The 121896-nt window shown below is 43.2% G+C and overlaps 1 protein-coding gene and 1 long non-coding RNA gene across 3 annotated transcripts; one reads left to right on the top strand and one right to left on the bottom strand.

Annotated features, from left to right (window-relative positions):
• Positions 1–249: 249 nt before the first annotated feature.
• On the top strand, positions 250–107720 carry LOC124475520 (disintegrin and metalloproteinase domain-containing protein 12-like). 2 transcript variants are annotated; one of them, XM_047032208.1, is made up of 23 exons: positions 251–667; positions 13747–13868; positions 17959–18032; positions 59410–59488; positions 62102–62178; positions 63434–63623; positions 66550–66615; positions 67018–67089; positions 67307–67476; positions 72777–72861; positions 75617–75765; positions 91306–91483; positions 93657–93746; positions 93904–94099; positions 94232–94340; positions 95044–95242; positions 95921–95998; positions 98517–98625; positions 98785–98920; positions 100068–100197; positions 101291–101545; positions 106621–106748; positions 106884–107720. In XM_047032208.1, exons 1-23 carry the CDS (start codon positions 562–564, stop codon positions 106939–106941), a joined length of 2856 nt encoding a protein of 951 aa, XP_046888164.1. In that variant the 5' UTR covers positions 251–561; the 3' UTR covers positions 106942–107720. The 2 variants fall into 2 exon arrangements, with proteins under 2 accessions (XP_046888166.1, XP_046888164.1); XM_047032210.1 differs by lacking the exons at positions 101291–101545; positions 106621–106748; positions 106884–107720 and adding an exon at positions 101116–101283 and having other exon boundaries at positions 250–667.
• A 634-nt stretch (positions 107721–108354) lies between these two features.
• LOC124475521 lies at positions 108355–111205 on the bottom strand. The gene is made up of 4 exons (XR_006956941.1): positions 111018–111205; positions 110024–110432; positions 109806–109921; positions 108355–109429 (listed from the first exon to the last, which is right to left on the bottom strand). It is a non-coding gene; the product is annotated as an uncharacterized LOC124475521 (long non-coding RNA).
• Positions 111206–121896: the final 10691 nt, after the last annotated feature.

Raw genomic sequence — 121896 nt, 5'->3', positions numbered from 1 at the left:
TAACACCAAACTCTTAAGAGATGACTTTCAAATACCTTATATTGTAACTGAATAAAACATGCCTCTGTAATCTCTCCTGCTGGAAGAGAGTTATGGCAGACATGCATTATTCAAATCCTATTTGCTTTACCATGTGGCCAGTTACTCTTGCTGCAGTGAAGCAGTCATAGAAAGGTGTTTAGGCGGCGTTAGGACCTTGAGGAATGCTTCACCGACGCACATGGTCACTCGCTGAAAATAATATTTATTTTCGTCTGTAATTGCTTTGAAACCGATGTATTGTCAGTGACGACTACACTTCCTATAGTGTCTTTCGTTTTTCTCAGAGTTCGCCCATTTCTTGCATTATTACAATTGAATCGCCGCTTTTTTCATTATTGAATTGGAAGTCCATAAGTAGAGTTGGAAAGGAGTAGCATGCTCTGAGGATTTCAACGTTCTTACACGCTCATATTTCAGGAAGTCATTTGGGTTTTGCACATCAGCTGTTCAACTCTAACTATATTATGGTTGTGCTGCTGTGAAACATTTGGATCGTCTGTCCATCCCTCGCCGGGCAACATGAACAACCGGTGCTGGAGTTTGAAGTTTGCGTTTTTGACAGCACTTCACGTTTTATCAATACCAGAATGCGCCGGTGATGTTATCCGCTCCAAGTCCACTGAAGGTAAGAGTTAAAACACAGATTATGAATTTGTTTAGAAAAATAAACAACGTGTTCCTTCATTGTTTGATTCATTAAGGAAAGTATTCATTGTTGCCTGATTGACATGCATTCTCAGTCACATGAAATATCATTCTAGTTGGTAGGTGGTGTAATATCCCAGAATTGATTGTTCAGGTCATTTTCATTTTTTTTTCAATTTTCTTTTCTTCTTGGGAAAATACAATGTCTTAAACATCTTAGATGTTGTACGTTTAAACACCTCATACTTTTATCATCCCATAGCTCTTCAGACAATTTGGGGTGATTAGAGTTAGCTCTGTAGGGTGCAGTAGGCTGTAAGCATTTACCGCAAGATTACTTAAAGATGACTACAATACATGATTGTCTGTTTTAGAGGTGGTGCAGACCCATCAATGTAAGTACCTTAAGTGAACAAAGCAAAGGGGTGCCTTGCAAGTGACTTAATCTCTGTTTAACACTCAGCCACCACAGTCAGGTCTGTCACACGATTCCAGAGAATGTGTCAAGGCTCAAACAAATTTACCAGAGACATAAAAAGAGCTTGAGTGGTAATGATACCTCACCTATTCATCATCAGTTCATTAGGAGGAAAAGACCCCCCCCCCCTCAAACATCATCAAGGCTATTGTGAGAGACTGGGCTTTGCAGAGATAGGAAGTAGTTACCTAGGTTGGGGGTCATTAGTGAGTGATTGGGAACAATGCCCTTGGGAAAACCTGGTGTGAACAGGTGCTTATAAACACCCATACGAGGCTAAATTAAAACCATCTGATGTAGCACTGAGAACACAGCTTGATGTCTTGACTCCATGTAAAAAGAAAATTGAGTTGAAATCATTAGTGCTCCCTTTTAAGAGCTGCAGACAATACCTCTATTTCCACCACTGATCGCTGTCAGACATTTCAAGGTGGTGTAGATTTAGAAGCCCGAAACCACGCCATGTCATGTTTGCATGCATTTTTTATGCACGTTCTTCACCAAGCTTCAATGTATTTTTATGCATGTTTTTGTCCTAGCTGGGATAACTTGTTGTGAGTGATTTCATCTGATGGTTGACACACTTAGTGTGGGGCTGGATCTGCAAGCCAGCTGCGCTGTTTCAGCCAGAGGTTTTCCGCCTGGAGCCCTCAGGAGAAACCATCCGGTTCTTGCTGCCTGAAACAAACGAGAGCTGACGAAATAAATTATAATTTATAAAATACATTTTGGGACTGTAGTATTGCTACAATAACTGTGTCATCCCTATGAAAGAGTGTTTGTTGCTTTGCTGGCGACTTCCCCCCCCATTAAGTTTCTGTTAAATTGATGGTGACATTCAGGGCCTGTTTCAGACTGCAGATTGATACGTGAGACCAAGGCCGGACTGATATTTGAGATGAGGGTGGATTATCTCACCAGACAGTTGCTGCTCCATTTTGGGATATTAATACTGTACGAGAGAACAGAATTGCTGGCCAGCAGTTGTGCTGACTGACCCCCCTCTACATGTGTTGCACTAATTTCTCTGGAGCTGCCTTGGACTTATTTGACCCTAACCCCCTCCCTACTTTAACAGGCTATCTGAAACCTAATGCTTTCTCTGGTTTTGCTCATCACACTCTCAAATCCAGACAGGTCAGAGGTATAATCAACACAGACCTCCCTTTCGGGCCTTCTCCCCTCGGCCGGTTCAGACGAGGCTGAACCCAGTCTACAGTTAAAGTCTTGTCTCAACTTTATCTTTGGTCAGTGTCAGTCCAGATCTGGATTACCTCAACCTCTATGACATGGCAAGCCTTCAGCACATTCTTGATGTGCAAGAGAGAGACGCTTGTTTTCTAGGGAGCCAGAGCAAGCTGCTCAGAGGCTGCCTCTGACAGAACTGTTGCCCCCCCCCCAATAATGGATCATTAAGTAATTCTCGGAAATAAAAACTGTTCCTGTCTGATTTGTGTAATTCACCTACCGAGGGGAACCTTTCTAAACTGAATTCCGTTCATTGCATGTCCTGGTGTGTGAGCCTTTGGGTATGTAACCCTTGGATGGAAAATACCACGCAGATCAATGTCATGGTAGGGGGGATGCACATCTGAAGCAGTTCTGCTTCCTGTTCTCCAGAAGAACATCAAAACCTGGGATGAGCTTTTGAGGGAGACTGAGAGGAGAACGGCAGGCAGAATGCAGGGTACAGCAGAAGTGGAGAGGTGGAGATCACATTTTGTCCAGGATTTCAGATGTAAAAATGTTGTTCACACACTTTGGATCGGATTTTAGGTTTGCAACATGCACAGACAGCTGCCTTGAACAGGAGAGAATGTGGTGAAAAGAATATTGTGACATTTCACCAAATATCAAGCACTTAGTTAAAAGCCTGTCCTTCAAGATGACCCTGACCTTCTAAACACCACAAAGACTGAAGTGGTGACGTGGTCACCACAACCACTACCATAGATGTACTGTACAGAAAAATATGGGGTGTATGATGGTGCACCCCTCCCCCTATGCTTTCTAGTAAAGCTGGAGGTTTTTCACTTTGAGTGTGTGCCAGACATGTGCTTCCATGATGGAGGGACGTCATAGAGGCCTGTACATAAAATCCATCATCAGGGCTAGAACAGCCGGGCTGTCCCACAAGTGGTTCTTCCAGAAGCTCACCGACACTGACCTTTTGTGGCGAGCTACCCTGGCGTTCTGAGGGAGCAGGCAGGGCACCCGCAGAGGGGAGTGGGGGAATGGAAAGGTAACCCGTCACGAGCGATGCTCTCTAAGGCCTCACTTCTCGGAATCAGCCACGACCCCCTGCAGAGTCAAGGGAAATTAATATGGCAGGACTATGCATTTTCCATACCTAATTATTCTGTTGACATCATGCTAGTGTTACAGTAAATTAATTGTAAAAGTTGGGAGTGGTAGGTGACTGTGTGCATGTGTTAAAAAGATATTAGATATGAATGTGTATTGACCAGTAGAGGGAGCATTGCACTCCGATCCATGCTTGCATGTGGGCTTGTCATTCAGACCCCATAATATATCCCTCTGCAAACCCTCACGTAAATCTACAACTAATAAAACCCAGAACGATCCACTGCTACTTTTGACACTGCCAGAGGGCACTGTGGGTTATGTGTGGTTACTATGATGTCACTACGGTCTGACCGTTTTATGCACCGACCACCAAGCTGTTGACACAGTGTCCCCTAACTGGCTGATGTATTTACCATGGAGGGAGGCCAGAATTAACAGACACTTTTCACCTTCTCTGTGTAATTACTGCCACTCCTTGACCCGAGCACCCAAGCCCTCTCGGAAACTGTGGAGAAGCAGAGCGTTTTATTTCACCAGTTTGGCCAGTTATTAGCAATTTTTACAACATCATTCAGCCATTTGGTGTATCTTAAACGGATTGTCATTCTACTCCCAAATAGGATTTCTCTAGAATTAGCATGTTACCACTCTGTTGAAGGACAAATGGGTTTCGTGATGTGCATGCCCGCCCCCAGCAAACGCTAGAAGATTGGCCAGGATAAGCCCCACTAGACCTCTAACCAGATTCCTCTCATTAAATAGTTGGATATTGTTGCAGTTGGAAACACTAATCCAGATTTGACTGAATCACAAGGATTTAATCATGGTTTTGACTGAAGCCCCCCCCACTTTCCTCCTCTCCTGGATGAGAAATTGTCTGTTCTACATGATGAGCTGGAATTTCTTTTGTATTTGATTACATTGTGCATTGAAGATTTAGCACTTTCTAATGAGGAAATGTGCACTTCCCAATGCATACATTTATCATTTTTTTTCCAAAAGACCAAAGAGTTTGAAACAGTTTCCAAATTCATACTTGACTCGGTTGCATTTTCATTGATTGAATCTGCATGTTTTCATTTCAAAACACTTCTTGTCCAAGGTCTACCCATGAACTTTACGCTTGTATTCTCCTTCCATCCAACAACACTGTAATCCCATCCCACAGTTGGGCCGTTCTCTCTCTCTCACACACACACACACAAAATTGTTTTCACGCCGTCTTGAAAGATTATTTTTCTTTCCCCTCGCCAAAGGCGTTGTTCTTCATTCTTTAAACAAATGCTTTTTCCCCAGAATGGAAAGTTGCATGAAAAGGGGCTTTGGAAATTGAGGGAGTCTAAGTAAGTCAAAGTGTGAGCTTGTGGTGCCAGTCAAGCATCACAGATGTGAGGATATACACTTGGAGGCACCTTCACCTGGAGTGTGTGTAAGTGGAGGGGTCAGGCTTACAAATGTGTCCTGTCCCACAGTGCTCCCCCCCCCCCCCCCCCAGTGGTGATAATTTTAGTAAAAGTACCCAAAGTAAAAGTACTACATCAACAATCCTACTTAAGTAAAAAGTACTTACTTTAAAATGTACTCTAAGTATTAAAAGTTAAAGTACTCAATCAATGTTTTTTTTCTTAATGTCTAGGCTGTGACATTTTGATAAATAATGCAGATATGCAACTGGTAATACTTATGTCTCTACAGCAGTGGCGGCTGCTGGTCTTTCAAATGGGGGAAGCTCATTTTCGGCCTACATCATATACATTTTCCATTCATTTTGCTAGTTCACTGGCTAGTTCACCCCTTCGACACTAGTCTAGCCCATAGGCTACAAGGCCGGATTAACCAACTGGGCACTTGCCCAGGGCACAGAAAATTGTTAATCCGGCCCTGCTAGGCTACTGTATGAATGAATGAATGAAGGATCTAAAGAAACAATTTGGCCGGGTTTCCCAGATTCGTTTAGAAGCTCTTAACGCTTAGAGCAGGGGTCCCCAAACTACGGCCCACGGGCCGGATATGGCCCGCCACGCATTTGGACCGGCCCTCTGAACAATGCCAGTCTTAAAAAAAAAAAACATTATTAAGAAGATGTTTGGATTGCAATAGCAATTAATATAAAAAAAGTTATTTACAATATTAATAATGCTCTTTTAATAGGCTGTGATATGTACGAATGTACGGTGCATAACATAGTAATAAACTAATCTAGCATAATAAATACTAGTGCTGTCAGTTTAACGCGTTATTAACGGCGTTAACGCACACCCATTTTAACCGCCTCAATTTTTTATTGCACGATTAACGTTCTTTTTGGCCCAGCAATTGTTGTAGTCTTTTTCACATGCTGTTGCAACAACTACTGACGTTAGAAAATCTACAACACCACACCGGATCTAGCTAAACCGGAAACAAAACACCAGGCACGCAGCACACACACTTGCTTGGGCTTGCGAGCCGGCTAAAGAGTATTGGCTAACTTTACACTCTGAGTAGATGGCGAGCGCGAGACGCCGAAATGGATGCCAATAAGATTCTGAATGCAAAGTTTACTATAAAAAATTAGGGAGTCAGATGGCTGAGCGGTTAGGGAACCGGGCTAGTAATCTGAAGGTTGCCAGATCGATTCCCTGGCTGTGCAAAATTATATTGTGTCCTTGGGCAAGGCACTTCACCCTACTTGCCTCGGGGGGGGATGTCCCTGTACTTACTGTAAGAGATAAGAGCGTCTGCTAAATGACTAAATGTAAATGTAAAAAGTTGCCAAATGGTCCCATTGACAAGAGCAAAGTGATCTGTGTGTTTTGTCAATGTGAACTGAGCACCGCAGCACGTCCAGTCTGAAATACTACCTGATGGAAAAGCACATAGCTGATGCAAATTCTCCGCCCCCTTGTCAAAGCCAGGCGTTTGCATTGTTATTTTCAATAAATAAAAACATTTGCACCAAGCAATCCGATCCACTTTTCCATGTTGATAAAAAATAATTGGACAAAAAGAAATCAAGGGACATTTTGAATAGACAAAAATGTGCGATTAATTGTGATTAATCGCAAGTTAACTATGACATTAATGCGATTAATCGCGATTTAAATATTTTAATAGTTTGACAGTACTAATAAATACATTTAAAATCATAATAAAATCTCCACAACAATACTGGTAGTTACTCCGGCCCAAGTAGTTTTCTGTTCCGACCCCGCCCCACATTAAGGAAAGGAAATTAATAGTAGAAATTAGTAGTAGAAAATTATCTGGCCCTCGCAGACAAAAGTTTGGGGACACCTGGCTTACAGCGTCTTAAGAACGTTCTTAAGAAGATCTTAGCGTTAAAAGCCTCTTAACGAATCTGGGAAACCCGGCCATTAACAATATTAAACTTGAAGGGAATGTGGAAATGAAGTTAAACTGAAACAAGTAGGCCTAATGTGGTGTATAATTGTATGAAACGTTTGATAAAAATTGGCTAGCAATTTCGCAGAGCAAATACAAAGAAACAGGTGGTCGCAGTTTGTCTGTCAACTAGTTGCAAAATCCACGATGGGACTGAGCTGACTGAATAACATCTGTGACTTTTTATAGTACAAAATCGCTGTCAATCAAAAGGAGATGCAGTCTTTCGACAGACCCTCCAATCATCACACGGAAGCCCAGCATCCAGGCCAGCCCACTCCTCCATTCAGCCCCAGAGACGCTGAGCGTCCAGGGCGGGACATAATCGCAGCATTTATCTAATGACCGTATAGTTTCGAAGCACTGAAAAAAAAACAGTTCAAAGCAGCCCCATTGAAGTCCATGGAAGCTGAACTTCCACAGGGAAGTGCACTGTGGCGCAACGGTAATGTATTAGAAGGAAATCAGTCAGTCGACCTGTTAATATATGTAGTTGATTCCGAACGAACTCGTCTTCGATATGAACATGTTCTAACGCATTTAAAATATAGTAAGTAAATATTTGACCATGAATTTTTTTAAATGTTAGGGGAAGCTGAGCTTCCCTTGCAGTCTTAAAGAAATCGCCACTGCTCTACAGATGTCACTACTAGTAATACTTATAAGCAACAACATGTGTTGGAAAGGTTGGTGTACTCACCCTCTGTAATACTGTTCACACTCTAACTTACAATTCTGCGGATGACAAGCTATTCACCAGGGATTATCTCCAAAGTTAATACCATTAAGCCAAACCAATAAAGACCACATGTTGTATCTTTAAGTCTTTTATTTAATTGTAAACGTGTACAAAAATTTAAACATGCATTTCACTAGATAACAGTATAATATAATGTCAGTAACTGAATTAAATATATATATTAATATTCAAAAGTCAGGGACATTAACTTAGCATAGCAAGAACTGTGCTTACCTTGACATGCTTCTTTACATTTTAAGGCTAATTCTTGAAGGCTAACAACTTTTTTTGAGGGAGATAAGAAACGCATTGAAACCTCCACAAGTCACTTGGGGCCTTTGAACTCGAACATCTCTTTTAAATAGGGCCAAGAGTGCAGTGCCGGTCCTAGCACATTGTGCACTTAGGGCGAGTTTATCACTTGCACATCAGTGTCTTTAAAAAAAAGAAAACACCGCAGGTGACAAGATGCACGATGTGCTGTACCGACCATCATTGTCCCCCCACCATCATGGTTGTGCCTAACCTTAACCTCGACCTCTGTGCTCTTACTTGACTCTGCTTGCTGACCTTAACCTCTTTCCTCTGCTACGACTCCTGGCCTTAACCAAATCCTAACCTTAACCGTCGTTGTGACGCCTAAACTCAACCGGGCCTCCCAGGTTGCAGCCGTAGAATGGATTTTTATTTTGTAGTCTAGCTAAAAAAAAACACGTACACCAAAGTAGGAAGGAGAAATAGCGGACCAGACAAGCTTTTATTTTGAAAAGTAGAAGCATGAGATGGGAGGGCATGAGATGCGAGGGCATGAGGCGGGAGGCTGTTGGCTGCAGCCATACACTCTTGACCGCTAGTGCTGCTGCCAAACGCGCACTCTGCTATCATTGGAGCTGATAGAGCAACCTGTTTATTTTTGTGTTGGCACCATTTTGGCGAAACTGTGTTCATAAAATGTAGCAAGTAACGACACATATTGTAGAAATATAGTGGAGTAAAAGGATAGATGATAGCTGCAAAATGTAATGGAGTAAAAGTAAAAAGTATGCACTATTATTTTAACTTCAGTAAAGTACAGATACGTAAAAATGTACTTAAGTACAGTAACGAAGTAAAAATATTTTCTTACATTCCACCACTGCCCCCATCCCCTTCCTTCATGTGGCGTAAGGCCTCATTAAATGGGGATGAAAGGAGCAACATTCCATTTGTAGTGAAAAAGCAAAGACTGTTATGAATTCGTTATTTCAGAGTTGCCTGTCAGGCAGGGAAATGTTTTAGGTTGTGGAAAGCAGACTCGGGGGTTTAATAAATCCCTACAGTGTTGCTTTGTTTCACAGCGGCAGCGTGTGAGGGAGTGAACTGGGGGATACGTCGTAGAGACACCAGTCACTAAAGACTTACGACAGCTCTCAAATACTTCCTGTCATAACTCCTGAACAAAATGAAATGAAATGGCATTAAAAAATACTCCATATATAAATATAGTTTACTTGTGTATAGAATATAGTATTTTATTAGGCTTAAGCATGTTTGGGCATGCTCACACTGACGACCCAAGTATTGATGCACACACTGTACACACACACTGTACACACAAACACACACATTCAAACGGACTCTCCCAACTCCCATCCATACTATGTATTGACTTTATCAGTGTTTGTCAAGTTACTCGGAAATAGTAATTAATTAGTGATTACTTCTCCAAGAAAGTAATCCAGTTACTTTACTGACTACTCATTTTCAAAAGTAACAGTTACTTTAATAATTGCTTTACTTAGTTACTTTTCAAAAACATGATGCACAACCTGAATACGCTATAAAGCAATACACCTTTCAGCCTAATTCTATTCTTTCTGCATATTCCATCATATTAGGGGTGGGCAAAATGGCCAAAATCTCCTATCACGGTATGAGTAATTTTATATCACGGTTACGGTATATATCACGGTATACTAATGGATATAGTAAATATAGTCAATTTAATTAAGAAATGGTCCTATATAACCATACAGTACTTCATCATCACACTTATTACAAACAAAAACAACTGCCTCACATGAGACAACACTTGAGTTAAAAACAAGACTCAAAGTTACTAGTACGAGCGTTCCGATTGGCTGATGTGCAGTCAAGCCATCCGCGTGGTGACCTAGTACTCACAGCGCAATACGGATCCGTAATGCCCTCAGACAAACTGGGGGGGGTTAAAAATAATTCCTTCGTTAATAATTTGTTAAACAGAACTTTATTGTATTAAATATTCATCCAAAATTATTCACACCTTCACAAAATCAACCACAAACAAATAATTTCTGCATGTGCTAGTAGCAACGCTAGTGCTAAATAACTATTTAACTGGTCGGCTCCACGACGCCGGGTAAGTAGCTAGCTCCTGAGACTTCTCACCAAAAGAACGAAGGGGAACCTTCGATTAAGACATCTTCGTAGGTACCTAGCGAAAAGTAGCCTGAACTTTCCTAGATCTTAAGCTAATGCTGAACGCTCGCTGATATAGCTGTCTGTCTTACTAGAACCGCGAATGTATGCATCGTTGCAACGTGTGCTGACGTTGTGACTATGTATGTGAGAAAGACGCGTAAGTGACAGAGAGACGGAGGGAGAGCAGGGGAAGGAAAGGCAGCTGAAAGAATTTGCTGCATGTTTAACCTAAGTAGTGTTAAAAAAATAATAATACGAAATGCAATATGTGGCGGCCGGTGTTGATTCTGTGGCGCATCGCCACAAATTAGTCTGTGTGGGAAACACTGAAAAGTATACCGCGGTTGAAAGGTATAGCCAAATCTCTCCCGGTAGACACATTTCTATCGTTGCACGGTATATACCGTCATACCGCCCCGCCCTACATCATATAAAATTGAATCAAATGAAACAGTCTCTTTTTCAAAACTTGTCTTATTAGTTAGCATTTTCTAACTTCATGCCTGTTTGCCCTGATTGGCTGATCTGCCCCTCTGGAGAAAGAGCCTAAATAAACGTAATTTTATTTTTTTGAGGCTGCATCAATACGATAAGCCCATCATTAGTAAAGTTAAATTAAATTGCAATAGTTCTGTCCAGTTCTGTGTTAATTTATTTTGCCACCATAATGTCACCGTTGCCCTCTGCCCCCAGTCACATGACATTAGGTTCGACTTCATGCAGCGCCGCAGCAGGCTGCAGGCGGCTGACTTGAACCAGTGAATTCTGGTTAGACTTATTGTCCGATTTGAGACGGTGCCGAGGCTAGGTCACTGTGACGTAGCCATCGAAGTACCGTCAGATCGATTCTTGAACAGCCGGCTGTGCAGCCCAGCGCATTTTGTCAAGAGCAGCTGCACGGGTTCTTATGACGACACAGCTATTTCATGATTGGCCAGACTCACACACAACAACTTGACGCGTATTTTGTATTTATTCAGACACCTTCAGTTTCGCTAATGCTCAAAGCCGGACCAAACTGTTTAAATTAGTTAAATATTTGTTGAAGAAAGGGTTTTAGTCCGCCTCTTCACTAACGGTTAACGTTTAATTGACTTCTGGTTGTATTATCAATCTGCAGATTGGAGAAAGAGTTTTTAACAAAGCCCAATACATAAAATGACAAATTTCTAGTTGAAGTTTAATACAGCCGAATGTTAGAGCAATAGCCCCTCCAAATCTCTGTGCACGTCCCTGCCATGTTATCTCTGGATCAACGTCAGTGCGTTGATCTACACATGCACTGACGTTGCACCGCTCGTACGTGATATCATTAGACACTCTCACAAACAAAATCACGGTTTAGTGAAGCAGTAACGCAGCCTGCTTGCGGGAAAGTGACTGTAATCTAATTACTGTTTTTGCAATTGTAATCCCTTACTTTACTCGTTACTTGAAAAAAGTAACACATTACTTCTAATCACTGGACTTTATCAAGGTTATATACATTTTACAAGTCCTCCTTGTGCATTGGAGTGCAGAGGGAGCTGATCATAAGCTTAGGATGTTTTATTGAAACTTCTGTTTACACTCGTCTGATGCCATTTTTACCGCTTCCTTACCCCTGCTAGAGCCTCTAGGATTTACCTTCTCACTCGAAAAGTTCCTATCCTGTCCATCTTTTAACAAACACAATTCGCTGGCACATATAAATTAAGTTCCGTAAACCAGTTTGATTCACTTCTTGATTCGATTTTTTTGGATTCATTTCAGTTTTTAGAAGCAGCAGGCTTTATAAGCAACAAACTAAATTCAGAATTAGGTGCTGATATTGGGCACCCAAATCCATGAATCCGTGAATCTCGTCTTCAAAGGGCACCAAAGAGAAGGTGATTCCGTCTGTGTAAGTGCTCATGAACCCAGTGACCTCCGTCCAGCCCCTGCCCTCCTCCGGTCTGTCGGCCACACGGAAGCTCTCGCAAGGGCCGCTAAAGGACACCCCCTTTCAGACTGTTCACAATCAGTCACGGCAATCAGTCCTCGTTATTGCATGCCTGTGATTCTAAAAGAGGTGGTAACGAATACTGAGAATACTGCATGCTCCCCTCCCAGTATGCAGTATTCTCAGTATTCGTCTCGTTGATCTGTGTCAGTGGTGCCCTGTCCTCCCCCTGTCCCTGCTTGGTTTTCATCAGGCCCCTCGAGGGAGGGGGGGCTGCATGCTCACTCCGAGGCTCCGGACGCTGTGCCTGGGGAGTTCTGGGGAGTTCTGGGGAGTTCTCTGATGAGCGCCAGTGGAGGCAGAACAGAGGGTCAGACAGCACAGCTGGGAGGGGAAACAGCGCAGAGGAGAGCTGGGCTTAGTCAGGAAGGCCGACTCAGCAGTTTCTCCATGAGTCGTGGGGGACAGAGAGAGATAGAGGTGGATCCTGGTGCTAGAAGCCAGGGATAAGCCCATCAGAGTGAGTTTTATGCTGAGTTAGTTTTGGGGAAATGTGAACAGTATATTACAGTACAGATCTGTATGTGACAGCGACAAGCTAGAAGCATAACACGCTTCCTCCAAGCCCACACACACAAACTGTTTAAAGCTCACATACAAATCAATTGGACAAATAAACCACCCAGCCGTTTGGAAATGGTTGTAGGAGTGATTTTTTGAGAAAAGCAAACAAACATTTGATTTGGAATGTTTGCACTGAGACAAATGGTGCCAGTAGCCTCTCAATATTGTATCCTGAAAGTTTCTCTTGCTACAGGTTGAACACCCCTCGTACTGATTGCTGAGGGCTCTGTAGCAGCATGGTCCTTCACCACTCCAAAATTGGGTTTGAATCCTGCGCGTGAGTCAGTGATCGACTTTTAGATAAAGGGTTCTGTCATGGTCCTTAAGTGGCAGAGCACTCAGGACAGCAGCCAGCTATCTGTCACTTAACCCTCAGGCTATAGGCTTGAACGTTCAGTATTGGATTTCAAGGGTTCATAATCGACTGGACCTCCTCAGGTCTACGGACGGTTTGATACCTTTCAACAGTCCAGCCAGCAAATAATAGCATGGGAATGAGTGGAGTTGCACTGGGCAGAACAACAACTGCTAAACAAGCAGAAGTGGAATCCACCTAGGCCCACCCTGGACGCCCTATTGTTATCACCCCTACACAAGCAGCTCACACTTTACTGTCTTCTCTGGAGGAAATATGCAAATCAGCTCCAACAGCTTGAGTCTAAGGGATGGTTATGGTTTCCACGTAGACAGTAAATTCCCTTCTCATCCCTTGATGTTTGAAGGCATAGATTAATGGTGTATCCAGGGCTTCTTCCCAGCTGGGGTAGACTCAAGTCAACCGGTGGCCTTGGGGGGGGACAAAGAACCAAGGGCAAATCATGTTTGGAAAATAAATGTATCTTGTCGTCCAGTAATCGTTAGTTGAGGACGTCTAACAAGTGTTAGATGTTATTTAGCATGTTCTTTAACAGGAAATACTGTAATTTATAATAAGTCATTACATGTTTTCTGTTCTATTACTGGTCTACTGCTTATATTGTTGCCATTCATAATACAGCCAGACTCTGCACACTGCTGTTACTCTCCAAGGGTGCACAATGGGAATAAGGGTCAACTATTTTAAAGTGCCTATGTTAAATCTGTGCAAGAAATAATAAACTTTTCAATGTGAAGACTTGTTTAACAGTCCTCTGAGTTCTAAAAGATAATTTCTCTTTTTTACAGTGGAATATTTGGGAGCAACTGCGCAACAGAAGCCTATGACCAAGCCAAAACACTATGGGACCACAGTACCTGTCCTATTGGTCGGAAAACATTGGAGACCGATCAGGTTGCACCAATCATGGGTAAATTAGTCACAGTGATGTATGAAACCCCTGATCATTCAGTAGTAAAGTTACACAGAGTGGCTTTAGACAGTTTCAGGTCCCCTCCACTTTCAGAATATTTTATTGCATTGTAGATTGAATTTGAAATGGACAAAAAAATTATTCAATCCCATTAATCTATGCTCAATTACCTATATTGTGTGTAGTGAAAACATGTTTTGAGAAAATATTGCTAATTTATTACAAATCAATTTAAACTCAAGTATTGAGATCCTTCCTTTAGTAGTTTGTAGAAGCCCCCTTTGGCAGCAAGAGTCTTCTTGGGTACATCTTTATAATCTTTGCACACCTGAACCAGTTGATTCCATTCTTCCTGCCAGATCCTCTCAGGCTCCATCAGATTGGATGGGAAGTGTCTGGGAACATCTCCAGGTTTCTCAACAGGTGTTCTACTGGGTTTAAGTCTGGATTTTGGCTACCCAAGGTCAGTCAGAGACTTCAGAGTCTCGCAGCCACTCCAGCATTGTCTTGGCTGCGTGCTTCAGGTCATTGTCCAGCTTAAAGGTGAATCATCGCCCCAGTCTAAGGTTGTGTGCACTCTGGAGCAGGTTTTCTTCCAGGACCTCTCTGTGTTTGAATACATTCATCCTTCCCTCAGTCCTGGCCATTCTCCCTGTCCCTGCCGCTAAAAAGCACCCCCATGATGCTGCCTTCACCATGCTTCACCGTAGGGATAGTGTTAGCCAGGTGATGAGCAGTGCCTGGTGCTCTCTAGACATAACTCTTGGAGTTCTGGCTCTGAGTAACATTTCTGTCTCGTCACATCAGAAAATCTTTTTCCTCATGCTCTCAGAGTCCTTTAACCCTTGTGCTGCCTTCGGGTCACAATGACCCAAAAGTTCACAATGACCCGAAGATAACACAAGGGTTAAATGCCGTTTGGTAAACTCCAAGCGGGATGCAAGGACGGACTGGGGGGAAAATACTGTCAGACTGGACCAATCAGTAAACGGCTCGGCCCACTCAAAACACGGCGCATTGTCCACTCAATGCATCGCACGTATCGACCAGTCATTGGCCTACTTGGAAAATACCCATACAATTGGATGATTACAAAGAAAATACATCATATATATTTAATTTCTTACGTTAAACTTCCGAAGTCCGTAAGAACACGTTAGAAAAATGTTCGAAAAATCGGCACCATGAGTGTGAATACAGATCGTGAGGAGCAATATAAAGCTTAGTCAGTGATTCTAGACTACAAAAGGTCTTAAAGCAATTTATACGTATTCAAGCTGTGACATGTGAAATAATATGAGATGCTGGCGATGTCAGAGGGCCAGTTGGTAATGGAAGTGGGCCGGTATTTTGGACCATCCCAACCCCGTTGGCCCACCGGGGATTCTCCCGGTATCCCAGATGGCCAGTCCGCCCCTGGCGGGATGTCATATGCCTTTACTCAAGAGTCGTTTCTTAGAGAGACCATTGTGTGGTCAACTCCCTGACCAAGGCTCCTCTTGATCTTCAGTTTAGCCGGAGGGCCACATTTAGGAAGAGTCCTGGGGCCTCATGTATAAAGGATTGGGCAGCTTTCATACCAGAAGATGGCGTACGGCCAAAACTCGAAAAGTACCTACGCACAGAAATATTTACATGTATAAAACTGGTCGTACACCAGGTCCTGCGCACCTTTCCTTTATAAATCACAATCAACGTGAGATTGACCGCACGTGAACGAGCCACTGACCCCGCCTTGCCTCCTCCCATAAATTAATATGCAGATGAAATATAAATGCACTCCTGAGGTCAGTTTTTTGTCTGAATTACCGTATTTCTTTGAATAAACGCCGCCCTCGAATAAACGCCACACCAAAAATGAACGTTTAACGCCGCAGCATTTATTTGAAGAAATACTGTAACTGTGAGATCAAGGTTCTGACGACAGAGGTGGAGGCGAGAAAATGTGTCCTGTTTGGCGGCCTGTCATCAGGTATTAGCGACAAAAGAAAGTCGGCAGAGTGGAAAACTGTCACTATTTGCGCCCTTTTTTGTTTTTAACCTGTAGTACTTTAAGAATGAGCTAAATGTAAAGTGCATTACAAATAAAATCATTATTATAAAAAATTTTTTTTTTGAATTGTCATCGTCATAAACGAAGTAGTGGAAACTTTATTTTGTAATGTTTGGGGAGTTTCGGCACTTATCAGTTAGAATTTGCCATGTTACAGAGACTTTGCGGACGGTCCGCACATTCTCACGTCTGCTCAACTTTCCGTGACCCTCCGCACATTCTCACGTCGAGGAAATCTTTATACATCACAAAGTGTGCGTGAAAACCAGCGTACACAAGCTTTTTGTGCGTACGCAACGTTTATACATGAGGCCCCTGGTGGTTCCAACTTTCTTCCATTTCACAACTATTGAGGCTACTGTGCTCCTGGGAACATTCAAAGCATTAGAAATAGTTTCATACCCTTGCCATGATCTATGCCTTGCCACAATATGATCAGGTGAATATGATAGGTCTACAGAGACTTCCTTTATGACTTGGTTCTTGTCCTGACATGCAGTGTGAATTTAAGAACCTGATATACACAAGTGTGTGCCTTTGTAAACTATGTCTAATCAATTCAATTTGCCACGGATGTACTCCAATCAAGTTCTAGACACATCTGAAGGATACGTTAAGCAAACAGGATGCATTTTATTTTTTGGGGGAGGGCAGAATGAATATTCATTCATATTCATGAATTCATCATTCATCTTAATGATATGTAAATTAGACATTTGTAATTTTATTTAAATGACTAACAGTACAATTTGCTAAAAGTGAAGGGGTGTAGTATACTTCATGAAGTCACTGTATGTTATGTTATGAAGATGTGTGTCACATCAATATATGCCCGAAATCCTTTCTGGCATGGTAGCAACCACAAAGCTGTGGTTTCGAGAGTTAATGTAAGGGTACAATACAGCACATTTCCAACACAGAAAACAGTCCAACATGTGTTCTTCATCTGAGAAAGAGTGAGATTGGGAAACGCGATGCAGCCCGCTAAAATGTTAATGAAATGTTTGATACCTGGGATCCCTTGGCTGTGTCTGGGGAAAGAGTGCCAGACATAGATTTTTTTTCTTTTTTTAAGTGTGAAGGCTGCCAGACAGACTTAAAACAAAACTTGGGTTTCCACTCTTTGTTGTTGAGTCTATTCAAGATGGTGACATTTGGTTCCATGTTTTCTTTAGATTCTCTAAAGCAAAAAAGGTATGTGCTGTTAAAATTCTCTACAATCTACAGGATTATGATGTTTAAATTGATACGCTGAAATATATTTGTATTCCTCTCGCCAATGGGATGACTTTTTCAAGAAATCTGGGCATTTCAGGAAATCTTCTGTCCTGTCTTTCAGGATTAGGTTGATATAGATGAGTGGCCATTTTATCTCTGCTTCTGCAACTTAAAGTGATGCATTTCCTGTTTAGTTGTCCCCTCCAGAGAGAGTGGATGACTTAAGCCATGAAGTAATGGCCTTGGCTAGGACTGCTGACCCACTCTTAACTTCACCGTGTGTTAGTTTTGTGTGTGTGTGTGTGTGCAAGCATATACAGTATCTATGTTTGTGAGACTGAGATGATGTACGATTCAGTGCTACCTTCCATGACTGTAAAGCACACAGACGGCCCCTTGCAGAGTTCTGACAAGCAAGTGCTTAGAGAGTCTAGGCTTCTGTCAGGATTAATGTAAAATGAAATAGAAAATATCAAACTGAGCCTCTTGTTCTAACAGTAGTTTCAGAAGGATTTAAAACAACTCTCATTATTGGAAAACTGTATGCAATCTACTGTTGGCCTGCCTTGTTCTAATTGTTAAAATTATTACTGGATGAATTTGAATATATTTAACATGTTCCTCTTGAATTCCCTTACACAACTTCCATTTCCTGCTCTGTCAAATCAGATATTTATTTTCGCCCACCTTGCAGTGTGAATCTAATGTAAGTGTAACAGTAAACACTGTATATACCATGGTGTATCAACCTGTAAACCTGTTCTAACCCACTCTCTGTCTCTCTTTCTCTCCTTCTTCTCTCTCTTCCGTTTCCAGGCTCATCTTTCATCTCTGAAGGTAGTGATAGAAGTAGAAGGTGAACAGCTGGTCCTGGTGCTGCAGAAAAATGAGTAAGTGTCCCTCCATTGCTTTTGGCTAAACAAAACGCTGGCTTTGAAACAGGTCAGTTCTGGAGTACAAAGTGGTGACATAGAACAGTGAGGCGAATTCCTTTATTTTTGCTGTAGACTGAAAACATTTGGGCTTGACATCAAATAATGAACGTGAGACCAGAGATCAACGTTTCAGCTTTTATTTCCAGGTATTTACATCAGGATCTGATGCACAACTAAGAAAATATCACATTTTGTTTGAATCCACCCATTTGTCATGTGATCAAAAGTATTGGAACAGATATACTTAAAACATATTTAAGTGAATAAGACTTAATATTTAGTTGCAAATCCTTTGCTTTCAATAACTGCAGCAAGTCTGTGACCCATTGACGTCACCAAACTTTTGCATTCTTCCTTTTTGATGCTTTCCCAGGCTTTCACTGCAGCCTCTTTCAGTTGTTGTTTGTTTTGTGGGGTTCCTCCCTTCAGTCTCCTCTTAAGCAGGTAAAATGCATGCTCTATAGGGTTTAAGTCTGGAGATTGACTTGGCCAGTCTAATACCTTCCATTTCTTGCCCCTGATGAACTCCTTTGTTGTTTTGGCAGTGTGTTTTGGGTCGTTATCTTGCTGCATGATGAAGGCTCTGCCAATCAGTTTGGTTGCATCTTTCCTTAAATTGGCAGACAAAATGTTTCTGTAGACTTCCGAGTTCATTTTGCTGCTGCCATCATGTGTTACATCCTCAATGAAGATTAATGAGCCCTTCCCAGAAGAAGCCATGCAAGCCCAAGCCATGACATTACCTCCACCGTGTTTCACAGATGAGCTTGTGTGTTTGGGATCATGAGCAGTTCCTTTCTTTCTCCAAACTTTAGCCTTTCCATCACTTTGGTAAAAGTTAATCTTTGTCTCATCAGTCCATAAAACTTTGTCCCAGAATTTTTGAGGTTCATCTCTGTACTTTTTGGCAAATTCCAGCCTGGCCTTCCTATTCTTCTTGCTAATGAGTGGTTTGCATCTTCTGGTGTAGCCCTTGTACTTTTGTTCATGAAGTCTTCTGCGAACAGTAGATAGTGATACCTTCACTCCTGCCATCTGGAGGTTGTTGCTGATCTCACTAACAGTTGTTTTAGGGTCTTTCTTTACAGCTCTCACAATGTTTCTGTCATCAACTGCTGATGTTTTCCTTGGTCTACCTGTTCGACGTCTGTTACTTAGTACACCAGTAGTTTTCTTCTTCTTCAGGACATTCCAAATGGTTGTACTGGCTATGGCCAATGTTTCTGCAATGGCTCTGATTGATTTTCCATCTTCTCTAAGACTCACAATTGCTTGTTTTTCACCCAAAGACAGCGCTCTGGTTTTCATGTTGTTTTCACCTCTGAATACAGTCTGCATAGACAAAACCTATCTTACCCAATCTGAACCTGAGTGTAGACATTCAGTGGTATTTATTGATTGAATAATGTATGTAATAGGACACACCTGGGCAACAAAACACACCTGTCAGTCACATGTTCCAATACTTTTGCTCACGTGACAAATGGGTGGGTTCGAACAAAAAGGTGATATTTTCTAATTTGTGCATCAGATCCTGTGTGGTGCCTGGGGCTAAAGCCGGGTTCGCGCCCAGGCTGTGTAACACAGAGCAGAGATGCTGGTGACAATGCTAATGTGTGGCTGAGCTCTCTCTCTTTTCCTCTCACTCTCCCTCTCACCCCCTATCCCGCCCTGTTTTCCACCCTCTCTGTGTTTTGTCTCCCAACAAAGACTTGAAAGACAAACAGCCCCAGAATAAATTAGCTAGATGCTGATAGAAACAGACATCGTCCCACCTCCCCAGTCGCATCCTCCATTTGATCTGCCTCCGCAGCATTAGGGGATAACGAATGCCAAGCCTTTGCGTATTAGAATACCATCAACGCTGTCAGTCTGGAGGAGGCTGTCCACAGAAGAACAGTTCCAGCTCTGAGAGAGAGGCCGTTGGTAATGTATGAATGGGCATCTGTTGCTGTAAAATTATCACACAAGGTCTCCATGTAGGCGGACTGGTTTCCAGACAGCCACTGGTCTCTGTTGGTGAGAGGTGTTTTGTTGTGATTGATGAAACAATATGTTCTTCATTCCACCCTGCTGTCACCTCTGAGCAGCCAGGAACATCCAGAGCTGTCACCGGGTGACTGAGAAGGAGGGAAGGAGTGAGAGATGGAGATGAAGGAAAGGAGGACTCCTCTGCTGGAACTAGCCTTAAAACTGTCTCTCTTTCTCTGTACCTCATAAGATTATTTTACTGACAGATTCCACCTGCTGTGTTAGGTATAATCATTTTAGGTCAGCTCAGCACTTTGACACAATGTTGTCATAGCTTACCTGCAAGGGAAATATCTGAATGAAACACAAATGTCCTGTGTGCAATAACATGGAAGGTTTTGCACAGTTGGTGATTGTGTCCATTCTGAGAGTGGCTGACTAAGCTTGTTGCCACATTTTTGCTGGCCTCGTTTACAGTTTGTAATTTTCTCTATTCCTGTGATCAGCTGGAGTGAGAAGTACAGTGGAAAGAGTGAAAATCCCACCCACTTTCCACCATCCAAGATGGCTGTCATCCTTGTCTGTTACCATTAAACGTTAAATCACAGAAGTACACTGTCTGGAAAAGCCTTGCCAAAAGGAACAAAAGCCCGAAACAGGGTCAGACTGGGACAGACAAATGAGCGTTGCATGATGGGAATGGAGACTTTGATGGACAGTCCCCCAAGTGTTCCTGGGTTGCATCTGACAGACTTTAGCTTGAAGCGATGAGAATGGAAACAATGGGTAATTACTGGCAGTAATGTGTAAGGATTGAGGACATGGGTTCAGCTGTAGACTCTCACACAGTCAGTCTTAGAAGCTATCAGAGCCAAGTCTGGTTCTGTTGAGGCCACATTTGCAATGAAGTGAATACATTTGTAAGATCCATAAGAATATAATAAGAGTAATATAGCATAACAATGTATACTGTGGCAACCACAGAGATTCAGATGGCTGAGACTCATACAAGTCAGGGAGACTTGAGACAGAGAAGGTGCTCTCATATGCATTTCATCCAAAATTGGAAGTCTTTCGGGTGTTGCCTTCTCACGCCTGTGTTTATTAAGGCACACAAAAACGATACTTTGTATCTATGTTTGTGGCACTTCCCAAAACCCTCACCCCTCGGCTTGAGGCAACGGTCCCAGTGGATGTTGGTGGTATTGCATTTCCGATAAGGTACCCGACTCGTCCGGTTGATTTTATTCTATTAACTCCAGTCAACATACCCCAAACTATCTCCCCCAATAACTTTTGTTCTATTCTCGAACCTGGCTCATACTACTAGCTTTTTCATAGAATATTTTTTTTAACCAATCCGAAATGGGTAAACTAGCACCCCACTTATTTGCTTACGTCAAGAAAGGTTGCCTGGAACTGTGTTCGCGGTTACGAACAGGGCATGAGCACAAAAGGGAACATTAGCCGATCGCTGATTTACCTGAGCTGAATGAGCACAAGGAGAAAGAGCTTGACAATCTACAGTTGCCTGCCCTGCTGTAGCCAGTTTTACAAATTGTTGCACACATACATGACGGTTGTTTATAAAGTTTATTTCCGTTATTTTAAAGCAGATTTAACAATTTTGTAATGAATGTTACTATGTTCATGGCATGACAAACGTAGTTATAGCCTAATATAATTAGTGATATCGTGGCATGTAATAGCCTGGCTCTGCCCTCCTATGTACTTCCGCTCAATTTGGATTTGGCTTCTGTACTCGTTCTGGCCATTTGGTACGTACGACAGATTTTGCAGGTTGATTTTCTACCGGCGAATCAGCGAACAGAGGGAGTGGCTGAGAACGATGACGTTGATGTTGTGCGCAGGTTTGTGTTGTAGTTCCGTAATGGCGGTGGAGAAAGATGCGAGTGAAGCCATTCGGTCCATTGTGGCAACACTGCCGAACATCTATAAACCAAAGCCGGAGCAAGAACAAGTTTTGCTGAGTTTTGTTGGTGACCATGATGTTGTGGCCCCCCTCCCCACGGGGTGCGGGAACAGTTTGATTTTTCAGCTACGGCAGCTAGCTCTGTTACAGTAGTAGTGAAGGAGTTGGCTAAGGCGAATGCTAGCAATTGGTTATGGCAGATCAGAGTGGCTCTGGGCAGATCCAATAGTTTCAAAGTTCAACAGAGTACCCGCCTACAAGGAAGTCAACGCTTGTCAAAGGCCAGACTCTCTGTACAAACGAAATGTACGAGAGTCTGGTTAGGACCAGGCTAGGCATGTAAGGCGTCATTGTAGATTGTTGACATGTTCTTCTGAACCTTCATGTCTGATAACCACAATATTGTTATGGTTATGCAACGTTATGTCAGTTAACCACACACAATTATGACATTAACAATAACTGTAAGCTAGTAATTGTAAAGCAACACATCATCCTTATAATAGTAACATACTTGTGTGTGTATATATAGGCCTATTTAACTTACCTTTCTTTGCCGAGATGGAACGACGGAGCCAGATATTTAAGTTTACAGTTTCTTTAATCCGACACAATACAATAAGAGTCTTATGTGGAATGTATGTTCCATCTAGAATAGGCTTATATTACAAAACAAGTGAAAGGAATACTATACAGTGATAGCATTGATTTTGATTGAGTTCACATTTAGTCATTTAGTCACATCATGTATCTGATTCTTAATCCGACTTGTACCCTATTATGCAAGTTTCTGACTACTGCAATGTCTTAGCTCACACGCTCATGACAGTTTGTTGCAAAGTATGACGTGTACAGCTAGTTGCAAGTGTGCATGAGTGTTGGAGCTAGGAGCAAGGCGAGCCATTGTTCTGCGCAAGACCGGACGAGCCGCCACTGAGCACTTTCCATAGAAATGAATGAGGACAACATCTTTAAAGAGTAGGCTCGCTGTGTCTACTGTATGACCGTTTATTAATCCACGTTATTCTCTGTTCATGTGTTCTTGCAAACTCGTTTGACGTCATCTTTCATTGCCCAAGTACGGTTCCAATCCAAAGAACACAAGCTGAGTGGTGTGGGAGTCGGACTAGTAATCAGAAGGTTGCCGGATCGATTCCCCGTCAAGCCAAATTACGTTGAGTCCTTGGGCAAGGCACTTCACCCTACTTGCCTTCCAGGGGAATGTCCCTGTACTTACTGTAAGTCACTCTGGATAAGAGCGTCTGCTAAATGTAATGTAAATGTAATGTTCTTGATCCGCCCTTTTTATCGCAAAATAAACGGACGTTCCCCGTCCTCGCAAAACGCTTGGCAAGAACGTTCTTCTCAAAAACGCAAGTAGGCCTACGTTTTTAGCATTCTTCGGATTGATAAAAACCTATATAGCCTTAGGCTGTGTCTATTACCGCGCACTTTATGAAGTACACTGCAATACAGTGCCCTGCAAAACAGTGCACTTACATAATCAGTGCACTCTGTCGCGGATAATTGCTGTCTCAAATGGAACACTGCTACGTTAAACACTTGGTGGAAGTGACGGACGCAAATCCGCTCGCCACACCCGCAAAACCTGCCAAAATGAATGCGCTTCTCCACTTAAGTGGAAAAAGCTGCCGAAGGGCTCTTCCTTTTCCGCTACGTAGCCAAGATGGCGCCCGTTTAGGGCGAGTAGTGTCAAGCCCCACCCCTCGCCCCTCGGCTTGAAGCAACAGCCCCGGTGGATGTAGGTGGTATTATGTACGGTTAGGTTTCCGACTCTTCCGGTCGTTTTTATTCTATTAACTCCATTCAACATTTACAAAACTATCTTCCCCAATAATTTTTGTTTGATTCTCGAACCTGGCTCATACTACTAGCTTTTTCATAGAATAATTTTTCTATGAGTTTTCTATAAGTTTGAAACCAATCTGAAATGGGTAAACTAGCAACCCATTTATTTGCTTAGTCAATGAAAGTTGCCTGCAAATGTGCTCGCGGATACTAAGAGGGCACAAGCACAAAAGTTCACATTGGCCGATAGCCGATTTACGTGAGCTCTCGGAGCTAGGGAAAAAAAGAGCCACTGTTTAAAGCTAGACAGGAAGACACGGAAGTGGAAAGATGGCCACGTCCAGTCTCGCGCTCTTGCTTGCCTCACTGCGCCACTGAGCACTTTTCATAGAAATGAATGGGGACGCCATCTTGGAAGACAAAAGTAGCTTACTCTAGTTATATTAACTCTATGAGTAGTGTCCATCGTTGTACACTGTTTTTTTGGACTGTTTGCAGTGCGCCATCCTGGTACTTTCAGTGCACTGAATTATTCTGTTTTTTTGAGTGAAGCGCCCTAAGCACTGAAAGTCAGTGCTCGAAGTGCACAAGTGCGCGGTAGTAGACACAGCCTAAGTATGTGTCGAACACACCTGTTGACTACCCCTAACTTTCCGTTAACCCCCAATCACAGCCATGACAGGGCGGGACATAACAAGTTTGACAAGCTACAGCAAACCTTCATTGTTATGCATAATTTATGATTTATGATTGTTGACAAGTCTACTTAGCAATATTGGATCGCTAAGCAGTCAACAATTGTATCATATCAAAAATTATATAATCCCTCTCCATAATCATGATACCCCGAACATTTATACTGCACCCCTAGTCAAAGCAGGCAGCATCTGGCCCTGCTCAAGAGGGAGTACGAATTGGGCTGTGACTCGAGTATCACCAGTCGATCACGTAATTAGACATTTGGGTGCCTCACGTTTGGTCGTGAGCGTCCCAACTGGGTGGAGCAGGAAGTAGTTTATTTGTTGTACATTTTTTTATTTGTTGATTAAATGCACATAGGCGTAATTAGTTTTGGTTCTTTGCAGAAATTGCTATTGGCTCTTTGAAATGTTGCTAAAAGTCGCTAGATTACGTGATCAGGTTATATATTTGGTCAACCTTTAGATCTGTAGATCTAGCGGCTATGACAACACTGAAGTACAATTCCAGATCTTATAGCCTCATAGGGAATGATAGAACACTATGAAAGGCAAACGTGACGTGATTCAGCAATCTGTGAAGGTTATTTAGCAAAAACGAGATAGCCAAAGAAACAGAAAGTCTCCAGATAATATATTTTTGGGTCTGGTCTTCGGGTCTCCAGGTGCACCAGAAGAGTAACAAACCATAGTAAGCCTAGAGCGGCTGTGCTGCGTGGGCAGGCAGCACGACCACAACCCATCTCCCCCCATGGCCCCAGTTTCCTTTGCTAATGGACTGGAGGATCATCAGGAGGAGGCTGGGGCCTCGTCAGGGGGCGGAGGTTGGTCTTGGATGCTTGCACTGGGGGTCCCAGTCTACACATCAGGGGCTTTAGTCTTGAGCACAGAGCTTTGGTTTGGCGTGTGGGGCTATCTTATCATGTGGAGCATGAATGAAGGAAAAGAGACTCAGAGCTCAGTGTTCTTCCCTGGATGTAGATGTGCTTCCTGTAGGGACGGTCGTCTTTCTGACTGGCCTGGTCTGGACTGGCCTGGAGGTGTTTAACCTCTGGGCTCTAGAACGATAACACTGTCTGTCCTGGAGAGATTCCAGACAGTGACAGATTGTAGGTATCAGACAGCTGTAGCCGGTCAGAGCAGAAAGTGCTGTGTCGTGTAATTGTTCTGTCATGAAAACATCCTGATGTCTTCAAGAGTAGCAGGACAGAGACAGGAAGAGCCCTCTCACAGGTCAGACAACAGAACAAATAGCCAACTCTGTCTGGAAGAAACTCAAAACCGCAGTCTTCAAGACCTCTTAGTGGAGTTATTATTATTCTGCAGCAGAACCACACACAGACTGTTTAATAGGAAGTCAGACCCAGAGACACTAAAGTGTATCAAATCCCCCCTCTTAGTCATTAACGGGAGTAAAACAAGAAGGCTGAGAGGCTTGTGTCACAGCTCCGGTGTTTATGCAACTCTATTCTAGTTCTATTGTTTGTCCTTTTTACCCCCTGACGCAATGTACCATGGTGAGGATGGACCACGAGTTACAATATTTCTGTTCCAACTGTGCCTTGGTAAAAAACTGCAGATTAATGCAATATGAATGAAAGAACCACCTAGATTTAAATATCTTTATTAAAACCTCATGGTAACAAACCCAACTGAAGTCTTAAAGGGGCAATTGACTGGGTTTTTGGGGTATTTCACACTGTTCCTTAAGGTCTCCGAATAGGGTATGTAACATTGGTTGGGTTGAAAATGGCCCGGGTGCTGTTCTATGCCCTCTGACAGATCCTCTGAAATGTTCTCGGGAAAAAACACTAGCTTTTCTCCTTTTATGGTATGCTCATTAATATTTTGATCAGCTGCGCGCTGATTGGTTGGTTATCAACGAGTGAAGCTGGGAGCAAAAACGCAACACGGCCAACAGCAGCACTCGCTGAAACACCGAAGTTGGAGACTTGAAATAAAAACGCGCAAATAAATCTATTGTGTCTACACAACACTGTTTTCAACAGATTGACTATATATCATTTGAAATGATAACATTACTTGTTTCCACTTCTGTTGTTGAAGCAAACTGGATTGACTTAGGTGGGTAGAACGTTAGGCTACAGCTTAGCAACCAAACCATATCGTGATTCTACTTGGCTTCAGTTAGCTAGCTAGGCTAGCTCTAGATATCTTGCTGTAAAATAACATGACAAAGATCTGGACAAACATGCATCGTGAATTGTAGATTTTCATTACACAGGTTATTTATTTGAATGAAACACAGTCAGGAACATGAATCAACGTTAGCCCCATTGCCAATAAACTAGGCTAAATTATCACACATTCTACCTATGCTCTTGCGTTAACTAGCAAGCTAAACTTGTTTACATGCCTACAGTCTAGGTGTTACTAGTAACAGTTACTAGCAATGCTAACGTATCCTGTATCTAGAACCTGCCTTTCTCCAGTTCTTTCAAATAGATTATCTAGACAGGCGTTAGCAATAAGCCAGACTGCAGTTCGTTTTCTGGCTATTTTTCGGAAGCTTCCCTTCTAATGCCGACTACAGCTAGTCTAGCTAGAGTCATTTGATGTGTGTAGAAACGTATTTAGCATTCTACCTGGTATGCTATATACAGGAAACGTTAGCATTGGTAATAACTGTTAGCACAACATCATACTGTCCTTAAAGCTTGCGGTTGCAATGAGCATACGGTTGGAACAGCACCTCTTTCCAGGTTCAGCTTCCTAGCATATCCTGCTTGAAATTGTCCAAGGTTGTCAAAACTGTCTTGGGTGAAAAGTTCAGAGCAAATGAATGATTGAGTGTCGAACTTCGCCGGGATCTTCTCATAGACAACAGCAGCCATGCCTGTTGAATGTTTGGCTCCTTGGGAAGACTGTGAGTGTTAGCCTTCCCTGTACAGCCTGGTACACAGCATTTACGACCGTGGTCCATTTTCAATATCCTTGTTATAATTCAAAACGTTCTTCTTTGTAATTCCTTATAAGTAGCCTACACAGAGCAGCGCGCAGCTAAACTAGTATCGGAGATAGACGCTACCTCGGGCTGGTCTGGATGTAAATTCTGGGGCGTGACAAAGATACAGAAGAGAGCCAATAAGAGGGCGATCACCGGTCCTACGTAGGACCGGTGGCTTTGTTGAAAAGCTAGCGTTTTACAGCCAAATTTTTTCTTTTTGAGATTTGAATAGGAAAGAGGTGTCAGTGGACTTTGATATTCACGGTATGTTCAGTTTACCCTCCGAACTGTCGTTTTTCAACAATGACAAGGTAAAATCGGTTTTGCAGTCAATTGCCCCTTCAAAGGATACAAACAGATGAGGATCTGTTTGTGTGTGTGTATGTGTGTGTGTGTGTGGAGGGCAGGGGTGTTCATTATCGAAACATATTGATCCGGGTGTGATATGTTTCTTCTGCAGTGTCACTGCAATCAAAGGAACAATGACATCTCATTACCGCCACGGCAGACACAGAGACAGGATAGCATCTTGTCTGTCAACAAAGCAGGCATTTTCCCCTGGCCCCGCTGCATGTTATCAGTTTGGCCAGTGACCTGTTAACCAGGGCCACTGAGACAGAGAAAGGCCAGTAAATAGAGAAGGGAGAGACCAGATACAAGGCTGTCAGGCAGCAAGACAGGATTGCAGTTCACACAAATGTAAAGAGCAGAGCTGTTGAAATACCTTGACCTCTGGAAGTGGCTGCCTGGTCAAATAAATCACAGAGTTTTTATCAGAACAGGGAAATTTCACTCTGACCGCAGCGAAGGTAACACCATCCATAAAAATACTGAATTAAATATACTGTAACTCTGTACACAGTGACGGTACACACAGACACAGACATACACAAATGCACACATACAAGCACACACATACAAACAATCCAAATCACTTGAAGCCTTGTTACTTGGACAAGTGCCTGAATTGGGTCTTTCGTCCTTCTGTTCTCCTATGTTGCCTGCCGACATGGCCATGCCGACAAGGCCCTGCCACTGTTTGTTGTAATTCATTAGCTACAAAAGGTTGGCCTGGAAAGTGGAACTCATCTCTGTCCAGACTCAAGCCTTTTAACAGCCTCCCTCTGACTGAGGATTTTGGGAGGACCCCTTCTCTTTTGAATTACCTCCTCAGATGTTTCAATTATTTCCCAGCTTAGAGCAGTAATTAATAAGGCAACCTCACAGCCTCGGCCTTCCTAATTAATTATAAGGAACCAGTAAGACTGTAAAGCCCTTGGAAAGAGTCCGACACCACCTCCAGGATGGAAGAACAGAACAAGCTCATCCACAGTGTCGTCCGGGAGGAGAGAGTGTGTACTCTAGGCCAGATGGCTTTCATCCAGGCCGGGTCTTGCTCATCTCAAACTCCCAAACAGCACACTGGCATAGACACAAATTACCATGTGAACTAGAGATAAACACAGCCCATGACAGACTCCATCAATCCTCCTTTCTTTTTCCTTTTCTCTACTTCACACTACCACGCTCTCCTGGCCCTCAGGTTACACCGGCTTGTCTTCTCTGTGCCGTACCCCTTCTTGCCACACACTCACACCACCCCCCTCTCCTCCCTCCCCATCTCCCCCGGCCCAGGGCTGAAGGCCCCCCACCTGAGAGGAGGTCTTTTCCAGATGGGCTGCTGAAGACTTCAAACTTTTAGCTGTTAGAGCCATTTCCCCACTCCTTTCCTCCATCTCAGACCAGCCCCACAGCCAATTGAAGGTGCAGGCAGCAGCTCCACAGTCTCCCAGGCTGTGGCTGTTCCTGAGGGCTGCAGGCCCTGCAGTCCTGGGCCTGTACCCTCCAGCCACAAATTCAGAGTAGGTCCTGCAAAGAAGGAATCTTTCCCCCCAGATGTGATGATTGTATGGGGGTTTTGAGACGTTGGGTTGGGTCCTGCCTCCCAAGTGGACAGTCCTAGATTTATACAGTCAGAGAGGGAGGGATGGCGGTGTGGGACGTGACTAATGTGGTTTGTATCACCCGTCTCTCTAAAGTTATTTGGAAACACTCGTTTTTTCTCCCCTCTTTGAAGTTCTCAATTTAACTTTTTAGTGATACAAGGAATGAGGTGCGCATTTGCCAGACATGGTTGGTTTTTGGATGAGGAAGTGAACAACAAGAAAATAAATGTATAAAAGTCCCTGAGACCCTAAGAAAAGCAAATTATTTAGACTCTCAATTTAAACAGTGAGATGCTAGTGTTGCCAGGTTGTATGGTAACCTTGTAGAAAGACAACGTTGCAAGGGTGGGGTTGCTGGATGGGAGCTTGAGGGGCTGTGGAGTGGGGCAACATGTGTCCGTGGCTGTCTTGAAATTTAGAAGTTAATGTCTGTCTGTCGCATGACTAGTTAGTTGTCCCAAGAATGTGAAAAATACTCAAGGACAGTAGTTTGTGTCTGTTTGTCTTTTTTCTGTTGTGGTTTACAAGGACTTATGTTCCTTATTAGCTCAATTGGGTGTGCTCGCTCTCAGGAAAGCACCCTATTGTTTTCTCACATTTTATTTATTTATTTATTATTATAGACACCCTAAACCAACCAGTTTTTGCTTTACATAGACATAAATACTCTCAAAATGTGCATCTCGTTTTCAAATGTGTTGCTTTTACTTCTGCGATATTGAAGTTTATTTGACTCTTTATTCAAATGGAAAAGCATTTTTCAAAAGGCAATTGAATTTGCAAAGTGGCAATGCAATCCGCAAGTCAAATGGTAAAGCAGTTTTCAAATGCCAATTCAACGTGCAAATGACAATGCAATCCGCAATTCAGTTTGTATTATTTAGATTTTTTTTTTAATGAAAGCTTATTGCATTGCATTTCATATTGACAAGGTTTTTTCGACTCTTTATTCAAATGGAATTCAATGTGCAAAGTGGCAAATGCAATCCGCAATTCAAATAGAAAAGCAGTTGTCAAATGACAATTCAATATGCAAATGACAATGCAATCCGCAATTCAGTGAGTATTATTTTGACTAATATTTTTAATGAACGCTTATTGCATATCAAATTGAATGGTAATGCATTTTTCAAATCATACTTACAGCTTGCATTTGTGATGAGCATACGGTTGGAACAGCACATCACCTTTAGTACAAAAATTAGGGCCCACATTTAGTTGGTTTCACGTACTTTTATTTAAGTCTTCCACTGTCTGTGTGTGTATAAATTCATTAAAACAATAATTATGTATTGTTCTTTTTAGTAAAAAAAAACTAACAATTAAGAGAACTATTCAACTTGACATTTTTGATCTGTGAAACCATAGTATTTTATATCAAGGTTAGTAACATTGCACTACTGTACCTCACTGTACCTCGCCACCAGGCTCCTGTATGGTCATTGACTTAGTCACTGATCTGCAAATTTGCACTATTGTACTGTACTCCACTTAGAATTAGAAAACGCTTAGTTAGAATAGGTTATAGGGTTGAAACAGGTTTTATGTGCATTTAGGGTTAGTATAGTGTACCATTTATTGTTATCTGTGATTTAGGAAGTATTAGGGTTAGTATAGTCGATTATTTATTGCTATCTGTATATTTAGGAAGTTTCACTTATTTAAGCTCAGCATAGATGTAAATTATGTTCCCTTGTACTTATGTTATGTTATGCCAGGTGCTTGTGTTGTCTTGTCTAAAGAATTTCAGTGCCCAGTCTAATCTTGTGTTGTTCTGTGTACCTGACAAATAAAAGACTTGAACTTGAAGTTTCTCTTGTATGATTGGCCCTGGGCTGGAGTTCTCGTGTTTGGAGTGGTTTGTGTGTGCCTCCAGGCCTTTGATGGCCTGATTACCTTCCCCTCCGACCACTCTTAACCCCAGGACACAGTAGCGGAGCCAGAGGGGTGTCCAGAGTGGCACTGACATCTGATTGGCCACCCCGGGTGCCACCCTAAAATGTAATTCGCTACTGGAAATGTTATGCTGATTGACATTTATTTTGCTGCGTTTGCAGTGCATTATTCAAATCAAAGAGAGACATTTGTTGTGAGATCCAGAAGAATACGAACAGACAGCAGAATAAAGAATATTTCCACAGCTCCACAAGCTATTTTCGCGATTGAAAAATCCCTAATATTTGAAGTTAGTTTTAAGGTTTGCATCGGGTTTAGGTTTCCCGATTTTTTTTTTTTACGAATGTTGATTAGCCTAGCCTACAGTAGCTGTGTAAGTTAATGTCGGAACTTCGACTCGAATAGCAGACAAACTGATACAGTCAGTAGGCATGTACTCTGATTTTAAAATTTTTTATCACCCGGTTTTAGAACAAAAAAGTGGCTTTGTTTCAAGATCGGGCAGCTAATTTAATGCTCAACACTTGAACGGGGGCTTATTACTTGAAAGAGGAATTATTTAGGCTATCTCAGTTACACTATCATGGCTTTGAAATACAGTGACTTGCTAAGGTGGGCAAATGACTAGTAGAACATAACATTTCATAATAATTTCAGTTAATCAAACAGCTGTAAGACCCAGTGAAATGTTATAGGCTAGCTAGCTCTAGCAAAATAACGCTAGCATCGCTAACAGCATTACTAATTCAACTTTGGTAGTGTAACCGAGCTCTTTGTAAGTTCGGTGTAGATCTAATCGTATATGATCCTGTGGACAAAAAGACACGGACGCTGTCCCTTTAATAACTTTTCCATTGCTATTCTTGACATGCTATTCGAACAGCCCTCACTGATTTCACAAATGCGTTCAGAATCAAGCCTACGGAAACTCCCGAGGGACAAAACACCCTTGTCCGTTGTCACATAGAAAGGTCTGCTACAGTAGGCTATCCTCAGACATAACAATGGATTCTGCCACTAAATGAGTGACTTGGCTTTATTTCTGGACATACTATCCACAACCAGGGCTGGACTGGGACAAAAAATCGGCCCTGGCATTTTTGACCCAGGCGGTCCACAGATTTAATTTGGTCTTGTTTAGGCAAATTCCAAAACTTTTATTTGCTATTAGTTAACATAATGTATATGAACATAAATATTATACTGTAAATTTGTAATGTGGTTGGGCACGAAGTTATTAATATTTTTCAAGTCAATTTCTGCTTGATTTCTGCTACCTGTCAAGTCAAATTGCAGTGTTTTTTGGGGTTTGTAAATTCACTTTGTTTTCTAAATAAACGACGTACTGTGTTATTTCTGTAATACAGAAATGCTATTATAAGTCCCTGGTGCTTGAGCTTTTTTTCCTAAAAATATTCTCTATGTTCCAGCACTTATAGACCCAGATTATACTGTATATATTAATTAAAACAGTGAGCCAAGACTCTGGACTTTGGACCCCCTGAAGTAGCCTTGGCCACCCCTTGGCCACCCCATGTATACAACTCTAGTTCCGCCACTGCCAGGACACAACCCATTTTGCCCCCCTCTCATCACAATGACATCCTAAATACTAGGGGTGGAATGGTACACAGAAATCACGGTTCGGTTCATACCTCGTTTCAGACATCACGGTTCAGTACAATGGAGGGAAAAGCAAAACAAAAATGCAGAATGCAATTTTTTTTTATTGCGCATGTCTCAGGCTGTACCACCTAGTGTTATACAGTCTCTCCCCTGAGCTAGCTGCAACAGCCTGAAGTGTCTAAAGTAGTAAGATGTAAACAATAAGGAAACCAGGTTCCCTTTATGAGTGAATACGGGCGTATTGAAGATGACATGTCAATTTCGATTGCTTCAGTGATTTTTTTGGCCCTATTTGTGTATGTATCTAAAGGCTGGTTAAGCACTGTAGGGAGGAGAAGTTGGACAGTTTTTGTTGTCTCGTTCCAGTGATTGGCGCACCCAGGGCCGCCCATAGAAATGGCTGGGCCCCTGAAAAGGTCCAGTGAATAGGCCCCCCCTAATATATCTTTCCTTATATTAACGCATGCACGTGTGTGCTCTCTTTCTCCTACATAAAACATATGTAAACTGAGAGAGACTTACTCAGTGATGGGAGCTACATTATAGTAAAACAAATAATTTTTATCTTTATACATAAAACTTAAACATAAAGTTTAATAAAAATAACGGAGAGGCCTTAACAACTTGTGTGGCGCGGGCCAGATACACACACAAAAATAACAGTTTGACATACTGAGATCTGCTACACTCACACCACATTTTCTAGTATAAAATGCAATTTACCTGCCTTCATCTTTGCGTATTATACAGCCATCTTCCTTGTCTTTCTGGATTCAAAGTCTTTTATAATGTATTTGAAGTCAATTTATTTAGCCTTTTCACACTCAATGGCAAGTATTGTGATTGAGCCTCTCCTGGCTCATTGTGGAGCGCAAGTCATTTTTAGGATTTTGAGTTTACTGAAGAACCTTTCTCCTCCTGCCACAGTTACAGGTAAAGTGCAAAATATCCTCAGAGCAATACGAGCAATGCAGAACATGCGCTTTCTCAGTGTCAGCTTTGCTCAAACTAGCTACCTCTTGACTAGCATCGTGGCTACTGCTGCTCATAACAACTCATACAATTTTTAGGAGAGACGAGGGAGGGGGGGGGGTTCATTATGAAACAGGCTACATTTTACTAAAGCAACAATACAATGTTTATGTTTGCTTTTTTAAAGTAATGGTGGGTATTTCAGTTCAAAATAAAATTTGTTATAATTTCTTAAAATATTTAGGACCAACATGATTATTGCGGGCATCGCGCCTGGGCCTCACCACGGCTGAGTCCAGAAAGCTTTCCCTCCTTATGGGCGGCCCTGGGCGCACCTGGGTGATGGCGTCGGATATGCGTTAGCATGTTTGATGTATTTCCACTCACATACCCCACAACTGCTGAACAACGCCGACACACAGTCCTATCCACCACTCTCTCGCCTGTACTACTGTAACTGAATGGGAAACCAAAGTTTTCCCAAACTTACGATCTTAAAAGAGGCCAACGGGTCCTTTATCTGTTGTGGGTTGCCACCACTCGCCATACTTGTCCTTACGGTGCGTTCACACTGCAGCGTTTTTTAACGCTCTGCACCACTTGCCTTCCCATAGTGCACCATGCTCGGGGGCTTGTTAGAAAAGTTAATACAGAGTTGCAGTTCACTTGGGTTCATGTACTTACAATATAATTATTTATATAAATATAGGTGCTCCTGTCTCGATCAAAATATAGCTTTTACACGGCATGATGCAAGGAATCAGATACGCTGACTGGATGTTGCATGATCTTGTCAACTAGGCTATACAGCATTTCATAAATCTTTCCAGTAACATTTGCTGGATTATGGCCACTACACATTTACTGTATGGCTAGCGAGTGACTGGCAGTAGCGGAGCCAGAGGGGTGTCCGGGGTGGCACTGGACACCCCTGACATCTGATTGGCCACCCTGGGTGCCACCCCAAAATGTAATTCGCTATTGGAAATGTTATGCTGATTGACATTTCATTTGACCTTAGAGAGAGGCATTTATTTAGCTGCGTTGCGGTGCATTATTCAAATCGAAGAGAGACGTTTGTTACCACATACAGAAGAATAAGAAGATCAGCCAGCAGAATAGAGAATATTTCCACAGCTCCACAAGCTCTTTTCGCGATTGACAAAGGCATAATATTTGAAGTAAGTTTTAAGGTTTGCATTGGGTTTAGGTTTCCAGATTTATTTTTGCAAATGTTGATCAGCCTAGTAAGTTAATGTTAGAACTTCGACTCCAATAACCGACAAACTGAGACAGTCAGTAGGCTACCGTACATTTTTGAAAATAAGCCGCAGCTTGTACTCCAATTTCACAGTTTACTTGTGCTTGTGCGGCTCTATATTTTGAAGCAGTTTATATTCCGGTTTTACAACAAAAAAGTGGCTTTGTCTCAAGATCTCTACAGACCGTGCAGCTAATTTAATGCTCAACACTTGAACAGGGGCTTATTGATGGAAAGAGGAATTATTTAGGCTACCGTGTCGTCTCAGTTACACTATCAGGGCTTGGAAACACAGTGACTTGCTAAAGTAGGCGAATGGCTAGTCCGTCCGTCATCTGCCGCTTGTCCGGGGATCGGATCGCGGGGGCAGCGACCTAAGCAGGGAGGCCCAGACTTCCCTCTGCCCGGCCACTTCCACCAGCTCTTCCTGGGGGACCCCGAGGCGTTCCCAGGCCAGCCGAGAGACATAGTCCCTCCAGCGTGTCCTGGGTCTTCCCCGGGGCCTCTTCCCAGTTGGACGTGCCTGGAACACCACACCAGGGAGGCGTCCAGGAGGCATCCTAATCAGATGCCCGAGCCACCTCAGCTGGCTCCTCTTGACACGGAGGAGCAGCGGTTCTACTCTGAGCCCCTCCTGGATGACCGAGCTTCTCACCCTATTTCTAAGGGAGAGCCCGGACACCCTGCGGAGAAAGCTCATTTTGGCCGTTTGTATTCGCGATCTCGTTCTTTCGGTCACTACCCATAGTTCGTGACCATAGGTGAGGGTAGGAACGTAGATCGACTGGTAAATAGAGAGCTTCGCCTTTTGACTCAGCTCCTTCTTCACCACGACGGACCGATGCAGAGCCCGCATCACTGCGGACGCCGCACCGATCCGCCTGTCGATCTCGCGCTCCATTCTTCCCTCACTCGTGAACAAGACCCCGAGATACTTGAACTCCTCCGCTTGGTTCAAGATCTCCTCCCCGACCCGGAGATGGCACTCCACCCTTTTCCGGTCGATTACCATGGCCTCAGATTTGGAGGTGCTGATTCGCATCCCAATCGCTTCACATTCGGCTGCGAACCGCTCCAGTGAGAGCTGAAGGTCGCGGCCCGATGAAGCCAACAGGATCACATCATCTGCTAAAAGCAGCGACCCGATCCTGAGGTCACCAAACCGGACACCCTCAACACCCTGGCTGCGCCTAGAAATTCTGTCCATATAGGTAATGAACAGAATCGGTGACATAGGGCAGCCCTGGCGGAGTCCAACCCTCACCGGAAAGAAGTTCGACTTACTACCGGCAATGCGGACCAAACTCTGGCACCGGTCGTACAGGGACCGGACAGCCCCGATCAGGGAATCCGGTACCCCGTACTCTCGGAGCACCCCCCACATGAGCCCCCGAGGGAAATGGTCGAACGCCTTTTCCAAATCCACAAAACATGTGTAGACTGGTTGGGCGAACTCCCATGTACCCTCCAGGACTCGGAGGGTATAGAGCTGGTCCACTGTTCCACGAAAACCACATTGCTGGTTTGGTGGGGATGGTGGTCCAGAACCTTTTTGAAGCCGTTCGGAAGTCATTCTCCATGACCTCGCCGAACTCCTCCCATTCCCGGGTTTTTGCCTCCGCGGCCGCCAAAGCCGCGTTCCGCTTGGCCTGCCGGTACACATCAGCTGCCTCTGGAGTCCTACCAGCCAATAAAGTCCGATAGGCCTCCTTCTTCAGCTTGACGGCATCCCTCATCTCCGGAGTCCACCACCGGGTCCGAGGGTTACCGCCGCGACATGCACCGACCGCAGCTCCGGTCAGCCGCTTCAACAATGGAGGCCCGGAACATGGCCCATTCGGATTCAATGTCCCCGGCTCCCCCCGAGACATGATCGAAGCTCTCCCGGAGGTGGGAGTTGAAGCTCCTTCTAACAGAGGGTTCTGCCAGCCGTTCCCAGCAGACCCTCACATTACGTTTGGGCCTGCCAGGCCTGACCGGCGTCCTCCCTCACCATCGAAGCCAACTCACCACCAGGTGGTGATCAGTTGACAGCTCCGCCCTCCTCCTCACCCGAGTGTCCAAGACATGCGGCCCCAAGTCCGACGACAGGACAACAAAGTCGATCATCGAACTGAGACCTCGGGTGTCCTGGTGCCAGGTGCACATATGGACACCTTTATGCTTGAACATGGTGTTCGTTATGGACAAGCCGTGTCTAGCACAGAAGTCCAACAACAAAACACCACTCGGGTTCAGATCGGGGGGGCCGTTCCTCCCAATCACGCCCCTCCAGGTCTAACTGTAATTGCCCACATGAGCATTGAAGTGGGGGAATCCCCGGAAGGAGCGCTTTCCCGCACCCCCCCCAGAGACTCCAAAAAGGGTGGGTACTCTGAGCTGCCGTTTGGTGCATAAGCACAAACAACAGTGAGGACCCGTCCCCCCACCCAAAGGTGGAGGGAGGCTACCCTCTCGTCCACCGGGGTGAACCCCAATGTACAGGCGCCGAACCGAGGGGAAACAAGTATTCCCACCCCAGCTCGACGCCTCTCACCAAGGGCAACTCCAGAGTGGAGGAGAGTCCAGCCCCTCTCAAGGAGAATGGTTCCGGAGCCTACGTGGTGCGTCGCGGCGAGGCCGACTATATCTAGCCGGAAACTCTCTACCTCGCGCACCAGCTCAGGCTCCTTTCCCGCCAGCGAGGTGACGTTCCACATCCCTAAAGCTAGCTCCTGCAGCCGAGGATCGGACCGCCAAGGCCCCCGCCTTCGGCCGCCGCCCGTGTCACACTGCACCCGACCCCCATGACCCTTCCTGCGGATGGTGAGCCCACTGGAAGAGGGTCCCACGTTGTCTCTTTGGGCTGTGCCCGACTGGGCCCCATGGGAAAAGGCCCGGCCACCAGGCGCTCGCCATCGAGCCCCACCCCTGGGCCTGGCTCCGGGGGGGGGCCCCGGTGACCCGCTTCTGTGCAAGGGCAACTGAGAACCATTGTTGTTTTTCTTCATGGTAGGTTTTTTGAGCCACGCTTTGTCTGGTCTTTCACCTGGAACCTGTTTGCCTTGGGTGACCCTACCAGGGGCATAAAACCTCCGACAACATAGCTTCCAGGATCACTAGGACACGCAAACCCCTCCACCGCGGTAAGGTGGTGACTCAAGGAGGGGAGTAGACCCAGTGAAATGTTATAGGCTAGCTAGCTCTAGCAAAATAACGCTAGCATCAGGGACGTGCACAGGCTATAGCTAAAGTTCCCCGGGCAACTGCCCGCTTGCCCTCCTCGAGTCAAAGTGCCCCTAGTGAATTTAAACAGCTGTAGAATTTCATGTAGACCTTGATTTTAAAAATCACCACCCGAAACATTTCATAAAGTAGCCTTATTCACTCCCAATCGATAAGCCTATGGGCAACGAGAGTGGAAGTCACAAGGGGTATGCCCCCTACTCTGTTTACTCTGTGGTACTGCACGCGACCGCCACCTGTGCCTGCATTTTCTTGCACTTAAGAGACGGTCACGGTTGTTTTATTCTGTGTCGATAAAAAAATGCTTTGACGTTGTCAGAAAAGGTGAGTTTGAAGTTGTAGAAATGTATAACAAACGAACTATCATCATCAAGTTTTATGAAATCAATTAAAATCTTCATAAATCCAGGCTCAGTTTGCCACGTTTAGCCCAAATAATCAGACGGCTAGCATGCCTACCAGACAACCAGCCCGTTATCACATGCTAATTTGTTAGTAGGAAAACTAAGCTAATGTCTGCTGATGGTTAGTGTATAACATTTTGTTTTAACAAAAATAATAAATGATGGAAGTAATGCATTACATGAATTATTATCATCAGTAGGCAGGCTATTTTTTGAGGAACAACTGCCCTTGAAAATTCATGGGCACGTCCCTGGCTAGCATCGCTTACAACATTACTAATTCAACTTTGGTAGTGTAACCGAGCTCTTTGTAAGTTTGTTTTAGATCTAATTGTATATGATTTCGTGGACAATAAGACACGGACGCGGTCTCTTTTCATAACTTGTATTTTACCACTGCTCTTCTTGACATCGGTCTTCGAACAGCCCTCTCTGATTTCACATATACTTTCAGCATCAAGCCTACGGCAACTCCCGAGGGACAAAACACCCTTGTCCGTTATCACATAGAAATGTCAGTAGGCTTTTCTCAGGATTTGCAACCTAGCTAAACTTATACTATATCTAAAATAATTGTGTAGACATAACAATGGATTCTGCCACTAAATGAGTGACTTGGCTTTATTTCTGGATATTCTATCCACAACCGAAGTGTGTTACACAATGCTGCAAGATCGCTTGGTACCCAGAATGCCCTGCGGCAAGCTGAAAAGCTACTAAGTTAAAGGCATTAGCTTAGTTAACTAAGCATTGTTTGGAGTGTTGTGTTTGTTCTGTTTTGAAATGTGTAATGCTATGGTCTTTAGAGAATTTGAGTGTTCACCCTGATTGGGAATGTTGTCTAATTAGATGGCAAGTAATCAATCGTGAGCATTGGTCCGCTCAACATTAACCGGCGCAACGGTAACGTTGTTTGCTTTCAAAGTGCGTCTTGTATTCCAATGCGGTTTATACTCGATTCACAAACACAAAATGCTCATTCTGGGGGGGGTGCGCCTTATACACAATGCGGCTTATTTTCCGAAAAATACGGTAATCAGATAGACGAGAGATCGGTTCCCAATTTAGCCCAACATTGTGTTTACATCTGTGTTAGTAGGTATTAGGGGTGGAACGGTACATGGATTCGTACCGAACCGTACGGTACGGGCGTCACGTCACGGCTTGTGAAATTACACGGAGAATACACAGTATAGAAATTAATAAAACTCGCGTTAATAAAACACTAATTAAATTAATTAATTAAATGCGGAACTACTGTAAGATATTCGTGTTCTTTAGGGACAATCTGTAGCCCCGCCTTAGCTCTGAAACTGATTGGCGCCGCCACCTGTGTAGCCGAGCTGTGCCCCTGAGTGAATCAGAGATAGCTAGCAGCAACAGCACTAAAGACGTAGCCTATGCAACACCAGTGCTAAATATGAATGTTCGTAGTGTAAGTATATCGAAAAATAGCCTAGACTTTTAGCTGCGGTACTAATGCTGAGGGCTTGCTGATATTGCTGTCTTACTAGAACGTGCATTTAGTCTAGCAGACGCTTTTATCCAGAGCGTAGTATCTATGAGTTGTTGCTAACGTGTGCTGACGTTGTACACACCCAATAAATTCCAAATTTCCAGGCCTCACTAGTCTACTCTGCCACGATCTTCTGTAGCTTCTCAGCAAGGTGAGTGCTTGTGTGCTGCTCATACAGGGGCCGTGTCTGTAGAACTGATGCTTTCATTTCCCACTCAGTCAATAAAATGAGCAGTCACTGTGAGGTAGCTTTCGGTAGCACAAGTCCAACCATCAGTCGTTAGTGAAACGGAGGGTGCAGCTGACAACTCGCGCTCCATCAACGTCTGTGTTTTGTTGTATATGTAAGGGACCAGGGCCGGCGTTGCTGCTACTGTATCCCTGCCTGTGTTTGCGCTGTTGCTCAGCTAGCCTATCGTGTCGTGGTGTAGGAGGACTGATCGACAAGCGCATCATACATTTAGCTAAGACTTGCATGTACAGTAGTTAGTCTGGAGCCCTGCTTCTGCATTTTCGTTTTGCTTTTCCCCCCATTGTACCGAACTCGTACCGAACCGTGATGTCTGAACCGTGACTTCAGTGTACGGTTCCACCCCTAGTAGGTATAATAAATAATACCTGCACTGTGTACTAGCTTGTACACAGACATTTTAAAATTATACATCCAAAGGGTTTCTTATCACACAGATTTGATTTTGTCTTGTTTTGGCCAATTCCAAAACTTTTCTTTGCTATTAGTAAACATATTATATATGAACATAAATATTATACTGTACATTTGTAATGTTGTTGGGCAGTCCATTTCTGCTTGATTTCTGCTACCTGTCAAGTCAAATTACAGTGTTTTTTAGGGTGTGTAAATTCACTTTGTTTTGTAAATAAACTATGCACTGTGTTATTTCTGTAACACAAAAATGCTATTATAAATCCCTGCTTGAGATTTTTTTCCCAAAAATACTTTGGATGTTCCAGTATTGTATAGATCAATGAAAACAGTGACCCAAGACTCTGGACTATGGACCCCCTGAAGTAGCCTTGGCCACCCCTTGGCCACCCCATGTATAAAACTCTAGTTCCCCAACTGGTGACTGCCAATCAGCATTTCAACGTTGAATGTCAATCAAAAGCTCTAAAGCTCTGTCTTGGAAGTCGCTTTGGATAAAAGCGTCTACTAAATGCATAAATGTAAATCATGTGCTGGGTGAACTAGACTAGCTAGACTAGGCCTGTAGTATGCAGCTGGCACAGAAGAAAGTTAGAGCTACGTAGCTAGCTAATGTGACGAGATTGAATTTAACACACCAGGGACACCTACAACCTTGGCAACCCTGCGTCAGGTATATATTTTTTTGTTAACGTCTCTTTAATTGTACAGAGGAGTACCCAAGACTGGGTGCGTAGACACGTATACGATAAGTTTCTCCTACATCTTGAAACCTAGAAAATGTTTACCATGACCAACGGTTGCTACGTTACAAGAAACAAGAAACCAATCTGATTGGCCAACGCTAGGGTTTTCACGCTTCTCATTTACATAAAGTTGAGAAAATCCAACTTGCAATGCTCCGCTCCACTAGCCTTCCCACAATGCCCTACGCAAGCGTCAACGCCTGGTTTCATTTAAAATGAATTGGAAGCAGACGCGCCACCCGCTCCGCTGCAGTGTGAACGCACCGTTAGTAATGCTAGCTAGCTCGGCTACACAGGCGGCGGCGCCAATCAGAATTAAGGCGGGGCTACTGATTAGGTGTCCCTAAAGAACACAAGTATCTAACAGTAGTTCCATATTACATTAATTCATTTGCATGCAAGTTTTTGCAATTTTAATACCGTGTATTCTCCGTGTAAATTCATGCACCGAACCGTGACGCCAGTACCGTTTAGGTTCGATACAAATACATGGACCATTCCACTCCTACTAAATACTGAATATCAAAGTCAGATCTGTTTTTCTATAGAGCATGGCCAGCCAGAGGGGATAGGGAAATTAAGGCACATGATCTGAGTGCATCCAAACTGGAACCCAAGGACTGCTACCCCTAGACACATATCGAGGTCATTGTTCACTCAAACTGACAGTCAGACTAACAAGCAGGCAGGCAAGAGGACAGATAGACTGACACACAGACACATGCCGTGGCTAAAAAGAGAGTAAGAGAGTGAGACAGAGAGAAAGGGGGAGACAGAGATTGAGAATTAATGCAGCCTTAAGCCAGGGGGAAATATCCGCTCCACTTGATCTCCATCTTCATGTCACTGACCACAGTATGACCAAGCCTCCCCCACACTGGGTCACTGACTGAACTAGGAAGTGACATGCATTAGACAGGCCAGAACACAGCGTCTAAGAGCTGGAGAGAAAAGAAAGCCTGTCTGTCCAGCTGGTCACTAGGATTGTTTGGAGTGTTGGAGAAGGTCCTGCAGAGCCTGAAGGGCAATGGACTTGCAACATCTTAATGATGTCTGGAACTTAACGTAAACCCAGGGTCTGTTCCAGTTTACCAGTGTAGCAGAAATCCCAGACAAGCGCTGGGGAGAGAGAATCTGTTGTGGTCACTCATTGTAGGGTTGAATATGGAGGGCGGGAGGGCATCACAAGCAGAGGGGGAAGCCCCCCCCCCAACTCTATGGTTCCTTTGCATCAGGGTTTGGTGGGTAATCAGCAGAGGCCGATTAGGTTTGACTGATGTGGTCAGATCAGACTCTACAGGTGTGACTTGATGTTGGCTTTGTGTGGTCTGTTGACCTCGCTGCAGGATCAATTGCCTGTGGACAGATGTCAAGTATCAGGAGTCGTCAGAGGTAGGTGTCACAGGAGCAGGAACAACAGTGAGATCTGCCAGGGCTTGGTGGGAGAGGCTGTGAAATGTTGCAGTGTGCAGGGAACCCAGAGGTGTGGGGCTGGAACGCAAGTGAACCCCTCCCAGTCACCAGAAACTCCCTGAGCAGGGGTCACTGCCAAGCTACTAACTCACTCTGGCTTGAGAAAGAAAAGTCATGTAGACTCATGTGAGAAGCGAACATTGAGAATTGTCTTTAACATGTCACATCACATGACCCCCCAAAAAGGAAAATATTTACTTGACATAACTAACTCATCGATAGATGTTTTTTTTAAGGCCGGCTTCTAAACTGTTTTGGGAGTAGTAAATGACTGCAAGTTGATCAAACTCACCTTTTCCCCTTCAGTGATTGGCTTTGTGATGATGCAGAATGGATGCGCACCAGCTGCCAGTCCCATCTGCAGCTTGTGATATACGACTCAATGTTTACAAACAATTGCTTACGGAAGGACAATAACGTCCTACTTCCTGAACGCATTAGGTAAATTAAGTGGCGGCCTAGATAGAGGGAGGGAGATGAGGATAGGGAGGGAAAGAAGAAGGGAGGGGGAGAAAGTAAGGAAGACTGGCACCCTCCCCTGTTTAATGGGGCAGGGCTGATTGATGAGCTTGTAGTATCTCATCTGAAAATCAATCATACTGTCAGAGACACAGCGTCTGGAGACAGAGGGGATCCGATAAAAGACACAAGTGCTGTTTCTTCTCTTTGTTACAGAGTCATTTCTCTTTAGACCCTCAAGTATTTGTGTTTTACGTGTGAAGACCAACCCGCCTCTCCCTTAACCCTTAACCCCTCACTCCTCTGCCTCCTCATAGGTTCAGCATCCCCAGTATGTTCACAGTTGACATTTTCAGGAGGAAGACATTAAAATAAGGTCAGAGTTAGACTCAGGGCTAGGAACATCAGGGGCTAACACAATTAGTTCCAACAAAAGAAAGAATACATTTGCCTGTGTAGAGACAACATAAAGGGTGGAACACAGTAAAAAGGGTTGAGGAATTTTTCATTATTTTATTTCCCTCCAGACCTGCGAAGCAGAGGACTGAAGCCAGAAATATGGAGAGAAGCAGGGCGTGTTAGCAGACAGGTTCAATTAATTTAAAGGTGGTGTTTTTATGCACTTGTTTACTACGTTAAAAGAATAATAGGGTTGATTGTTTGAAGTTCCCAAGTCACTCATTAGTTCCACTATGAGGTTTGCAATGAATATAGATGTACAACACTTTGGCTGTGGGCCAATTCATGTGAAAATTGAAGCATTTGAATAAATGGGCAAAACCTCAAAGCTCTGTATTAGTGAGACCCACCCTCTAAATTAACGCACATGCACTCCCCCGGCCTTAACCTAGATACAGGGCTAGCCAAGCGTTTCACAGATGCACCAGCCACAGTTTGATCCAATACATGTTTGATGGGTGCAGATTAATTCTGTCTCATAAAATTCAAAGCTATAGTACAGTATTGCCCCTGTAGACTGTGTCCTTCAAAAATAATCTGTGTATGTGTTTTATTTACAGCCTTATTCAACTAAGCTCGATGTCCTTTTGGGCTGTCAAATGCATGAATGAGGAAAAGCCTGTTGGCTAACAATACAAGGGTCACAGCTTTTCAGCAGTGTAGTAATGTATGCATATATAGTACATGCATGCAGTGTCACAACATAGATCCACTGAGCTGAGTACTCAAGATTGAACATCCATTTGGGAGCTGGTGTTGCTGATTGGCTTGCTGAAGGAGCAAAAAGGATTTTCTTCCATCTTTCACCATCCTGCAGACAGACACACACACTCACACACAAAAGCTTGTTCTCAAAGAGTATGGTAGGCATAGCAACATACTTGCTTTACAGATGGATAAAAAGTCCAGGGGGCACAGAGAGGAAGAGAGATGAATCTCCTCTCCAGTAAACCACTTTAGAGCGAGAAAGAGGATTTGAGAGAGTTCTAGTTTGGCGCTTTGCTTAATTTGTTTCAGATTACAACATTATTGGCCAACAAAACAGATTTTTTTTTTGTTCCTCATAATTCATTTTTGTATGTTTTGAAGAAAGACGCAGAACTTAACCTTGTTACCAATCTGAATTTTGCTTTAATTGCTTGCACATGTCAGAAGCACTGTTGCCTGAGTGAAGTGCTGTATCTTTAGATTAGGAAGAGTTCCCAGTGTGATTGAAATCGCCTTTGATTTAGAACATGTGATTGCTAATACTTTCCATTGCCCTATGGGTAACAGTGACATCATAAGCAGTAAAGTTACCATTGGTAGTTTTTCTCGGAAACGAGAGGTTCACCCCTACGTGACCTGTGTGTTGGTGTGTGTTGGTGTGTGTTTGTGTGTGAGATCATGGTTTGCGGGGAGGTTTAAGTCACAGACACTTGCTCATTTACAGTGTGTCTCAGATAGACATTATATAGGTGACGTCATTAGCATGCACTTGAGGATTCCAGATACCAGATACAATGAAAATACAGATTTAAACTGGGAGTTTGCGCACACTCCCATGCAATGGTAGATGCAGTATTAAATGAACATTGTTCCGGGCCCCGGGCTCCTAAGTTCTTCCAAGTCAGATAGCTAATGAGAAGTTCTACAAACTGAAAATATGTCAAAATAGGTTTTGTCAAGGTTTTCATCTTTCTTACTCTGGCAGTAAAACATTTACAATTTATAAGGTTTTCAGTATCTTTGTCAAACAGGAGTGATTGTGACATGTCTTAGTCAGCTCTGGGCTCGGGTACAGGAGACTCCCAGCTCAAGGGTCCCTCTGTTGTAGATTCCCAGAAGCAGGAAATGTGCTAAAGGTTTGAATAGTAATAGACACAGGATCTGATTGTTTTGATTGACAGCTGGTAGACTTGTGTGTGTGGGTGGGTGTTCAGGGGACTGCAGCCCTTTAACTTCTGTTGAGCTTCTCAAGGGGTACGCTTCATTCTTAACAGATGTTTCCTTGCATGTGCCCTTTTCATCACTCCCCTTCACAGACTTGAGGCCACATGCAGGGATATCTAGCACACTGTAGGCCTCATTTACTAACAGGATTGCGCCCATATCAGGCGTAAAATAGGGGGTAAAGACATAAAAAATGTATTTATTAAGGCAGCACACTTGAGAAAAAAATGCAGATTACCGCTGCTGGGAGGGTATAAGGGAAAGTGGGTGTGATCCGCAAAGAGATGGGAGGAGAGATGTATTTCTTAAGGAGTAAGGCACTGATTGCCCGACGAGGATCTGGTTTGATAAATACCACGCAAAATGCCGAAATACACCGTGCGATATTTGCGGTTGGGCGAAGGCGCAGATTAAGCTGCAGTCGCAATGTTTGTAAATGAGGCCTAGACGTGGGGATATCTTGTGAATATCAGGGCTATACAATATGCGCAAAAATAGCATTAAATCTATTTAGTGATTTTAATTGTGATTATTCATAACCGTATATGTATCTATGAACTAACAAAAATCCACCAGCCTACAGTTTTGATACCGGTGTTGTCAGTGGCGAAACTAGAGTTTTATACATGGGGTGGCCAAGGGGCAGCCAAGGCTACTTCAGGGGGTCCATAGTCCAGAGTCTTGGGTCACTGTTATTATTGGGTGTGTTTGCCTTTGGGAAGGGCACAACCATTGTTATCTCACATATATATTTATTATTTATTGTTTATTTTCGCGCCCCTAAGGCTTAGTCAATATTTGGACTACATACACAACGTAGGTGTCAAAATGTTCGTCTTGGTCACGATTGCGTTGCTTCTATTCGGATTTACGTTCCGTTGCACAGTTTAGGAGGTTACAACGTTTTTGTGGCAAAAAAGTGCATTCTGTCACTACGTCAACACACGTTAGCTACGATGCATGGATACAAGGTGATAGAGACGTTCTAGCACGCAAGTTGGAGCTTGGATTATGAATGAAAAATACCACCCCCAAAAATTCCCAACCATTGGACTTTGTTGAGAAAACAATTTCGAGTGGAACTGCAATTTCGGATTTTTCATTTAGGTCGTGAAAGTCTTTGTAATTTGAGCGAGTGCGGGTCGCCCGTGAGACCGCCTAGTCTTTTAGGCCATGCTAGAAAGCGTCATAGTAGTATTTTCTTAATTTTATAGTTCAATTTTACACGAAAAACCAGAAAGAGGGAAATGTTATGACGATATGACTATTGTGAAGACAGCCAGGTGGTGAGATTTTAATGTAGGTTGCTGTAAAAACGTTGATTTGTTTGCTACGTGAGAGCCCCGTCAGCCTCCATGGACGATTGCGGCAGCTGTTGTCGAGTATTTTCTTAATTTCGTACCAGGGTCAATTCTACATCAAAATGGACAGCAGTGTTTTAAAGATATGGTGATTGCAAAGACAGCCAGCGGGTCAGCATATTTTTGTGATTTGTGTAAAACTTGGAATTTGAGTGAGACCGCGTCTTGTTTTGACGTTAACCTCAGAGTCACAGACTCGGCTCGCCCACTGGCAGTGTAAAATAGTAGGCTACAGTACTGTCTTCAATGGCACAGCTATTATTATGTCAAAAGAAACATTCTCATTTCCGGCGCTTTCAAACAATCAGTGAAGTGTGGCTATCACCAGCAGCTAGCTTGCCTCTAGCAAACTGCTTTTGAATTAGCCATGTCCCCCTAAATAATATCAAACTTATTTACGTTTTGGGGGGCTTATTTTCAGCTAGCAGACGGTACTGTTTGAATCGCAATTCAATCTGAAATACTGCTAGTGACAACGTTGTTAAAGTAGCTTGTTTCAAAGGGTGTTCGGTTGTTTCAAAGGGTGTTCTTAATTAATTATGCAATATGAGTAGGCTAAATGCTTGAAAATATCACTAGAAGGAAAAACGGACCCACCTGCAACCGACGCAAACAAGCACACCCTACAATTCCCCCCGAAATTGTACCCTCTCTAGTTATTATTATTATTTATTTTTGCCCCCCTAAAACTTTGTTCATATTTGGACTACATACACAACCAAGGTGTCAAACGTTTCGTCTTGGTAGCCATTGAGTGGCTTATATTGGGGTTTACGTTCCGTTGCACGGTTTAAGTAGAAATTACGTTTTTGTGGCAAAAGTGAAGCTAACGGTGGCTAACTTGCTAGCCACAGTCACTGACGCCACTAACGTCACTAACGTCACGAAAAGCCGCGTGACTATCTCTAGCAGAACATTAGTTTAGCAGCTCGTTAACTTCTGGGAGATGGCTAGGCTAACTGCTTTACTGCAAGGCAGCTGCAGAAACGCCACATGCAAAGAGGCCTGGGTGATAACTATTTGCTCATTTTACTTTGTGATATGACGCACAATTATAATGTGTATTGTACAATATAAGCTAATATTATTAAGGAAGTACATCTACTTTCGGAAACAGTAGACTACTATTTCACTGAAGCATTAGCATCATGACATTAGCCTCTTTTGCCTGGGCAACACATACTACAGCGGTCTATGATGCATCTGTTTTCAATCGTTAAAATTAACATTCCTCACAAATACATTTTTGTTGTAGGATTTATTATGACATTAGATTATAAGTAAACGACTTGTGGGTGAAATTATCATTACCTGTGGTTTCAAACCAGTGTAGCTCACTGCAACCCTGTAGCCTAGTCTAGTAGCTAACAAAAACATCTCCACAGCTGTTTACAGTACTAGTAGGAAGTCAAACGGCAGCACATGTTCGGCACTACCCTTACTTAAATCAAAAGTCTTTCAATAGGTGAAATCTGACTAGTGACTACTAACCTGAACTCCATTGCCACAGCCTAAACTTTGTCAATCTGTTCATGAAGATAATTCATTTCAGCCTAAACCGTACAACGGAAGTAACGTTAAATCGAATTCAACCAACGCAATCGCTACCAAGACAGTCTAGTAGTAGTACTAGCCTACAAATTACCGGGGCAGCTTCTCCACAGAGCAGGGCTATATTGCATTTTGCCTTGTTACTGACCATGATCGCTACCACTGACATGTTTATGAATGAGTGATTTTCCCCTAAATTAATGGCAAGCTTATTTACGTTTTTGGGCGCATATTTTCAGTTAGCCTATGGTACTATTTGAATCGCGATTCCATCTGAGATAGCTACTGCTGGTAACGTTGTTGTTAAAATAAGCTTCAAAAGGGGGTTCTTTATTAATGAATGAATGCAATATGGGTAGACTAAATGCTTGAAAATATCACGAGAAGGGAAAAACTTACAATGACGTTTAAGTCATAGAGATTAGGTACATTTTTACACCTGTCTGCCAAATGTATTCATTTTGATTCAACTATGAGGTCTCTAATCACTATTCCCTCTTGCAGGGGAAATGATAAGACAACTATTTCATTCTACTCTTCACTCTTAGTATCTTGAGTTGTAAATGAGCAGAAAAAAATGCTTTTAAATATATGTAATCTTTATAAATAAGTAGGCTATGCATTTTTATATAAAATACACAGAAATATCAATTGTAAAATGTAATTTAAATACGGACCCCTGCAACCAACGCAAGCAACCACACCCTACAATTTCCCCAGAAATTGTACCCTCTCTAGTTAATATATACAGTATAATCTGGGTCTATAAGTGCTGGAACATCCAAAGTATTTTTAGGAAAAAAAGATTTATAATAGCATTTCTGTGTTACAGAAATAACACAGTGAATAGTTTATTTACAAAACTAAGTGAATTTACATACCTTAAAAAACACTGCAATTTGACTTGACAGGTAGCAGAAATCAAGCAGAAATGGACTGCCCAACTGTAACATTACAAATGTACAGTATAATAGTTATGTTCATATATATTATGTTAACTAATTACTAAAGTTTTGGAAATGGCCTAAACGAGACTAAATCAAATCTGTGTGATAAGAAAGCCTTTGGATGTATAATTTTTGAATGTCAGTGTAAAAGCTAGTACACAGTGCAGGTATTATTTATTAAACCTACTAACACAGATGTAAACACAATGTTAGGCTAAATTGGGAACTCGGAAAATAAGCCGCATCGTGTATAAGGCGCACCCCCCCAGATTGAGCATTTTGTGTTTGTAAATCGAGTATAAACTGCATTGGAATACAAGACGCACTTTGAAAGCAAACAACGTTACCGTTGGTCCGGTTAATGGTGAGCGGACCAATGCTTACTTGCCATCTAACTACACAACATTCCTAATTAGGGTGAACACTCAAATTCTCTAAAGACCATAGCATTACACATTTCAAAACAGAACAAACACAACACTCCAAACAATGCTTATTTAACTAAGCTAATGCCTTTAACTTAGTAGCTTTTCAGCTTGCCGCAGGGCATTCTGGGTACCAAGCGATCTTACAGCATTGTGTAACACACTTCGGTTGTGGATAGTATATCCAGAAATAAAGCCAGGTCACTCATTTAGTGGCAGAATCCATTGTTATGTCTACACAATTATTTTAGATATAGTATAAGTTTAGCTAGCTTGCAAATCCTGAGGATAGCCTACTGTAGCAGACTTTTTTATGTGATAATGGACAAGGGTGTTTTGTCCCTCGGGAGTTGCCGTAGGCTTGATGCTGAAAGCATATGTGAAATCAGTGAGGGCTGTTCAAAGACCGATGTCAAGAAGGGCAGTGGTAAAATAAGTAAGTAAGTAATGAAAAGAGACCGCCTCCGTGTCTTGTTGTCCACAAAATCATATACAATTAGATCTAAAACGAACTTACAAAGAGCTTGGTTACTCTACCAAAGTTGAATTAGTAATGTTGTAAGCGATGCTGTGATATGTTGTAAGCGATGTGTTATTTTACTAGAGCTAGCTAGCCTATAACATTTCACTGGGTCTACTAGCCATTCGCCTACTTTAGCAGGTCACTGTATTTCCAAGCCCTGATAGTGTCACTGAGATGACACGGTAGCCTAAATAATTCCTCTTTCAAGTAATAAGCCCCAGTTCAAGTGTTGAGCATTAAATTAGCTGCACGGTCTGTAGAGATCTTGAGACAAAGCCACTTTTTTGTTGTAAAACCGGATTATAAACTGCTTCGAAATATTAACCGCACAAGTAAACTGTACAGTACAAGCCGCGGCTTATTTTCCGAAAATTACGGTAGCCTACTGACTGTCTCAGTTTGTCTGTTTTTGGAGTCGAAGTTCTAACATTAACCTACACAGCTAGGCTAATCAACATTCGTAAAAAGGAAACCTAAACCCAATGCACACCTTAAAACTTACTTCAAATATTATGCCTTTGTCAATCGCGAAAAGAGCTTGTCGAGCTGTGGAAATATTCTCTATTCTATTGGCTGTTCTTCTTATTCTTCTGTATCTGGCAACAAACGTCTCTCTTCGATTTGAATAATGCACCGCAACACAGCAAAATAAATACCTCTCTCTATTGAGGTCCAATGAGATGTCAATCAGCATCAAATTTCCAATAGCGAATACATTTTGGGGTGGCACCCAGGGTGGCCAATCAGATGTCAGGGGTGTCCAGTGCCACCCAGGACACCCCTCTGGCTCCGCTACTGGTTAATGTTCTTCAACTGTTCTACAACTGTTCAATCACTGGGCAAATTGCTTTGAATTAAAAAATAATATAATTTTGAAAAGAATTGCCAGTGCATTTGTAGAGTTAAGTGTTGTGGTTATTTGCATTTGACGAGACTGTTGGACTGTTCCTAAATTACTCAATTTCTCTGATTTCATCATTTTAAAGTGATTCTAGTCAAAAACATTCATTACTATCGGAAATAATTTTCATGAGGACAACAAACTCTGCCCCCTCCTCTGACTTAAAAACGCAGTTAGGATATTAATAATGTTCATTTTTCCCAGTTTGTGCTGGAGTAATAACTACAGGCCGGACGGATCTAATCTAGCAATAGCTTATGTATTATTTTGATTGCCCTTGTTTTGAAAGCCATTTCAATTGTTTATTATTGTTATAACAGTCCAAAAAATACACGCTACCGATGTCCACATGGTTTATTGAATTACTACGCAAAAGCTAGCTGTTAACTACAGTAGTTAATTTAGGTAATCTAGCAAGCTGGACTAACTATAAAGGCAAGTACCACTGTCTGTGTGTCTGTGTTCTCTGTGAGTGTTTATATATTTTTTGATGTGTGTCCTATATTTGATATATAGCCTTACCACAGTACTTGTGTTTATCTTTCTTTATATATTGTACTGCTATGTTTATTGGCTGCACTAACATCACCTTGTATGTGAAAACATATGTGTCAATAAACTTGATTCTCATTCTGAAATGTTAGTGTTACTGTGGCTCTATTATCTCAATAATTTGGCATAGTATAAAGTTGCAAGTCAGCAGGTTTATTGCTCTGTACCAAATGATTTGCAGTGTTGAGTGTTGCAGGTGTGAGATTGTTAGGATGATTGTTTTGAAATAATTAAGTATAAACATGTTCAACGCCATGTTGAGCTGAACAGTGGAGCCATGGATGTCGCGATAAATAATAATACTCACAATCGCCCTCAAAGGGCACTGCATGAGCATGCACCACCAACAGGCGCTGCTCTAGTGTAATTATAAAGGCAGGTTTCTGTGTCTGTCTATCTGTGGCTCGATTATCTCTAGAACCATGCATTGTATGAAGTTGAAATTCGGCAGATGTAAAGCTCCCAACCGTATACTGACAAATGTTAGGACAGGCTTATCTAGTATTCAGTTTATCTACAATTATGGGAATATCTAGTATACCAATACCTAGAATTGTGGGTACACCTTTAATACTGTATATCTAAAAATGTCTAGAAGATCTAGACATGTGGGTAGAGCTACTCCAAATGTCTCTATTCAGTCTTTGCTGGTCTATAATGTATTGGGTCGGTAAACATGAACAAGGACACTGCAGAAGAACTGCTTTCTGTAACTAAATTCCCCGTTCCTTTTTCTAGATTCTTATGGATGACGCCCGGCCTCCCTGTCTTTTGTGGTCTGCCTCATCATCATCATTATAACCGCCATACTTCATTAAATATTAGGATTGTGTTCCTCCCTTAATTCCAATTAATCCTCTGTTGTTGAGTAGGTATCCATCATCCTGCTGCTGTAATTGGTATCCTTTTGAGTCATCCATCACCGACACGTTACATAAAGATGACACGTATTGATTTTGCCTGGCATGCCTGGGCTCAACAGTATCAATCTCCAGGTGACAGCTTTGGCAGTACTTGCGTGCCACCGTTGCTAATGTGCATTCTATTAGACCGGCCGAGTCTGACCAATTAACCACCCAGGAACGGCGAAGGCCCCGAGGTCTACCAGACATCAGCAGACGTCAGGAATCGTAATGAGCCGTCAAGTCCCAGAGACTGTCAGCTAGTCCTCTGTGACCCCATTTCTCTGTGTGAAACTAGTAGGAGAGGAGTTTGTTTTGCCCCCCACCCTCCCCATTAATGAGAATAGAAGGACATGGCTTCAGTGTAGCTGACTGCTCTACTGCTCAGTCAGTATTGAAGAACTAGAGCTGTATTTTCCTTCCTGCTTGCTATTCTCGACTTCACTTCCTTTCCAGGATTCCGTTGCCACTGTAGTGTCGGCCGAGCCCTGAGCTGGATGTTGGCTAACATTATTGGACACAGCTTTTGTAAATTAAATCAGAAACATCCACCATAGCTTGTTTGTTCTCCTCATCAATCCCCTTCCATCTCCCCACCACCAGACACACATACACACATACACACACATTGGCACAACTCTTTAGCTGGCACATCCGCTGTAACAGCTGTGTTCATGCCACACACTAAAGGCTGAAATAAGACAGACTGAAAACAGACTGACAGACAGGGGAGGGCAGGGCAGCCTAGTCCATGGTTCTGGCCCTGATGTCATACAGAGATTACAGCCATCATGGCTTTCTTTCTCCTCGAAAAATTGCTCTTGCAGTGAGGAGATGTTGGCAGTGTTGACCTGGAGACATGCTACTGTTCTCCAATCTAAAGCAATTGTTCACTTGTTACCTCCCACATGAAAGTGAAGTACATCATTTCAAAGATGTTGCCTCATTGGTATTTATTTTTAAATGTACTGTATCCGTTGATGTTCTTAATTAATTTACAGCATTGTCGGCTATTTAAAGTATGAGTTCATCTGCTCTAAATATTTACACACTCATTATGATTATGAAGCAGAGACTTAGTGCTAAGTAGACTCTCCAGGCACTGAGTGAGCAGGTTCAGGTAGGCGGACTCAGTATAGTATTTACTTGATACTTTATTCACACGGTACAACACATCGTTGTAACAATTGATTTGGCATTATGGTTCTGCTTGCATCGGCTCCCTGCCGCACCCAACGGAGACACCGTCTCGACCTCCGAGCAGAGAGCAGCGACGCATTCCACCTACAACAGGAAACACAGAACCAAGGGTGGAGGCCGGGGAGGCGGAGGCAGCAGATTAACAGAAGCAACCTGTGTCGCACTATTAAAGCAGAGTGCAGCGATATCCTGATTAAATAGCCCGCCCTGCTAAGAAGGTGTGCCCCTACTGAGTGATGACTCGCTGCCAGTGACGCGCTGCTAATGAGGCGCTATGTCTCGCGTCCCCCTGCATGAAACAGCTCCGCTTGTTTGTTGTTTGTCATACTTAACCTAGGGAACAGCCTACATTTCCCTGATTAAGATGTTGGCTGAGTTTAATGAGACAGGTTGGGGAGGAGGGGGGTGGCTGAGAAATCAATCAATCGATATTGATTCAACTGGTATTTCAGAGATGGGATTGAAGACCCCTGGTGTCGATATTGTGATCAGATATTGAAATTAATGGAGTAGTTCATTATTAAAGAGGGTTTCAGTGGAGATGTAAACTGATATGAGCTTTCTTCAATGACAGGATGTCATTTGATTGGGACAATTGAGTGCACTTAGATAACCTGATTTACTGTGGCTTCTTATTGGTTGTCGCTTGCACTGCAAAAAGTGGGCTTATTCATTGCAATGGTTAAATTTTTGGAAGTTTCTTCATCCTCCTAGCTGGGGGTTGAACCCAGGGTTTGTAAAAGTGCTATGCCTGAATACACATTAATTTGCCAGATTTTAAGACAGAATTGGGCTAGTATGGGATCCAGATAGGTGGTTATTCACATTTTACACGACATCACCTTCCCTTTCACCTTTTCTCCATCTGCCTTTTCTCCTTGACCGGATATCTTCATTAAAATCTCGGCTGGTGTCCTTGCCACAGCCACTCTATTCCACTGGTTATTTTGACCAAGTCTGAAGTGAATCCCTACCACACCGACCAACAGTTTGAGACCACATCACAGACTTCCTCGGATAGCAGCATTGATAGCGTATCTCAGACTACAAGTCATGGAACAGCAACTAAGTAATTTGTATTCATGCTTTGATGATATGACGTGATGCTCACGCTAAATTAATACAGCATTCATTTTGGTCATGACATGCCACTGCATTATTGTGATGTTCATGGGTTCTCTAGCAATTCGTGTGCAACATTTCCTTGAGAAAATGTAGCTGTGTCGGACACAGATCATTTAGTTTTGTCACCCATCTCCGCTTAGGCCCAACATCAGGAGTTGCAGCTGTGCTTTGACCCTGATAAGATTGAATCACCTTGTAAAACACTGGAAGGAACTTACACTGTCAGACAGGCAGGCTAGAATGACTTGTCAACTCTTACAAACATGTTCCCCCAATGATGTTATAGGACATCCATTATGTCATGTCTTCCACTTTACTTGAATTCTGTTGTAAGCGCAGTCAGACTAGCATTTGGTACCATCAAACGACATGTATAATCTTCATGAGAAAGCTAATTTGTCTGGGACTGTTTTATCACTAGCAGGAATCAATTCTAGAGAAGTCGAACCCATAAGTTGGTGCAGAAAACAGGTTTGACATTTAGCGGTTGACATTCAAGAAGATCTCAAAGTGTCTTCTCTCCTGTCTGTCTTTCATATTCACTGGCAGGTAAGCAACATTACATTGTTTCAACTGTTGAAGATGTATTTGTATCTTTCCTTTAGAGATGGCCTGCTAAACATAGCTAACATAACTGTGGTTTTTATGCCTATCTAATAAATACAGCATTACCTTAGAGACCGTACTGAACGTTTCCATCCTAGTTGTGAGGTACCTAGCAATGGTGGTGACAGGAACATGTTGGTGGCCATCTTACTGATTGTCATATCCTTGATCTGTTGTGTCCCTGTCACGCAGCTGTCACCTGGGGCAGGTTCCCCATCCATGAAGTCATTGATCCGTGTTCCACCCATCTCTGGATTGACTTGCATTGCTCCCCTCGCCTCCATCTGGTTGTCTCCCTGTCAGTCAACCTCCCACAACCCCCCCACTCCTCATCCCCTCCGCAGCAGACCAGTCTACTCATAATGCATATTAAATGGAGGGCTCAACCCCCCCCCCCTTCCCGCGCCTCATTAACTTCCTGCTGATTGATAAACAGTGAGGTGCTGCCACCGCTGTGCAGCGACAAGCTCCACTGGAGTTAGATGGCAGTATGTGTGTGTGTATGCTCGCTTGGCCGGTGGTGCGTGCATGTGTGTGTCATCTGCCACCTACAACTACACTTTTGTGTAGCAGGCCATTTATGTAGTCTTGGTGATACCTACAGTATGCGGGTGGTATTGGTGATACTTACAGCATGAGGGGTGGTATTGATGGTTCCTACAGTATGAGGGGGTGACCAGATTTCAGTGGACATTGTTATATGTAACCCCCCCTTTCATATTTACAAATCAGTCTCCACAGTGTTACATACAGAATTCGTACTATATGCGCTTTCTCAAACATTATGTACTATATGTCTCTCCCCCCAGTGTACCCTTGTTTACATGGTATAGATTTGCACCTCAGATACCAAGGGACCTGGGACCTCATGTATAAACGTTGCGTACGCACGAAAAGCTTGCGTACACTGGTTTTCACGCACACGGTGTGATGTATAAAAATGTACTTGACATGAGAATGTCCGGGCCGTCACGGAAACTTTTGAGCAGACGTGAAAATGCGCGGACCGTCCGCAAAGTCTTGTCTGGCTCTGTAACTTGGTGAATTCTAAATGAAAAGTGCAGAAACTCACAAAACATAAGAATATAAAGTTTCCACTATAGTTACTGTCATGCGTCTATGACGTTAATTATTCAAAAAACATAAAAATAAAAGTTTGATCATTATTTTGGATGATCACATCAAAATGCCAAAACCCAAACGGGAAATGCTAGTCTACTGTTTAATCCACCACCATTTAATAACTTCTGTGAAACTTGAGGGTGTCAAACGAATGACAAAATTACAAAGGAAATGCATCTCACCCTAACCCTATACCTGCCATGCTGTTACGATGCACCACCACTCGTTTCTTAATTTCGAGTTTTACTTAGGACAATTTCTTCTTAATTTCTGCCATGGTCCGGTTCTCCAAACCCACAGCATTTAAGACCATAGAATAATAATAATAATTGTATTTGTAATGCACTTTATATTTAGCTAAATCTACAGGTAAATGCTACAGGTAAAAAAAGAAAAAGAAAGGTAAAAAATTTAGCGGACTTTCTTTTGTCGCTACTACCTGATGAGAGGCCGCCAAACAGGACACATTTTTCTCGCCTCCACCTGTATTGTCTGAACTTCGATCTCACAGTCTGTGAATGTTTTCTTTTTTGCGTGATTAGCCATTTTCCATGGCGTTTATTAAATAACATTCATTTTTGGTGCAGCGTTTATTCAAGGGCGGCGTTTATTCGAAGAAATACGGTAATTCAGACAAAGAAATGACCTCAGGAGCGCAATTGTAGTCCTTCTGCAAGGCGGGGTCAGTGGATCGTTCATGTGCGGTCAATCTCACGTTGATTGTGATTTATAAAAGGTGCGCAGGACCTGGCGTGCGACCGGTTTTATGCATGTGAATATTTCTGTGCTTAGGTACTTTTCTTCTGGTATGAAAGCTGCGCAAACTTTTATACATGAGGCCCCTGGTATTTGTTTGCGAGAAGGTTGGACTCTAAGCCTGTGTGTGTGTGTGTGCTGGACAGATGTTGTGGTTCTGCCTGTCCGAGTCAGACAGGGAGGACTAATTAAGACTTTAGCTCGTCAGAATAACACGTCATTTGATAGGACAGCCCACGCTCAGCGGCCCAGCTTTGATCCCCTGATAGTTTCCAGCTCTTTGGCTCTATAAAAGATATTAACACCACTGGCCTGAAATCAGGCTATCTCACACCAACAAGTCCAGCACCAAATGCTGTAACCTCACACTCCCAAAGCCCTTAGTGGTGAGGTCAGTAAAACAATCCCGTCCGCTCCTGATAGGCGTTTCTTTAGTGCGGATTAACAGCCGCTAACCATCATCTTATGGCCTGCGGGCATGCTCACACACACTGAACCCACTTACATTGACACTCGCACGGCCTAATCATGAAGTCATCATGGAGTCGTCGTCGTCCCCCCGACAGGTGTTGATCCTTCCTCCCCCTGTCCTCTGCTCCCCAGCTTGAACTGGCTGTCCTCCTTCCCACTGAGGGACCACACTGTCCTTGGTGAATGTATGGTAGAGCAGCCAAGAGAAGCCCCTGTTCCACCCGTCACCTCCTACCCCTACTGATGTCCATCTAGAGGGCGGGGTGTAGTGGAGAGGAGAGAGAGGCAAAAAAGATAACAGGATGGGGGGGGGGTGCAGTGAACAAGATCTCTAATTGGGTTTACCCGAGACAGTAATGTTGCAGTCATTCATCTTGCTTTGTTGACGTATTGTGTAAACGGAGCGCAGGGTAACCTCTCCAGATTCTTCCACTGTGTAATGGGAGGATTGGTACGATCCATCTCTTTTTCAGTTTGTTTTCCTTTTTCAAAGTGGTAATGAAAAAACTCCAATGTCATTTACAGACCAAGCATGACATATTTGCATGGCATATTTTTTGTTCATGTTAATTACACTTAATTACAATTCAAGGTAACAATGATATATCTTGTGACATGCTCCATGTGACAGCACATGCAGTGTGCATGCGAGTGTCTGTAAAGTGAATCTCAATGCATCTCCGGGCCAATCCATTATCTCCCAGAGAGGACCCCTGCTTTATATCACTTACAGCTGCTTCATTCAATTGAGGCTTTCCTAAGGCACAGCTAGTTTTGAAATCAAGTCACACTGCTTTGATCGCACTATTTATCTACCTTCACTCGGCTGGCAGTGGTGGAATACCAAAAGCCTTGATGATTGATGATCTGTAGCTAAGCCTCAAGGGTCACTTTTAAACTGAACATCTGTTGTTTCACCATTTTACCTCTAGGGGGCTCTTTGCGCGGGACTACACAGAAACACATTACCAGGATGATGGCAGTCCAGTCACCCGCTCCCACGAGATCCCGGTATGGTATTTAGCCTAGTTTCTAATCATTCCTACTGGAATCACTTACTCTTTGATCTGTTTGGTTGTATTCTGGTGGACAGTAGACTTAATATGTTATACATTTATTGTATTTTTGGTTAACTCCGACACTTGAATGTGAGATTCCTCTCTATTTAGTGAGGAACAAAGGCAGCGTTGATATTTCAGGGGTACTCGTTGTCAAACCATCAAAACAATTGTCTTTGCTGATAGATTGGAAGTGTTGGTTTAGTGGGCCCATTCTCTCAAGTTCAAGTTCAATTATTTTATTGTCTTTTATTGTCTCTGCTACTGTAGTTGTTGAATCGCAGACACATCAAGGTGCCCCGCAAAAGCTTGGGTCTTGAAACAGATCTTGTAGTGCATGGCACAATTTCAAATCAAGAGCTAGACAAAGGTACTTCTAATTACGGTTTAACATCCAACTATTACGTGAGGCGTTTGTATACACAACGACAGTTGGGAAGCATATGAAGTTACACAAAACAAAGGGTTGAATAGGGTTAGTATCTATCCAGAAAGGATTACTGTAACATACTGTAGATCTCTTCCAGCCCAGTACTGAAGTGAGATGTATCATCCGTCCGGAGCACAGTGTGGGGTCCAGAACCAGTTGTGTTGGGACTTGAGGAGACCCATCCCTGACCGTGCTTGGCCAGCTCAGCACATTCCTGCCATTCCACAGGTCTCACACAATGAGGGAGTTGTACTGGGCCCAGTGTGGAAGGGAGCTGAGAAGCCCCAGCTTAATAACACAGGAGAGTATATGGATGGTCAGGCTGGCTTTGTGGTTATGTGTGGGGACCAAATGGACGCCCTTTTGTGGCTCCATCTTCCCATCTCCTCCCCACAGTGAAGTCAACTCCTGATCTTTGTTGGTGTGTCTGGCTGCAGCTGGACCGGTATTCACAAAATGGGATGGACGCACTGTTGATGTATTGGGCTGTCTGTAGGGGAGGAGGCCGGGCCCCCCCAGAGGGTTCAGCCTCGTGTCAGAGATGAGGCGTTCTTGGGGAGTCAGTCAGGAGGCTCAGCCTGTGTCTGAGGCCCATCAGCCCTCCCCCTTCTCATTTGGCTTCTTTATTGCTCTGTCTGCTCCAGTGTGCTGTAACTCTTTAGACATATCCTCTCTCACCCAGAATCAGTACAATGCCAGGTACCATAGACCTTGAAACTCAGATTTTGCTGAGTTTTTCCATTTCTTTAGCTGCATTTGCATTTTTAGGGGGTGTTAGGGGATTATTAGTAAATAATTACATATTTGAAAAACTTTGAAAAAAAAAAAATATTTCTATAGTCATGAGCAATAAAGAGTTGGTTCCAATCGCACGGTGTAATGCGGAAATTTGCCTCACCCTAGAACAATGTCAGCAAATTCCAGTGCCATCATTGTCTTTAGAAAGCCTAGAAACAGACGGTCTATTCATATCCCCCAAACCAATGCATCACAGTCAGTGTTCCATCAAAGATGCATAAGGGTTGGCATTAATGCAGGGTGCTATATCCAGCCTCCTTGCTTTGCTCTGCTATGATGTCTATCTATATTTCATGTAACGGGTTTTCCTGTCTTCCCACACCTGGAGATCTGGTAGGTCTCTGGGAGGAACAGGACTGTCGAGGAGATGGGACAAATGAGAGGGAGGGAGGGAGAAACTGAAATAGTGCAGTTCACTGTAATAGTCATGGAAATGTAGGCTGAGCCATGACAGGAAATAGTAAGAAACACCAACCTTCAACTACACCAGCAACCTTTATATGTATAATGCAAGACCAAGTTAGCCACTTCTGGCTTGCCTTCAGCCCCAGAAAGAGATCCGTCCAGACGCTGAACCTGCTGAATCAGCAGGCACCCAAGGTAAACCACCTTGGAGGGGACTAGCTCCAAAATCTAATTTATGACCCAAGCTTCTTAATTTAGCTTAGAGCAAAGCGGAAAACCCACATTTCTGTGTTTTGCTACTCGTGTGTGTGTGTGTGGGAGGGGGGGTCTCGGACCCCACCTGTGAGCGGATTTCATCGACCAGCAGCCAGCCATCCAATAATATTGGCAGAGTGGTTTCCACCCTAAACCAGCCACTTCCTCCCTTCCATTCAACAGATAGATCTGGGGCCTCATGTATAAACTTTGCATAATGAGCTTTCCAATCATGGAAAAAATAGGTGTGTGACTACAAGCATTTCCATACAGTTTTCAACCAGGTGCATTCTGAAGGGGAGAAATAATGTAGGTGAGGTTGACTGAATGAGAAAACACAATTTACCCAACCATCCTCCACAACCATCCTCCTACTCTCCCTACTCAGCAGAAATACCCTTCTTTCCCTTTTGACCCATCAGTCCCTTCATCCCACCCCAGGAGGTCTGGATTATACTACATGTCAAACCCAGTGATCCTCTTGGTAAACTGTAGCTCTTCATAGCACAGACACAGCATTAGCTGGCTAGCTGGATAGTTTGCCAATTTCTTGACATCTATCAGCTTAGACTGCTTAGACCGCTGAACCTAAATATTGAAACGTTTGGTTGTTTTTCAAGTTGACCCCGGTACCCTCGACCTGGTTTCTGACGGCCAGTTGTGTGTGCTTTCTTCCAGGTGAACTGCTATTACCATGGCGAGGTGGAGCGGTATGCCCTCTCTGACGTCAGCCTCAGTGCGTGCGCTGGTCTCAGGTGAGTGGGTCAGCCGCAGGGCCTACTGGGTGGATCCGGGAAGGTCATCAATGCCCTGCCGAGCTATGAGATCAGCCTTAGTATGATTCTGCTCCACGCATCAGTGATCCCACATATTAAACAGTTACATTGGCCCAAAGCAAGGGCATCTCCTGTATCTGGCATGCTCCTTAGTTATTATCCATAAACCCTGTTTCTCACTCTATATGGTCACTGGAAGATACAGTATGGTATGAAGGCATGTAAACACAGCCTAATGATAAATGATGACACTGTTGTTAATGAGCCAAGACCATATCTACACAGGGTGATGAGAAACAGTCAGTGAGGCTGTGGACCAGTCAGGGGTTTCAGGGCTGGGGAGGGCTCACAGTTGTCAGAACAGGAGTAATGGTCTTGGTAATATTGCTGGACAACATCAGGAATGTTTTCTGGAGAACCAGCCAATATGTCTGTACTCTCCAAGGAGTGATACGGGTAATTGTTAAGTCTGTGTATTTTTTTGCCCAGTGCATTTTTCTTATAATTTTTTTATTTCGTTTCTGCAACCTGTCTCTAGACAGATGCTGGGAGCTCATTTGACTAGAAGTGTTCCATTGGTGCACAAGCCAAGACAAATTGCTCTTGGTTTGAGTTGGCAGCAGTCTAGGTTTGGGGGTTTTAATGTAAGTTTATGTGGTTATGAATGTTGTGCGAGGTTGCTAAAAACTGAGATGTTGGCCTGTCTCAATGGCTGAAGATGTCACTTTAAATCACTGTGGCCTCTTTTTAACGTGAGAAAAGTTTGCATGGAGAAATAGTAGCCCCCATCATTTTGGCAACATCAAGAAGTGGATACTACTTATTAGGTAACATGTCTACCACTAGATTTTTCCCCCCATAGCTAACAACGGTAGCCATTTATTAGGAAACCACTGATCTGCTACTGATGCTGTTGAGTTAATCTGCTGCCAGGGCTACTGCTAACCACAAGACCGATTCACTGCTGTAGTTTCAAATGTACTGTTTTCACCCACAATTCCTGATGATTCTTTGAAAACAGACCTGGGTTGAATGAGTATTTCCCCCCGAAAAATATGCAGGTTTCAAAGCACCATATTCTTTGATTTATAATCGAGGACACTAAATGTATTTCAAACATTTTAGACACTCCATTGTCCAGTCCGGCTTTAAAACTAAATACATGCATTGACATTCCTTTGTCTTGAAGGTCTATCAAGTGCAAAAAAACGTGTCATGTTCGTGTGTTTCCCAGGGGCTTCATCTCAGCAGGGAACCGATCCTTCGTTCTGGAACCGTCGAATGGTCCCGCCAGTGAAACCCACTGGATCTACAGGGCTGAGCATCTGGACATCTCCAGCGGCACCTGTGGCCATGGTTTCAACATGACCTTGCCTGAGGCACGTAACCTGAGGCATACTCCCTTCAGGGACTTCAGCACCAGGGTGAGCCCCGGAGAATTGAATACCAGAATGCCACTTTATCACCCTACATGTCACAAGATAAGCATACCTGTATTCTAGGAATACATGTTTAAGGTACCCACAAAAACAGCTTTGTATGGTTAAAGCGTTTACCTTGATTTATTAGACTTATGGGTAAGTGGGGGCCACCTTTAAACAAGGTAGTGCCTTTGGAAAAAAAATTGGGGGTGTCTTTTTTGGCGTCTTATCTATTCCCAGTCCATTAAGGATGAAGAGAGTGTGGAGTGGGAGTGGAAAACGGCTCTGCTGTGGGTGGAGTGTCTGCTCTGCACTCCAGATCAGATTGCATGCCGTTTATCACCTAGCCAGGGCCTTTTAGCAGCCCTTTCCATCTAGATGTAAACAAATTGCTCTCCTCTGAATGCAAGCGGAAAGACAGTATACTTAAATCTTATTGAAATGTATTAAATGATAGCTTAATTCATTTTATTATCTGTTCCTACTATTGACACAGTTGGAATTGTACTTAAAATGGACAGATTTTGTATATTCACATACTTATTGACAACTTTAATAGATGAATAAGATTAATTTATATATATACGTTTTATCTGGTTTTGTTTGGGCAGCTCTTTCTCTTTCTCTTTTCCTCTCTCTCGTGCTCTCTTTTTCTCCCTGCTGCCCAAGTGTCCCACAGAGTGGAACCATAAATATGTAGGGAGTGGGCCCTGGGCATGCATTCACGTTGGAGGGAGGTGGAAGTGATGATGGGGAGAAAAGGGAGAGATAGGTGCACAGGGGAACACTGCCTTTGCTGATGTCTATCTGACCATTGAGAGATCGTGCAAGTGGAGCGCTACGCTGTGATTTATCTGTTCAATACACAGAGAGACTGAGCGATTCTCTTGGGGAGGAGATGGGGGAGGGTGTTAGGATGATGGTTTCTATTTAATGCGTCGTAAAGCATAATAGAACATAAATACCTACACAGCATTGGGATGTGGTATATATTAAAACTGATGTGATTATATTGTTCTTTATCCCTGGATCTGTAAAATATGTTTTCTCAGCATACTACGGTAGAAACATAAGTAGTTTTTTTGACTGGAGCTTTCAAACCATATACTGTATAGCAAATCTTTATATAACCATATCAATTGGATTGTTAGTGCACAATATTAATATTAATATTATCCCCATTAGCATCTTGTCTCTTGTCATAAAGGGAAATTTATTTTTATATTCCAGTTAAGTTGGAGTAAAATATATATAAATATATATATATATGACCTTAAAAATAATTACGTTAAAAAGCATAGCTTTTAGGGCAGAATTATTCTTAGTTCTGGGAAGTTAAGACACAAGGCATTATCTGGGTTACATTTCCTGACAGTACACGCAGTACACACTGATGTCTGAAGGATATATATGAAATGGAATTTGTGTTATGAGTACTGCAATGATTCAGCACTAGCTAAGGAAAGGTGAAAGGAAGAAAATTAGAGAGAATGGTTGGGTGGGTGGACTGTGGGGTAGAGAGAGACAACAAAGGGGAGTGGGGAAGGGTTAGAGAGAGGGAGAGGCAAAAAGGAAGATGGAGGGAGGAAAGAAGAAAGTGGGAGAAAGATAAAGAGAGGGGGGATAAAGGAGGGAGGCAGGGAAAAGGGAGGACTATTCCAATGATTTATGATGCTCTGAAAAATATGGTTTTATTCTTCAGGGGAAGGATTTATTTTCTCTGTCTCTCGTTGGCTTTTTATCTGATGACATTGCCCCCCTTCATTCAATTAGTATCGTGCTTCTATGCCCCTGCTATCTGGGAGATGTCAGGACTCAAGGAAATTAGCCATAGCACACAACCCACCAGTGGAGAGAGAATGGTCAACCTTGTAGACAAAACCTTTTGATGCAATACAAGATATAAAGGGAGTGATATTTTCTTAAATGGAAGTTGTCATCGAGAGACAGTCCTTGACTCTGTAATCTCCAGAACCGTAGTGATGGTGAACAAGAACGAAACAGGAGCGGCCTGGAAATAGGAGCTAACGGTTGTCATTTCTAATGAAGGGTGTGTGTGTCTATGTGGGGCTGTAGTGTGTGTGCTAGGTGACAAGCTGACATTGTTGCTGCCAGAGAAAGCTATAGATCGGGCCACTCCATGCTGGCGCTAGAGTGCCCGAGTGACAATGGTTAGATTGAGATTGAGTCAAATGCTGAGATTGTGTTGCTAAATCACACAAGTCTTTTCCCACTTGCAACACGAAGCATCTGTTCCACAGCTGGAAGCCATGTTCCTCTGGCTCTGGCTGAACTTCAAATCAATATAATCTCCACAGTTTCACTAACCCATCTCCTGCCATTTAAGTACGCTGTTAAAGACATTGTGAAGCAGTCACATAAATCAATGTCTGGCACAGACATACGTCTCAAACACTGAAGGCTCATTGGCTTTGTAAGATTAAGAGAATATGTCCAGGTGTTTTGCAGTCTAACGGTGTTGCAAAGTGTGTTGGTTGAGATGTCCAAACCTTCTGATTTATGACTTAATAAGGCCAACCAAGGGAACGTTATCATGGGTCCATGTGACCTTGGTTCATCTTATTCATTGTGTCAGACAGGAATCCATGCTGATTGTTTGGCAGCAGCTCAGTGTTGGTTCCCTCATGTGTGGGCTGTGTCGTTCAGGTGTAAAGCCCTATCGAGTGCAGTATCTGCTATATATAGACCGCCCTTTTTAGAGGGCTGTAAAGTGTGTCCTCTCTGTGTCCTTTCCTCTGCCCTCCTATTTCTCTCTTTTCTCCTCTTTCTTTTTTCCTTTTCTCTCTCTCCCTCCCTTTCACTTCCTTTCTCTCCCTCTTTCCCCCCTTCTTTCTCTTTCTCATGGTATGCCCCTTTCTCATGGTATACTTTATACATTTTCACCTTCTCTCTCTCATTCCTTCTGCAGCACAGGCGACATGCCCAGAGCACCACCAAGTACGTGGAACTGATCATTGTGGCTGACAACCGAGAGGTAGGCAAGGAGTAATCTGTGGTAACCAAGGCCAACCTCAACTTGACATCTGCCCCTTACTGTCACATCCCATGGGAATGGGTGGCAGTGGGTGGACACAGGTCACCCACTGTCACCCCAAAAGACACTCATCAGATGGTCCATTCCCAGCCTTCTGTTGTGTAAAGTATGGTTTTTAATTCAGTACCTCACAGCAAAGACTTCTCTGTTAAGACATTTCACAGTTTGACAATACATCTTTCCCAGTCCACTAGTATACATATAAAAATGCTTAATTTGATAAAGAATTTGAGAAGACGTGTTTGAGTTGAGAAAGTGTAAGGCTATGTAAGGTATTGAGAGTGTACCCAACTACACAGTTCTGAAGAATTGACAATGCTCTACTTTACTGTGGTGTTCCAGTTCCAGAAACAAGGCAAGGATGTGGAAAAGGTCAAACAACGCCTAGCTGAGATTGCTAACTATGTTGACAAGGTACCGACCAGATCGATAACCCTTCCCCCCCACACAAACACACACACATGCGCACACACAAACACCCATACTAACACACATACACACCGCTCTCCCATGAAATATGGTTTATTATCCATTGCTTTCGTCCATCCAGCAAAATTGGAGTACATGAGTACATGACTTGGAACTTGTGAGTTTAGAGTAATGTCCACCAAAACATTATTCTTCACCTCAGTTCTACCGAGCCTTAAACATCCGCGTGGCGCTAGTAGGCCTGGAGGTATGGAGCGACTCAGACAAGTGTCCCGTCAGCCAGGACCCCTTCACCACGCTTCATGAGTTCCTGGACTGGAGGAAGGTCAAGCTGCTTCCCCAGAGGCCCCACGACAACGCTCAGCTTGTCAGGTACCTTACAACAGACAGCGTAACACTGTACTACAATACACACGGTATACCCTACGATATACCCTACACTACTGCCTGAGTTTCCTACCAGCTTTGAGGCCAGCTTTGGCGGTCCTACCACATTTGGCGCTCCGGGGCAAGGTTTACACCGCTAATGTTTGAAGTTGTTTGGACTGGTATATCTGATAACTTTTTTTGCCTACAAAAAAATCAAATTTTTTATAATTACTCCCATGTTGTCTATGCATTTAACCTCACCACTATTATGAGACTGAAGTGTTTGTGTCAAAAATGCAGGAAATTGGTGCTGCATGTATGCCGTCCTTAATTTTCCTGGTCAAACCGGTCATACACGATATATATATGTGATACACTCTCGTGAAAAGGGGCCGTTGTTTTCTCATTTTTCTCATACCTCAGTGTTACGATAATTAAAACTGGCCCAATTTATATTCTATATTAGATTGCTTTAGTCTATACAAATCTAGATCTATCACTTTACTGCATTACTATTACTGTCTTTTTGAATTCACTAATAAAAAGATTTAACCCTAGGTGCGTTCCTACTTGGAAGTCAGAATTTCCAAGTGTTATTAAAATGGTTGTGCACTATCCTACTGTCTAACCGCTGCCTGCACATGTTTCTACAGTGTTAGTAGGCCTATGCGTGAAATACGAGAGGTCACATACTACGAGCCCGTTTTCATCCACTGGCGTCCCTAGCAATGGCTATCCTGGCTAGTTGTATGTGTCCTCTTGTGCCGGGATGTTTCCGCTTGAAATACTCCAACATGCACGTTGTGCTCCCATGAAAGGAAAGTTCCACCAATAGTATGTGCTACCAGACAATGTCTAATAGGGGAGAACTGCCAACCTCTGCCAAGCTCTGGTCACCTTTTTTCTCTTGAGGCATCGACAACACAGCTGACAGGTTCTCCCTGTCAATACACATGCTTGAAAGAGTTTTAGCTTGCTAATGTTGTTGCTAATGTTGCTAATGCTCTGACATTCTGGTTTTGCTTCGGATTCCATCACGTGGGATCTCTGGTTGTGGTCAGTCCTTCACTAACCAATCAGCATTCACTAGCAGAATTCTAGCGTTATGGGCAACAACGACTCACCCTGTAAGAAATCAAAAGGACATAAGTACTTGTTCATTCAACTTTCAACCTATAATCCATGTTGAACATGCAAAAACTACAATCAAATCTGAGATTTTCTCAACGACAATCAGGCGAAAGAGACAAATTTTGCCGTAGAGCTCCATAGACTCCCATCCATTTTGCACTTGCTCGCAGTCACCCCCAGTGGAACTCTGGTGGAACTGCAATCAAATTCGGTCCAATGGGGCTTAAAGATCCTGTAAAGTGGAATTGAAAATACGTTTTAACCCTTGTGGTGCCTTCGGGTCACTTGACCCAAAGGTTCACAACGAACCATTGTTGCGTTGCAACAACTTTACCCAATACAAAAACAAAATAAAAACATTTTCTTCTAACCTTTGCGATGTGGGGGCTCTGAGACAGCCCGACGGTTAAAAGAAAATGCTTCGCTTTGTTTTTGTATGCGGTAAAGTTGTCGCAATAGGGCGGTGGGTCACAATGACTGATGGATCATAATGACCCGAAGATAAAACAAGGGTTAAGTTCATCACACCAAAGAAGAATACCCATCCAAATTCGAATGAAAAAAAAACACAGACAAGTATGTTACTTTAGGCTTTGAAATTGTGAGAAAATCAGCAGTCTTCTCTGCTTGAGACTGGGGGGGCCGTGTCGCCTGAAGGAGCTGAAGCTCCGCCCCCTCGAATTTATTGAACTTAGCAACAACAGCAACATTAGCTAAATCAATTGCAGATATCAGAACAGCCATACCAGCAGTCTCTGAGTGTTTTATGTGTTTATTACTTTGTCTTTGCACCGTATCAGGTGTGTAACAGAATGCAACCGTCTGTGATCTGACGCAGATCGGTCGCTGTGATGTAGATTGGTCGGGTTTTGGCTCTGCCTATAGACCAATTTCTCAAACACAAGTGCGTGTACAGGTTGTTTTCATGGACACAACCCTAAACCATCATTTATTGTTGTGGGGGGAGTTAGCAAGATTAAGCTGATGCGAAGATAATAAAATGGATGAGAAAAAGATGCCAGGAGGAACTGAAAAAGCCAGGTAAAAAAGAAAGATCTGTCACTTCATAAATCTAGGTTCCTGTAAGGGTGGGAAACATATGGTTTATCAAAAGCCCTGAATCTTTCAGGTAAAAATGGGGTTTTAATTTCAGGTAAATATAACAATATGAGTCCAACGTAATGTTTATATTACATAAAGCTCAAAAAACGATTTTGCACTGTAATTAATGCAAAACAATTTCACTCATGCGCTATGTGAAGTTCCGATTTCAGCTCACATAAAAACCTTGGTCCTAGGTTCGGGTTAAGCCCCGAATGTTCAACATATGGCTCGTATGTCAGGCATCCTGGAGGGGATGGCCTGGTTTTGGCCATTACACTCCCGGGCTGAAAATGGGTCCCATTCTGGGCCTGATAGTATTTATATAATTATACAAATATATATAAATGCGCAGTTCCCCTTGTCAATGATCTAGCACCCCCTCAGCACCTGCATTAAAGGTCACATGATATGCTGTTTTTGGATGCTTTTATATAGGCCTTAGTGGTCCCCTAATACTGTATCTGAAGTTTCTTTCCAGAAATTCAGCCTAGGTGCATAATTACAGACACTACTAGCAGTCCCACAATGAGCTTTCCTCAAGACGGGCCGTTTTCTGTGTCTGTAGCTTTAAATGCTAATGAGGAGGAGAGAGGCACCATGCCCTAATGTTTACAATCGTTGTATCGCAATGGCTTGTAGCCCCGTTGCTGTAAGCCTCAAATTTTCCCAATTCTCATCTGATCACCCTGGTTTGCAGAGGTGTACACTCATAGTCATTTCTATGAGGGTAAAGGCGGATATCGCGCGCGCCATAGCAACAGCAGAATGGTTATCCAAATAACAAAGAAGTGTACAACACTCACGTTACAGCATGTGTATTCACACACATAATTGATGCTACCTACCTTTACATTAGCGACAGTAACTCAGCTGTTCGCTGCAGAGGTAATGTTACAGCCACATTCTAAGGGTAGCAAGCTCGGTAACCATATACAGTAAAGCAACAAAATGATATAGCGTTAGTTATCTTACTTGTCCAAGGTTTGTAGCTGGACCAAGGAGAGTTAGTACTGATCCAGAATTTTATTTCAGCAAGGCCAGCTTTGTATTAGCTCAAGTTGAGATGTCACAAGGAGGAGATTTTCAAACCAAGCGTTTGAGCTTTCATTTTCTCAAAGGCGGAGAAGAATAACCAGGGCTAGGTTTACACCTGTCTAAATGTTTAGCCATTGGAAGACCAAAGGCATGCTAGGGGAACTCATATTAATGTTAAATAACCTCCTAAAGTGAAGTTTTCATATCATGTGATCTTTAAAAATTCTCTGGCGCCGCCCCTGTTGCTTTCTCAGGCAAATGATGAATGAAACAGGCTTGGTTAAAGAAATCCGAGATGGTGGCTATCTTCAGCAGGCTTGTATCTACAAAAGGCAGTCCTCCCTGACGTTTTTGGTGTAGAATGGAGTGAAATACAACATTGTGCCAGTGAGCGACCTGAGTCTGACTCTAACGTCAAAACGGTATAATGCCTGGGACGCAGTCTCACTCAGATTGCCAGTTTTACACAAATCTCAAAAATAATCGGACCAGCTGGCTAAAAGCAGAATTCCCATATCTCTTGAAAGCTGCCCTGCTCGACTTTTTAGTTGTAGAATTGACTGTAAAATTATGAACTTCGTGACATGAGGTGAAGACATGGCAGCCGCCCGACTATGCGGTCTACTGGGCGACATTCTCATTCAAATGTCAAGACTTTTGTGACCCAAATCAAAACTCTGATGTGACAGATCAATGGGGAATCGCTTTCTCTCTTAAAGGCTGTCCTCCTCGACCTTTTTAGTCTTTTTAAATCTAACTATTTGTATAATCTGTATAATTCTCTATCCGTTATAAAGGCTATCTTCCCGGTTTTCTGCCACCATGCTGCGCGCGCATCCCAAATGTTTACAGACAATATAATTGGTCAATACAAAACCTGAGCTGAAAACGGAAGAGAAACTGTTCAATGGTGTAACTCCACATTTCAGTGCGACAAAGTTTTCGTGCTTTGCACATGCTTAGTGGAAGTAATTTACGTAAAAACGTATATAATGTAGGCTACTGAGAAGCAAATCATGGAATTTACTATTAAAGATCCTTTACAGGATCTTTAATAGGGAGTCGACAGGCTCTCCGTAGACGGGCTCTGGCCAAGCCCTACTAGTTCGGCTTTGTTCGCACTCCGATATTCTCGTAAGCACCATTCTGTCTCGTCTTCTATTGGATTGCATAAGGGAGGGTAGCGTTAAACACACACTGACAGTACAGCGCCGCACTGATCAAATCGCGTAACGTTAAGCCCTTGAAATAGGTTGTATGAGCTCAAACGAGATTGACTAGTCGACAACATAAATATTTGTCCTAATTATTTTTGTTTCAGCCCTAGTTATGCGTACCCACTTAAAAAAACATAGGCTACTTCATTTTAGCATTACAATTGTTACTGCTAGTGTCATAACGTGTACTTACCTGTCTACACACAAATGGCTGAAACAAATGCACTTCATAAAATTAAATGTTGTTGTCATAATTTTGCATAGGCTATACATATAATTGTATTTAGGTTATAACCGTCTGATGTTTTCTGAATTGGCTCAAATGGCTGAATGCGCCGCCGGCCGCAATTGAACAGAAACAGGAGGAAATTAGCTTTAAACTAGCTTTTCCAGGTGTGATTTTGAAAGAACAAAAACATGCTGGGCGATAAAACACACATATTTATGGTAAGTCAAGAAAACAGGATCCTGGAATTTGATCGAGAAGATATCACGTTTTTGTCTTTACTGCGGTGAAACGACGGCGCTCAGCGCTTCTAATGATTAACACAAAAACAATCACACCCTGTCTGAAGGCGTGAAAAGGTTTAGAATCTTTCAAGGGTGATTTCTCTGCTCGAGCATTCCAGGTTTACCAACGTTTAGATCGGTGAATCTTTTTTAACTATTTTCTGATTTCAATGGATGACACATTATTTGAAAGCTTAAAGTCTGCACTTTCACAATCTGTAAAACTGAGAAATGACAAGGGCCCCTTTTGACTAGAGTGTGTCACATATTTGTTGTTGAACTCAACTGTGTTGTTGACCTCCACAGCGGTGTCTACTTCCAGGGCACCACCATCGGCATGGCACCCATCATGAGCATGTGCACAGCGGAGCAGTCAGGTGGCATCGTCATGGTGAGTAGCCCTAGTTGGAATCTTTTTTTCTTGCCTGCCGATAGGATTTTCTGTATTTCTATTGTACATAGGCGGAAATCCTGGGGGGGACAGGGGACACACAACCCCCAATAAATCACTGTAAACATAAGGACATTTCAATAATATTAATAATATACATTTTACATATTACAATGTAGGCTATGTGGTACAGCAGTAATTTTGGTGTCCCCCTCAGGAATTGCTCTTGAGAAAATGTCATATAATTGTCCCCCCCAAAATTGATACATTACATTTATGCATTTAGTAGACGCTTTTATCCAAAGCGACTTCCAAGAGAGTTTTACAAAAGTGCATAGGTCACTGATCATAACAACGAGATAGCCCCAAACATTGTGGGTAGCCAAACATGAAGCCAACATTGTGAAAACCAAATAAGTCAGTGAGGGAAGAACAATAAGAGCATATAGTTAGACAAATTACAATTAAACAGTAAGAACCTCAAAAGTGTAAGAGTGTACCTGTGGAAAAAACAAGCAACAACAATATATTTCACGGCGAATACAATCATTTTAAGACAGTTATAGATAGCAGGTTTTCGCCACCGCTATCGTAGTGCATCCATGATGCGTGGTAAACATGGTTTTCATTGACCTGCTTCATCCCTCTCCTTCCTCTCCACCATCCATCTTCTGTTCTCCATCTTGCTTGTTGATGAGCTCTTGGCTCCTTCTATCCCCTCTGAGACTGCAGTGAGTGAGCATAGGGCTGCCTGCCTGACACACTACCACCAATTATTTACATAAGAAATTTACATTCACATTACATTTAGTCATTTAGCAGACGCTCTTATCCAGAGCGACTTACAGTAAGTACAGGGACATTCCCCTCGAGGCAAGTAAGGTGAAGTGCCTTGCCCAAGGACACAATGTCATTTTGGTGGGGAATCGATCCGGTAACCTTCTGATTACTAGCCCGACTCCCTCATCGCTCAGCCATCTGACTCCTCCGCACTCATTGACCAACCCCTTTATGTACCACGTCAACAGAATAGGTGATGTTGTGTCTTAGACTCCTTGTTCCAGAGGGTGGAAGAGCAAAGACTGATAAATCACCAGAAGTATCGATTACACGCGTAGAGACAGTCTTGTTTAACGTGCCACAACAAACGAGAGAACAGAAGGAGATATATCACACAGAGAGTAGGAACAGAACATGTCGTAAATGATCACTTACATGTGGAGCCTGTTGAGTGAAATCCTATACCTTGCATGGGTAGCCCCATAATGCAGTGAAGTACATTCTAATAGACCTCACCAATCTACTATCCTCCTCTTTCCTCGCTATCTCTCCTCCTGTCTCTGGGTCCCTTGCTTTCTTTCTGTCTCTCTTCCTTCCTCCCCCCATCTCTCTCTCTCTCTTTCTCTCTCTCTCTGTTTTGTTATGGTTGGGTGATGAGCAGTGTTTTACAGCCTTTTTACACATGTTTATCAGCTCTGGTCCCTGCAGATGGTAAACCGTGGACATGGTCAATACACAAAGCTGCACAGGCATGCACGAACACACACAGACATCAGGTCACAGACATGAACAGTTTCTCTCATTTATTCAATATTTGGAAATGATTTCCCCCCATACATTATTCCAGTGTAAACCTTCAGGTAGATTAATGTCAGACATTCGTCCTTAATTAGTCTGGCCCTCGCCTGAATACAAAGAGTGTGCTGACTACCGGGCGTCCATGTTGAATCTGTTTGAGCAGACAGAAGGTTTACATATTCTATTCAAATCATGCTGTCCTTTTTAAGCATGTGCTCAACAATCACGGAAGGTGTTATTCCAGAGACAGGAATTAGAGTTTTTTGCATAAATCCCAAGCTCCACAGCTGGATCCTTCAGAGTGCTGACAGCTGGTCACCGCTGTGTTCACCTCCCCTGCTGCGGAGCTGTTCTTCTGTTCAGGCCTGACTTCAGCGCTGTTGCTGAATAATGCACGGCGACTGAAGACTTTCCCTTAACGTGCGCTCACACACACACACACACACACACTGTTCCACCCGTCTCGGAAATGGGAGCTCTCGCCGTTCAATTATTTATCGGGTGTTTCGGCACGTGTGTTCCCCGTCTCCCACACCTCTGAACATCTCAGCAGCTGCTCTGTTTGTCTGTCTGTTTGTCTGTCCATCCATCCATCTGTCAGAATGCCTATCTAACCAAGCTTCTAATCTGTCCGTCCATCTGGATGTGTGTGTTTTTGCACCACATCTCTTGTCGGATGTGTTGGTGCTGCGAGAAGCGGCGTAGCATAGAGTGAGTTCACACTCTGTGTGTGTCTAGACCAGGACATCTGTTGCTGTCAAGGTGTGGAGAGCTGGATGAGTGTGACAGGCTGCTGCCTACTGCTTTTCCTCTCCTCCTGTATTAACACACTGACAGGGCGATGCTCGGATAAGCACAGACACAACCAGTAGAAGCAATTAAAAACTCTGTTCTCCAGTGAGCTTTGAGTGATATTTCTCCCACTTTTGGAGAAATTGATATATGGATGGTGATGATTCCTGTCACTTCTGTCAAATGGGATGGGAAAGGAAACAGTTCTGAGAAATCAAAAAAGTGAACAAATGCTGGACTAAATTTGATTATGGCGGGGTATTGTCAGAATAACACTTAGAGATCATTGACATTTCATGACATGTCTGTCTTATGTAGTGACTAGTAAAGGGTAAACTGCGGTGCTGATTCTATACACACTATGAATATGCTTTTTTTCTCCCAGGACCACTCTGACAACCCCCTGGGTGCAGCAGTGACCCTCGCCCATGAGCTGGGCCACAACTTTGGAATGAACCATGACACGCCAGAGAGGGGGTGCGGCTGCAGGGTGACGGTGGACCGCGGGGGGTGCATCATGACCCCCTCCACCGGGTGAGTTGGAACATTACTCCTTCTACCCACTCTCACGTTGTTATTACAAAATGGGTAATTGGACCATAAATGACATGGCTGATTCAGACATACGGTATAGATGAGAAGTCTCAATCAAACATATAATGTAGATAATCTGACTGAATCAGACATAGATAAGATGGATGAATGAGAGATAAGATGGATGAATTAGCGATAAGATGGATGAATCAAAGATAAGATGGATGAATCAGACATATAGAAAACATTTATGAATCCGACAGATAAGATGGATGAATCAGACATAAATAAGATGGATGAATCAGACATAGATAAAATGGATGAATCAGACATAGATAAGATGGATGAATCAGACATATAGATAAGATGGATGAATCAGACATATAGATAAGATGGATGAATCAAAGATAAGATGGATGAATCAGAAAAATAAGATGAATGAATCAGACATAAATAATATGGCTGAATCAGACATATAGACAAGATGGATAAATCAGAGATGAGATGGATGATTTAGACATATAGAAGTGGCTGAATCAAAGGCGAAACTGAGTATGGGATGGACCATGCAGTTTGGACAGCTGTGTTCACACAGTGGAATGCTGACGGTCAAGGCACACTTTGGCATTTGCTGGTTCATTACACCGAAATGAGACTCATTTGGTTAGGTTTTGCAAATAAGGTCTGTGTTCCCCAACTATCCAGAATGCATTAGCCGTGGGCAGTAGCATCGTTAACCTTGCACCAGATAACCCCCGCATCAGATTTGCTAAATGTCACTCAAAACAGCAAAGAACTGTTGTTTATTGTCGTTCAGACATATTACTAATAAGCTCACTGAACCTGTGGACTTTTGGGTTTATGGCCAAGCATCTGGGCTTGGGCCTTGTGGCAATATGACTCACTCCGATGGGAAGGCCAGCGGTTAACACATACAAAACAAGTGCATGGCTGAATGGCTGACAGAATGCAACCTCACTTTAGTCTGAAACTGAACACACGTGTCTTTCTCATCGCAGCATGCACCGCAGGATGAAAACCTTTTTAATGGAAACTTCTAAACTTGGCCCATCCCAAAAAGACATCACCAGTGAGCCTGTCGTGCTGCTAGACAGAACTGTTGTGCTTACCCTCCCAAGCCAAGCTCCAGTTCTGCCTGGGAGAGCCGCAGGACCAGAGTGTTTATGCTGGATCCTCCCAGTGTGTTTTGCTTGGACCTGGCCCACGAAAAGCGGGGTAACACTATTCCCGATTATATGCTCATAAAACAACAGAGCAGCAAGCTGTAAAGGAAAGCTGGAATTTCTTGTTGGGCATCCTCCTCAGTCAGTTGAGCTCTTTAAAATGGCATCAGAAGGAGGGAAGATGAAGTGACTGAGAGAGAGAGAAAATGAGAAAGAGACATAGAGTAAGAGAACATTTTAAAAGGAGACCTTGATGCTCTTTCAGACATTATCCCGTCAAAAACCACACAAAAAAAGGAGAGGGAGAGAGAAAGAAAGGGAAGATGAAAGAGAAGGCAAGTGTGGAAACAAAGCATTTTTGCTGGAAATCAAGCTCTTGTCTTTCTTCACTGAGGGCAGAAATGGATGTGGAGCTATTCTCTTACTCTTACTCTACTTATGTAAATTTAATGCTCCTGGATCCCCCCAGCACCTTGAGATAGATACTTAACTACTCATGAACACCTTCTATTATGCAGTGCAACCTAGGGAAAGCCTTTCACGACAGCCAAATCCAGTTCAGATTCACTGCAGTGGAGACAGATCTCTGGTCTGGTCTGACTGACAAAGCTGGACCTGAGATAATGTCTATAACTTCTATCTCTTGAAATCCCCCCCTCGTGTGGCCATGTGGTCACACACGTGCACATGCAACTAGCTCTGCTGAAAATCACCTGAGCTCCATTCATCAGCCTCCAGCTACAATTATTTGTTTATTACTCCTGCTGCTTTGTTTTTCCAGGCAGTCGACCAAGCGGCTCTTTCAACGTGTCATTATGCACAAGGCCTGTTTTCATCGTTGGAGATCATTGACAGGGAGAGCTGCGCAATCAGTACCGGTCCTAGCACATTTGGCACCCTAGGCAAAATGTTTCACGAGCACACCCCCCCTAATTAATGGATGCACTTCGGAAAATGCCACCCCCCTCTTCATGCCGCCCTAGGCGGCTGCCTATGTCGCCTATAGGAAAGACCGGCCCTGTGAGCGATTATATATATATTATATATAAATACTATTAATAAATTAGCAATATTTTTGGGGGTGCTATCGGGGTGCTTTGGGCTTTCTTGGGGGTGCTGAAGCACCTGCTAGTCCCCTTCCTAGCGCTGCCCATGCCTCAATGCAAACACAGTTTGAAAACTTTGTAGGTGGTGTGCAGTCTACAAAGACTGGGGTCTCACTTGATCAAATTGTGCACACTTCTTACGTAACTTTGATATGCACAGAGAGATAAATATCTGGCTGGGAATGTGGAAAGGAAGTGAGAGAGGAAGGAGAGAGAAGGAGAAATGAAGGGAGAGATAATGAGATCCAGTTCATTATTATTACAGTGGCAGGAGGGGACCAGTAAAACCACAGGCTGTCCCTGTGCCAAGCAGCCAGCTGCACATCTGCATACAAAGCTGAACTCATCCCCCGGCAACCCCCCACACACACACACACAACACCCTCCTTCCACTTCACTCCCATCACTCAATAAGAATAGGCTGGTGTCGCTCATCCACATTGACACCACCCCTCACCATCACTGTCTCGTTCTTACGATCTGTTGGGGACCCTGTCTCTTATCAGACTGTCATATTAGCCTTCCACATCGGGCACTCTCCCGGTGTTTAATGCTTGTCTGGGTCTGTTTAACAAGACCCAGACAAGCTGATGAGTGTGCGCACCTCCCTCCACTCGTACACATACAGCCCCTCGCCCCCTCCTTCCATACCTCTATCATTTCATAGAATCACAGCTGGATGAGTTGTCTTGGATGTGGATCAGAGGCGCGTCTGGGCCCTCGGCCGGGGGAATGCGACCCGTCCCCTGGTGCCGCAGAGGAACACCCTAACCCACTTTGTTTAATGAGCTCCACAGGGAAATCAATGGGAAGGGACTCTTTAATATCAGCTAGACCAGACTGCCAGGCACCAAAGGGCACGATACTGAAGATCATATCACTTAATGTGGTCATCCGCGGCCCGTCTCTACTCTGCGTCAACAACTGAAGAGCTTTTCTCTGAGTTGAGGAGTCGCTGGGTTATCTGCGGTCATTCTTTGCTAGTGCTGGTTGACTTCCTACTCAGGGCTCGCAACGGTGGCGTTTTAATCTCCAGTCGGTAGTGCAATGCTCTGAAGAGTATCCACTCCACATTCACAATCAATTTGGTTTGTTTAGTGAGGCAACATTCTGGAACATTTAGTTTTTACATTGATTTAGTGAAAAAATTATTACAGTACAGAGTTTATGCAATACCAGCTTCTCTCCCTAACTTCCTTCAGAAACTAGTTTCTTGGCCTCTTCTGTTACGGGGATGATAATATTGATGATAAAATTATAGCTGAGGCGATGTAACAGATACAGGCTTCCCAGGACAGGATCCTATGTGTTTAGTGCTATCCGAAGGACGTGGACAGTGAACCTATAGCTGGAACCACCCTCTCTATTTCATGGATGTACAGATTGACAGCATTTCCCAGATAACTCAAACTGACTAATATACTGTATGATAACAGGCTAACTTACTAATGAACTAACCAACTAACTATGGCAGTAGTTTGTTGGTGAGTGTGGCGTCTTTTGTGCAGTTGATGTTGTGCCAGTCTAGTTGAACTTGCCTCCGTGCAAGTGAGTGAGTCTTCTTGTTGATCCAGCCAGCCAGATGTGAGAATGGTGGTCTTGGTGTGTTCACTGGGTTGGAGTAGTACTAACAGGCTTTATCTCCTCGGGCCTTAAACCAAACCAGGGATAGGTGTTGGGACTCTGTTCTTATCTCCGGGCCTCCTGCAGGACCCTCGGAGCCCTGGCAGCAGGGCTTAGTGGTTGGCAAGGCTGGTTTCACTGACAGCCTGCTGCCTTTTACTGCCTTATAGTGCTGCATACACCCCCACCCTGAAGCATGTGCAAGAGCTGCCATGCCTGGAAATCAGAGGGAAAAAGAACAGAGCAAAAGAGAAGAGACGACCACTGAACTTGACAGAACCCAGCAGAACAATGGTGTGTCTGAGGCCCTTTCTGGGAACTGGACCCTGCAGTGAGGGGGGGTGGTGGCTACAGGAAAGGGAACCAGGCCAGTTAGGGGGGGACCCAGACTCTCCCTCAGGAGGAGCAGTTGTCTGAGTAGAGTCTTCCAGTCTGTGGTGAACCAGACATGGTTGCCTCTGTTACTGCACCTTTATAGCCTCCAGCCCAACACCCCAGGACAACCCAGCTGTTCACTGCCATTCACTCTTGTGTCCTTCCCCATTCCCATTCATTTCTTTAAAGAGGATTAGCTCAGAGAGGTCCAGTAACTCTTGCATCGTCCCAAACAGAACAGCTGGGTTAGGGGCTCGTACATATGTTTTGGAGTGAGTGTTTCCTAACGCATGACTTCGTCTGGTAACCATAGACGGAGATGAGTTCATGGAAAGCAAATGGCTAAAACAGAGGAGGTTGTAGCCTAGTTGAGGGAAAGGGGTATGGAGGAAATCAGAAACAGCAGGTTGCTAAGGAAGCAGCCCTCTTGTTTGACAACAGCTCTTCATCAGCGGAGCCTGCTCCATCCCATCTCACCCCTTTGTCAAGGTGGTCCATGGAGTGGAAGATGAGGAGGAAGGAAAGAAAGGTTAGGAGGAGAGGGGAGAAGGAGATGAGGTCATGGCTATTGTAGCAACTTGTCCCACCCCTGCCCCTTATTCACAATGTTCTCTGTATGCAACTTCTCAGATCTTACTCTTCAGTTCACAACATGTGGAGTCTCATGGATAGGGCCCAAGGATACGCCGCCCCCGCCCCCCCCCCCCCCCCCCCCCCCCCCCCCTCCTCAAGTAACACAGAAATCAAAGGCAACCAGGAAATTACATCATATCAAGACACGCTAAGGTTTCATTTGACATATTTACAGAAGTATTAGATTAGATACCTGAATCGAACAACATTTCTGAGCTGTTTTTGAGTGGGCTATAATTTTCTCAGGTAAATAAATAGAAGGTTACAGTAGTTATCAGAGAACCTGCACAAATGTCTTAAGGGAGTTCGGTAGATGGCTTTTTCTGTTTAACCAGTGGCAAAATATCAAAAACTCCACACACCCAACTAATAACATCAATGGCCTGGATAATATTTTAAGGTTTGGTAACAGCAACAGTAAACACAGAAGTGTGGCCTTTGGTCAGACAGGTCATTCAATGGCACACATTAATGTATGCACTCCAGAAATCTGTGGAGAGAATATGCTTGGGTAAAAGCAGTGTAGAATCGACCCCGCGATTCAGCATACCTTCTGGGGCCAGTTGCATAAACTTAGTTTAAGACTAGTCTTAGCCTTAGACTGTCTTAAATTGTCAGGTCAGACTAGTCTAACTAAGCCTATCTGCTGCATAAATAGTAAGACTGACTTAATTTGAGGTAAAAAAAAGTTCACCACCTCTCCCCCTGGGGCCAGTTTCATAAAAATAGACCTAGTCTTAGACTTAAATGTAACTAAGTCTGATTTGCCATAGACACTTCAATGTACTTGTTGCATAAAGCTTTACTATCAGTGACTAAGTGACTTAGATAGCCTGTTGCGCTTTGCATTATGGGTAAAATAAGACACTTTGCAAAGAAATTGAAGATGGCGGATAAAACAGCGACACAACGGCGAAAGATTGATACATGATACAATGTACTACAAATTACAAATATTGTTTGTTTGACTTGCAAATCAGTGCGCTTTTCACTGCCTGAAAAAGTGTAGCATGCGAACTTACGTAGAAGCCGAGTGGGGAACGGTGCAACAGAGAAAGATTGTGTTGTCTTGGCCGGAGAAGATAATGTCATTTGATTTGGATGTGATTCTTATAATAGGCATATTCCTTTTTCAACCCAGCGTGTGTTAGCATGAGCGAAGTAGGCCAACTTATGGTTTTCAGGTCATATTCAACGTCGAACTATGAAAAATAAACCGTTGTTGGCAGAGTTTGCATTCAACGTTTTTTGAGTCACTCGGTACTTTGTAAATGTACTGTAAATGAAATGCTGCCATTCCACAGATTTCTTTGCTATTTTGCCTAATAACACAGACAAAGTAGGTTTAGACAAAGTAGTTTGTAGTTCGGCAGACAATTGTGCTCGTGCCATGTGCAAAAAACTAACAAAACAAAGCACAGATTAACGAAAGGGAAAACAATAACACCTTTTCTTTTAAATATATATATTTTTGAGTTGCTTCATTTGTCTTAAATAATATAATCTACAATTTTTGTAGAACATTTCTTTAATTGAGCGAAACACAAGAGGGAATCAGATCTCACACTGCCATAAGGCAGATCGACTAAAAACATCTTAGTCGACCAAGAGCATATCGACCAGAAAATCGACTAGTCAATCAGTTGGGGACAGCCCTAAAATGGACCCATCTGCAACCGACACAAGCAAGTACACCCTACAATCTCCCAAGAAATTGTACCCTCTCTAGTTCTTCTTTCAAGTAATAAGCCCCAGTGTTCAAGTGGTGAGCATTAAATTAGCTGCACGGTCTGTAGAGATCTTGTGACAAAGCTGCAAAAGCCTACTGTACATAAAAGAAAGTGTTTCATTCTGCAGAAATTGTGTTGATGTTTTATGTAGTTAGATGGTCCGAGGAGAATGATGGAGAGTTGGTGAAGCGTCCTGGTGAGTTGCAGTCAGTCGCCATAGTTCTAGTACTAGACTGAGGCTAGTCTCCTCCACGTCTCCCCAACATGACGTCATCACCGAATTGCGCTAATATGCTAATGCTAACACAAAAAAGAGACAAACTGGAGACACCATTTGGAGATTTTTTTTTATGATATACATATCTTGAGTGCTTCATGTACCCATTAATCAACAGTGGTTTTCAACCTGCAATATGGCTTTTAACGAGTGAGTAGATGACAACATAACTCACTTTATTGACACCAGCGTCAGCCATCTGCGTCAGAGTTGTTGATAAGTAGCGTTGGGTTTAAATTAAGAAGCTTAAAAGCGCCTACACTATTTGTTAATAAAACAACCTTTTCAATATTGTATTCTTCCAACAGATATAGGTTTTATCTGGTTTAAATGTATAAATCTTTCGTCGTTAAGTGTCGCTGTTTTGTCCGCCATGTTTTCTTTTTTCGCGTAGTGTCTTATTTGGCCCATATTGCAAAGCGCAACAGGCTATCTAAGTCAGTCTTACGTTAGTCACTGATAGTGAAGCTTTTTGCAACAGGTAAATTGAAGTGTTTATGGCAAGTCGTTACATTTAAGTCTATGACTAGGTCTATTTTTATGCAACTGGCCCCTAGGTTTCATGCTTAGGAAGGCTGGGAGCAATGTGCAGCCTTAAGATTCACTGTGTAAACATTAGACTCACAGAATATCTCTTATTCTCTTACATACATTCAATGAAATGTGCATGTGCGCGTTGTGAAGTTGTCTTGTTTTGTCGAAATCTTTCAAACAAGCCTGTACTACATGCTGTCGGACTGCCACTCTGTCCTCACTCCTGGTTGTTTGGGGGTCACGGTGCGTGTCTATTACAGCGTTGTTTTAACGCAAATGCAACACTTGCCTTCCCACAGTAGGCTACACCACGCTCGGGGGCTTGTCCAACAGTTAATACAGAGTTGTAGTTCTCTAAGGTCACTAGAGATGCACTAGAGATTTTTGGTGCCGATCACTGAAATCAGCATCTGCCGATCCAATAATACCGATTACTGATCACAGTGTCGATTGAAGCATTCTATTTATTGTGAAGCATTATTTATTAAATTAATTATTCTTAACAACATTGGTATTGTATTTTAAGTATTTAAATTACGAGACGAGAGTATCATGAATTGACAACCATTAGTTATATTGCAGGGAACTTGCAACATTCCAGTGTTGAAGCTCTCTTGCTTAAATGTGTAAATAATAATAAATAATAAAATAATTATACAAATATCATCTTTATATCTTTACATTTATTCATTTAGCAGACGCTTTTATCCAAAGCGACTTCCAAGAGAGAGCTTTACAAAGTGCATAGGTCACTGATAATAACAACAAGATAGCCCCAAAGCATTGCGGGTAGCTAAAAACAAGAAGTATACATTGTGAACAACCCAAAAATAAGTGCTAAAGGGAAGAAACCATAAGAGCATGTAGGTAAGCAAGTTACAATTACACAACATGAATCTCTAAGTGCAAGTGTACCTGTAGGAAAGCACTAAAAATAGGATTAACTAAAATAGAATACAACAGTTTAAATCAGCTACCACTAACCAACAAGAGCAACAGTCTAAGCAAGAGTCATTGTGATTCTTGAGGAAACTAGCGTTGGGTTCAGCAAACCATTCCTAAGTACCGTTGTACTCCCGGAACAAGTGCGTCTTGAGCCTTCTCTTGAAGGTGGAGAGACAGTCTGTGTCTCTGATGGTGGTGGGGAGTTGATTCCACCACTGGGGGGCCAGGCAGGAGAAGAGCTTGTGTTGGGACCGGGATCTTTAAAAAAAAATCACAACAATAGAATCACGTGCAACATTCCACTCTCTAGAGGCTCTCAAGAGAACTTGGAGCTTTTACAGAAGCTTTCCTGTGGAAAAATAATAATACAAACTTAACTAAAACATAAACAGGCTATAGCCAAATATCCAATATGTTTCAAGTCAGTCAGTTTCAAGTCGATATGTCTGCATTTAGGAGGAGATAAAAGACAGAATAAAGATTAAAGGTGCACAGGAAGTCTGCAATTAAACAACAAAACTAAACATGTTAGTGCTGTCAGTTAAACGCGTTATTAACGGCGTTAACGCAAACCCAAATTAACGGCGTCAATTTTTTTATCGCGCGATTAACGCTCTTTTTGACCGAGCAAACTTTGTAGTTTTTTTCACATTCTGTTGCAACAACTACTGACGTTAGAAAAACGACAATACCACACCGGATCTAGCTAGACCGGAATCAAAACAACAGGCACGCCACACACTTGTTTGGGCTTGCGAGCCGGCTAAAGAGTAGTAGCAGAGCCCGTATACGGATTAGACATACGGTTAGTATACGGTTAGTCTCTGGTAGTAGGCTAACGTTACGTTTTGAGTTTATTGCCAGCGCCAGACACCAAAATGGATGCCAATAAGATTCTGTATGGAAAGTTTACTTTTAAAAGGTTGCCAAATGGTTCCATTGACAAGACCAAAGTGATCAGTGTGTTCTGTCGTTGTGAACTGAGCCATCATCGCAGCACGTCGTGGTGAGCTATCATCGCAGCACACAGCTGATGCGAATTCTCCGCCCGCTCGTCAAAGCCAGGCGATTGCAATGTTGTTTTCAATAAAAAAAAACATTTGCACGAAATCCTAACCACTTTTCCATGTCGAGAAGAGCATTAAAATTTGAAAAAAGAATGGATGAAAAAGAAATCAAGGGACATTTACAATAGATAAAAATGTGCGATTAATTGCGATTAATCGCGATTAAATATTTTAATCGTTTGACAGCTCTAATATCTATCTGTATAGTGTCTCACTCTCACATACTTCACTCACTATGTCACTTCACTCACTTCACGCACACACTCACTCGGAGAGGGGCATACTAGAGTATTCAAACCTTACTTCTGATTAAGCAACATCACTGGCAGATTAGCCTTGATAAATATAAGCATATCAGCATTTTTAGGAGTCAACCTGTTCCTCTTCTCATCTAAAATATGTCCTGCTGTGCTGAAAAGTAATTTGCTATCTACACTTGTACAAGGTGCGGAGAGGAAGACTGGTGCTGCTTGTGCAAGAGCAGGAAAGCGGCCTTTATTGGCCTTCCAAAAAGCAGTGGCTGTCCGTGCTTTCGTTTGAATACGGGTCTCACAGAGTTACGTCGCACATGTGCGACGTGATGAGTGTACTTAGTACACTTTAAGTATACGGCTATGTCCATATACTTAAAGTGTACTAAGTATACTTGAAGTTGTTACACTTTAGCATATACAACTACACTTAATACACTCTAAATTGTGCTTTAGTACAATTTAATGACAACTAAAATATACTTCGTACAAAATTAGTTGTTCCAAAATTGAACACTTCAAATCAACTAATCATTCATTAACTTGAAGTATACTGATGATTAATCAGTCTTCAAATATACTCAGGCATTTTAAGTTTTAGTATACTTAGCTTATATAATTTTTTACCTGGGCCCCCAGAGCGGGCACTTCGTCTAAATTGGAATACAAATTGCACTTCCAATGCAACCGTTGCCATTGCGCTAGCCTGGTCCTAACCAGACTCTCGTACATTTCATTTGTACAGAGAGTCTGGCCTCGCTCCATTGACAAGCGTTGACTTCCTTGTAGGCGGGAACTCTGTTGAAGTTTAAAACTATTGGATCTGCCTAGAGCTATTGTGATCTGCCATAACCAATCGCTAGCGTTCGCCTTAGCCAATTCCTTCACCACTACTGTAACAGAGCTAGCTGCCGTCGCTGGAAAATCTAACTGTTCCCGAACCATGTAGGGGAGGGGGGGCACAGCATCATGACCACCAACAAAACTCAGCAAAACTTGTTTTTGCTCCGGCTTTAGCTTATGGATATTCGGCAGCGTTGCCGCAAAGGACCGAATGTGACTTCGCTCGCATCTTTCTCTGCCGCCATTACGGAACTACAACACAAACTAGCGCACCTTCAACGTCATTGTTCTCAGCTACTCCCTCTGTTTGCTGATTGGCCGGTTGAAAATCAACCTGAAAAATCTGACTTACGTACCAAATGGCCAGGCCTAGTACAAAGGCAAAATCTAAATTGAGCGGAAGTACGTAGGAGGGCAGAGCCAGCCTAACATTGCGCACCCAACGACGATGGGCTAATTTATACTCACGATGGATCAAACACACAATGTGTGCTGTGGACAGCTTGGATACCTATCTAACTTGACAACATTTCCTATCAGGGTGAACACTCAAATTATCTAAACTATAGACCATAGCATTACACATATCAAAACAAACACAACAACAAAACTTCAAACAATGCTTATTTAACTAAGCTAATGCCCTTAATTTAGTAGCTTTTCAGTTTGCCGCAGGGCATTCTGGTTACCAAGAGCAGCACGAGTATAGACCAATTATTTGTTTATAGACATTCGGGATGCGTGCGCAATGTGGTTGCAGAAAACCGGGAAAGGATAGCATTTAAAATGGCAAAAGGACCACACGGATCATACAAATAGTTGGATTTAAAAAGGCCAAAAAGGTTGATGAGGACAGCCTTTAACAGAGAAAAGCAATTCCCCATTGATCTGTCACATCAGAATTTTGATTTGGATCACGCCGCCCGCTCCGCTGTAGTGGACACACACCATTATGGTTATTATTGCCAATTTGGTCCACCTTCATTCTGCTGTGACAGGAAAAGTCACAGAAAGACTCTTCTACTCTACACTGCCTTGCACTCCAGATGGGTGATGGGCCGATGGTGGTTGAAGGGGTTGTAGTGGTGTGGTGGGTGTAATTGAGCCAACACGCTTTCCTGTTCACATCCAAAAAGCTGTCACATCAGCCCTTGAAAGGCCCTGTATACACATTGGCATGCCAGCTGAATCCACACACGTATACCTACTGGCTGGTGAACACACATACAGTATTTTTCTGAAAATAAGCCGCATTTTCTTTAAACCGCACCCCACCAGAATGCAAGCTTTATGTTTGTAAATGGAATTATAAACGGCACCGCACTTTATACGGGAACAATGATAACAAGCAATGCACGAGTATAGGCAGTACAGCATGCCATTGTGCAACACTTTGAAAACAAAAGTAAGTGCGTAATGTATGTATGGCCGCAGGAACTAGGGGTGCTGAGGGTGCTGCAGCACCCCCTGACAGCACGAGAATTTAAAATGACATGACTTAAAAATCCACCACCATGGCACAGCTCCGCAGTAGCGGACTGGCCATCGGGAGCACCGGGAGAAGAATAACGATGAAAAACCAGGCTAAGAAACGTAGAGTGGGGCTGAAAAATTAAGAGACAAAGAAATCACCTTCACAAGACAAGGTTCGAAAAACGGCTATGTTTATTTTACATAAAGCTCAACTATTTTGCGCTCAAATAAAGGCGCTCGCATTAAAGAGAGAACTCCCAAACTTGCATCACATCGAACACAGAATATGCTTGCATTAGCAGGGCAGCTGTGGTGGCGTATATGGGGGCCAGTTCTGGTGGGCCGGTCTGGATCAAAGTCCAGGGCCTATTTTTACTCCCAGTCCGTCCCTGCCGCCCCACAACATGAAGCCCCCCCCCAGCACCCCCCTGATAAAATATGTTCCCGCGTAGGGATGGGACTTTCACACGTCACTGCCTGGCTGCAGCATAGACCTTTGAAAAATGAATAAATAATAAAGACTTGAATCCATCCTTTTAAACGTCAGGCTTCTCTACCCTGGCGGAAGCCTAATTATTTGACAATTGAGTTTTAACTTTACCTACGTTACTTAACGTAAAACTATGAGTGAAGTTGACTGGTCATCAGACACAAATACACAAGAATAATAACAAAACATGTCTTAATGCCATATTAAATCATTGTTTTAAACTGACAGTCGTGGCAACTTATTAGCAAGATGTTGGCTATAGCTAGCTACCTTACAGGCTATCCTACTTTCGTTAGCTCGCTTGTCATCCGTCTTCCTAGCAAGTGTAGCCTAAATGGTTTGCTGCTGGAGACCTCCGCTGGTGCTGGCTTCGCTGGAATTTACGTTTGGATGTATATTTGTTAAATGATATATTAGAGGAGACGTCGTACTATGGTAAGTAAATACAGCGTCACAGGAACTACAGTTGACTTGATCTTTTCTTGAGAAATGGTCCACTTCTCCTAGCCCGCTTAATCTTTGCCCGTCTGCTGTAGGGTCGCGCTCGCGCAAACAATTGCGCGGCAATACAACGATTATTCATTAGGCTTGGATTTTTATTCGAATGAATTCTTAATGACAATTAATCGATCATCGATTATTCATTACCAACCCTATTCCCGCGGCTATGAATGTATGTTTTCTATTGCCCGGGAACTAATATTTCCCTTTAGATGCGTGAGCTCTGAATATTTCCGACGGTCGCCAAAGCACAAGTTAATTTTCCGAAACGGTAGCTGAGCTAGCTTTAGTTAGCTTCCGGACTAAGTTAGCTAGTATAATACTCGTAGCAATGCTACGACCATGCTAGCTGACATCCCAACCTGCAAAAACTAATTTCAGGGAGGTGGCTTCACCGGCTACGCATATATGCCACGTTACGCTGTAAGACCCGCATTTGAACGATCACATATGTGCGACTCTACTCCTTAACGGGTTAAATAGCATTCATTAAAAAAAGTGTTTCCACCGTTATAAACCGTGGTTTTATTTCCAAAGAAAACAGAACACACCACTCCAGTGGCGGATCTAGAACATTTTACGTGGAGTGGCAAAGGGGGAACAAGAGGTCTTGGCAGGGTGGCATGGGTAAACGGTATGTGGGAATCCCTATATGTGAATGGCTTTAACAAAACAAAAACAGGACCAATTTTCAGCACAGGAGTGTAATGGCCCAAACCAGCGCACCCCCACCAGGGGCCGAGCCATACTTAACATTCGGGGCTTAACCCGAACTTAGGACCTGTGCTGTTGATGACGATTTATTTTGCATACATTTCAGTGCAAAATAGTTTTTTTTGCTTAATGTAATATGAACATTACATTGGACTCATATTGTTGTATTTCCGGAAATTACAACCAAAATGTTTACCTGAAAGACTCAGGGCTTTTGAGAAAACATATTTTTCCCACCCTTGCAGGAACCTAGATTTATGAAGTGACAGATCTTTCTTTTTTACCTGGCTTTTTCAGTTTCTCCTGGCATCTTTTTCCCATCCATTTTATTATTTTTGCATCATCTTCATCTTGCTAACTCCCTCCACAACAATAAATGACGGTTTAGGGTTGTCTCCATGGCAGCAACCTTAGTACACGCACTCAGTTTGAGAAAGAGAGTGTGCGCGACAACTGAAAACGGCACTTTTTAATGCACGGTCTGATCATGCGTTTATTTAAATTGAAACCTAGTGTAGCTGATTAGCTTACTTATCAGTCACATATTGGTTAACAAACTTAACACATATAGTTTTATTCAGTGTGTGAAAAAAAACTAAGAGAAAGCAGGCGATCTGCCGGTCCAATTTATGAGCGGGCAGAGCGGCCCACCGGGAATTCTCCCGATGGCCATTCCGGGCCTGAGCCCAGTGTTCAAACGAAACAAAACTGTGCATCTTTTACAAAGTCTAAGTATAAAAAGCAAAATAAAAATTCAAAGTACAATATTTGTGTCCAAGATGCAGTGGACTACAAGTATAAAACAGCAGACAATACTCAAGTAGGCCTACTTATTATAGGCTAATTAAAAACGTATCATTACAGTCCATAAATGACCCATGATCACCCATCTTTTTAAGGAAAGCTAAAGGCGACAGTTGTTATGCTTTGCAGCTATAGCTGCAATATAAAATCCAGTTACTCTCACATGCTTGAGGGGCAGGGGGCTAAGAATACGTTTCAAATAACACATTTAATTGTTCACTTTTGGTAAATGTATTGTTCGGTTCAATGTTTTGAGAAGCTTGTGGACATAATGGCGGTTTGTTTTTACAATTAAAGTTTTTGGATCACCAAAGTTAGGGGGGCAGCTGGATAGATCCGCCCATGCACCACTCCTCCACTATCTCATATCCATTTAGACCAGCGCACAAACACTTACAGGCCCCAGTAATCCTGCAATAGACTCTAATAGCTTAGCACCAACTCATTCTTTGTCCAGCACACAAGCATGCACACACTCCATTATCCTAGTGAAGCTCAATAAAGCAGCATGAGGTCTGTAACAAAGCATTTGGCAGATGGAACCCTTGGACTGTGGCGTTCCCTGTGGAGCAGACCATCCTCTCTGCCCCTGCCAAAAACAATATTGAAAACATACCACTGCCTTCCCCTTTTCCCCAAATGTATGGGTTCTGAAACTCATGCAAAGGAAGAGCTTGTTTGTTTGACTTTTTAACAACCTTTTTACATCATAAATATCCCTTATCGAGGTTGTCTCCTCAAAGAAGATGTGTCATGGCCGCCTTGTGTAGTTCACACGCTGATATATTCTGGAGCTCATTTACAGAGAACGGCTGAACTGGACTGGTTAATTGATTTTGTGATTAGGAGTAATTATCTCTGATTACCTCAGGCGGAGTCCCCCCATCTCTCTCTTTCTCCATGTTGTCCACCTTTACATTTCTCTCTCTCTCTCTCCCCCCCCCCCCCCCCCCATCTCTGTCTTTCAACCTCCCCTCCCCCTCCCCATAGGTACCCGTTCCCTACTGTGTTCAGCAGCTGCAGTAAGAAGGACCTGGTGGCTAGCCTAGAGAAGGGTGTGGGAATGTGTCTGTTCAACATGCCCGAGGTCAAGGTGCTCTATGGCGGGCAGAAGTGCGGCAACGGATATGTTGAGGAGGGAGAGGAGTGCGACTGCGGAGAGCTGGAGGTGAGTGTGCGCTCATTTACGCCTCAAGAACAACCCAAAGACCTTTAGTTATTACACAAAGTGTAGATTATCTATGTTCCATAAAGTGACTCCAAACGTGGGATGTGAGTTGAAAGGTTTACTGTTAACTATTATTTACATAATCACGATATTCATTCAGGGGAAAACAAAGCGTCCTACCTGAAGGCCATGTTTTCATATCCGCATCCCACTTACAACCTTCTGGTCAACAAAAAAACAAAACAAAAGTTCTGGTCTTCTAGGATCTAGGCAAAGCTTTATGGTACTTTTGAACACTTTAAAAGTAATACATATTTAGTTGGTTATGCAATCAAATCAACTTTTAATATTTCCACATATATATCACTCAACTCAAGACATGTAAAGTCACAACACATGTTAACACATGTTAAGTCACAAAACCGAGAAGCTGTGGAATGTAGTCAGGTCCAGTCCCTAACCTTTAACATGTGATTTCAAATCCTTCCGTTCTGCTCTGACTCCTAACTCACTAATGAAGTCTATTGTCCAGTTTATGACACAATCCAAAAAACGAGCTGCAACAATGCTACCAGCAACACAGCACCAAAGTGAGAAAGCATAAATGTGAATGCAGGTCTACATTTGGGTTGTTAGGTACAGTTATCTAAATGCAAGTCAGGGCTCAGGAAAGGAGCTGAGTGTGAATTTATTCAGCATCCACCGAGGTGTTTGTTTGCATGGATGATTGTGACACACATTCCTATGAGGAAACGCTGTCAACCTAAAAATTCTAATGAGTTTTCATTGACATGCACATATGTAATGAAAAGCACAGCCCACATTCAAGACTTCTCAGTCTATGGTGACAAGTCAGCATAAATCATCATGAGCTGTCTGACTATCTAGCGATGTTGAATTGACAACAACAAGAATTACAGGATACAAATGTAGACATTATGAAGGGAGAATGGATGCTGTGAATGATACAATAGGTGTTCAAAGAAACCATGTCCTAGTTTTCTCTGTGTGTGTGTGTACACTGGCCACACACCTCTATGCTCAGTAACTCCAGAGTAGAGATGTTTTGTCCCTGTATCCGGCCAGGCTGAAAGTGTCCCTGTCTTTCCGAACAAAGAGTTGACATCAGTGCTAGCATGGGCCAGGCCAACACTAATAAAGCTCTCCTCACAGCAGAGCTGTGCCAAGCTGAGCCAATCTGGGCCGGATCAGAGTTCTCAGACAGGCAGCACGTCGACGGCCATAACGCCGCCAGGGCCTCATTAAAAATCCCAGGTCCTTTTTCCCCTTCAATTACGGGCCGTCTTTTTAGCGTGACTCTCCTGCTCCCTACGGCTGCGGGACCATGGGAACGACCCTTAATGATTTTCAGGCTCGAATGAGCTCAGTACGGCCCGTGGTGTCAGCATGGCGTCCTCGCCAGCCTTAACTGCTCCACAGCCTCCAATCCTGCTTAAGAAGCAAGGTATACAGCCTTACTCCTGCACTTTCATTCAGCGTACCTATGGTGTCACACGGACATACATCCACCTAACACACACTCCAGCAAGCACAAGCCATGCCCTCTAACACACATACATGTACACGCATGCCCACACACAATTATATTGGCATGCACGCGCACACACAGGCCCTTCCCCTTTCCTCTGTGCTGTGCTGGGGCCTGAACCTGGTTGCCTATCATCCATCTCCGTCAGATGGTAGAAAGCTGCTGATTAGTACAGTGCAGGGCTCTGATAAAGACTAACGTGAAGCAGATGGCCTTCCGAACTGAAGGGGGGATAAGTTACATCGTTGAGGGCTGTGGCTCTGTCTCTGCCTCTCTTTCTTTCTCTCGCTCTCACTCTTCTGCTTTACTCTCTCTTTCTCTCTCTCTCTGTCCTCTATCTTTACATACAAACATGTCTCACTTGCCCTCCCACCCCCCTCCCACAATACTGAATCCCTGGAGTGTTTATGCAGTTGGCAGGGCCTCTGACTCTGTCAGCAAAGCGGCTGTCATCTTAGAAATGTCTCTAGGAAGCGCTGCTTCCTGATCTGTGCCTCTGGGAGAAGCAGGGGTGGAACCGGGTCATATCTGGGGTTCCTCTGACCACATACTGTAAGTGCCTGAGTTTGTGATCCCAGATTTAAGCCAATCCCCCTGTGTGTTTGACTCCTGTCCTCCTCGCAGGAATGTTCAAACCCCTGCTGCAACGCTACCACCTGCACTCTGAAGGGGGAGGCAGTCTGTGCCCACGGACAGTGCTGTCAAGATTGCCAGGTAGGAGGAGTCTGTTCAGACCACCTGTTTTTCACATACCCTGAGTCTGTTTTGGGCAGAAATGCACTGTGTTCCGTGTAAGTGTATTAATCACAGTTCTTGTCATACCCTTCATTCGTTTGTCTCCTGCTTCATCCATCCTTCCGTCGGTCTGTAGCTGAAGCCAGCGGGCACCCCATGCCGTGACTCCAGTAACTCGTGTGACTTGCCTGAGTTCTGCACCGGCACAAACCCCCACTGCCCTGCCAATGTCTACCTGCACAACGGCCACGCCTGCCACAATGTGGACGGCTACTGCTACAACGGCATCTGCCAGACCCACGAGCAGCAGTGCGTCACTCTGTGGGGACAGGGTGAGTTAAAGAAAGACGAGGGGATCGTCCCCTGGTGGTCGGGAGGAACCTCTGTTGCGGGAAGTTGTAAAAGATGCTCCAAAAAGCTGTCTGCGAGAAGGCACTAATGATGTGTCACAACGTGTGCCTCAGGGGCCAAGGCCGCACCCGAGATCTGCTTTGAGAGGGTCAACTCCGCGGGGGATCCCTATGGCAACTGCGGCAAGGATTCCAAGGGTTCCTTTGCTAAATGTGAAGCCCGGTAAGATCCAGAGATGCTTCAGGCCCCCCCGGGCCCATTACATTAAAAGCTCTCACCACTAAAAACCGGAGGCCAAGTGAGAAAGGACAAACGACAAATGGGAAGATCTTTTCATTTAGATAAAATGCGCCCTTTAAAAGAAACTGAATTTAGTTTTGAAAATGTAAGTGCCATGTTTTTGTTCTTTTATAAAGTTTCTCTTTCGTTGTCTTTGGCTGAGCCATTAAGACTTCCGTCAGCGTCTCAGTAATTACATTTAGTCATTTAGTCATTTGGCAGACGCTCTTATCCAGAGCGACTTACAGTAAGTACAGGGACATTCCCCCCGAGGCAAGTAGGGTGAAGTGCCTTGCCCAAGGACACAACGTCATTTTGCACGGCCGGGAATCGAACTGGCGACCTTCGGATTACTAGCCCGATTCCCTAACCGCTCAGCCACCTGACTCCCAATTCCTCTAATAGAGTGGAGACCATTTTTATAAAGAAACACAAGGTGCAAAGTCACCAGGCTAATGTAGCACTTCACGGCTCAGAAACACCCTACATATAAGGGTTGATAAAACAATTAAGAACTGTGAAATTGATCGAATAGATAAATCTGCATTTGCATTTTATTGATACAGAGGAAAAGTGCTGAAATCTGATCTTTTATGAAATTCATATTTACTGACTTTTGTTGTTCTTGTGTTTCTGGGTTTTACAGAGATGCTAAATGTGGCAAAATTCAGTGTCAGGGAGGAGCCAATCGGCCAGTGATTGGCACCAATGCTGTTTCCATCGAAACAAACATCCCTCTCCAGGAAGGGGGGCGCATCCTGTGCCGGGGGACGCACGTCTACCTGGGTGACGACATGCCGGACCCCGGCCTGGTTCTGATGGGCACCAAGTGCGGAGACGGCATGGTAAGATTTGAACGTGGCCAGATTCAATAACTATGGATCCATAAATCGAATCTGTTGTGATTTGTCATGGACACCAAATTATGAGAAAGCCCTAAGGTTTTCAGACTAAACACTGGGCAGCGTTAGTGGAAAATGGCCTAGTTTGTGGAGTGACATCAGACTACATGACTAAGATGCGAATTCTCTCCATCAGAGGCGAGTCTGTGTGTAAGGGTGGGCAGGTTCGCATGGCATGCCGAGTAAGAGAACCCGAGATGTTCCACGTGGTCATGCTGAGATAATTGATTGCATTAGTGTATACTTAGAGGGCACTCAAAAAGTGCACCTTGACTGAGTACATTTGTCCAGGCTGACCCCAAGCCCTCATTTGTCATGGTGTTTGCTTTACTTTCTCTGCCCAGTCATATCCAGTTAGGATTTCTTTGGGTGGGACTCCTACAAAACTCCATCACCCATCTTGTAAACTGATGTAATTTTGATGAAACACAACCTTTTGACGTTTAGACGGCTCTGCCCGGTCTCTGTTCAACATTTTCAAGCGGTTTTGTCATTTCCTTGTCAGCATATGTTTACCAGTATGATACAGGCTTTCCTTTGTTCTGCCTCAGTTACAAGGAGTTAGGATGTTTTTTGAACTTTTTAAACCGTCCGTTAATACTCTGTACTTGTGTGTTCTAGCTTTGTCTGAACCGACAGTGCCAGAACGTCAGTGTGTTTGGCGTGCACGAGTGCTCAGGAAAGTGTGGTGGCAGAGGGGTGAGTAGAACAATTCTGACTCCGCCCCCACCCTCCTCCCTCACACACACCAAATAAGAACAGCACAGTCTTTACACACCTGTCAAGGTATTTGCTCAAATTGTGCACACACACACTCCCTGAGACGCTATCAGGTCGTAATCTGGTCAGAATGGCTGATTCATGGGAGGTAACCATTACAATGCCTCGCAATCAATCTTCCAGCTTGCCGAAAGGTTCAATCAATTAGAAGTAATGGCTTCATTTATGTTCAGCCTTCAGTGCCATTCATCATAGTTTGACTGGAAGGCAGTCGTCCTTGTCCTAAAAATGTGCTCAAATGTAAGTGCGAGGGCTTTATTTGGGTTACGCCGTTTGACTTTGAGATTGTGATATGAATAGATTGGATTCTTTTTTCTATTTAACTTTTTTTTTATGCAGCCTGTCAAAGATCTGTGGGTGGGCCCCCTTTGTGGCGATAGTTTCAGCCTGTGTGCTGTGACACTGTGGTCTTTCCTCCAACAGCGTTGTCTTTAAATTAGATCAACTGATTCACTAATAAAATCGAACAGGAGATGGTATCAATCAATCACTACTTGAAATGAGAATGCCTCTGCTCGTTTGTATCCTAGTTTCTTTTGGTGAGTCTGGGGGTTTGTTCAGCCTCCTAGCTGGTACAAAGCAAAGGTAATTAGTAGGGCTGTCCCCGACTAAGATTTTCTTTGGTCGACCAAAACTCGACTAAAGCGTCTGAAAATCGACTTATCGAACTTTCAAACGCTAAAAAAAATAAAAATAAAATGTACAAACATTTTCGCGATCTGACTCAATGGCTGCTGGACATTGCAGATTCCGCCGCTAATAGCCTACTAATACTCGTAAGACTCGTATCACCAGTCCTGTTGTAACTGAATGCCGATGGTATTTAGTACCTCTTAAAATGTACTACAAATAAAAAATATTGTTTGTTTAACATGCAAATCATCAGAACGCGCTTATCACTGCCTGAAAACTTGCAGCATACAAACTTACGTAAAAGCTGAGTGCGGAACGTTGCAACAGAGAAAGATTTAGTCTTCGCCGGAGAAGATAATGTCATTCGATTTGAATGTGATTCTTATGTTCCTTTTTCAACCCAGCACGTTAGCATGAGTGAAGTAGGGCTAGACCAACTTACGTTTTTTAGGTAGTAGGCTACATCATTTTCGACGTCGAACTATGAAAAATAAACCGTTGTTGGCAGAGTTTGCATTCAACGTTTTTCGAGTCACCCGGTACTTTGTAAATGTACTTTAATGAAATGCCGCCATACCACAGATGTCTTTACCATTTTGACTAATAACACCGACAAAGTAGGCTATGGCAGAGTTTGTAGTTCTGCAGCCGATTGTGCTCGTGCCGTGTACAAAATACCAAACCAAAACAAAGCGCAGATTAACGAAAGGGAAAACAGTAACACCTTTTCTTTAAAATTATATATTTTTAGAGTTGGTTTATTTGTCTTAAATAATATAATCTACTATTTCTGTTGAACATTTCGTTAATTCAGTAATGATCACACCAGCGGGAATCAGATCTCACACTGCCATATGGCAGCTCGACTAAAACAATCTTAGTCGACCAAGAGCATATCGACCAGAAAATCGACTAGTCGACCAAGTGGGGACAGCCCTAGTAATTAGTACAAAGTTTCCCCATGGCAGAACTGCTCAGCGCTGTTCCAGGAGAGCTACCCTCTCGACACCGGTTACCACTCCAACTTTAACACCTGTTACCTTGTTCATCTTATCAACCAGCTAATTACTAGAATCAAATGTGCTGGGTTAGGGCTCGAATGAAAACCTACAAGGCGGTAGCTCTCCAGGAACAGGATTGGGCAGCCCTGGTCTTGGGAGTCCTTGTTATTTGACTTGCTGGCATTATGGGCTGTTTGGGGTAAGAAATAAGATTGGAGCACTCCTCCAGATCTGATCAAGATGTAACTTTCCAGAGAGGGCCGGTTTCTATGACTATCCTCTTGGACCCTGTCACATATGGGTACTGTACTTGGAAAGAAAGACTGAGGAAGACATCGATTGAAAGAAGAGACTGGTAGAGAGAGGCAAAGAGAGAAAGGGATGGAGAGGCGGATAGAAACGAGAGAGAAATATAAGAGAGAAATGTAGGGATAGAGAAATAGAGACTATAAAGACCTAGAGATAGCGGAAAAACGTCTGTTTCGATTCCCACGGCCCTGCCACGTGGAAACATAAGTAGCCTGACTGAGTGCTGTACCATGCAGCAAATGGAGCATCATCATCTGTATCTGTTATACCATCGCTCATGTCTGGAGCTATGAACTTGACCTACACAACTCTATCACAAAGTTAAGTCAAAAGTAAAGCTTTTACAGGTACTTCTTCTACTATGTTAGCTGTAATTACCAAAGGTTAACGTCATTCATTGCCATCAATGAACTCCCATTTAATCCTAGATGGGAAGAATTTTTTTTTGTGTCATGGATAGCTTGTCATACCTCATTATCATATGTACTCTGCAGGTGTGCAATAACAACAGGAACTGCCACTGTGAAGCTCATTGGGCTCCACCCTTCTGTGATAAAGCAGGCTTTGGAGGTAGTGTGGACAGCGGTCCCATAAGATTAGCAGGTAATCGACCCCATGCCTCTGGAGAATAAAAAATCATCAAACTGCTGCTACTTAATGTGGCGACACTTTGCTGAGCCGTAGTTGATAGTCAAATCACAGCACTGGGGTGGATTGTTGTTGTCTTTAGTGAACTGTGTGTGTGTGTTTGTGTGTGTGCAGACCATGACAGCATGACAGTGGGGATCCTGGTGAGTCTTCTAACCCTGCTGGGAGCTGCTCTGGTGATCTGCATCAAGAGGAAGACCCTCCTGGGCCTGCTATTCACCAGCAAGAACAACAACATTGAGAAACTACGGTACCTTCTCACTAGCCTGGCTCTGCCCTCCTACGTACTTCCGCAAAATTTTCATTTTGCTTCTGTACTGTATCTGGGCTTGAGGTATTTTGGTCAGATGTCTCCGGTAAACTTTTTAGCGGTCAAATCAGCGAACAGAGGGAGTGGCTGAGAACGATGACGTTGATGTTGTGCGCTTGTTTGAGTTGTAGTTCCGTAATGGCGGCGGAGAAATATGCGAGCGGAGCCATTCGGTCCGTTGTGGCAACGCTGCCGAATATCCAGAAGTTAAAGCCAGAGCAAGAACAATCTTTGATCCCCATGGGGTTTGTTTGATTTTCTCCTTTAGTGGTGAAGGAATTGGCAAAGGCGAACGCTAGTTATGGCAGATAAGGTTGCCAACTCTCTCAACCTCAAATGAGGGACACTTTCTTCCAGGTGCGCACACGCACAACAGCTGACCAACAATAACGGAAATCGCAAGCTTTCATTAGCCATAAACCTACTAATTTCAGTGTAATTTTGGTAAACCACTAATAGCTACTCGCTTGGATGTACTGTTCATAGTAATAGTCAAAAAGACAATTATTACAAGTTTCTCCTTTTGACACACAATAACGCTCACCTCACCAGTGGCCAATTCACACACACTGTCACCAACAAGCAACAACCGTGTCCCATAGCAACGTTTGCATGGGTTTTTGCGCGTTTACAGTAGCCTATAATAATAATTGTCCGGTGAGGTTGTGATTGGAATACGGGACTGGAGCTGTCCCTGACGGGACAGATCAAAATCACCCATAATTCGGGATGTCTCAGACAATTCGGGACGGTTCGCAACCCTAATGGCAGATGCAGAGTGGCTCTGGGCAGAACCAATAGTTTTAAACTTCAACAGAGTACCCGCCTTCAAGGAAGTTAACGCTTGTCAATGGAACGAGTCCAGACTACATGAAATGTACGAGAGTCCGGTTCAGACCAGGCTACCTTTTCACCTCTCCAGCACTAAATCCTGTTGGCCATACTGTGTCCCTCACTTACTGCATTAAAACCAATTCACTGTGATCATTTGAAACTGACTGAGTACATGTCAGCTGTGTATTAGGTTAAGAATCAGCAAGGTGTGATATGATACTGTAGCTGCCTGCTAAGTATTTCTGTACTGCAGGTCGGTGGGCCCAGACAGGCCATCTAGTCCGCCCCAGGCCCAGCATCATCCCCAGCAGCTTCATTCTGTATACAGAACCTCTCCATCTAGCAAGACCCTGGCCAAGCCCCACAGCAACAGCATCTTCAAGGTTAGTATCCCCCACACCGCATCCTACAGCCCCCCCCAATTCCTCTCCACCCTCCCACCCCCATATACTTCCAGAAACAATGTAGCTCCCATACATTTCATTCCGATGTGACATGTTGTTTACACCCCAAAGACCAGCTAATTCAAATCCAATGAAATGGCTGCCCACGTTTGAGCGCTGTGTGCATGGGGCGGTGGAGGAGGGGGCAGAGAATGGAGCCTATAGATGCTGGTGGGGTGCGTATGCTATGGTCACGCCTCTCCTATGCCATTTGTGTCAGAAGAAAGATGGCTGTTAATGGTTGTAATCGATTAATCTGCATGTGTTGCATGCCGAGAATGTCGATGAGGAATATATTGAAATCACAAAGCAATTTCAGCGATGATAGCAAAAGAGACTTGTGGGTTCCTCAACTTACTGTAACTTCCCTATCTTGATGCTAAGTTTTTATTTATTTATATATATAGATATATCTATATATATAGTTAGTGAACATTTTTGAATTGATGTGTGTGTTCCAAGCTAGCTTAAATAAACACACACTTTAAGTCAAGCTGTTGTACATTACATAGGCTCAATGCTTTCAGTCACCAGGCCTTAAACATCTGGTATTCATTAGGTTGCTCTGGTAGGAAGAGAAAGGATGTAAGCGTTTGATGTAAGTAGAGTGCAGGTGAGGTCATTTTCCAGTTGTCAGGCGCTGTGTTTAGGTTCTCTTTATACATGTGTGTGCGCGCAAAGCTGGGCATATGTGAATGAAAGACTGACAGAGTGACATTTTGGCCTCTTTGGACTCAATGTCTGCTGTGTGTTTGTGTGTGAGGTCTGTGGCCCTGTCTGCCTAGACAGCCCTGTTTCTCAGGTCAGACATCAGCTTGTGTCACGTCCTCTGTCTTTCCCTTTGATTTGTCACCTAAGGTGGAGCCAGGGAAATGGTGAATGGACCTGGGGGGCACTTGATTTATGACTCCCTAGCGGCTCCAGGAGGCCCAGAAGCGAAGGGAGGAGTTGGGTGGAATTTAACATGACTGTTGCTGATGGGAAGCAGACAGGAGGGGGATTTCATCGATTCCCGTTTCCCATTTCTTCCCAGCCTCCTCACCTGGGTCCTGACTCTCTGCAGCCTTCAGCACCCTATGCCTCCCACAGTCTGCACAGACTGCCCGAGTGCACCCCCATTCACCTCAGCCACCCAGTTCCCCTGGCACTCACTCTGGCCTTCTCTCCTGGACAACCACGCTCACCGGCCCCACCTCCTCGTCACGCCCTGCCCCACCACGACCCAGCCCCACCCAGGGGGCCGTCGTTCCGCAGGACCACACGCCACATCTCTTGCCGCATGGTTATGGTAAGTGGCCCCTGTTTGACACCTTCATTTACTGGAATGGAAACATTTAGTTGATAACATTGCTTTGAGTGTAAAAACTGTAGGAGAGTCTTTACTGTGTTCTAGTATATAACCTGGCCTTGTCGTTCACTACCTACAGTCCAGGTTCCAATGTGGCCTCTTTTTATTGGGCTAATGTGTCCTATAAAAGTATATAGGTGTTGACAGCTACACACAGTCCAATAAAGAGCTGAGGTTGACCCTAGGACCGGCACCGTCCGTGTGAGTCCATCCCTCTGTTATAAAAAACGCATAAATAATGAAAATGGCACCAGCCTTGTGGGAAATATTACCAAGATGAAAGTGGAATTTGCAGAGTGTGTTTAAAACCCTAACCAATATCCTAGAGTAGTACACTTCCAGCAATTGTGTTCCTTGAAGCCCATATGGGTGGACGAGGGAGAGTTGAGGTGAAGTATGGTCTTTGTTGGTTAGCTCTGGGATTCCCTGGGGCTCTTATCAGAGCTTAATCCTGTTTGGGTTTACCACCAGGCAAAAGAAAGGTGAGAGAATGTAAGAGATTGGAAAAATACAGTAATTGTAAAAAGAATGAAGAGGGAGAAAGACATAAGAGTGCCACATTTGCTCCAGCTAGCAGACGAGGTCAGCAATGAGAGGTCAGTCTGAGCCCTAGTCAGGCCCCAGCAGCACACTCTTACTGACACCCTGACCAGGTGTAATAGTGTCAGGGCACCCCCCCACACACACACACACACACACACACATCGGGGGATGAGAGGATAATACACACCCAGGGACAGAGGTCAACACGTTTGTACAGCACATCAGACTAATTAGAGCCCATTCTGAGCACTAATGAGATTTTCTTCATGCTCAGATCAACAGGGGGTCACTGGCGAGACCTCCCAGGTATTTTCAAACAAGAGGCTATTAAGAACTAATCAAAAAAATAACAAGAGCATGTAGTGAAGTTGGTTTAAGGGTGGAACTTGCATTTGTTATCATTACACTAAATGTGCCTTTCTTGCAGTAGCAAAATAACTTGTGCGATGTGCCTGTGATGCAGTCGGTGATTAAGACGTCAGTGAGACACACAAACAGATTCCTGGAACTTTAGATAGTTAGTGCAAAGTGCCTGTGGTTGTGAAGAAATAGATGACACACACAGATGTCCTTGAATTATGTCTAGAGCTGTCCCCGACTAAGATTTTTTTGGGTCGACCAAGACTCGACTAAAACGTCTGAAAATCAAGTAATCGAAATTTGAAATGCTGTTTTTTCAAAAAAACGAACAAACATTTTCTCGATCTGACTCAATGGCTGCTGGACATTGCAGATACAGCCGCTAATAGCCTACTAATATTAAGACTCGTATCACCAGTCCTGTTGTTACCGAATGCTGATGGTATTTAGTATATCTTACAATGTACTACAAATAAAAAATATTGTTTGTTTAACATGCAAATCGGCGTGCTATTCACTTCCTGAAAAAGTGCAGCATGCAAACTTACGTAGAAGCCAAGTGGGGAACGGTGCAACAGAGAAATATTGTGTTGTCTTGGCCGGAGAAGATAATGTCATTCGATTTGAATGTGATTCTTATAATAGGCATATTCATTTTTCAACCCAGCGCGTGTCCGCTCCACGGTCTCAGCCACCACGTTCACTTCCTGTCTCTCTGTCAACGCAATAACAATGGCTGCATTTTTCGACCGCTCACTCCTGGATCTCCCAACAATATCCCTGACAGATGTGAGCAGAATTATCCAGGCTAATTCAGCCACAGCCACCGCAAGAAAGGACAAAGGATTTAAACTCTACGTTTTGAATTATGTCCATAATTATGAAGGTACGGTTAAAATGAAGTGTTTGCCTAGCGTACATTTCAGCGAGAGTAGCTAACGACGTTACTGTAACGCTCAGTTGCACTAATCATCCTTATTACTGTTGTATTTTGTCCAGTGTCTTATTGGTATAATGTATTTAACCGTAATTCAATGTTAATCACAGTTTCAAACCAGGGTCTGGCAGGGCTAACAATTAGGTGTCAGTGCTACCGATCAATGAGGATAAGTCAACCTTTATTAAGTTGTAAACAAATGTGATGCATTCCCAACTATCTTTTGTCATGAATTTCACTAACATTGTGCAGGTACCGGTAGACATTATCCTGATATTAACCACAGAAGAATTCACCTGGCATGACGTTTGAACAGTAACACAATGTTGGCATGTCGACTGTCCATGTGATGTCGATTCAACCTGTAGCTTCTCATGTAGCGAGCCACTTCAAAGCTAACAAGCACAACAAAAGTAGCTCGATACACGCTACAGGTTAAATCGACATCACATGGAGACTTAACTTGCTACATTTACTGGTAGCTTAGCTCACTACATTTTCCAAGTAGCTTACCCAACACTTATTTTTAGGCTACACGTAGCCACGTACCCAATACACTGTCCTCTACAATCTACGTAACATTAGATTACATTGCAGCGGAAGTAAACGTGGTGACTGAGAGTTTTAGGCGGAAGTACGTCAGCTCACCGTGGCATATAGGCAATTAAGGTTACAGCTTCAGTAACAAAAAAAGATTCAATGTGCAATGCATAATAGATTTTCACAGACATGAATAATTAGAATGAGATGGATCTAAAAAATGTAACCTGTAATGTTCTTTAAAATTATTTGGACTGCTTTTGCTGTATAATAATAGAAAACGTACATCTTACTCCAGAAGAAATGTATACCATTTTCTGTTTCTAAGCATACTTCTTAAAAGTATATCAAAAGTGAACTATTTTTGAAGTATACTCCTTAAAAGTATATCAAAAATAAACTATTTTCAAAGCATACGTACAAGTATATTACAAGTGAACTATTTTCTAAGTATAGTTCTTAAAAGTATATTAAAAGTGAACTATTTTCTAAGCATACTTCTTAAAAGTATATCAAAAGTGAACTAAAAGTGTACTATCCATATTTTAGTATACTTATAGTATACTTTAATATACTTCTTTTTTGTAAGGGATATTCAATGTCAAACTATAAAAAAAAAAAACGTTGTTGGCAGAGTGTGCATTCAACGTTTGAGTTACCTGGTACTTTGTAAATGTACTTTAAATTAAATGCTCCCATACCACAGATTTCTTTGCCATTTTGCCTAATACCACCGACAAAGTAGGCTATGGTAGAGTTTGTAGTTTGGCAGCCAATTGTGCACGTGCCGTGTGCAAAAAACAAACAAAACAAAGCACAGATTAACGAAAAGGAAAACAACATATTTTCTTTTAACTATATATTTTTGCTTTGTTGCTTTCTTTGTCTTTATTAATATAATATAAAATTTTTGTAGAACATTTATTTAATTCTGCAATGATGACACAAGCAGGAATCAGATCTCACACTTCCATATGGCAGCTTGAATAAAAAATTCTTAGCCGACCAAGAGCATATCGACCAGAAAATCGACTAGTCGACTGAGTGGGGACAGCCCTACTTATGTCATGCTGATAAAAATGTATTATTTTGGTTCTCTGTTAAATTACCAACACAAACATCTAAACATTCAGTTCATGACATTAGTCATTACATGGACGATTGAGCCATTGTTGTCACAATTGTTGGCCTAATTTATCATACAGCGCTGCATGTACATTTCTGTAAATCAGATCCCTGTCTTAGGCTAAACCATAGTGAGTTGTTTGTGTAGTTTACACAGCAATAGCATGTCCTTGGGTCTTAAAATGGACACCTGCAAAATTACAACTTTGTACAGTGCCCGGTTCTTGAGATCATCATTGGACACCCGTTGCCCTAAAATCCAACTATAAAACCACACAGACACACATATACAGATTCCATGCATTACAGTATGAATAAATACAAATTTAAGTCAAACACATTGTTTAGTCACACCTTCAGAACCGAGGAGACAGCAACTTTCCTCTCAACTCTATTTCTTTAGTAAGCAGCCAACATCTATGAGAGAGGCTGGTTGTCATGGCTTGACTGCCAACACAGTAACTGTTGCAGCTGTTTGACAGCTTCAGTGAGGCTGTCCAAGCTACTGCTCAACCCAGTGGAAAGCTCCTAGTGGCTACGGGGGTATTCACCTGAATGCCTGGTGCTTTGTGTGACCTCATAAGGGAAATCAGTTGTAGGTCCTGACTGATCCTGACTAGAAATTTAAACCATGATTAACAGTTAGTATTTGGAAGTTTTATGTTTCTTTTTATGTCCAATTGATATGGACTAAGCCGACATGCACTTTTTACCTGTCTATATCCAATTTACCTTTCATTTGATACAGCACTATACATGCTGGATGTAACTCAAACCTGTGCTCCGTGTGAATGACTATACTGGCTGCAAATTTCAGGATTTAGCAGCAGTTCTTTTCATCTTTGTAGCTGATATTCTCTTTTAGTTTATTTTGGTTTGGTGGCGGCAAAGGAGAGACACAGTACCCACAATGCATCACCTGACAGAAAACGCTGAGACAGCCCTGCAAATGAAACATTGAGCGTGCAGACGTTAAAAGACGCGTTTTAAATGTGGAACTTGTGGGCAACAAAAACATAACCAATGGGTTGTGTGGAGGGGGAACTGAGGCTGGACCTCTTGGCTCCTCTCCTCTTGGATGTGAGGCTTCTCTCCAGTCTGCAGAAGGAAGTGAATGGAGACCAGATGGAATGCATGTAGCAGCGTTGATCATGACCTCACCCCTTCAGTAGATTAGGAACACATGACAGGTTCATCATCACATGCTTGCTGGGGAGGGCTGCCATGGCGACCGGCAGGATGAGAGTACAACAAGCAGAGCCCCAGCCAGGAGTTGAGCTGTGAGACTTGCCTAGATTTGACTATCCTCTGGTGGTCATTTTAAGTCACTGCCAATCCCCAGGACGATTTATTTTGAAATTTTCAAAGAATTTGCTGACAAATGCCTCCTCTGAAATTTCATTGTGTGGAATTCGTCGGAATTTAGCACCATCATTACAAAAAAGTATTTTGTGACTTTGCATAATGAATGAATCTGCTGTCATTTTAAACTAGTATCTGTCATCTGTAGGAGTTGGAGAAGCCCCGTCCCCCCCAGAAGCCCCTGCCAGCAGACCCCCTGGGCAGAAGTGGCCGTCTGGTGCCTGTCCCCCTCTCTGGTCTCCCCAGGCCTCTGCGCCCAGTCCCTCAGCCTGGGAGGTGAGTCCTCGGAACATCCTAAAACTAGACCAAAACAGAACCAGAAAGCACTACTCCTAAAATTCATTAAAAATGTATGTATAATTTTGAACTTTCCCTTTCTCTATTCTTTCTCATACCTTGTCCCCACCCCAGGCAGCCCCCCACTCTACCAAAGCCTCGTATGCTCGGCAGTGTCAGATACAGTAGCTGAGAAACGGACATCCTGACATTGATGGACACTTGATTTGCACTATAAAACTATTTGAAAACCTTAAAACGTGATGCCTCTGCATTTGGAAATTAAGGGGCCCGTGAGAGTCCCTGTGGTGCTCTATCTCCGAATGGTGCTACGAGTCTGAGCTCAGGTACATGTAAAGTATTTATTTTCTTTATTTATTACCACGCAGTGCACTGTGCCTGACACTTTTACTTAACTGTAGCATTTGGGATTTAACTTTTTTACATCACTTTTTTGTGATTTTCATTATTGGCAAATACTGTACTAGACTTTTTTATGGACAGCTGGAAAAAAGGAGTCAGAAAGCATATCTTAAAGATCTGTGAACATTTAACGCAGTGCACATGTTGTGGATGTAAGTGTCAGCAAGGGAACCAAGGACATTAGAGAATAGTATTACTACTTTAGGAGAAGGCTTACATAGGAAACATCACAGGAAATCACTCTGCAGGTCTCCTTATGTAGTTACGACAGATTAACAGACAACAAGCCATTCTTCTCCAACACTGACACCAACATACAACACTTGCTTGGTTGTTATTTCCTTTGAAAAAACACTTCCAGTTCATTTGAAGGCTCACTGTCTTGATGGAGGGAGACACTTTTAAAATAGAAGCCATCGAGTCAGTGATATTTCCAGCCAGCTTGGCAGTGAGCCAAACACCTAGGGAGAATAGGCTAAAGGCCGAAATATGCTTCTGCGTCTAAATTTACAAATTAACCGTTTCATCAATAAAATACACACATTTTCAGCAACTACACTGCCCATTTCTCGTCACATTTTAATTCAGATGCTGATTTATATGTACTGTTAAGCTGAAATATGAATTGTAAAAACTTACAGCAATGGCGGTCAAAGGATTCTGTTTGTTCTGTTTATCACGGCAACCCCGCCCCTGCCCCTGACGCAAGCGGTTCTTACTGACCAATCACAGCCAAGGGGGTCTCCGTAGCTCTCCGAAATTACGACGGATAGTTACAAAATTCAGGAGGTGCACATCAAGCTCTCCTAGGCTCTCCGAGGGCTGACGGAGAGCTCTCCGAGGGCGTTCCACGGAGACAAGGGCGTTCCCGTGTGTCCGTTTTTCGAAAAATGCAGAAGCATATATCGGCCTTGAGGCCTTCCATGGGAATAAGACCCCTGGTCCAGCCATGTGATTGTAAACACATGATTAGACTTGTGCAGACCTGTGTGATTCTTGTGAAAAAGCAGTTGCTCTCAAGTCCACAATGTTACTTGGATTGACTCCTGTCAACTCAGAGCACAATGACACAGGAACATGTTATGAAATGTCAGCACTTGCATCGTATACAGCTAGGGGCAAGAGCTTGATTTGAGAGCGTGAACCTGAAGTATTAGTTCATTAAATCTGTGAAGCAGTTGGCTCTGGGGACAGACACAGCTGACAAATGGATTCCCTTAAGGATACCTGTTGACTAGATACAAAATGAATAGGGCAGACAGTGTCCTCCCTTTGGCTATGTGGAACAGTGGCCCTCTGCAACACAATGTCATTGGATACAGAGGAATGCTAGCTACATTGGGATATTGAGCAATAGACACTCCAAGCAAATAATTGAGTCCAATGAAGACATTCAAGAGATGTGAAACAATGGCTTCTAAAACAAAGTTTAGAAGTCAGTTTCTCACTTTGTGTTTATTGAGCCAGCCAAAAACTTGAATCCTGGAGTTTGTGCACACACAGCCGTTTTTAAATGATTGTTGTTTTTCTTCTGCCTATAACACTTTGAAAATGTATTCATCCAAGTGATCTGCATATCATCTTTGTCATACAGAATATCACATAGATGTTGAATAGTTACGTTACTATTGTTATTTTTACAACATTATTCACACTGAACTTTTGGTTAAGCACACAGACTGCTCTCAAATGCCAAGGTGAAAAAACATGTTTTCTGCTATGCCTATTGAGAATTTGGTATTGCTGAAATCCAACAATGATTCCATCCTATTCCTTATGCACTAGTTGACCTTCCTGTGCTATTTGAAAGGTGTGTTTCCATGTGTCTGTAATTGCTTGTTACACCTGTACTGTTGTCTTTGTGTAACTGTAATCTAATGTTCCTTGTAAAGGGTGTTACAGGTGAACACATTTTTGTGGCAAACAGTTTTTTGTACAGTATGATTATAACTATTTGATACATCCGATGTAAGAAATACATGTCAATGTCTATACTGTAAATTACATTTTCAACATTTAAGCTTTATTATTAAAATTGTTTATCAAACACTGAAGCCATTTTGATACTGTATTTTTACTGGAATTATTTGAAGAGCATATTATCCAGATTTCAAATTCCCTTTCCTAATGCTGTATGCTTGGTGTGTGAGAACTGTTTTGTGTTTTGAACTACCTTTTACCTCATTTGCTGTATTGAATGCAATTGAGTGCCATCTGCTGTCCAGTGGAGGGCAGTGCAATGTACGATGTCCAGGTTGCTGCAAAACAGGCCAGCATAAGACTTCCACACACCGAATCCCATGACCAAAAATAATTGCACTACCATAATCACCATAGCAAAATCAACAGTAAAATCCTTTTCATAAGTTGGATGTTTCTTACACATAGAAGGGGAAAGGAGGAAAAAAAAGTCATACTAAAGTGCTACAGTTTTCTATTACTTACTGCAGTTGAAAATTACTGAATTACAATAAGATATTGTATTAAGGAAAAGCTGCAGAGGTATGCAGCCAAATGAAGCCTAACAAACTGAAAATTTCCAGGAAGTTCTTATTTGGCTCTGGGCGTGTTGGAATGTCTGCTGTTACGTTTTGACAATGTAGACTGCCTTAATCAAATAGAAGCAGTACTCACCAGTCAGATGGGCCCTTTTTCTTATGTCTCTCATTTTTTCCTAAATGCTTCTACGAACTAGGCCCAGCTGGCCTCCTTTTGATACCCACGTTGCTTGAGCCGGTCTCTCAGGCGCTCTATAAAAGACAAAAAACATAAGTGATTTTTACCAACCCAAAACCTACAGCGCAACTTGCAGTTTCACTTATGTAGGAGGAAAACTGCTCATGTATTGTTACCTTTGATGACACTCATTTTCTCTTGGGTTAGAGGAGGCTTGGGCACTGAACCTTTTATGGCGTTCGATTTCACCTGTTACACTTCGCTATTTGAGCTTCTCAGTGCCCCAAATGGCCACATGCTAAATTTGTGACTGAAGTGTGACTGTGACCCTTAAATTATCTTCTATTTTATATAGAATTAGAAGCCCTGTTATAAGGTTATTTACGGTCCATATCAACATTTTGATGAACTGTGTTGTCTTGAGATGTCTTGCTCATGTCACAGCTACTTAATAGAGTCATTACAGGACATTCCTCCATCCTTCAGGTGTTGAGGTGTAAAGTTCTGAATGTAGTGAAAAGGAACTGTCTGCCGAACGTTGTCATCAATAAATCTTACATGGACACTGGGCAAACATCTCCAAACCTGAAACAGATTAACAATAGATAGTTTAGATAGCTAGCCTACATTTTAAATTTCTTCACATACACACGCACACACACACACACAGACAGTATGCATGTATTCACCATTGAATTAAACACTTACTTAATTATTTGTTACTTTTGCTGCACAGACAAGAATAAATTGTATTTGTAGTAGTGGTGGAGAATGACATTTAAATATGTGTTGATCAGCAAATTAGGAATGCACCGAATCCAGATTTTTGGGATTCGGCCGAATACCGAATCCACTGGTTAAGATTTGGCCAAAACAGAACACCGAATCCTACTCCCATCTTCAGTCCATTAACACAGTAAACACATTAATGCCAAATTTTTTTGTTAACGTCTGTGCGAATACAGAGACGTATCAAACTGGGCTGGGTATGCAGCCACACAGACGATCAGTTTATCCTCCATCTTGAAACTGAAAGTTAACCATGACCAACGGTTGCTACTAGGGGTGCAACAATTCAACAAGCCCACGGTTCGGTTTGTTTTTTTAGGTCACGATTTCGGTTTTGGTTCGGTTTTGTTTAGCAAAGTAGGGAGATGAAAAAAACATTACCATTTCAGTGTTCTCTCTGTATTTTCTGTATATCCGGCTAAGTGGGAGGTCCCGGGGCGCAGAAGGGGGGCTGGATCCGGTGACTCAAAACGGGGATTGGTATTTTAATTTCAGAACATGCACTGCATGGGTGTGAAACGTTAAAAATAAACACTGCAACAATCGTTTTTACAAGCAGCAATTATCCATCTGATTAAATTAACCAAAAAATGCACATGATGAGACAAACAGTCCATCATTTGACCATGACCATGTAAACAGCACAGGCTACTTGTGGGACTTATTTGAAAAGTTAAGCACATTTTGTTGTCTGTTGTCTGGAATATATTTTTCCCCTGAGGGAAACGAGGCTAACAGCTAGCCTACTCAACCAGCACAAGTGCAAGTGTCACTGGAAGTGCCTCCCCCTCTGTCTTAACCTGAAAATTCAAACACAAGATTTTGGTGAAACTTCAATGGGGGATAAAGACTAACAAGACATATAACAACATTGAACGCTACACAAAGTCAATAATTTTTTTCATTTAGGCAAATCATTTTCCATAGCGAGAAAGGTGCCATATCCAATAAAAAAGGTTCCAGAATCGCCCTGGTTTGCATACTTTACACGTGCCTGGCTTTGTATGATTTGCCTCCAGCAGTGTTGCCAACTCCTCAGTAAGGAAATTAGTGGTGCTGCGCGAGGCTATAGTGAGACTGACTGCCTGTGAGTGCTTTGGGACGGCGGAGGAGCTCACGGCAGCACCCGCTGATTGTTGACAACAGTACTGCGATCCGTGCTTTCGTGTCTCTAAAACACCAGCAAGTCTCCAACAACATGAAAGTCGCCAGGAGGGTTTGGAAAGATCGTCAGATATAGCGAGAAGTCGCTAAGTTGGCAACACTGTGTGGGTGTTCGGTTGTGTTTTCCCCCAAAAAAATTTGGTTACATATAAAACCGAACCGTGGGTTGAACGGTTCGTTTTTGCATCCCTAGTTGCTACGTTACAAGAAACACAACAAGCCGATTGGCAATCGCTCGCGAAAATCACTCCTCATTTACATAAAGTTGAGAAAATCGCAACTCTAATTGCTTGGATTGCATTGCGTCGTTACCCACAAGCGATTCGAAAATGAATGGAAAGCATTGCGTCGCTGTAGTGGACACCAGGGGCGGTTCTACACGGGGGCCTACTGGGGCCAGTGCCCCTGCAAAAATGTCCCTGGCCCCCCCTGTGGCCCCCCTGAGCTGACTGAATAAAAATAAACTTTTTTTTTTTTTTTTTTTACACGATTTCTTCTTCTAGTAGTCATCATGAAACGAGGAAGGGACATTGCAGCCTTTTTTGCCCCGGTAAATAAAAAAGTTAGAGAAACATATCATGGTATTGAGAGAGTTGAGGAGCCGGAAGAATGAGAGCCAGAGGCGTTTGTATGGTTTTAATGTAAAGCAAAATTAAAGTATTTAATGTTTAAATATAATTTGTTTCAGTTTTTTATGTGCCCCTCTGATTAAACACTGGGCCCCCCTTGGCCCCCCCAGTAAAGTTTGTCTAGAACCGCCACTGGTGGACACACACTATTACCTTTCAATCATGCACTTTAACCCATAGATATGTGTTGTATGCGTTACCGGCCAACTGAGCCAACTCGCTCACCCATTACATTGTGTTGGTGCTACATGTACTTTTTAAATAACCATAACTTGTTCAATTTGAAAATTGAGCAAGTTATGGTTATTTAAAAAGCGAGTTGACTGTAGCAAGATGGCCGCCATGTGCGGATGTTCGCTCAAGTTTCAGGGTACTTGGCGCCGTGCAGACCCTGCTTTGTTTACATAATTAGGGTAGTTGTCAGCTGTGCCTTAGCATATCTAAGGCGGCTAGCACTGTAGTGGCAGCCTCGGTGCACGAAGACTCGGTCGGACAAAGACGGAGTCGACCTGCAGGCAGGGGCGCCGTATAGGGGGGAAAAGTTAGGACGATTCTAAGGGCCCCTGACTGACAAGGGCCCCAAAAAATTGAAAAACTAATAGAATGATCAAAAAATATGAATACATATTTTCTTTTTCGTGGGGCCCAAAATTCCTGGCGGGGCCCCTACCTGCAGGAGTCCACCGAGGATGGCCGACGAGGCCGGATTACTTCTTGTGATAAGTATCACGTTATCTGTATTCTATTCTACTTCGAACAAATTCATAACTAGCATGTGTTTCTTCAGTATTCTCGTCCATTACACCGCTCGCAGGTGTAGATATGTCAAAAAGTATATACGGTCCACTTCTAACCTTCAATACCTATCCAGATCTTCTCAACCTGCCCTCTCTCTTTCTATATGGCTCTGGAACTGCCAGTCTGCTGTGAACAAGGCAGACTTCATCCCGGCGTTTGCATCCCATGCTTCTCTTCATGCCCTTGCGCTGACAGAGACATGGATCCGCCCAGAGAACACTGCAGTTCCAGCTGCTCTCTCCGTCAACCACTAGTTCTCTCACTCACCCCGCTCAACCGGGTGAGGTGGTGGGACAGGTTTGTTCTTTTCTCTGCATCTTAAATACACATCCACCCCACTCTCTGTCACTGCCAAATCATTTGAACACCATTATGTGATGCAAATTGATCTTGTCAAATGTAATTGAGTTAGAACCGTGAAACTCACTCCTCAGGTATGTAAGAGGCCACCCACGTCAATGAAGAGCTAGCTTTTCTTTGGCGTAGCTCGTAGTGGTTACGCTTGGCAACTCGGATGTCGTGCGTTCCAGCCCAGTGAGTGGCAAACGAGCCTTGTTGTGACGGAGCGTGGTTACAGCTGTTACATACCCGTCACACTAAGCATTCATAGTTGTCCTCCATCACCCACCAGGGCCGCTAGCCGACTTTGTGGAGGAGCTGGACATGCTCCTCAGCATCCTCCTGGATGATGGAACACCGCTGATAATTCTTGGGGACTTAACCCTAACCCAACATCCACCTCGAAGGAACGCACCTCCCCCACCCCACCCTGACAGCAGACGACTTCTCCTCCTTCTTTGAGAAAAAAGTCGCCAACATTAGCAGTCGGTTTCCTGAACCCACCTTTCCTACCCACTCTCCCTCTATGACTGACCAAAATAAATGTCTAAACTCTTTCTCTCCCCTGTCCGAGGCAGAGGTGGGCTGCACGATTATGGCCAAAATAATTATCACGATTATTTTGATCAATATTGAGATCACGATTAATTATCACGATTATTTGTTGATTTTAAGCTAAACAAATGTTATTGTCTCAATGCATTGTACCTGTATAATGGATGTGAATAAAACTCTAAATATGCAATCAATAAAATACAAATATTCCATAACAGAATGTAACCAAATGAGAGTGTTTCAGAACTATGCAGAAAATACTAGTTTACAAGTTTTTTGAAAGATTCACTTTTTGTTTCCCCTCTGCGTTTTACATCACAGGTTGGAAAAATAATTGCGCGAGGGGATCACGTATTGTTTATCAAGAATTTGAAGCCTTCGTTTGTCAGCGTGTTTATTGGGCACATGTCTTTGGCCAAATTAAATGCTACTGCATTCGTTATTTCACTGTGTTTTTGGGAGGTGGATGGGTAAGGTGATGCGCTAAAGAGGCTCGCTTTGATGGATGCCTGAGTTTATATTAGGTGTGTTCGACTTCATGCAGCGCCGGCGGCGCCGACAGTCGGCTGCAGCCGGCTGCCTTGAAGCTGAGAATGCCATTGGCTGCTTCAAGTCAGCCGGGCTGCAGGCGGCTGCAGGCGACGCCGGCGCTGCCACAAGTCGAACACACCTATTGTGTTTATATTAGTCTTTGCAACACATTTCTTGGCCCTCATACATTCATCTACAAAGTTATGGTGTTTGTTTGAGTGGCAACTTTACGTCACTTTGCATATAACCTGTTCTTGTTTTGTGTCACTTGCCTTGAACCCAAAATGCTTTCACACAATGGATGACGATCTGATTCTCGTCAGACTTTCTTTTGTTTTTTTCGTTATGATAGTTTATAGCCTGCAAGCAGCAACTCTAGCTGGTCGTTTCATGCTGCCACAGTCAATGTCGAACGCACCTATTGGTTTATGGAGCGCTACATTGGCTTTTCAAAAAAAAAAATACAATAACTTTGATACGGAGCGTTCTATGAACAGAATGACGCATGTTAAATATCGCTCAATCACGCGAATTTGATCGTGGGAAGCCGAAATCGTGATTAAAATTTGATTAATCGTGCAGGCCCATCTCTGACCTCATTTTCTCCCATCGCCCCACCTCCTGTCCCCTTGATCCAGTCCCCTCTTCTCTTTCAAACCATCTCTCCCTCCCATCATAACTTATATTCTCCACGTCCTCAACTCTTCTCTTGCTTCCGGCACTTTCCCCTCTGCCTTCAAACAGGCCAGAGTTAGCCCTCTACTCAAAAAACCCTCCCTTAACCCAGCCGTCCTTCAGAACTACAGACCAGTATCACTGCTACCCTTCTTTTCAAAAACAATTGAACGCGCTGTATCTAACCAACTGTCAAACTTTATATCTCAGAACAACCTGCTTGACCCCAACCAATTGGGCTTCAAGACTGGCCACTCCACAGAAACTGCCCTCCTATCAGTCACCACTGCCCTCCAGTCTGCCAGAGCGGCCTCAAGGTCATCCGTCATCATTCTGCTGGACCTTTCTGCCGCATTTGATATGGTTAACCAAAGTGTCAGGCCCCCGCCAGCTCTCCACTGGTGTCCCACAAGGCTCCGTCCTAGGACCCCTCCTCTTCTCCCTGTACACCACCTTGCTTGGACCAATCATCACCTCCCATGGCTTCTCCTACTATTGCTACGCTGACGACACACAGCTGTACCTGTTGTTCCCCCCGACTCCGGGGATCTCAGCTAGGATTGAGGCCTGCCTCACAGACATCTCCGCCTGGATGACCAAGCACCACCTCCAGCTGAACCTCGCCAAAACAGAACTTCTCATCATCCCGGCCAAACCCCTCCATTTCCCACGATCTCCAATTACCCTGGGATCTGCGATGGTGACCCCTTCATCCTCTGCCAGCTCTCCCTCACAGCCCACATCGCTGCAGTCTCCCGGTCGTGTAGATTCACCCTGTACAACATCCGGAAGATCAGGAGATACCGGTCTGAGCATTCCACCCAGCTGCTAATCCAAGTAGGGCTGGGCGATAAATCGATAAAAATAACTATCGAAGTAATGACTTCCCTCGATAAAGATATCGTAACATTAATTAATTTTCAATAATATCGATAATGTCGATAGAGAATAATTAGGAACAGCAGTCCATTTAATTTCTGTGATGCAGCAGGAAGTTGCGGAAAAATGGTAGCCTCCGCTCACTAAAATATACTGAGCACCTCGAGTGGAGTAGCTAATGTTAACCGTGGAAAATTTGTGTTATTGACGAAAACAGTGGCAGCGATAGCCATGGCGAGGGAGCAACTTCCAATGAAGAAATTATTGATAAAAAGGGTTCGTCTTCTTCAGTTATTTGGAAGTTGTTTGGCTTTTTGAAATCTGACAAAGAGCAGAGCAATGTTCGGTGCAAATTGGTGTAGTAAGAGGGAGTCAGATGGCTGAGCGGTTAGGGAATCGGGCTAGTAATCAGAAGGTCGTTGGTTCGATTCCCGGCTGTGTCAAATGACGTTGTGTCCTTGGGCAAGGCACTTCACTCTACTTGCCTCAGGGGGAATGTCCCTGTACTTACTGTAAGTCGCTCTGGATAAGAGCGTCTGCTAAATGACTAAATGTAGCCTAAATGTAAATGTAGTAAACAAACAGGTAGCTACCAAGTTTGGTAATAGACAAACTGCAAATGTGGACTTCTTGTTGACTTCGAGACCTACGGTTTGTTAAAACGTTTGTTAACCAAGACCTTAGGTCTCTTTTAACAAATCGAGGCGACAAAGCATTTGCTGATTCTGCTTTGACCTGTCGAAGAGTAAACATTTGGTTTCTTATATACTACAACATTATACGTGGGAAGATCCCAATCAAACACGTCGATTCTGGAGCAGACGCCATGTTGTCAGGGCAATCAGCTGCACTTGCACTGGTGACGTCACTACATCTCCAAGGCAACATATCAACAACTGAACAGAACAACTCTCTGGTTGGTTAAAAACTTTATTGACCTCTGCGAACATTCGGGAGGTCAATAAACGGATTTATTAGGTGTGTTCGACATGACCCGACTTCATGCCGAGGATACGTCACCGTGACGTCGCCATCAAAGTGCCGTGAGATCGATTCGAGAACTGCCGGCTGTGTCGCCGAGCGCAATTTCTCAAGAGCAACTCAAGCCCCCACCCCTCGGCTTGAAGCAACGGCCCCGGTGGATGTAGGTGGTATTGCATTACAGTTAAGTTTACGACTCTTCCGGTCGTTTTTATTCTATTAACTCCAGTCAACATTTACAAAACTATCTCCCCCAATAATTTGTGTTCGATTCTCGAAACTGGCTCATACTACTAGCTTTTTCATAGAATAATTTATCCAGATTTTTGCTAAGTTTGAGACCAATCCGAAATGGGTAAACTAGCACCCCATTTATTTGCTTACATCAATAAAAGTTGACTGCAAATGTGCTCGCGGATACTAACAGGGCACGAGCACAAAAGTTCACATTGGCCGATAGCCGATTTACATGGAGCTGAATGAGCCATAGACTTATATTGAATGAGCACAGGAAAAACTGGCTTGAGTTGCCTGCCCTGTTGTAGCAAGTTAAGAAAATGGTTGTCACACATACATGAAATGTTGTTAATATAGTTTATTCCCGTTATTTTAAAACAGATTAGATTTTTCGTAAAAACGTTCATGACATGATGGCAAATATAATATGTTAAGCGCGAGCATAGATTGTTTACGTCTATCTGGAGCAAAGACGAAGATTAATACTTTAACCGGTAACCACAATAGGAAATTATATAGGCCTATATTTAAATAATATCAGTCTTGCCTTCAGAAGCTTTTGTTAAACACACCCATTATTCTTTTTTTGATCGTGTCATCAAGCCAGACTGCTTTTGTGGGACAATGAAGGTCCTCAGTGACTCTATATGTTTCACCCCCACTTACATCTGATGCAAACGTCTTGTAGCCTATAGGCTATATGGTTCTGCGAATATTCCCCTTTCAAAGTCCAATAAAGTATATTTTAGACACAGTTCTCAAGCTTTTATTTATTACATTATTACCAAGTCTTGTTGGATCCCGTTATATCCATTAATAGGCGTTTGGTTTTGTGGGATGAACATATAAAACACAGGCCATATTTCTACACTGATGTTAAATTGAAGGCAGTGTGAATTTCGTGGCATTTCGTTTGAATGTAAAAATGAGAGTAAGCTATGGTAAGTCTGCATTATGGAAGATTGTGGATACCAAAATAACTATTAAGCTTTCTATGCCTGGCGAGAACAAAGACGGAGCTGTTTATGTAAACAGTTTATTTCATCTGATACAATGCATTGGGAATCATACTCATATCACGAAGAAAAAAAGCAACCTATGTGATGAGTTCCATCTAGAATAGCCCTATATTTAGCCCTATAGCCTGTTTCTAAAAAACAAGTGAAAGGAATACTATACAGTGACAGAATACATTTCCGTTAAGTTTGCATCATGTGTCTGATTCTTATCGGACTTTTACCCCATTCTGCCACTGCAATGCCTTAGCTCACACGCTCGTAACATAGGATCGTAACCATATAAATCTATGCTCGCGACTGGTTGAGCAACTGCACGGGTTCAAGTGACGACACAGCTATTTCATGATTGGCCAGACTCACACACGACAACTTTGACGCGTTTTGTAATATTTGGACACCAAATTCGCAAAAGCTCAAAAAAGTTTAATTGAATAAAAAATTTGTTGAAGAAAAGGTTTTAGTCAGCCTCTTCACTAACGGAAAGACCAAGTTAAATTATAAATAAAGTAAAGTAAGCAAACAGCGCTTGATCGGCCATGACTGACATCAACGCAGCAAACCACGAGAAGCTGGAATGTCCGACTTCACAGAGCCGTTTTCAACTCCTCCCCGACTGCAAGCGGCTACTCTCGCCGGTCGTTTCATGCAGCCGCAGTCCATGTCGAACGTACCTATTGACTTTTTAGAACGTCTCTGGATCAATCGGAACAGCTTATTAGTCCAATTATTACATTAGCAGGGTAATTTCAGGTAATGTGGGACACTTTTTGGTCGAGGCTCCACTAGACTTACAAAATAACTGCTAACTCGCCCCAGTGGTGTTTCTGTAAATCGTTTTAGGGCTTAGGAACATTTTCATGTTGGAATGAAATGGAAATACACAATATTATAGAAGCTACACAATTTCGAACATAACATGACCCCCTCACTCACTCAGGCATTATTTTCAGGTAATGTGGGACAGCTTGTCTGGTAAAGTGGGACAGTCGTCGTCTGTGAGCCTATAGTCTGCTAAATGCTAATATAATAATAATTTGTTTTTATACAACAATGCTGGGTGCAAGGTTGGGGCAAGAGTCATTTAGTTGTGGGGTTTGACTTATACAATAGGCATAAAGTGTAACTGATGTAAACCTAAGTGATCTGCAGTCTATGTGCGAGCTAGCTAGTCCCGCTGCGTTAGCATTTTGTTGGACTAGCGTTAGCAGTCACGCTTACAAGTATGAGAGCATTATTAAAAAATGTTTGTGTGTGTTTCAATCAGTGGTTAAACCCCTTAATTATGCTGCAGTAGTACTCATTGTAACTTAACTTAAATTCCTTTGCCAGCCTTATCAGTCATATGCCGCTGAACTTTCGATGTGTTTTTTCTGTACGTACCTCCTGTCAAGCCAGATCACGCATACTCAGATGATGTCAGACAAATAAAAACCACTGCATAGTGACTAGAAGTGTTGTATTTATGAGTCAAGATCAACTCTGGTGATTGGATGTCGGTTTTGCACATATTAAATCATCAAAAAGCATAACTGTCCCACTTTACCTGATGTCCCACATAACCTGACCTCACCCTGTATAAGAAACCTTTTTTACCACCTGAAGCAAAATCACTCGTTCGAACATGCAGAAAGTGTGAGTTTGCGCCAAGGTATTGATAGCAAGGCCGTAGCCACGGAGTCGACATTGGGGGGGACGAATAATTTTTTTAATATTTTTTTTTTTGAAATGATAATTTTCAGACAGTGTGTGTGGTTGCCTGTCCTAGCGTAGCACATTTATATTTTTATATCAACATATTGGGGGGGACATTTTGACCAGATTTGAATATTGGGGGGGATGTGTCCCCCAATGTGTAGGCCTATTATGATTACGGCCTTGATTGATAGGTAGGCTATTGATAAACAAGCAAGGTTTTAAAAAGCTTAAGTTACTTGACCCCCCAGGTACGTGCTCCCTGGCCGTAAACATTTCTCTCACACCGCTCTGCCTAAACTTTATGCCAAGTGTAGGGAAAAAGTTGAGGAAGAGACTTATTTAGCTACTAACCTACTATCTGTGGTCTATCGTTTAATTATCGTTATCGAATGTAAATATAAATATCTATAATGATAATTTTATCATCATATCGCCCAGCCCTAAGTCCAGGCACTTGTCCTCTCAAAGTTGGATTACTACAACTCGCTGCTTGCCGGTCTCCCAGCATCCCGCCCTTTTCAGAGGATTCAGAACGCAGCAGCCCGTCTGGTCTTCCAACCCGTTCTCATTCATTCTCAAGTCGTCAAATGCCGACGCTTTGTCACGGCCCTAGGCGTCGGATGCGGACCCACAGGGTACCCTTTCGCGTCAATATGAGACGAACTGGGGTTTCAACTGACTCCAATGTAAACCCATTCGCGGTGATATTGGACGCTTTAAGCATCATTCCCATTGGATAAAGGAAGGGTGGGATGCAGTTGTATACGGAATAATTTTCTTATATCCTTAAAATATTGTTAAACCCCAAAACACGAAAGTATCATTTATAATTCACCAATAAGATGGGTTAATGTTATGTCCATCCAGTTTTTAGAAATTCTGCATCAATTCTGAAAAAAAAATGAAAAAAGTTTCGAATTTGCAGCGGAAAATCTTCAGTCACCGTGGCTAGACGATCTATGATATATGTATTTATTAAATAGGATTTCCTGGTATTTATTTATACTTGTACACTGTTGATATGAAGAATTTGTATCTCAAAATGAACGTAAACCTGACCGGAAGGTGAAGAAAATAGTCTTAGGCGCTGATTATAATTATACAATTGTCTGTTTTAATCTTGCGCTTTATGCATGCACTGTACAGCACCGGAGAGAGATTATTTGTAGTAAGTATATAATTAAGAGTTTTGGGGAAATGCACTTAATTAGCGAAGTATTAAAAATGGTAGGACAAGGACATGAGAAAGGATCAACGCATTCGTATTGGAACAACCCCCAGAGGCTGCCCTGTGAATTTTACCGCGGTAAATCTTGAGTGCGTTTTCATCCCTCTCCTAGCCTGACGTTGTCATACTCATAATTCTAGTCAGAAAATGAGTCTGAAAACTCTCCGTTGGGCTGTGACTATGGGGCGTGTGTCAACCGAGCTCGTAAAACAAATGCCTCTTCGCTCGATTGGATAAACCTACAACCAATCAGAACAACTTAATATGTTGTTTGTTAAAAACGAATTCAACCCAAGCGCTCTTTGGTGACGTTGTTGATTACGCTACTGTTGATCATCTGTCCATCATCGTATAAAGCCCGTCCTGACAATTTAATTGGTCCGCCCAGATCCTGGTTTTCTGTAGTTGTCCCCAATACGAGACCCTCCAGACCCAACTTCCCGACCAAATTTTTTTGTGGGCGGGACGAAGTTGGGCTGGCAGCCAGGCTATCCCTCTCCTGCTAAGTTAACACAAATATCTTGCTCTGA

This window comes from Hypomesus transpacificus, chromosome 13 (genome assembly GCF_021917145.1).
Source record: "Hypomesus transpacificus isolate Combined female chromosome 13, fHypTra1, whole genome shotgun sequence".
NCBI classification, from domain to species: domain Eukaryota; kingdom Metazoa; phylum Chordata; class Actinopteri; order Osmeriformes; family Osmeridae; genus Hypomesus; species Hypomesus transpacificus.
The sequence above is the reverse complement of the archived record's forward strand: the minus strand, read 5'-3'. Positions and strand labels throughout refer to the sequence as shown.

Coding starts and splice junctions, on each gene's coding strand:
- LOC124475520 (XM_047032208.1), top strand. CDS start 562: ATGAACAACCGGTGCTGGAGTTTGAAGTTTGCGTTTTTGACAGCACTT. Junction 62,179..63,433: donor AGTGCGTGCGCTGGTCTCAG/GTGAGTGGGTCA, acceptor TGTGTTTCCCAG/GGGCTTCATCTCAGCAGGGA. Junction 98,921..100,067: donor AACAACATTGAGAAACTACG/GTACCTTCTCAC, acceptor TCTGTACTGCAG/GTCGGTGGGCCCAGACAGGC.